Raw genomic sequence first — 140670 nt, 5'->3', positions numbered from 1 at the left:
GGGAAAAGGCCAGTTCAGAACTAACTGAGTTTATGCTTCACTTGACCAAAAAACTCTGAAGTGGCTGAGGAAAAACAAAAACAAAAATGTGGAATTGACTTAAATTAAGTTTCTGCCATCCAGCAACTAAGCTCAATTATAAAGACAAATATCATTTTACATATCTGATTTTTCTCAGCTAAAAATATTGTGCTGACAAACATTGCTGTAATTTCAGTAAATGTGCTCTATTTCCTATGTGAATGTATAAAATGATTTTGGAACATTTATTTGATACTAGGATCAGCTTCATAGATAGGATTGTAAACTATTTTATAAAGTACCTTTAAAGGATTAATAAGGAGAAATTAATTACCATATGTTGATATGCTCAGAAATGTTTACATAACCTATTAGTTGATTGGAATTTTTTAAATAATGAATGTTTCAAGTGAGAAATCACCAATAGCAGAAGTTCAACAATATCAATTACAAAAACCTTCAGGATTTTGCCTGTCAATTTCTAGAAATGCTCACTTAAGGGAGCAGATTCTATTCTGTGAATGCATTTAGAGTGTTTGGAGCTGATTTTATGACATCCTAACTTTTTTCATAATTGTAAGACCATTGAGAGAACCATTGAATTACATTTTTGAATTAAATATATATATATGTGTGTGTGTGTGTGTGTATGTGTGTGTGTGTGTATATATATATATATAGCTTTTCTTACTTTTTAAAGCAGTTGAACTTAATCTTTTATTGCTCTAAAAGCATGGCCCAAGTAATTTGTAAGAATTTCCCTTAAGGATGTATTTTTTTACATACCTGGTAATCAACCATTTCTCGAAGGGTTTTGGAGACATCAATGTTCTGAGTATGGCTAAGACTTGGGTGGTTTTACCCAATCACAGAACTCCCTATGTTCACTATAGTGCATATCATAGATCTAGGTGTATATCTAGACAAGTTCTACACTCTGAGACCTCAGTGCTTTAGAAGATTGTTTTGGATTTATGTAGCCTAAAGTAACTAATGATTGCGCTGCATAATTTTTATTAGGAATCTGTTACATGTCCAGTCATTATCTTTCTTACCTTTATCTCTTTTTATGAGTTGATTTTCAGATACATTCTTTCTTGGTAGGTATTATATTATGCTCATTGCTGAAATTCCTAAAGATTATGTCCTATTGCTTTTCAATTATTATTAACAAATTTGCATATAATGTTATAGGAAACCTAGGATGGGTGGTGTTTCTAACAGCCTGTAACCTAAGCCTGAAAAGACTTGTTATGGAAAGTTTTAAGAAAAGCTTATGTATTTTTCACATATAATAAACTGCAAACATTTAAAGTGTACAATTTGATATACTTTGCAATAGATACATACCTGTGAACCCATCACTATAATGAAGATAATGAACATATTCATTATGTCCCAAAGTTTCCTGTGCCATGGTAATACCTCTTTCCTGCCTTTCCCTGTCACTCTTTTCGTCCCCATGCAACCACTGATCTGTTTTCTGTGACTATAGGTTACTTTACATTTTCTAGAGTTTAATATAAATGGGATTGTACTGTATGTACTAAAGTTTTCATATTAATTCTTTCACTGAACATAAATATTTTGAGATTTGTTACATGTATTGATAGTTCATTTCTTTTAATTGGTTTTCCCCATTGTATGGCTATATGACAATGTGTTTATCCACTCATCTGTTGGTGGTTATTGGAATTATTTCCATTTTATGGCTTTTACTGATAAAGTCATTATATGGATATATGCTTTTATTTTCCTTTGTAAATACCTAAAAGTGGAATGACTGGATCTTACAGTAGGTGTAGGTTACACTTCTTAAGAAATGGCCAAACTGTTTTCTTTTTTTAAAAAATTAATTAATTAATTAATTAATTATTATTATTATACTTTAAGTTCTAGGGTACATGTGCATAATGTGCAGGTTTGTTACATATGTATGAATGGGAGAACATTTTTGCAATCTACTCATCTGACACAGGGCTAATATCCAGAACCTACAAAGAACTCAAACAAATTTACAAGAAAAAAACAAACAACCCCATCAAAAAGTGGGCAAAGGATATGAACAGACATTTCTCAAAAGAAGACATTCATACAGCCAACGGACACATGAAAAAATGCTCATCATCACTGGCCAAACTGTTTTCTAAAGTGGTTGTGGCATTTTATGTTCTATAAGCAGTGCCTGAGAGTTGTAATTACTCCCTATTATTGACAATCACTTGGTATGGTCAGTCTTTTTAGTTTTAGCTGTGTAGTGGTATCTCATTGCACTTCTGATTTATACTTCCTTAATGTTTAATGACATTGAAATACTTTTCCTGTGCTTCTTTGACATGCAGGTATCTTCTTTTATAAAGTATTTGTTTAACTATTTTTCCTATTTTAAAATTTTTACATATATAACTCAGAGATTCCAAGCCCATTCATACATTTGGTTATTCATTAGAAATACTCACAGGACTCAGAAACAACAGTATTCCTGACTATATTTTTTTAGTGATCCGCAATGGAAAAAGATTCATCAGGTAGTCTGGAGGAATCCCAGCACAGACTTCCAACATTTTCTCTGTCAAGAGGGATCACACAGAAATGCTTTCCTCCACCAGTGAAATGCAGCAATATATGTGCAGTGTTTTGGTCCAGGAAACCTTGTTTGAGACTCAAGAGTCCAGAGTCTCGGGATGTTCCCAGATATTTGGGGCTAGTTATATAACCACCCTTTGCTGGTGTGGCCAGCCACATATAGCAAATTTCCAGAAGGGAAGCACGTATTCACCATCAATCACATTTTCTTGTACAATCAGTGTAGGCAAGCTGGTACAATAACAGTACAGTAACTCATGTAGACAAAACAGCCTTATTAACATAGAGAATATTCTGAAAGCCAAGTCCTCAGATGCCAGCCAAAGACCAATTTTGCAAGCAGACCCATCTAAAGATAGTAACCCCCAAAATGCTATGTTATCTCTCTCTCTCTCTGTCTACACACGCGCGCACACACACACACACACACACACACAATTTTATTTTCACCAAAATCTTATTACTGTGGGATATCCAGAAGAAGTGAGAGTATGGTAAACCAGAGAAAGTCACTATGTTGGAAAAAGTAAATAGCATAAGATACAGGGAAGCACAACATCTGGGAATGTGGTATTTGCCTTGCTGCCATAGCTACTGGGATTTGAGTCAATTGTAATTTATAACAATATGGTAAGGAATCCAGTTTTACCCAAAGGTAGAACTTGCTTGATCTGATGGGAAAGTGAGGCTGAGAATAAGATGAGATTTATAAAAACATAAAACTTTCTTCCGGATTGTTCAATATGTCCAGGGGACATATTGAAGGCTAGGTAAGGAATGAATTCAATGGAGGGGGGTTACCACTCTGGTAGCACCTCAAGCCCAGAACAGAAATCTTTGGGATGAACATGCCATGCTCCCTCTGGGAGGCTGGATGGGTGCCTTTGGGGACATGAATCTTTCTACATCAAGCAGTGTTGCCATCTTGAACTTATTTTGATTAGTGCTTGTTGAACTGCTTGTCTTAAATTCTTGTCCCACCCTCTTTACCTATGAAAGCTTCTTGTCGTATAATAAACAATGACCTCCCCAACATTCTGGTGGTAAAAAGTACTTCCCATGTTGCTGTTTTTTCTTTTTCTTTCTTTTTTTTTTTTCAAGAATGTCCCTCAGGGCAAGCCAATGGGGTATGAAGGAGACTGCGGATGTGTGGAAATTAATAATTCAATCCATGTGGGCAATGTTCTATTGATCTATTTTAATCTGAGGACAGGTTTTAGAGTATATGGTAGAACTGACTACTGGAATCTTTCAGGCAACATTGTATAACTGTTGCTTTTTTTAATTTGGTTTTTGATAGCCATGTAAAGCCTTTCTACTAGGTTCAAGATTAGGCTTCCTGAAAAGAACCTGAAGAATAGGTATCAGACCCATTCTTGTTAATAGGTAAGAGGCACTGGCTTTGAATTTATATTATTATGTGAAAATGAAGGCAGTCAAGAAAGACAGTTTCTAGTCAGGGTCACCCCTCCTTAGTGAGAGGATGTGATGTGAATTTACATTAAAGGTAAAGTTACAGTAAAAGTAGTTAGTTAAGAATGGATAAAGCAACTAATTGAAATTTGTCTTTGATGGAAATAGTAGATGTTTAGTTTATGGGCTGTCACCTGTAGTTTGATTATGCTGGTAAATTTTTTTCGGTCAAGTTATAAAGTGTAAATATTCTAATTTTACCTTCATTAGAGATATGGATTTTGTTACCTGTATCTTTTGGAATTGTGTTAAAAATCAAACAAACAGTTCCCATAAAGCTTTTCACCCCTGATGCAAAACATTGGTTGAGGTAACCTTATTTATTGAATACTAACTTTATTAAATGAATATAATTTCTATCAGTGTCATAATTATTATTGTGCTAATTGTGAATTATTGATATGTTTAGTGCCTAAGGAGCAGAAAGCCATGTAAAGATATTTAAAAGCTTTTAGGTCTTCTATTAATACAACACTTATCATAGCCCTGAAATATTTTGATATTACATTCCAGATATGGAGAGAGTCTCCATACATCTATTCAGAATGTTGCCGTTTCAAATATTACTTTTCCTCTTTTTAATGGAGACAAAGATGACTCATTGAATTCATTTCATTTCATTAAACTACTTTATGCTTCTTGAGATCAGCTGTGGCAAAAGTAGAGGAAAACAAGTTTCGAAGACAAAGAGTTGATGTTAGCAGTGAGCAGAAACATCAAGACAATGTCTATATTGGCACAAAGTGAAGTAAGGATGTGGTAATCAAATGATTAATTTGTTCTGGGTACATAGTCATTTCTGATGATAATGTTTATGATGATGGTAGTGGTGGTGGTTGTGGTGAAGATACTAACCCAAACTACCACTTTTTGAGTACTTATCAGGTGTCAGGCAATGTATTGAGCACTATTCTTGCATTAGTTCATTTAGTTATCAAATAACTCTAAGAAGTAAGTCTTATTTTTACGCTAATTTTTACAGACAGGGAGATTGAAGAACAGATGGGTAAAATAAATTGTTCAAGGTCACACACTAGTAGTGGTAGAGGCAGGATTCATCCTTAGGCAGTTTAGTCCTGATACTGTACTCTAAACCACTATTTTTTTAATATGCAAAAGTGACAATGTTATGTAATCTAATGTTCTAAATGATCATCTAATGTTATAAACTCTCCAACCACCTTACATGATTGTCTTCAGAAACAAAAAGGATTGGTGAATGAGAAGCATTTTTAAAACTCAGAATATAATTAATAACACAAGGATGAATTATTTAACCAAAACCTTTTATCCAAAAAGTTTAAATTTTTTTTTTATTATTATTATCCTTTAAGTTCTAGGGTACATGTGCACAACGTGCAGGTTTGTTACATATGTATACATGTGCCATGTTGGTGTGCTGCACCCATTAACTTGTCATTTACATTAGGTATATCTCCTGATGCTATCCCTCCCCCCTCCCCCCTTTCCACAATAGGCCCTGGTGTGTGATGTTCCCCTTCCTGTATCCAAGTGATCTCATTGTTCAATTCCCACCTATGAGTGAGAACATGCGGTGTTTGGTTTTCTCTTCTTGCGATAGTTTGCTGAGAATGATGGTTTCCAGCTGCATCCATGTCCCTACAAAGGACACGAACTCATCCTTTTTTTATGGCTGCATAGTATTCCATGGTATATATGTGCCATATTTTCTTAATCCAGTCTGTCACTGATGGACATCTGGGTTGATTCCAAGTCTTTGCTATTGTGAACAGTGCTGCAATAAACATATGTGTGCACGTGTCTTTATAGCAGCATGATTTATAGTCCTTTGGGTATACACCCAGTAATGGGATGGCTGGGTCAAATGGTATTTCTAGTTCTAGATCCTTGAGGAATCGCCACACTGTTTTCCACAATGGTTGAACTAGTTTACAGTCCCACCAACAGTGTAAAAGCATTCCTATTTCTCCACATCCTCTCCAGCACCTGTTGTTTCCTGATTTTTTAATGATCGCCATTCTAACTGGTGTGAGATGGTGTCTCATTGTGGTTTTGATTTGCATTTCTCTGATGGCAAGTGATGATGAGCATTTATTCATGTGTCTGTTGGCTGTATGAATGTCTTCTTTTGAGAAGTGTCTGTTCGTATCCTTTGCCTACTTTTTGATGGGTTTTTTGTTTTTTTCTGGTAAATTTCTTTGAGCTCTTTGTTGGTTCTGGATATTAGCCCTTTGTCAGATGAGTAGATTGCGAAAATTTTCTCCCATTCTGTAGGTTGCCTGTTCACTGTGATGGTAGTTTCTTTTGCTGTGCAGAAGCTCTTTAGTTTAATTAGATCCCATTTGTCAATTTTGGCTTTTGTTGCCATTGCCTTTGGTGTTTAAGACATGAAGTCCTTGCCCATGCCTATGTCCTGAATGGTATTACCTAGGTTTTCTTCTAGGGTTTTATGGTTTTAGGTCTAACATTTAAGTCTCTAATCCATCTTGAATTAATTTTTGTATAAGGAGTAAGGAAAGGATCCAGTTTCAGCTTTCTACTTATGACTGGCCAATTTTCCCAGCACAATTTATTAAATAGGGAATCCTTTCCCCATTTCTTGTTTTTGTCAGGTTTGTCAAAGATCAGATGGCTATAGATGTGTGGTATTATTTCTGAGGGCTCAGTTATGTTCCATTGGTCTATATCTCTGTTTTGGTACCAGTACTATGCTGTTTTAGTTACCGTAGCCGTGTAGTACAGTTTGAAGTCAGGTAGCATGATGCCTCCAGCTTTGTTCTTGTGACTTAGGATTGTCTTGGCAATGCTGGGTCTTTTTTGATTCCATATGAACTTTAAAGCAGTTTTTTGCAATTCTGTGAAGAAAGTCATTGGTAGCTTAATGGGGATGGCATTGAATCTATAAATTACCTTGGGCAGTATGGCCATTTTCACGATATTGATTCTTCCTATCCATGAGCATGGTATGTTCTTCCATTTGTTTGTGTCTTCTTTTATTTCACTGAGCAGTGGTTTGTAGTTCTCCTTGAAGAGGTCCTTTACATCCCTTGTAAGTTGGATTCCTAGGTATTTTATTCTCTTTGAAGCAATTGTGAATGGGATTTCATTCCTGATTTGGCTCTCTGTTTGTCTGTTACTGGTGTATAGAATGCTTGTGATTTTTGCACATTATTTTGTATCCTGAGACTTTGCTGAAGTTTCTTATCAGCTTTAAGAGATTTTGGGCTGAGACAATGGGGTTTTCTCAATATACAATCATGTCATCTGCAAACAGGGACAATTTGACTTCTTCTTTTCCTAACTGAATACCCTTGATTTCTTTCTCTTGCCTGATTGCCCTAGCCGGAACTTCCAACACTACGTTGAATAGGAGTGGTGAGAGAGGGCATTCTTGTCTTGTGCCAGTTTTCAAAGGGAATGTTTCCAGTTTTTGCCCATTCAGTATGATATTGGCTGTGTGTTTGTCATAAATAGCTCTTATTATTTTGAGATACATTCCATCAATACCAAATTTATTGAAAATTTTTAGCATGCAGGGCTGTTGAATTTTGTCAAAGGCCTTTTCTGCATCTATTGAAATAATTATGTGGTTTTTGTCCTTGGTTTTGTTTATATGCTGGATTACGTTTACTGATTTGTGTATGTTGAACCAGCCTTGCATCCCAGGGATGAAGCTCACTTGATCATGGTGGGTAAGCTTTTTGATCTGCTGCTGGATTCGGTTTGCCAGTATTTTATTGAGGATTTTTGCATCGATGTTCATCAGGGATATTGGTCTAAAGTTCTCTTTTTTTGTTGTGTCTCTGCCAGTCTTTGGTATCAGGATGATGTTGGCCTCATAAAATGAGTTAGGGAGGATTCCCTCTTTTTCTGTTGATTGGAATAGTTTTAGAAGGAATGGTACCAGCTCCTCCTTGTACCTCTGGTAGAATTCGGCTGTGAATCTGTCTGGTCCTGGACTTTTTTTGGGTGCTGGCTATTAATTATTGCCTGAATTTCAGAGTCTGCTATTGGTCTATTCAGGGATTCATCTTCTTCCTGGTTTAGTCTTGGGAGAGTGTAAGTGTCCAGGAAATTATCCATTTCTTCTAGGTTTTCTAGTTTATTTGCATAGAGGTGTTTACAGTATTCTCTGATGGTAGTTTGTATTTCTGTGGGGTCGGTGGTGATATCCCCTTTATCATTTTTTATTGTATCTATTTGATTCTTCTCTCTTTTCTTCTTTGTCTTGCTAGTGGTCTATCAATTTTATTGATCTTTTCAAAAAACCAGCTCCTGGATTCATTGATTTTTTTGGAGGGTTTTTTGTGTCTCTATCTCCTTCAGTTCTGCTCTGATCTTAGTTATTTCTTGCCTTCTGCTAGCTTTTGAATATTCAGTGTTTGCTCTTGCTTCTCTAGTTCTTTTAATTGTGATGTGAGAGTGTCAATTTTAGATCTTTCCAGCTTTCTCTTGTGGGCATTTAGTGCTATAAATTTCCGTCTACACACTGCTTTAAATGTGTCCCAGAGATTCTGGTATGTTGTATCTTTGTTCTCATTGGTTTCAAAGAACTTCTTTATTTCTGCCTTCATTTCATTATGCACCCAGTAGTCATTCAGGAGCAGGTTGTTCAGTTTCCATGTAATTGAGCAGTTTTGATTGAGTTTCTTAGTCCTGAGTTCTCGTTTGATTGCACTGTGGTCTGAGAGACAGTTTGTTATAATTTCTGTTCTTGTACATTTGCTGAGGAGTGCTTTACTTCCAACTATGTGGTCAATTTTGGAATAAGTGTGACGTGGTGCTGAGAAGAATGTATGTTCTGTTGATTAGGGGTGGAGAGTTCTATAGATGTCTATTAGGTCTGCTTGCTGCAGAGATGAGTTCAATTCCTGGATATCCTTGTTAACTTTCTGTCTCTTTGATCTGTCTCATGTTGACAGTGGGGTGTTAAAGTCTCCCATTATTATTGTATGGGAGTCTAAGTCTCTTTGTAAGTCTCTAAGGACTTGCTTTACATGAAAGGACTCAGATGGAGGGGGCACCCAAGATGGCAGAATAGGAACAGCTCCAGCCTCCAGCTCCCAGCCTGTGCTTGACACATAAGACCGGTGATTTCTGCATTTTCAAGTTAAGTACCGGGTTCATCTCACTGGGGCAGGTTAGAAAGACTCTGCTGGTCAGCGGGTGCAGCCAGACCAGCAAGCTGAAGCAGGGGGAGGCATCGCCTCACCTGGGAAGCGCCAGGGGAAGGGAATTCCTTTTCCTAGCCAAGGGAAACTGAGACGCACAACAGCTGGAAAATCGGGTAACTCCCACCCTAATACTGTGCTTTACCAAGGGTCTTAGCAAGCGGCACACCAGGAGATTATATACTCACACGTGGTCTGGAGGGTACCACGCCCAGTGGGCCTCCGTCATTGCTAGCACAGCAGTCTGAGATCTAACTGCAAGGCGGCAGGGTGGCTGCGGGAGAGGCGCCCACAGTTGCTGAGGCTTAAGTAGGTAAACAAAAGCGGGAAAGTTGAACTGGGTGGAGCCCACCGCAGCTCAAGGAGGCCTGCCTGCCTCTGTAGACTCCACCTCTGGGGACAAGTTTTTAATATTTTAAAAACCATGGTGAGCTTGCTTGACTTTACACACGGGTGTTTAAATCCAGGGCTAAAGATATTGCTGTCTACTTTCTCTGGGAAGCCTAATGGGTGAGTCAAAAAGAGGAGAGTCTATAGGGAATGTTTAAGGGTGTTGGATAGGCTGTTTTGCTTCAAAAGCCTTCATAACACAAATCTTCTGGTTCTGGGAACTCCTCCATTTGAGGCAGAATGGTACAGAGAAGAACTAATGCACACAACATCAGGGCTGGTGTGTCTGGTACAGCAGGCCAGTGAGGTGCAGAGGGTGGAGGATGGACCTGGCTTCCGTTTCTGGTACTTTTAAGGCCCTTTTCACCTTTAACAACCCTTTGGGTGATGGTTATGCCTGTTAAAATGCACAGCCTCATAGGATCGGCCTAATCAGTAATACCTAGTGAGAATTAATTAATTAGATTATTCTCAGGTAAACATACTAGGGAAGGGCTTGCACTAGGGTTAATGGTAGTTGGAGGTAGGTAGAGGGAAAAGAGAATGGCCACAGGAGGAAGTCCTGTGGAGCTGGTAGCATCAAGAAGGTGCTCTAGATCCTTGAGAGGGTCCTACAGATTCTCAACAAGTGGCCCATGGTGGAGAATAACGAGAACAGAGTGAGATGAGGAAGGCACAGTAGGAGATTTTCATTTCATGTCATTGCTTGTGTCTGTTTTTATCATAGTTCCACTTTCCCTACTGCCCCTTTGTACCCTGCAGTCTTTCCCTTACCTCAGGAAAGATCTAAGGATTCCTTGACATGACCACTCCCCACTCCTGTTGATTAATTTCCTCATCCTCTGCACATACTAATGTTGAACTCTATTCCCTATCACCTGTTTTTTGATCCGACTTTCAAAATACACAAGCTATGGGAAGGAACTGAAAGGTAGAAAGAAAAGTATATCTGAGATTACTGATTTTTTTTAACCTAATTGTTTACTTCTTCCTGTAGTGTGAAAGACTGCCATCTATGACTTTCTGCAGATAAAATTCAGGAGTTGAAGCCCCAAGGTTTTGCATAGGAAATCATAGACTCAGTTTTAGAGCTAAGTTTGACTGTAGTTCAGATTTTTTCCTTAAAGGTACAATTTAATGCATCCCCAAATATTTGAGACTTTCACAAGATATGGCAGGTCTTCTGATTCCCAGTACCATGAAATTTCCATTCCACTACATCAAAATACTGAGTGCCCATCTGTGTGTGTACCAATCCCCTGACTATATCCACACACATGCACACTCTTGTTGCTTCTAAGACTAGTTCCTGTGCCTGAGTGGTCAGTGGTGGAAACAGTTTTGCTACTATTTTCCCTTACACTGTTACTAGGCCTATGATTTGCATTTAATATAGAGAGGTGGTTACCAAGTTGAGTACATCTAATTTGTCTACATATCTAAGCACTGGTCTAAAGTGATTTATTACTATTTTCATGATGTCAAGATTCCTAAGTGGCACCAGATGAAATGTCAAACTGGGACATGGTTACCCTGGTTACATTCCATTATATGTTTTGAAACTGCAAAGAGAGATGGATTTGTGTTTGTGTTTTAGTTTTATAAACCTTAGAAACAAAACCTCCTTAAGGACAGGGATTTTGTCTGTCTTGTTCACTGGTGTATGTCAACACCCAGAACAATGTTAGTAACTATTGAATGAAAAATATTAGCCTTATCGTATGTACTTATCTTTGCAGTAGAATCAAGTCCTGGAAATACTGTGCCCCTTTTCTGGTCTTGTCAACTGATTTCCCTCGTCCCAACCCTCAATTTATTTTCTACTATAACATTACCAAAATTGACCAGGTATAATTCAGTGACTATTATTTACATTGATTATTTAGCAAAATCTATATAAAACTGTTTTTTAATACCCAGTAAGTTCTGGGTAGAAAACAAAATTAATATTGGCACTGAATGCTTTAAGTAATATCTGGACTTGAATGGAGAATGTATAGTGTACATTATCTCTGCTCAGTGTATCAGCATATGCCAATTTTTGTGAATTTATTTGGCAGATCTGTATATTTTTTTTCCCAGAAAGCTCAACTTCCATTTTATAGTTTGGCTAATCAAACAGTAAAAATATTTTTCTTTTATTTTTGACTTTTTGAGCTTTGAAAATGAAGGTAGAAATAGGAAGTCAGACTTACCCATATCCCCTTATGAGGATAGTGAAAAAAGTTATCAATCAGCTGAATGTGAGTTTAATAACAGAAATTATGGAAAATATTGATGTCCTGAACAGTGGAAACTGACAAAATAATTGTGTTTACTTGGAGATAAAAGGGTACCTACTTCCAGCTGTTCTTTCCAGAAATAAAATAACCAGTGATTCTGTAATACTTTACCAGATTTGAGCAAATATTCCCTAATGTATGTTCTCTTGTTTTGAACTAATTTAGACCTGAAGTGAGCATACTTCTGGTCTCAGTCTGATTTTATTTTAAAGGTTAGAAATATCCTGAAATTTTCAAGCAATGATGTGTATCTTGCCATACATTGGACATCCGATTCAATAAGATTTCAACATATGACAAGTCTGAATACAAATGTCATAATTTTAATTTTGGTTCATCAATATTGCATATTTATTAAAGGAAAGGCAAATTGACTTTTTATTTTTGTCTTTTTTTCTTTTAAAAAATAGTTTTATGAGATTTAATTTACATGCCATATAATTCACTCTTTTAAAGTATATAATTTAATGGCTTTTAGTATATTCTCAGAGTTGCACATCCATCATCACAATTTTAGAAGATTTTCATTACTCCAAAAGGAACCTCATGCCCCTACACCTCTTAACTGTCATCCCCTTTAGGCCAAATCTCCCTGACCCTAGGCAACCAATAATCTATTTTCTGTCTCTATAGACTTGCATGTTTTGAACATTTCATATAAATGGGATCAGACAATACGGTCATTTGTAACTGGCCACTTTCCTTTAGCGTAATGTGTCCAAGGTTCATCCATGTGATAGCATGTATCAGTACTTCATTTCATTTTATTGCCCAATAATATTCCATGGTATGAATATACCACATTTTATTTACCTATCCATCAGTTGATGGACATTTGAGTTTTTTACACTTTTTGGTTATTATAAATAATGCAGTTATGAACATTTATGCACAATTTTTTGGTGTATGCTTCCATTTCTCTTGGGTTGAAATACCCAGGAATGGAATATATCTAGAAATGGAATGGCATGGTAACTGTATATATGTATATATGTTTTTTTTTGAGACGGAGTCTAGTTCCGTCGCCCAGGCTGGAGTGCAGTGGCGCGATCTCGGCTCACTGCAAGCTCCACCTCCCGGGTTCACGCCATTCTCCTGGCTCAGCCTCCCGAGTAGCTGAGACTACAGGCGCCCACCACCGCGCCCGGCTAATTTTTTGTATTTTTAGTAGAGACGGGGTTTCACTGTGATTTCGATCTCCTGACCTCGTGATCCGCCCGCCTCGGCCTCCCAAAGTGCTGGGATTACAGGCGTGAGCCACCGCGCCCGGCCGGTAACTGTATATTTAACCATTTAAGGAACTTACAGATAGTTTTCTAAAGTGGCTCTACCATTTTACATTCTCACCAGCAATCTATGAGAGTTTCAATTTATCCATATTCTCATCAACTCTTGTTAGTCTCTGTCTTTTTTTAAAGTTATAGCCATTCTAATGGGGATAAAGTGGTATCTCGTCATGGTTTTTATTTGCATTTCCCTGGTGGCTAATGATGTTGAACAGTTTTCAAGTGCATATTGGCTATTTTAATATCTTATTTGGAGAAATGTCTAAAATTTTATAATTTTAACTCTATATTCATGATGCATCCCCATCAACTTCCATTTTAGGAAATAAGTTTGAGCTGGTGACATGAGAATTAAGGAAAAATCCAGTTACGAAAAGCTACATGTTATGTAATTTCATTGATACAAAATGTATGGAATAGCAAATCCATGGAGACAGAGATCATTGGTTACTTAGGGCTTTGGAAGGGGGGAAATGGAGAATTACAACTAATGGTTGAAAGATTTCCTTTTGGAGTGATGAAAATGTTCTAAAATTATATTGTGGTAATGGTTATACAACTCTGTAGACATACTAAAAATGATTAAATTGTATACTTTAAATAGGTGGACTTTATTATATGTAAATTATGTCTCAATACAGCTGTTTCAGAAAGCCAGAGTAAAAAGAAACAAAAACAAAAACAAGAAGTAGGCAGCTAGTCCTTTTGGGTATCTATCTGTTGAACTCACAATATTATACTTTCCTTCTTGATAGTTTGCATAGCTCCTAAGTGATGCTTAGTTAGAACAGAGAACAAATAATATGACATGCACATTTATTAACCTCTTTATTCTGAAACCAGGTATCACTTAGTTCTAAAACAGAGTATATATCTTTTCCTTCTATTTTAGAGTAATAATTCAGATAAAGTTAACATTTCCAATAAAAATTGAGGTTTTTTATTTTTGATGTGTTCTATTTTAAGCTAATAACGAAAACTTCAAAGTATAGTAAATTAATGCCTTCCTCATTTGGCACTTTTTCAAAAAACTTTTACTGAGAGTTTGCCATATGACAAACATTGTGCTAGACAATTTTACATGTTGTTTTATTAATTCCACTTTATAGCTCAAAAGACTGGGGTTTCTGTTTTTATTTCATTTAATAGCATAATTAGAATACCATACTTTTGACTGTGCTATGATAGCGACAGCAATGCCCAATTCATATCATTTCCCTTGGAATATCTTCAGAATATAAAAGTTATAGGCATTCTGGTTCAGAAGAGAAGATAGAAGGGAAAAAGGTCACTGGTTTTAAGCAATGTTGAAATCTAGCCAAGCATGTTTCCATAAGTAATGCTTAGATTCTTTTATTAGAAAAATAATCTGGGCCAGGTGCAGTAGCTCATGCCTGTAATCCCAGCACTTTGGGAGGCTGAGGTGGGTGGATTACCTGAGGTCAGAAGGTCAAGACCAGCCTGATCAACATGGTGAAACCCCTTCTGTACGAAAAATATAAAAAAATTAGCTGGGTATGGTGGCAGGTGCCTGTAATCCCAGCTACTTCAGAGCTACCTGGGAGGCTGAGGCAAGAGAATTGCTTGAACCTGTGAGGCGGAGGTTGCGGTGAGGTGAGCCAAGATTGCGCCACTGCACTCCAGCCTGGGTAACAGAAGGAGACTCTGTCTTAAAACAACAACAACAACAAAGAAAAATAATCTGTCTTCTTGTCAAAGTATTTGATAAAACAAAATCCACATGGATTCCTAAAGTGACTTTTTTTCTTTTTTTGTGGAGAATGGGGAAAAAATTGGAAGCCAATTCTTAGTTTGAAAATTATCCAGAAAACGACCTGGAATTTTTTGTTAGTTAAAAGATTTTCTCATCAAGGTAGATTATTTTAATCCACATTTGAAATAAATGAGAACTTTTAACTGGAGTCTAATTCTTTAGACTTCTTTATCTAATGAAATTATATTCCAAAAATTAAGAAAAATTTTCTGACAAAAAGCCAAGATAATTCATTGCTTTTGGAACTTCATTAAAAGAAGGGAGTTCTTCAGGCAGAAGAGAAGTGATACCAGGTAAAATTTAGACCCTTCTTTTAAAGATAAAATGTCTTTTATCTTTACCAATCTTTCATCATTTCTGGCACTCTACATTCTTTTGACTAAAAGAATTTAAAAAAATCTTTAAAAGATACTTCATTGCTTAAGGCCAAAATAATGACAATTGATTGTGGGGTTTATAACACATGTAGAAGTAAAATGCATAGCAATAATAGCATAATGGATAGGAGAGGGAAATGGAGGTGTGCTATTGTAAACTTTTTATAGCTTGCGTAATGATATATCACTTGAAGTTAGCATGAGATAGGTTAAAGATGTATGTTGTAAACCCTGAGAAGTCACTAAAAAGGTAAAACAAAGAGGTATGGCAAATAAGACAATAGTGAACATAAAATGGGATACAAAAATGCTTAATCCAAAACTAGCCAGGAAAAGAGGAACAAGGTACAAAGAAAAGATGGAGCATTGAGCACTATTAGAAAGATGATAGATTTTCAACCATACCATATTAATAATTATATGTTGATAAATACATAAGTAGGCAATTATATTACACATAATATGCAAATTGTTAGACTAACTAAAAAGCAAGACCCATCTTTGTCCTGTTTATAAGGGATCCACTTTGAATATAAAGTCACAGGTGAGTTAAAGTAAAAGAATGGAAAACACAGTATTAAGCAAACACTAGTCAAAAGAAGCCAGAAGATGCTATGTTAGTGTTGAAGTGGACTTTAGAACAAAGAGTATTACCAGGAATAAAGACGTTACATATTAATGATAGGATCAATCTACTATGAGAATATAAACAGTTCTAAATGTTTATACAACTAACATCTCAGCTTCAAAATACTTGAGGAAAAACTGATACAACTGAATCCTTTTCTTTGTTGGAAACTTTTAAGCTCCGCAATAGCAATTCTATTAACTATTTGAATTTTTAAGCATCTAAATCCCATGGATGAGATTTTTAGATGTTTTATACAGGAGCATCCTACTGCCAATTACCAAAATCTGTATTAGTTCTACAGATCCTTCCTAGATAAACCAATCTCTATTTTTGCCTTCAGCTCAGATGGATAAGAAGGAATTAATGTATGACATCTAAACCATTAATATAAACACTGTTTTTGTGAAGACAAAATTCTAACTCCAACATGGGCACCTAAAGCGTATTAATTAAAATGTTTATTCAAAAATGCCAACTACATACCAAGTATTTTATATATGCTATATAATTCACACAATAACCTTTATTGCACATAAGGAAACTGGGCCATGATGAGATTGTGTACTTGCTCAAGGTCACACAGGAAAGGCCAGAGCTGAGATTTGAACTCAGATCTGTTTGTTGTTGAGTCTGTGATCTTTCTACCATATCACATTCTTTCTCTCGAAAACACACAATGACTTGAAATAAAATAAAAAATAATTGAACTGGAATTTGTGTGTGAATGTAAGTGACCATCATTCCCTGAATCATCAAAGAGACTGGAAAAGAAGGGAATGCCATTTGTTGGTTAACTGCTTTTGTTCTAGAGAACTACTAAACATAACTGCAGTTAGTTTAGGTAGAGACTCCATTCTATAGGAGCCATACATACTAGTATAGTCTAAAGGCCTATAAGAGACCATGCAAAATTTACAGTAATGTGTAGTCTGTAATTTCACAAATCTATATACAGCACTGCTACATTAATATTCGTTGAATGACTGAATGAATAGATAGTATTTCTGTAGTCAAATGATAATATCATGGGATTTTAGTATTATCAATTCACCAGTTTAAAAAGCATGTGGACCAAAGTAGTGGGATTTATAGAAACTGTTATTTTTCTGAAATTGATAAAATCTTCCTATTGCAATATTTCCATGATCTTATTAATTAACCAAGTCTTGCAAACTTGTTTTAGCAAAGGAAGTAGAACTGAATCAAAGATACAGAGAAAGCACACTGGTTGAAGAAATATAAGGTTGATTTAAAAAATAATCTTCTGATTGCAACCAAAATTTAAAAACTATTTTGGAGGTTCAAAACATCACAACCTATGACAATTATCTTCATATTCACAGCTTGGACATGTTCACTACCTATATGTCATGTAACAGACAGTCAGCAGAATCGTGTTGCTAAGGAAACACCTCTAGCATAAACATAAAAGGCGTAACAGGTTCAAAGGGCTCCAGGGAATTATTATAAAGCCATAAAACCTGCCAAATAATTGGAACAATAAAAGTGGAAAATTAATTTCAAGCAAGACTAAACATTTCAACTGACTGCTGACAGGCTTTTAAAGAGTGTACACATAGACAAGGAAAAAGAGGTGAGGACTTTTAAAGATCCAAGCGGCTAATTAATGGAGACTGAAGCCAAATGCAAGCATTGGGAGAATAGCAGAAAAATTTGGTTTCTGGTTTCACAAAAGAGGATTTACCTTAATCAAATTTATTAGTAAGAAGGATGAAGGTGCAGGGAACAGGCTCCTTGAAGCAGTTAAAAATGGACCAATATTCTAAGCATTGCAATTTGATGTCTTTCTTCGTCCAAGTAAAATATAACTAGGGTGTTAAAGGAAGTAGAGACAGAAATAGGAGACCTTTTTATGAATAGTTTTACAAGTGCACTTAGTTCTAGAGAGACCCCCTAGGATTAACCAATGTGATGGAATTATTTTTAAAAGGTCTGGGAATGTACCAAGTGACTTGCATGCCAGTTGACATCACTCATAAGAAAAGTGCTAAAAGGTGTTTTGAGGGTCAAATGAAGAAACATTTGGAAGCTTACTTGCTTGATGAAGGAATGCCAACTGATTTTTTCATATGGGAGAGAAATGCTTCATTAACTTGTCAAAGTGTCAGAAAGGTATTATTTCTGTGGAAGAAAAGAGGTGTTATAACATATCCTTAGCATTTCTATAGTGAGCAATTTACTGAAATGCTCTACTGGGGTTAAAACGATCTCCTCTCTTAAAAGTGGCATAATGGGAAAATTGGTAGATTGAATTGAAACTTGCTAAATTGTACGAAACAGAAGTTATTTGGCAATTGAATCATTGCTAGTTCAGAAAATCACCCTCTAGAGGACTTAATTTTGGCAGCCATGCGAATAGCTTCCTCTTTTTAGACAAAATCTATGTAAAATCTCCCTAGGCACTGTGTGCATACAAAATCATATAGTACATGAGGTGTGACAAACTTATTTTTTAATAAAACTTATTTTGAAATAAAACTTAAAAACTTACACACTAAGGAAAAGTTAGTTCCATCAAAGTCATCAACTTGGCAGGCTTCATACTCATTTCAGGGATGCCGCCTTTGGACAACTCATTCTTGGAATTTCTCATGTGGAATTGTCCCACAAGACCATGCAAACCTTGAAAATTGTATTTCACAGTAAAAATTTTTCATGCTTTGAGCAAAAATATTATATTTGGGAAAGGTCCAAAGAAATCAGAGGCTCATCTGGTAAAGAAAGTGAGTGATTAAACTGTTATTAATTTTTTTTTAAATGAGGTATAACTATTAAGTAAAGAAAGCGATATTCTTTTGTGGCTTGTAACCTGATTTTCAAAGTAACTCCTAAAACATTTTAAACATGTTTTGATCAGTCAGTTATGCTTGTAATGGGACTAAAGATTTTCAAGGTGACTGCCTTGAAGGACAGTTTTAGAATTGGTAGCTGGTATGCTGATTAGAAAACCAGTCTCATGGTGTTTTAACTTATAAAGAGAGAGAAGTAGAACAATATTGATGTCTAGTAAATATTCCTTGGTGATTTTAAGAAATGAGAGCAATATATTTTAACATTTTTATAGAAAAGGAAAAAGCCAAATTTTGGTTGTGATTTGCTATGGTGAGAAGAACATGGTACCTACTGGAAGTCCAGAAGTGAAGCTATGTGAACTTGGGTAAGTCACTTTGACATCTTTTAGTATCTGCTTTTATCTTAAAAATTGGATTATTTTTACTTTTGGACAATGACCAAAATATTATTGTCCCATTTGAAAAACATATGCACACACACCTGTTAAAGGGTGATTGTGAAGTTCAAATGAGATACTGTATGAAAAAGCATTTTGAGAATGCTAATGCACAGTATATATAATGTATTGTAATTTCAGAGAAAATATTTTATTAAGCAAAAATTAGAGGCATATAATGATATCAGACTTTGTTCTGCATCCTGACTTCCTTCCAACATTAAGCTGTTGCTTTCATTTTTACATAGACAGAAGCATGGACTTTGTCACAGCTTTTTCATACATAAAAGAAAGAGAGATGATACTTGCCTTTGAGTTATCAAGTGAAAATACAATGGAGTATTAGTAGAAATACTTGGAAATAAAGGCCTTGCATAAGTGTAAATTTACATTGCCAAGTGAAATGGCTTGGCAAGTGCCTGGCACACAGTTTACAATACATTCTATTTATTATCGATATTCTTAGGATTCATGGACAATGGTTTGTCATTGAATGTCGTACTTGTGAATTTACATATCCAGAACTCAGATTTGAGCAGATTTTCCAGTAAAAGTACTGATATTTTATTTTTTTAATACTTTAACTGTAGTCCAAGAGATCCTAGAGATGGGAAAAATAAAGTTCCCTTTAGCAGTAGAAAAATTCACTACGTGATGGAAAATTTGACTTGAATAACATGAATTACTTTGGACATAAAAGATTGAGAACAAAGGACTTTAGCTTCAGATTTCTAAATTACATATTAAAATTGGGCATATTACAATAATAGAAGCATCATGCAAATGCTTGGAACTTGAGATATTTTGCATTTGACATGAAAAAAATGATTGAGACCTCTGAATAATGAAATTTTGTCATTACTCGCTCTTCTCTATTAGTGGCTCAGGCTGATACGTGTTGTAAATAATCCTTTTATGCCCAGGAAAAGATGTTGAATAGTCTCGATGTAGTTAGGAAAACAGCAATAATACATCTTCTTAGACAAGAAGTCATCCGTTTCTCCAGTGTTCTCCACTGTGCATCCAATAATTCTCTGTGCTCGATTTTGCCATGTGAAAATTCAAGCTCTGAGATACAGTGAGAAAGAAAGTGAGAAGAATGTTTGGGACACAGGCTGATACCTCACTACAGCTAACTATTATAATTTTGTTTAACAAACTCCGAAATCTATCTTGGCTTCAGCACACCAAGAAGCTGGATATAATATATCACATGTTAGGAGTTCTTCCTCTACCTCATGAAATGTTTCAAACATGAGTCCATGTTTTCTGAATCTAGTGGTAAAGAATGGGAATTATTGTTTTATGGGCTGAGAGCTCACACCTCATTTCACAGACGTTTCATGAAGTGCCCAACTAGTTATCGTAAGACCCAAACTCTACTTCTTGGTTCAGGTAGAGATGTTCTGAATGGACATGAATAAGAGAAATAACTTTATCTAGATATAGAATTTGGAGAGGGAGGAGGTATTTACTAAATGCAACAAAATTAGGGAAATTTTTATTAGGTAGAATTCAATCCATCAAGATACCAATGTAAAAAAATAAACAGCGGTGTTTGAATTTGGGATTAATGAAGTGATTTATTTAATATGCCTAAATCTTAAAACAGAATAATACCTATGTTAGTTTCATTATAAATTAATTTAAACACACAATTTAAAAAAATTAGATACTTCTTCAGGGACTAATGATATTGCTAGGGACTGGAGATAAGACTAGAGGGGCCAAGAAGGAGGCTTTTCTGATCAGTTGGGACTCTCATTTTTTGTGTTATCATAGTTCTTCCTTTTTTTGCCTGGCAATCCCATGGAAATCTTGGAATTGTCTCTTTTCAGTTTCAGGTCTTTATTCTAATTTTTTAATGCAATTGATCAAATTATAGTCTTTATCGATTAATTTATACAATCACTTTGCTTCACCCTTATATACTCTGCAGAAATCCTGACTGCTCAACCTAATAAATCATTTTAGTGTGTTTACTTGACCTGGTAGATCTCTGAACAATTGTTTATCTGTGTATCTATGTCAACGTATTTTCTGCTTTCTACTTTCTCTGGTTCACTATGTGAAGGTAGGGTTTATAATTCATTTTCTTTAGTGGGAAAGTGATTTGTGTTTGAGATCCATGCAGGAAATGGATGCTCAATAAATAAAAGACTGCTTTGATTACACGTAACAGAAAACTAAGGATGTCTTAAACCATTAGGATGTTTAAGTTGATGAATAGGAAGCCCAGAAGTAGGCTGTATGGAAATGGTTAACTAGCTTGGTGATGTCAGCAAAGAATCCAGGCACTTTCAGCCTGTGTCAGGATGCTGGCCTTGTCCTTTGGCTCAAGTGCAGTCACAGAGGACTGCTAAGGCTCCTGGCACTAGTCCCAGTGTAATGGCATCTAGAGAAAAAAGAAAGAGCAGGGGTTAAATGGGATCACTCAACTTGTGTATCTCTTTTTTTAAGGCTGGAATATTTTCCAGAAGCAATCAGATTTTTTCTACGTAGTATTTTCCAGAATTATGTCTCATGGCCCCCTGAGCTACAAAAATGGCTGGAAAAAATAAATTTCTATTACTTCTAGACTCCCTGACCTGAGAGAAGGTTTAGGCTATTGAATGGGTAACTAAGGATTCATATCATTTACAGGCCAGGCGCAGTGACTGACACCTGTAATCCCGGCACTTTGTGAAGCCAAGGTGGGAGAATCACTTGAGGCCAGGATTTTGAGATCAGCCTGGCCAACATGGCAAAAACCCATCTCTCAAAGAAAAATAAAAGTTAAAAAATATTTATATCAATTACAATAATTTTGTTTTAATTTTCTGTTATACATAAATGTCCCCCTTTCAGCCACAGCAGAACACTTCTAATATCTTTTAATGTCACGAGAGTTACATATACCCATGCCTCTGTTCTCTATTCATTTCTAAACTGTGTCATACAGAACTATAACAATTCTTAATTGTACAGTTATGTGGATAAACACATAAATTTTCATGTACTAGAAATGGGTGTTTTGCTGTATCTCACATATACATAATGTGTACTTGATATATATTTTAAAAAATTAAGAGCAGAAACTGATCCAACACTGGAATTTCTCTGAATATCACTGGATAAATGTTCATTGCTACAATTAAAGCAAAAATTAAAGTCTACACTTGATTAATGTAGAAACAAAAATGTTTTAATAAAAATAGCTATTGCAGTCATATATAAAATAATATAAATATATATAAAGGTAATATTAATATAATAATGAATTAATAAATAATTCAGGAACTGTTCAAGGAAATGAAGACACAGGAATGAACAGAACAGGTGAGACTTCATAGACCTTCTATTCTGTAGGAAAAACAGACAATAAACAGATAAGTAAATACACAGTATGTCAGATGATGTTAGGTGCTTGTAAAGAAAAATAGCAGAGAATGCTGTTTTGGGTGGGTGGGTGGGTGTGTGAAGACTGTTACTATTTTATATAAGGTGACAACAAAAGGGCTCATAGGTGAGATTCCTCACAGATTAATATTCTGAAAGAGGTGAGGGAACAAGGGAACAAAGGGAAGTGACAAAGACAGAAGTCAAGAGAAAACTTGGCCTCTTTAACACACAGGAATACATAGTAACTTCAAAGACTTTGCTGAATGGAGTGTTACATAAATGAATGAACACATATAAATAACACTTAGGTATGCTTGCCTATTGGTCTGTTGTTAAGCACCAATTCTTCATTATAAGGGTACTGGTGAAATGAATTTTTTAAAAGTTTTTTTTAGATTCTAGGGATTTGTATATAGGTTTATTACATGTATAAATTGCATGATGCTGAGGTTTGGGCTTCTAAAAGATCCCGTTGCCTGAGTAATTAACATAGCACCTGATGGGTGGTTTTCCAACCCATTTCCCTGCTCCCTTTTCCCTCCTCTTTAGGAATCTTCAGTGTTTATTGTTCCTATCTTTGTATCCATGTGTACCCAGTGTTTAGCTCCCACTTACAAGTGAGAACATGTAATATTTGGTTTTCTGTTTTCAGCATTAATTCACTTAGGATAATGGTTTCCAGTTACATCCATGTTGCTGCAATGAACATGATTGTGGTTTTTTTTAATGGCTGCATAATATTCCATGGCATATATGTACCACAGTGTGAAGTGGATTTTTTAAGGAAAATTCTGTCCTCATTCAATCTAGGTCATTTTCTTTGTCTGTAGACCCAGTTCTTTGTTATCTACTGGTTTTCTTATCATACAGTTACTATTTTGAGTACATATTATGTGCTGGATAGAGTGTAAAATGGTTAAGACACAAATCTTACTTAATAATTTTCTCAGTCTTACATACTGAGATACATCAAGAGTAACTTTTCCAATTTCAAAGCCAAACAGAATTAGAACTTTGTTTCTTAAATGATGCCACATTTCAAACTAATTCATTAAAGCTCAGACTGAACTTATAATTTTCTTGTACTTGGTATCATATGCAAATTGAAAAGGGTATCTCCATGTCTATAGTTGTTAAACATTTAGAATTTAGGTAAACTTCATTAATTTCTCTAGGTATATGGTTTTAAAATTATATTCCTTGGAGCATTATTGCAAAAGGTATTAATACTTTTTATATGAAAAAGTAGTTCCATGGTCAGATAATTTTTTAAGAACACCAGATTATAGAAAGGTAAACAGGCTACTTGAATATGGGGCTTCCCAAAGCCTTTACATACTCCATGAAATGAACTTCTCCAAATTATTGGATTATGGAAGGACTGTTTATGAAAGACCTCTGAGTGTCTGAATGAACTAGTTTATGTGATACACAGTTCTTGAAATTATACTTTGGTTATGTCAGTTTCTATGAGATACTATTCAAGTCCATGCAGTGCAGGAGGTTTACTATGTGATACGGTTTGGCTGTGTCCCCACCCAAATCTCATTTTGAACTGTAGCTCCCATAATTCTCATGTGTCCTAAGAGGGACTCACTGGGTGATAGTTGAATCATGGGTGTGGGATTTTCCTGTGCCATTCTTGTGATAGTGGTTGGTTTTATAAAGGGCAGTTCCCTGCACATGCTGTCTTGCCTGTTGCCATGTAAGACATGCCTTTGCTTCTCCTTTGCCTTCTGGCATGACTGTGAGGCCTCCCCAGCCATGTGGAATGTGAATCCTTTAAACCTGTTTTTCTGTATAAATTACCCAGTCTCAAGTATTTCTTCATAGCAGTATGAAAATGGACTAATAGAGTAAATTGGTACCAGAATAATGGGGTGCTGCTCTAAAGATGTCCCCAAATATGGAAGCAACTTTGGAACTGGGTAACAGGCAGAGGTTGGAAGAGTTTAGAGGGCTCAGAGGAAGATATAAAAATGTGGGAAAGTTTGGAACTTCCTAGAGACTTATTGAATGGCTTTGACCAAAATGCTGATGTGATACAGAAAATAAAGTCCAGGCTGAGGTGGTCTCAGATGGAGGTGAGTAACTTGTTGGGAAATGGAGTAAAGGTCACTCTTGCTATGCAGAGAGATTGAAGGCATTTTGTCTCTGCCCTAGAGATCTGTGGAACTTTGAACTTGAGAGAGATTGTTTAGGGTATCTGGCAGAAGAAATTTCTAAACAGCACAGTGTTCAAGAGGAGGCAGAGCATAAAAGTTTGAAAAAAAATTTTTTTTTGAGACAGAGTTTTGCTCTTATTGCCTAGGCTGGAGTGCAATGGTGCAATCTTGGCTCACTGCAAAAATTTGCAGGCTGATGATGCATTAAAACAGGAAAACCCATTTTCTGGGGAGAAATTCAAGCCAACTGCTGAAATTTATATAAGTAACAAGGAGCCATATGTTAATCACTAAAACAGTGGGGATAATGTCTCCAGGGCATGTCAGAGACCTTCACAGCAGCCATCACAGACCTGGAGGCCTAGGAGAAAAAATGGTTTTGTGGTCTGGGCTCAGACCCGCCCCCCTTACTGTGTGCAGGTTAGGGACTTGGTGCCCTGCATCCCAGCTGCTTCAGCCATGGCTAAAAGGGGCTAAGGTACAGCTTGGACTGTAGCCTCAGAGGGTGAAAGGCCCAAGCCTTGGCAGCTAGGTTTTGGTGTTGAATCTGAGGATGCATAGAAGTTAAGAATTGAGGTTTGAGAACCTCCACCTAGATTTCAGAGGATGCAGGAAAATGCCTGATGTCCAGACAGAAGTTTATTGCAGGGGCAGGGCCCTCATAGAGAAACTCTGCTAGGGCAGTGTGGAAGGGAAATGTGGGGTTGAAACCCCCAAACAGAGTCCTCACTTGGTCACTGCCTAGAGGAGCTATGAGAAGGCCACTGTCCTCCAGACCCCAGAATGGTAGATCCACTGACAGCTTGCACTGTGGGCCAGGAAAAGCTCAGACACTCAATGCCAGGCTGTAAAAGCAGGTGGCAGGGGGTCTGTACTCTGCAAAGCCATAGAGGTAGAGGTGCCCAAGGCCATTGGAGCCCACTTCTTGCATCAGTGTGACCCAGATGTGAGACATGGAGCCAAAGGAGATTATATTGGAGCTCTAAGTTTTGACTGCCTCATTGGATTTCAGACTTGCGTGGGGCCTGTAGTCTCCTCATTTTGGCTGATTTCTCCCATTTGGAACAGGTGTATTTTTTCCAATGCCTGTATTCCCCTTGTATGAAGGAAGTAACTAACTTGCTTTTGATTTTACAGGTTATTAGGTGGAAAGGACTTGCCTTGTCTCAGATGAAACTTTGAACTGTGGACTTCTGAGTTAATGATGTAATGAATTAAGACTTCGGGGGACTGTTGAGAAGGCATGCTTGGTTTTGAAATGTGAGGACATGAGATTTGGGAGGGGTCAGGGGCAGAATGATATTGTTTGGCTGTGTCCCTACCCAAATCTCATCTTGAATTGTAGCTCCCATAATCCCCATGTGTTGTAGGTGAGTTCTGGTGGAAGGTAATTGAATCATGGAGTGAGTTTTGACCATGTTGCTCTTGTGATAGTGAATAAGTCTCATGAGATCTGACAGTTTTATAAAAGGCAGTTCCCTTGCTCATGCTCTTTTGCCTGCCACCATGTAAAATGTGCCTTTGCTCTTTCCTCACCTTGTCTGCTATGATTGTGAGGACTCCCCAGTCACGTGAAAGTGTGAGTCCATTAATCCTTTGTATAAATTACCCAGTCTCAAGTATTTCTTCCTAGTAGTATAAAAATGGACAAATACACTATGCTTCAGTTAGAATGCATTCTAGCTATTGTGTATATAAAAAAATCTTTCTTGCACTTCCTTAATTTGGAAGAGCTCCTATAACTTGAATTTAGATGGTAAAATAATTACATCAAAGACAAGCATCATCTAGAAGCTTTCCCCCCTTTAGCATTGATTTGTAGGTTACATTTAGAAATACCCATTTCTTTAATTCTTTCCTACCATTTTCAGTTACTTGGAATAAAGAGGAGATAAAGATATGTCCACTTTATCCTTCTTTATAGGTTGCTGTTTAACTGTTTCTTACCTATCTGTGTGCAGTTTAGGTCTTCTCCATCTGACCCAATAGTCTTTAGCCAGCTTCAAGTAGGGCTATTTTAATCCCACATGTAACATGTCACAGTTTACTCTGAGAGCAAATGCTATCATTTTATATTTGGCTTGTAAATGAGACTTCTGTTCATTAGTGATACGTAGTTGGGGCTTTGAGGAGAAGCTCATTTTTATGTAATTTATCAATGAAAGAGAGGAATATACAGGTGAAATTTCCAAAATTCAGCTGCATCCTGACCTTGGGTTTCTACTTTCTGGAGGTACCAATTAGCTTGGGAAGTCTTACTCTCTCAAAACTTACTCTCTTAAAACTTTCTGAACTTACTCTCTTAAAAATATCCTATTGCTATTAGCTACATGTAAGTGTGAATGTAATTCAATGTGTTACAATTGCAACAAGAACAAGAAAGTCAAGGTTAGTGAAATAGTTTAGTTTGCTGCTTGAACTGAGTGGACTCCATCTCTCATACTTGTATTCTTTGTGTTATTTTTATGACTTTTCTCTCATTCCTTTATTCCTGAGTGGCCATTGTCTGTCACCTGACTTTTTTTTTTCTCTTCTGAATGTAACTCTCCAATTTCATATGTGGACTCTGAAGCTATATGCTAAAAATCTGTTGAAAGAGTGTTTAAATAATAGTAAGCAGATGCTGAGTTGTTTCCTCTATAAGATAACTTTGGGACATTAGGAGATAGATTATGTGATGGCTGCTTTGACTGTTTAGTTATTTTTCCCTTTCTGTTACTTGATTACTTTTGCATTATGTGATATCTGGTATTTGATGGCAAATATTCAATGACCTCAGTTTTTTGAAACATCTCAATTGTGTGAACTTTTGACACTTAACACTTTTATGAAGCAGTCAATTTAGATTCTAAAACAGCAGAGTTAACTATGCAAACTTTCAGACAAGCGTAAGTTGGTCTAATGTCCCAGCAAAGCATTTATTGTGCTGCAACATGGCTGATCTTAACATCTACTCTGTGTTTCTTGGGCCTTGTGGTGTTAACTATTTCTTTCAGCAGATGTTTGTTGACAGTTAGTATACTAAACTTTGTTGCTGCCTGTTTTTTTTCAGAAGCAATTATAGATCTTGGATTGCACTCTTCAATTAACAGCACACTTGCCAGGTCTAATAGAAGGGCTGTCCTCACCTTTTAACTACCTGCCCTGAAGAGATGCATCTGAGTTGTCAGAAATGCTACCTCTGGGCTTTAGAGTAATGTGCTTCTTATCTCTGCACTTACAATTACCATATTGAAATAGAGTACAAACACCTTTTGTTTTCTCCCACTCAGATGTACACCATTAATTTATATAAGTACAACTGCTTATCTTGGTTACCTTTGTTATGCATAGTGTTTGATATCTATAATGTCAGTTTTGAATAAGTCTATTTGTTTTGAAAGGAAAAAAAAGGTGCTAATAATCGATTTAAAGAAAAATTTTAATTAGCATTATTTGTAGTAAAGCTAATTTGTTTTATCTTACACTATTGTCAGGCTAATACTGGATGGTACTTTATTTCTATCTCTTATCCTCTTATCCAGGAAACTACTAGCTTTTACTTTGATAAAAAGAAATGATAATGCCTGATTTGACTAATTCTTTTTTTATTGAATTCAGATAAAAATTATGATTAGCCTAAATAAATCACATCTGAAAAATTTAGAAAGTGTTATCTCCAAGGAAAATAAGGTAAAGTTATTTGACAATACTTTGCTGGTTTTGTTGAGACCTCATTCTGAGTAACAGATTGACATGTAAAAATTTTATGTTCCCAAGGGTTATACCTCCTCCCAATTTCTACACATGTTTCCTTCTCTCTCCAGTTTATTTGATCCCAGGCACAGGTGTCAAAGTGTGTGTGGTTACTAAATCATGTTTGATCTCAAGGCATATTTCCAAACATGGTCAAGCATTGATGGACATCTCAAAGATCAAGGGTCTAAACAAGGAGTGAGGATGACTTCAGAAGGCCTGGGAAACAATAAAGTCATGCAAAAATAATGAATTTGAAATGAAGAATAGAGAGAAAGACAAAAGCATTAGACTGAAGAAATATTGTTACCAAGAAGAGAGAATGAAAAAACTAGGGGAATTGGGATGCAAATGGGATACATGTATGGATATAGGTGAAAGATGGGAGAAAAAGTGGTTTTTCTTACCTGAGCTGCCTGTCAATGGCCTAAACTGGTCCTTGGTCTTCTTTAATAGTGAAGGTTCACCTCCTAAGGGATTTTCTTCAGTGTCTGTGATGTTTAGACTATACAATCTATTTTTTTCTGGTCTTTTTATTTCTCTTCTATGTTCATGTAAAATTCATGACTAGGATATGTTTTCTTCATAAAGCTCTAAATCATTGGAAATAACATTTCCTTTTATAAGTTAGATATTAATACAAAAATAAGTAATAAGACAAACTGTTTTAAGTCTTGGGACGATAGTTTTTATAAAATACGAAAGTGTAATACTATAGAGGTAATATAAATAGATGTTTAATATAACCCAGATATCATTTGTGATCTTTGATTTTACTGAAATGGTATCATTCGTAATATTGCCTTCTAAATTTACACCACAGATTACAAGTGCTAGAACTAAGAATATCTATAAGGGTTTATTAATATGTTGGTAATGCAATACAATATAGTGGTAAAAGCACATACTTTGGTATCAGACATGTTCAGTTCAAAATCTGACTCAGTGCAGTGGCATAGCATCTACCAGGAATTAGAGATCTGGATTCAAGCCTTGATACTGCCAGTAACATTGGTCAAGTCATTTGAATCTTTCTGAGCCTCAGTTTTCTAATAGGGAAATGAGGATAAAAATACTTGCTCTGCTTAATGTTTAGGCTGCTTAGGGAGCTTAATTGAGGTAACCTGTGCAGTGCGGATAGATGTGAGACATTGTTGTGAGCACAATTGTGAACTTGCTTTTTAACACCTGCATAATCCTGGCTCATGTACAGTTAGTGGCACTCAGATACTTTTTACTTATTCATCAATCTGGTCTTTTTTTATCCTGAATAGTTTATAGACAGGGCTCAAGGAGAGACTGCTGTGAGGAAACTCAAAGAGCCATACCCTTAATTTTGGGCCTCTTATATCCTCCCAAGAGGAGAATTTGAGGATTTCAAACATGATAATTGTATCAGGATGCAATTTCTACTCTGAGATATGCTTTAACATTTAACAAAGAAGAAATGGAAGATATTTAGTTTAAAAATTAAAATTCTTGACCAAATTGAAATTTTCAAAATGTAATATTTTTCACCTGAAAAGCGGTTTTCCATTTGATTTTGTTTTTGGAGAGAAACTGGTTTTCTTATACAAAGGTGATAGAACTCTCTTTGTGTGGTTTGTCTTTTAAAGAAGTTTATTGTTTAGTGAGGAAATTTCTCTGGAATGAGATGATGTTACTAGAACAGGCATTTTTAACATGGAGGAAATTACAGGACTATGTGAAATTACAGTTTTAAGATTTAGAGACATCTGAAATTATGTAATGTATTCATATTATACATTAAGGACTTGCTAATTAAGGTGGGCCTTTTAAAAATAATTAAGCACCATGAATTTTATTTAGCAGTGATTTAGTCATCTAAAAACAACATAAGCAATATATCTAAATTATGTGTAAGTTTTATTAGGGATCTTCATAATCACAGTATCGGAGACCAAGGAATTGATGTTCTTCTCAGGAATAGCACTAGTTGAAATATAATTAATGATATGGTGGCATATAAGCACAAGAAAGTTATATATAATTTCTTATTTGTTGTGGCCAAGACATTAATATTTTATGAGACTTTGTATCTGAACATATATAGAGAAATATTTTATTCAGTATTTGAAGCAAAAGACTTCTTCCCACATTTCTCTATGAATTAGTGTATATTTCACGTTCTATTAAAAACAAACAGGACTGTGAAAAAGTTTTCACTCTTTGAAAAAGTGTGACTATTTTATGTGTTTATTAAATTCTTACTCTACTATAGGCAAATTTGGTGATTGAAACATGACAGATAAGTTTTCTGTTATGGATGTGATTTCCTAATCAATAGTAAACTGAAAAAAATGTAGTAAATATAGGTGGGTCATAAGAAAAGAAGGTATTACGAGGGATTATCCTAGTGCCAGGCTGGCAGAGAGAGAGAGTCACAGGGCAGTGTAGAGTGTGGTAAAGTGGGATCAAAGGGTTTGAACTCTAGCTGTGGTCCTACCACTTAATCACTTGTATGTATGATCTCAGCGAGGTCCATCTACCTTGGAGCCTTAGATCCCCCATCTTTGAAAGGGGTGTAATTATACCTGCTCAATAGGAATTCTGTGATGATGACATCAGATTATGTTTTAAAATAATACAATGTAAGGGACAGGAAGGTAGCAAGCAAACGCTAGTTTCAGTCAATACATTGAAAATAAATTTTTCCACTGAAGTGGGCCATAAGAAGTTATATCATCTCCATCTTGATTTACTTAATCTTTATAGATCAATAATTAGTCCTAGAAAAAGCTGATTGCCTTAGGAATATCTTTATTGAAACAATCATTTCTCTGTCATATCATTCATTAACATGAGGTTGTGGCTCTGGCATTTTCAATAAGGATTTGCTATGTAAAAAAGGAGGTCCTCTTTTATTTCACTGAGCAGTGGTTTGTAGTTCTCCTTGAAGAGGTCCTTTACATCCCTTGTAAGTTGGATTCCTAGGTATTTGATTCTCTTTGAAGCAATTGTGAATGGAAGTTCATTCCTGATTTGGCTCTCTGTTTGTCTGTTACTGGTGTATAAGAATGCTTGTGATTTTTGCACATTAATTTTGTATCCTGAGACTTTGCTGAAGTGGCTTATCAGCTTAAGGAGAATTTGGGCTGAGACAATGGGGTTTTCTAAATATACAATCATGTCATCTGCAAACAGGGACAATTTGACTTCTTCTTTTCCTAACTGAATACCCTTGATTTCTTTCTCTTGCCTAATTGCCCTAGCCAGAACTTCCAACACTATGTTGAATAGGAGTGGTGAGAGAGGGCATCCCTGTCTTGTGCCAGTTTTCAAAGGGAATTTTTCCAGTTTTTGCCCATTCAGTATGATATTGGCTGTGGGTTTGTCATAAATAGCTCTTATTATTTTGAGGTACATTCCATCAATACCGAATTTATTGAGCGTTTTTAGCATGAAGGGCTGTTGAATTTTGTCAAAAGCCTTTTCTGCTTCTATTGAGATAATCATGTGGTTCTTGTCTTTGGTTCTGTTTATATGCTGGATTATGTTTATTGATTTGCGAATGTTGAACCAGCCTTGCATCCCAGGGATGAAGCCCACTTGATCATGGTGGATAAGCTTTTTGATGTGTTGCTGAATCCGGTTTGCCAGTATTTTATTGAGGATTTTTGCATCGATGTTCATCAGGGATATTGGTCTAAAATTCTCTTTTTTTGTTGTGTCTCTGCCAGGCTTTGGTATCAGGATGATGTTGGCCTCATAAAATGAGTTAGGGAGGATTCCCTCTTTTTCTATTGATTGGAATAGTTTCAGAAGGAATGGTAACAACTCCTCCTTGTACCTCTGGTAGAATTCAGCTGTGAATCCATCTGGTCCTGGACTTTTTTTGGTTGGTAGGCTATTAATTATTGCCTCAATTTCAGAGCCTGCTATTGGTCTATTCAGGGATTCAACTTCTTCCTGGTTTAGTCTTGGAAGAGTGTAAGTGTCCAGGAAATTATCCATTTCTTCTACGTTTTCTAGTTTATTCGCATAGAGGTGTTTATAGTATTCTCTGATGGTAGTTTGTATTTCTGTGGGGTCGGTGGTGATATCCCCTTTATCATTTTTAATTGCGTCGATTTGATTCCTCTCTCTTTTCTTCTTTATTAGTCTTGCTAGTGGTCTGTCAATTTTGTTGATCTTTTCAAAAAACCAACTCCTGGATTCATTGATTTTTTGGAGAGTTTTTTGTGTCTCTATCTCCTTCAGTTCTGCTCTGATCTTAGTTATTTCTTACAAACAAATGGAAGAACATACCATGCTCATGGATAGGAAGAATCAATATCGTGAAAATGGCCATACTGCCCAAGGTAATTTATAGATTCAATGCCATCCCCATCAAGCTACCAATGAGTTTCATCACAGAATTGGAAAAAACTGCTTTAAGTTCATATGGAACCAAAAAAGACCCCACATTGCCAAGACAATCCTAAGTCAAAAGAACAAAGCTGGAGGCATTACGCTACCTGACTTCAAGCTATACTACAAGGCTACAGTAACTAAAACAGCATGGTACTGGTACCAAAACAGAGATATAGACCAATGGAACAGAACAGAGTCCTCAGAAATAATACCACACATCTACAGCCATCTGATCTTTGACAAACCTGAGAGAAACAAGAAATGGGGAAAGGATTCCCTATTTAATAAATGGTGCTGGGAAAATTGGCTAGCCATAAGTAAAAAGCTGAAACTGGATCCTTTCCTTACTCCTTATACGAAAATTAATTCAAGATGGATTAGAGACTTAAATGTTAGACCTAATACCATAAAAATCCTAGAGGAAAACCTAGGTAGTACCATTCAGGACATAGGCATGGGCAAAGACTTCATGTCTAAAACACCAAAAGCAATGGCAGCAAAAGCCAAAATTGACAAATGGGATCTCATTAAACTAAAGAGCTTCTGCACAGCAAAAGAAACTACCATCAGAGTGAACAGGCAACCTACAGAATGGGAGAAAATTTTTGCAATCTACTCATCTGACAAAAGGCTAATATCCAGAACCTACAAAGAACTCAAACAAATTTACAAGAAAAAAACAAACAACCCCATCCAAAAGTGGGCAAAGGATATGAACAGACATTTCTCAAAAGAAGACATTCATACAGCCAACAGACACATGAAAAAATGCTCATCATCACTGGCCATCAGAGAAATGCAAATCAAAACCACAATGAGATACCATCTCACACCAGTTAGAATGGCGATCATTAAAAAGTCAGGAAACAACAGGTGCTGGAGAGGATGTGGAGAAATAGGAACACTTTTACACTGTTGGTGGGATTGTAAACTAGTTCAACCATTATGGAAAACAGTATGGCGATTCCTCAAGGATCTAGAACTAGATGTATCATATGACCCAGCCATCCCATTACTGGGTATATACCCGAAGGATTATAAATTATGCTGCTATACAGACACATGCACACGTATGTTTATTGCAGCACTATTCACAATAGCAAAGACTTGGAATCAACCCAAATGTCCATCAGTGACAGATTGGATTAAGAAAATGTGGCACATATACACCATGGAATACTATGCAGCCATAAAAAAGGATGAGTTTGTGTCCTTTGTAGGGACATGGATGCAGCTGGAAACCATCATTCTTAGCAAACTATCACAAGAACAGAAAACCAAATACCGCATGTTCTCACTCATAGGTGGGAACTGAACAATGAGATCACTTGGACTCAGGAAGGGGAACATCACACACCGGGGCCTATGATGGGGAAGGGGGAGGGGGGAGGGATTGCATTGGGAGTTATAACTGATGTAAATGACGAGTTGATGGGTGCAGCACACCAACATGGCACAAGTATACATATGTAACAAACCTGCACATTATGCACATGTACCCTACAACTTAAAGTATAATAATAATAAATAAATTAAAAAAAAAAGGAGGTCATTGGAGTTACTTCTTATTAGTGTGCTTATTCTACATTATAACCTATTTATAGTTTCCATAAAAGTTACCTGTTTTGGTATTTGAGGTGATCCACAAAAACTTTAAACAATAAATGAGTTTCTATATTAAATTTCTTAAACTAACCATTCTCTGAGAAAATAGCTTTAATTGAATTATTTGCTCAGAGACAAATCAGTAATTAATTTTCCAATTCAAAAGCTATGACTTGGATGTTTCCTTTAAAGTGTGCCAGTTAAAATAGAAGAGCCAATACATGTGTATTTACTGACAAGTTGGAAGGTGTTGCTAGGCTTTTTCATGCGTTCTCTGAAGATTAATGCTTTATTTGAAAAGAAATTTCAACTCCCCTTGATCAAGGTGCTTAAGTCTTAACATTATATTTCTATTTCATAATACACACCTAGCTCCCAGTGATAATTCTACCATAGTTTGTGGTGATTAGGAAGAATTTTGTCAGACAATGAATAAGCTTGTTATGAGTTGACTAAGATGGAAATAACATGTTTGAATTCTTGTATTCCATGAACTTTAGAGGGCCAGTGAAAAACCAGTTGCTATGTAGTATTTGTTAATGTAAAATGTTGGTAAGTTTTAGCAAATTTTATTAACAAAGGATGTAAATGAGGAAAATGAGGTATTTCTAAAACTATGAGTTTTCTAAAGAAAATCCTACAGAACAATTCTTCTCTCTGCTTACTTAATGTCATTTTATTCAAAGTGCCTAATCTGATCCCCCTTATGTAAAATTATACACCTCAATGCTTCTAACCTTCCTTGGAATGCTCTGTTTCCTTCTGGAGTGCTAATTACCTTCAAATGCACTACATATTTTAAAATATTTATTTGTTTTATTGTATTCACTCTTCTCCTATCAACTGTAAACTTCATAAACTCAGAAGTTTTGTTCGCTTTATTAATGCTTACAATATTGTCTGATAGCCTGCAAATGCTGAATAAATCCTTGTTGAATGAATGCATAAACACATCAATATCTGTAGAAATAGATAAATAGATTCAATGCACGGCATCAGCTTGTGCACCTGAAAGTGGTTCTAATTGATCATTTGGTTGTTTGTCTGAAGCCTGAACTCATCAGTGGAATGTATCAAATGAAGTTGAAATGACAGAAATAAATTTGTATATTGAAGAAAGATAAATCTAAAGAATTTAGGGAGACTGGGTACTCTCTAGGTTTATTCCTCAAAAGGATATTCAAAACAGTTCCTTCAGGTAGCATGATGCCTCCAGCTTTGTTCTTTTTGCTTAGGATTGACTTGGCTATTTATTATTTTGCTTAGGATTGACATGGCTGTTGATTGGCTCTTTATGGTTCCATATGAATTTTAAAGTAGTTTTTTCTAATTGTGTGAATAATGTCAATGGTAGTTTGAATGGGAATAGCATTGAATCCATAAATTACTTTGGTTAGTATGGCCATTTTTCACAATATTGATTCTTTTTATCAATGAGGATAGGATGTTTTTCCATTTGTTAGTGTCCTTTCTTATTTCCTTGAGCAGTGGTTTGCAATTCTCCTTGAAGAGATCCTTCACGTACGTTTTTAGCTGTATTTCTAGTTAATTTATTCTAGGTATTTTATTCTCTTTGTAGCAATTGTGAATGGGAGTTCACTCATGGTTTGGCTCTCTGCTTGTCTATTGCTGGTGTACAGGAATGCTTGTGATTTTTGCACATTGATTTTGTAGCCTGAGACTTTGCCTAAGTTACTTATCAGCTCAAGGAGCTTTTGGGCTGAGACGATGGAGTTTTCTAAATAAAGGATCATGTCGTCTGCAAACAGAGATAATTTGACTTCCCCTCTTCCTATTGGAATACCTTGCTTTCTTTCTCTTGCCTGATTGCCCTGGGCAGAACTTCCAATACTATGTTGAGTAGGAGTGGTGAGAGAGGGCAGCCTTGTTTGCATTGGTTTTTAAAGGGAATGCTTCCAGCTTTGCGCACTCAGTATGATATTGGCTGTGGGTTTGTCATAAATAGCTCTTATTATTTTGAGATATGTTCCAACAATACCTAGTTTATTGTGAGTTTTTAACATGAAGGGATGTTGAATTTTATTGAAGACCTTTTCTGCATCTACTGAGATAATCATGTGGTTTTTGTCATTGGTTCTGTTTATATGATGGATTACATTTATAGATTTGTGTATGTTGAACCAGCCCTGCATCCCAGGGATGAAACAGTTTGATTGTGGTGGATAAGCTTTTTGATGTGCTGCTGGATTCAGTTTGCCCATATTTTATTGAAGATTTTCGCGTGGATGTTCATCAGGGTTATTGGCCTGAAGTTTTCTTTTTTTTTTTTTGTCTGTGCCAGGTTTTGGTATTAGGATGATGCTCGCTTCATAAAATCAGTTAGGGAGGAGTTCCTCCTTTTTAATTTTTTGGAATAGTTTGAGAAGGAATGGTACCAGCTCCTCTTTGTACGTCTGGTAGAATTAGGCTGTGAATCTGTCTGGTCCTGGGCATTTTTTTTTTTTTTTTTTGGTAGGCTATTTATTCTACCTCAATTTCAGACCTTCTTATCGGTCTATTCAAGGATTAGACTTCTACCTGGTTTAGTCTTGGGAGGGTGTATGTGTTCAGGAATTTATCCATTTCTTCTAGATTTTCTAGTTCATTTGTCTAGAGGTGTTTATAGTATTGTCTGATGGTAGTTTCTACTTCTGTGGGGTCAGTGGTTATATTCTACAAGGCTACAGTGACCAAAACAGCATGGTACTGTACCAAATAGACATATAGAACAATGAAACAGAATAGAGACCTCAGAAATAAGACCACATATCTACAACCATGTGATGTTTGACAAACCTGACCAAAACAAGCAAGGGGGAAAGGAATCACTATTTAATAAATGGTGCTGGGAAAACTGGCTAACCATATGCAGAAAACTGAAACTGGACCCTTTCCTTACACTTTGTACAAAAATTAACTCAAGATGGATTAAAGACTTAAACATAAAACCCAAAACCATAAAAACCCTGGAAGAAAATCTAGACTCTATCATTCAGGACATAGGCATGGACAAAGATTTTATGATGAAATTGCCAAAAGCAATTGCAACAAAAGCTAAAATTGACAAATGAGATCTAATTAAATTAAAGAGCTTCTGCACAGCAAAAGAAACTGTCATCAGAGTGAACAGGCAACTTAAAGAATGAGAGAAAATTTTTGCAATCTACCCATCTGACAAAGGTCTAGTATCCAGAATTTACAGGGAACTTTAAAAAATTTAAGTTCCTTTTAAGAAAAAAGCAATCCCATGAAAAAGAGTGCAAAGGGTATGAACAGACTCTTCTCAAAAGAGGACATTTATGTGGCCAATAAACATATGAAGAAAAGCTCAACATCACTCATCATTAGAGAAATGCAAATCAAAACTACAATGAGATACCATCTCATGCCAGTCAGAATAGAGATTATTAAAAAGTCAAGAACTACAGATACTAGCGAGACTATGGAGAAGTAGGAACACTTTTACACTGTTGGTGGGAATGTAATTAGTTCAACCATTATGGAAGACAGTGTGGCAATTACTCAAGGATCTAGAACTAGAAATACCTTTCACCCAGCAATCCCATTATTGGGTATTATAAGGAATAGAAATCATTCTATTATAAAGATACATGTACACGTATGTTTATTGAAGTACTGTTCACAATAGCAAAGGCATGGAACTAACCCAAATCCCGATCAGTGATAGACTGAATAAAGAAAATGTGGTGCATATACACCGCGGAATACTATGCAGCCATAAAAAGGAATGAGATCATGTCCTTTGCAGGGACCTGGATGAAGCCTGAAGCATCATCCTCAGCAAACTAACACAGAAACAGAAAACCCAACACCATATGTTCTCACTCATGAGTGCGAGCTGAACAATGAGAATACATTGACACAGGGAGGGGAACATCACACACGGGGCCTGTTGGTTGGTGGGGAGGGAGAGTATCAGGACAAATAGCTAATGCATGCAGGGCTTAAAACCTAGGTGATGGATTGTTAGGAGCAGCAAACCACCATGGCACACATTTACCTATGTAACAAACCTGCATGTTGTGCACATGTATCCTGGAACTTAGAGTGAAATTTAAAAAATAAAAATAAAAAAGGAAACACTTTCTTCATTAGATATTAAGAAATTCATTGAGAAGGGGAATGCAGCATTCTTGAAAAAGACTGCAGTGTTTGTTGTATGTTTGCTGGGATGATACTACCATATACAGTGGCATCCTATATTGACTGAGGCCACACAGCAACACTTAATTGGTCAAGCTAGGTGATGTGGTTTTCATAATTATCAACTGGGTGAGAGTGATGATAATAAAATTTGACATTGAGAAAACTTTTGGAAGTGACTAACTGATCATGAGGATCCTAGAACTGAAACTGGTAATAACCCATTAAGGTCCCACTTAAAAACTTTCTAGGTTTGGCAGTGACTTGGGTGATGCACCACATTGGAAATTCATGGTCCCTCCCAACTTGCCTGCCTGACCTAATCAAATAATAGACTCAGAGCTCCTTAAATAAAGGGAAAGATTTACATCATTGAGAAGCGCCCCATAGTAATCTCTAGTATGTCTGTCTTCTTGTCTTCCTCTAGTATTTTAGAGAGAGTGTATTACTGGTTATTAACTTTATGCAATCCATAAATAGCAGGATATCAAAACTAGCTTGCGATGGCACTAAATATAAAAGGACTGAATATCTCTCAGAGATAATTATGGTGACTGAATGTGGATATTCACTTTGAGGAAGAGGATGCATATATTTTCATTTGGAATACAGATAATTTCATTATGTCAAGTTTGAGTATGCTGTCATTGCTATTGCTTTGTTTTGAAGTTATATGTATGAGAAGAAGGCAGTGTTGTGGGGAGAAGTCAAAAGGCAGATTCTTTATTTTATTTTAAAATAGTTATCTGACTTCTCTTTTATTTGTATTTTAATTTTGTGGGTACATAGTAGGAGTATATATTAGGTACATGAGATATTTTGATACAGGCATACAGTGTGTAATAACCACATAAAAGTAAATGGGGTATTCATCATCTCAAGTGTTTATCCCTTATTTGTGTTATGAACATATACAATTATACTCTTTTAGTATTTTACAATGTACAATAAATTATTGTTGACTTTAGTCACCCTGTTGTGCTGTCAAATACTATATTTTATTCATTCTAGCTACATATATTTCGGTACCCATTAACCATCCCACCTTCCCCACTCACCTAGAATTCTTCCCAGCCTCTGGTAACAATCATTCTACTCTCCATCTCCATAAGTTCACTTCTTTTAATTTTCAGTTCCCACACACAAGTGAAAATACGCAAAGTTTGCCTTTCTGTGCCTTGCTCTTTGCAAAGTCCAATGCCCTGTAGAATTTCCCCCCATTTTTTTTTTTTGAGAGTTTAATAGGCTAAGGTGTTAGACATGTCTTTAATCCATTTGGATTTGATCTTTGTGTATGACAAGAGAAAGGAGTCCAGTTTCATTATTCTGCATATGGATATTCAGTTTTCCCAGCACCATCGGTACCATTTTTTGAAGACACTGACCTTCCCCAATATTCTTGGCATCTTTGTTGAAAATGAGTTCACTGTAGATGTATGGATTTGCTTCTGGGCTCTCTATTTTGTTCCATTGGTTTATGTGTCTGTTTTCATGTGAGTACCATGCTGTTTTGGTTACTATACCTCTATGGTATAATTTGAAGTCAGATAATATGACACCCCCAGTTTTGTTTTTTTCTGCTTAGAGGAGCTTTGGTTATTGTGGGTCTTTTGTGGCTCCATATAAATTTAAGGATTTTTTTTTCTATTTCTGTGAAGAATGTCATTGATATTTTGGTAGAGATTGCATATAATCTGTGGATTGTTTTAGGTAGTGTGGACATTTTAACAATATTGATTCTTCCAATTCATGAACATGGAATGTATCTTTCCATGTTTTGGTGTGTCTTCAATTTATTTCATCAGTGTTTTATAGTTTTCATTATAGAAATCTTTTATTTCTTTAATTCAATTAATTCCTAAGTATTTTATTTTATTTGTAGCTATTGTAATTGGGATTACTTTTTTGATTTCTTTTTTAGATTGTTTGCTGTTATCACGTAGAAATGCTACTGATATTTAGATATTGATTTTGTATCCTTCAACTTCTACTCAGTTTGTTTATTAGTTCTAATAGTTTTTTGGTGGGGTCTTTAGGTTTTTCCAAATATAAGATCATATCATCTGCAAACAAGGATAATTTGATTTCTTCGTTTTCAACTTGATTGTCTTTTGTTTCTTTCTCTTGTCTAATTGCTCTAGCTAGTACTAGACATAGTACTTCTTCCGGTACTATGTTGAATAACAGTGGTGAAATGGGCATTCTTTTCTTGTTCCAGATATTAAAGGAAAGGCTTTCAGGTTTTTTTTTTTACATTTGATTTGATACTGGCTGTGGGCCTGTTAAATATAGCTTCTATTGTGTTGAGGCACGTTTGTTTTACAGCCACTTTTTTGATGGTTTTGATCATGAAGGCATGTTGAACTTTATCAAATGCTTTTTCAGCATTAATTGTAATGATCATATGGGTTTTGTCCTTCATTCTGTTGATACAATGTATCACATTGATTGACGTCATATGGTGTACCATACTTGCAGCCCTGAGATAAATCCTACTTGATCACAATGAACCATCTTATAAATGTGTTGTTATATTAGGTTTGCTAGTATTTTGTTAAGGATTTTTGCATCAATGTTTATCAAGAATACTTGCCAGTAGTTGCCTTTTAAAAATTTGTCTTTGTTGGTTTTGCTATCAGGATAATACTGGCCTCATAGAATGAGTTTGAAAATATTCCCTCCTCCTCTATTTTTTGAAATAACTTGAGTAGTACTGGTATTAATTCTTCTTTAAATGTTTGGTAAAATTCAGCAGTGAAACCTCTGGGGCCAGGGCTTTTCTCTGCTGGGATACTTTTTACTATGGCTTCAATCTTATTACTTGTTATTGGTCTCTTCAGGTTTGGGATTTCTTCATGGTTCAGTCTTGGCAGGTTGTATATGTCTAGGAGTTTGTCTATTTCTGCTAGACTTTCCAGTTCATTGGGAAATAGTTGTTCATAGTTGCCACTAATGATCCTTTGAATTTCTGTGGTATCATTTGTAATGTGTCCTTATTCATCTCTGATTTTATTTAGATATTCTCCCTTTTTTCTTCATTGGTGTAACCAAAGGTTTGTTGACTTTAACTTCGCAAAAAACATTTTTTTGTTTCTTTTATTTTTCTATTGTTTTCTTCATTTCAACATCACTTATTTATTCTTTGATATTTATTATTTATTTTCTTTTACTAATTTTGGGTTTAGTTTGTTCTTGCTTTTCTGGTTAACATGCATCATTAGGTTATTTGATATTTTTCTATTTTTTTGATGAAGGTGCTCATAGCTATAAACTCCCCCTTGGTACAACTTCTGCTGTATCCCACAGGTTTCAATATGTTATGTTCCTATTTTCATTTGTTCCAAGACGTTTTTCAACTTCCTTCTGAATTTCTTCATTGACCCACTAGTCATTCAGGAGCATGTTGTTTAATTTCCATGTGTTTGTACAGTTTCCAAAATTCCTCTTGTTACTCATTTCTAGTTTTATTCCATTGTGGAAAGGGAAGATACTTGACGTAATTTCAATTTTTTGGAATGATTTAATACTTGTTTTGTGACCTAACATATGGTCTATCCTTGAGAATGATCCGTGTGCTGAGGAGATGAATATGTATTCTGCAGCTGTTGGATGAAATGTTCTGTAAATATCTATTAGGTTCATTTGGTCTAGGTGCAGATTAAGTCGCATGTTTCTTTGTGATTTTCTGTCTGGGAGGTCTTTCCAATGCTGAAAGAGGACTGTTGAAGTCTCTAGCTATTATTGTATTTAAGTCTATCTCTTGCTTTATCTCTAATAACATTCACTTTATATATCTGGGTGCTCCGGTGTTGGGTGCATAAATATTTAAAATTGTTATATCCTCTTACTGAATTGATCACTTTATCATTATATAATGACCTTTGTTTTCTTTTTTTGGAGTTTTTGCCTTAAAATCAATTTTTGTCTGATATAAGCATAGCTACTCCTGTGCTTTTATGCTTTCCATTGGTGTGGAATCTCTTTTTCTATCCATTTATTTTCAGTCTGTTTGTATTTATAGGTGAAGTGTGTTTCTTGCAATCAACAGATCACTAGATCTTTGTTAAAAAATCAGTTTAGCCACTCGATGTCTTTATTGGATAGTTTAGTCAATTTACTTTCAATGTTATTATTGGTAAGTCAGGATTTTTGTTATTTGTTGTTTCCTGGTTGTTTTGTGGACTTTCTCTTTCTTCTTTCTTTCCTTCCTGTCTTCCTTTTAGTGAAGGTGGTTTCCTCTGATGCTATGTTTTAATTTCTTGCTTTTTATTTTTTTGTGTATCTGTTGTATGTTTTTTATTTGAGATTATTCTGAGGCTTGAAAATAATATCTTATAACCCATTATTTTAAACTGATGACAACTTAACATTGATTGCATAAAGATACAAGCAAACTTACAAAAAGCAAAGAGAAAACTAGTAACAATGCTACACTTAATTTTGTCCCTCTGCCTTTTAACTTTTTGATCTTTCTATTTATATCTGATTGTGCTGTCTCTGTCTCTGTCTTGAAAAGCTGTTGTAGTTATTATTTTTGATTGGCTCATCTTTTAGTCTTTCTGCTCAAGATACAAGTCATTTATACTCCACAATTACAGTGTTTTTTAAAACACAATATTCTGTATTTTAAATCAGCATATTATTGATGACACTGTATCTTGCTCCTGCAACAGCTACTCCTATTACCTTTGAGTTTGTGTTCTATAACAGTCATTTTTGAGTTTCAGCCCAACTCCTGTCTCTTGTTTATGAATTTTTTCAAATCTTTGAACATGCAGTTGATACCATACAATTTAGTCCTGAATTATACACTGCCTCAATATTGGGTAATATTATATACATGTGTCTTTTTCTTCCTTGAGATCATATTGCTTTAAGACGAGAATGTCATATGTTCCCTTTTGAGTCATGCTCAATAACTGCTGGACTGTTAATCTATTGGAACTTCCATATTCATGGTATCCTTCTATCTAGTCATTTATAATTCAAGCAAACAGAGATCCAACAACTCAATTACAGCATTAATCAACTAGACAAGTCCTGACACCCAAATCCTGAAAGTCCCGGAAAATTAAAATATATTAGCGTTTTTGAGGCTGGTAATGAGGCTGGCAAAAAGGAGAGTTCAAAGCTCCCAGTCTTCATTCTATGAAACCAACCAGCAGAGGGAGCAAAAGAGATATTAAAGTTTTTCTATTTCTGCTTGCGGACCTTCCTTGATGGTTGCTGTCTAAAGCGAGGCTATATTTTAAAAATATATTCTCTCTAATCCTGAGGTAGAAATTCTGCCATATAATTACCATGTGCCTGTAAAACCAGTTCTAAAAGATTGTACCTGCAGGATTTATTTCCCCAATTTTCAGTGGAAACATTAAATCTGTTCAAAATCTAGGACTAAAATTCTAGGCTTCTAGGTGGCTTAGGAAGTAAGGCAAAGGGATTTTTGAATGAATAAAAAGTTTAGCTTTCTAACTGTTGCTTAGGTAAATGATTAATAAATTTCTGCTATGTTTGGTGTTATCTGAAATCTTTCAAGAGATTTTTCACACTATAATGGAGTTTTTACTACGTTCAGAATCAATGTATATTTTCTATATGATCAGGAATATCACAGATATGGTCACTCTGAAAATAACGTTTTAAAAATATATATGCATGCAAGTATCTACATACGCATATTTAACACATATACTGTACATAATATGTGCTCATATTTTCATATGAAATGTCTTTTAAAGATTATAGGTCAAAGGAGCTTCTCATTATCTTGGGTATTTGGGCTTAGACAGTTTTGTCAAATATAAACATGAAGATTGCCAAAGACTCATGTATGATTTACAGCACCCTTTGCAAGGCTTTAAGAATGTCATTTCTTGCATTCTTCGGATGAATTCAATATAAGGTTTTCTTGGATGTATCATATCTTGTTTCCAAAACTGTCCCCTAAATTCAATAAAGTTATATTAAAGTATAGCCACAAGGGAAGTGAAGAAGCAAAAAATAATAAAAATATGTGATGATGCAAAGCTAATATGAGTTTAATATGAATCACTTTATTCCTCTGCTAGAGGATATCAAGAAAAAGAAATATTTGTAGCATATTTCATTTTTAAAGAGAAGACAATTTAGTTTCTTTTGTGTTGGGGTTGTATAAATTGTTACACTAATGAAATATAACACAAACTCTGGGAATTTCCAGATATCATAGCATGATGGGCATTCTCTTCACTTGTAATTTCTAATATTAGGTAGAATTATATTAGATTTAGTTATTTCAGTTGATCATTAAAAACCTGTCATTTGAAGGGTTCTTTGATTGAGACTAATAAAATTATTTTATGAGGAAGTAGATTGGACACATTGTGTGTGTCTGTATGACTGATCAACAATATATTTGCCTCTCTAGGAAGAAACAATCTGTCTATCTGTCATAAAAATCCTTTCTTCTCTCTATTATCTATTTCTACTCTGTAGAAAATTTTTAGCATAATGTGGTTATTCCTTGTGCCAGAGGCATAAATTCACAGAGTAACTGGAACTCTGTATGGGACACCTTTTCTGTCCTCTGGCTGGGTGGTTGGATTATGCTGTGGAAAGAACAGCATTACAGCTTGGAGAAGAAAATGCTCCACCAAGTGTTTTGTAAGAACATCCAGAAGAGAAACAAATAAACCAATGTTGGCATTCATTTCATTAAAGACACTAAAAAAGCAAAGTTTGAAAACTCAAAGTCTAAAGAGTACCTTTTACTTTAAAAGAATTAAACCTTTAGGAAGATTTAACTGTCTGGTGCTTCTTGGTAATACAGTTTAAAGAAGTCCATTGTTTTAGCTTTTTTGGTTGTGTGAGTATGGATAACGTTGGAGTTTGCTAAGTGATTCACGGATTGGGAGAAAGTGCTGAAGAGAAGGTGGTGTGGTATGGTTCAGTGAGCTGGCTTGAATCAGCAGCCCAGACATGTCAGTTGTATAGACCCAACTTTATCATTCGGTAATTGCTTATCCGTGGCCAGTTCAGCAAATTTTTTCTCATCTGCTCTTCTTATAGGATCCCATAATCAAATGAAGAAACTGAAAAAACCTGGCATGTTATAAAAATATGGACTATCTTTATGAAAATTATTTGTTGGTATTAAAAATAGTCAAGCAGATGATCATCATGGTAGTTTTGAATGATTTTTAAAATTACACTCTAGAATACACAGCTCCGAAATAATAAATCTTAACTAAGAATAAGCCAAAGTGCACTAATCTTTGGAAATTAGATGAAAATAATGCAGTATTCTTGAGGACATTCATGGTGATTAGGGAGATGACCTTGACAGGTTATCAGATTCACAACCTCTTACAATGGACCAAACCTAAGCCAATTTGATTAAAAGAGATTTTCCATTGTTTATAAAGACTACCATGGCCAGCCAGCACTTCATTCCAATACAAGCAGTTTCAATATTATGCAATCCTTTCTTATGTAATTCTTGATTCTCAGGCCACACCAGCATGGGGATAAAAATAGAACATTATGATTGCTGCAAACTGGTGTTTCTCTGGCCATGCTCCTATTCACCATGTGAGAACTCTGGATTACTCTTACATTTTTATTAAATAATTATAGCATTCTTAAGATGTATGTCATCTACAATCAGAAAATTTAGACTTTTAACTACCCAGTGACATCCTATGCTCGATTTTCTCTCTCTCTCTTATCTTATGCCAGTGTAATATGTCTCCTGCCTTCTGGTATAAAAAAACAGCAGCTTTGCTGCCAGTGCCATCCTATGGAGATGATTCTAGAAGGAACAGTGTCTGTTCCCAGGCTGCTAGTGCTGACTGCCAAATGTGTCAACGAAGTCTTAGCATTAGTCACCAGTATCTCCTGCTGTGGGGGATGAGATTAGCCCCAGCGCTGTAGTTGTGTTGTGTTCTGTATATCTGTCCTGGTCGCTCTTGATTATACTTGTTCTTCAGTCAATGCCCTTCTGGTATTTGGTCAAGACTATTCTGGTATTTGGCCATGAATCTGCAAGTTCTGAAGTAAGGGGAATATGAGTGACTGACATTGTACTACCCAATAATTTTGTCTTGCCTTTGATTTTGTAGTCCTTGAACCAAACCTGTGTGTCTCAATTCAATTTTGCTATAGTTTTACCCAGAAGGATTTTCGGTCTCTTCTCTAATAATCCCTAGGAGGAACACCTTATAGCCCTACCAATCACAGGTAGTTCTTTAGGCTTAAACTGACATACTATACCCCAAAATACCCCCTAATAAAATCTATATTATGGTAACTCTGAGACTTTTCCTTTAGTTGGGGTCTTAGAAGTCTCTCTCATTTTTATAGAAGTACTTCATACACTAACAGATCAGAGACGGCCTTCCCAAATATCACTTCTGCAAAAAAAAAAAAAAAAAAAAAAAAAAAATTCTGAATTTTTTTAAAGTAAGGGTGTTATTTTATAGACATTTTCTTGTCTTTTTGATCGTAGGCTTGAAGTTTTCTTCAACTTATTGAAAAATTGGGATACTTCATTCTAAAATATAACTTCTCTCTTTCACAGGGTTCCTTTGTTTATCAAACTTAAATGATGAGATGAAGCATCATTTATGGGGTCCTAACATAACCCCCATTCTCAATATGTCCAGTGTTATTGAAATCACACAAAGAGTGCATGCCTTTTAAATGATGCATAAGAATGAAGTGTTACAACAGGCTCCTGCTTTACCCTGGCTTGTAGTTTCCTGAGAGATGCCAGAATTGGCCAAGGGAATTCTTTTTGAAAAGATGGAAAAAGGTTCCATGGAAGACAAACATAGATCACTTTAAAAAAATCGTTTTCTTCCATTTCTATTCCCCTCATCAGTTCATAAATATTAAAGCCCACTTTCAAAAGGTACACAGAACATATTTGTGTTGGAATATAATTGGAGGGATTTTAAGAGCTGTTTAGACATTTGACAAATGTCATTTTGAAAAAATTTCATTATTGGCTGAATAAAATCTAAAGCAGATGTCACATTTGATTGTATCTCTTAAAGATGATATGTCAATTTATTAATGCATATCAAAGAGCAAGTGGACATGTTTTTTTCAATGTATTCATTTCTCTAATTTATCTCAGGCAGTAAACGGTATAGGTTTTTTTTTTTTTTTTTTTTTTTTTTTTTTTTTTTTTTTTTTAAAACAGTGATCCCCATAAGGTATTCTGGGAAAGAAAGATTCCATGGTCAGTGAGCTTGGCTTTCTACCTTGTTTTCAGAGGCGCTGCAGCAAAAAGTTTTTGCTTAACTTATTTAACTGACCCATTTCCAAACTAACTTGACCACAATAACTACCCTTTCCTTTTTGTTTCAAACAGGGACACAGGAACACATTTAACATCTTGTGGAACACACTTTGGTAACTGCTCTGGTTTAAACTCTCTAGTACTTTTGATTTAATGAGTCATTTATTCCAATTTTCCCCTCAATAAATATTCCAGGAATTGCACTGGTTCTGTTGAGTCAATCAGGGTTTTTGATATGGCATACATATGTAACTATTCTACTCACAATTTTATGTGCATTTTTTACACATATTTGTTTGCATTAGGTTCTTATCATATTGTAAAGCAAATGCAAGAGGATCTAAACATGCATATTTATTTTATTTTATTTTTAATTTTTAATTTTTTGTCTTTTGCCTGTAGCCCACCCTAAACATGTATTTTTAAAGTAAGGTATAGGCAGTTTTTTAGGACCAGGATGGTGCTGAGCCTGGCTGTCTCCTGTTTGGAAAAATACCAAAAGTGCAGGACCTTCAGTGAATGGGCAAGCAGCTCAGAAATGCAATGAATTCAATAGCTGCAAGAGACCATAGATATCATGTAGTGTTAACCTTTCATTTTGTGTTAGTAATCAGAGGCCCAGGTTACCAATATGACCGGCCTCAGATTAGGCGGCAGTTGTGGTATAGTTGCATTTAAACCTGGCCTTATAAGTCTTAGTCCTCTAAGATTTCTGCCATACTTAGGGCTTCTGCTATTTCTTATGCCTCTGGTGGAATAGTCAGACCTTGCCTCAACTTCATCTCTACTATTTTCACCAAGAGCACAAAGCCACAGCCTTGAAAACATTGACCTTGGTTTTGAAAAGCACAGCTATAGAGCTGACAATATATACCATGTGGAAAAAATGCCTTAAAATGATTAAACTGTATCAATATATTTCTAAGTAAAAAAGTGAGTGTGGTACCTCTCTGTGTGTGTGTGTGTGTGTGTGTGTGTGTGTGTGTGTGTAGGGTCATGGTGGTGGTGGTGATGGTGTGGGTGGGGAAGGGAGATGCACAGTCTAATTGACTTACCTAAGCTAGAAAGAAATTATTATCTTGGGGTTCCAGGAAAAAACAAAATAAAAGTAAAACTGTCATCCCATTAAAGTAATTGTTGAATATTTTTTCTTAATTCATTTTTTGAAGAGCTATTAAATAGGCTGTGAAATGGGTTGGTGGTGAAAAATGAGCCAGTAGCAATTATTTCCCCATGTCCTTGTTGACTTGAATAATACCAACTTTGCTTTGCTATGTACAACCTAAATGAAAATGCAGACCCAATGACTAATGTCTCGGGTGTGTCAAAATGGCATGCAGGCAGTGTTTACAACTCATCTCTCTATTTAGCATTTCTCTCTGTTTCCAGATTAATGTTAGCTTCCTCTTAACTCATCAAGCTAAGTCCTTTCACAGGGGAATACAGATTTTATTGCAATTACCTGGAAGAATCTCTACTCAAGTACTTGTTGGAAGTTGTTTGGGTGGAGTAGGGGTTTTAACAGGGAAATAAGCACTGCAGAATTACGTCCAGCTGTGTACAAATATTTATGGGAACAGCCACAGCAACTAAAATAATCGGTGCAAAGAAAAACAATTACCAAACAAACATGACATTGTTTAGATGCAGCAGAATATTCCATGGCATCCTTCTCAATTCTCCATTATGACTGTATTCATTAAATCTCAAATAATTAGAAAAATTTCTGAAATTACAAAGTAGTTATCAAGAACTGGGTATGCACTAATTATCATTATTTTCTAGAATAAGGACATTTCTTAAAGAAAATATAAAGAAAGGGTTGTATTCTAGCCCATCTACCAAAACATGACTTAGAATACTTGGCAATTAAACATGTAAGTAATAATAAAAGGCTATAAATTGTATAAATTTATATATAAAATTTTATAAATTTCTGTGTAAGAATTTGTAATTTATTAATCAGTGGAACATTGACATGAATTAGAAAGAAAGTGGTAAAATATGCAAGGGGAATCATATTGATTTTATTTAAAAATATAGGTTGGAGTTCATATAGATTTACATATCTCTTAGGATAAATCTACTTCCCAGAGACTTGGAGCCCAGAGTCTAAGAACAGTGGGTTTTAACATAAATACAATATTTAATGTAGCTCTCGCTCAGGCTTGGGGCAGTCCTGCCTGGGTGTGCTCCTCCCGCCAGCTCCAGGCTTCCCACCACCCTGCCCTGTGACAGCCAGCAGCCTCAGCCACTCCTGAGGGCATGCTGGGCACCTAGTGCATAGGCTTGCCCATGGAGGTCGCCACGGAAGTCTGTACCAGAGGCGTGTGGCTCGTCTGCCAACAGGTATTCTTTCGATCACAATGGATAGTGACTCTTCTCTTCTGCCTGAGAGTGGTTCAAAATTGAGTCTTCCAGCTTCAAATTGACCAGAAAGTTTTCAGAGTCTGTTGAGGAACACAAAAGTCCCCAGGAACAGCTCCAGTCTACAGCTGCCAGCGAGATCTACACAGAAGATGGGTGATTTGTGCATTTCCAACTGAGGTACCTGGTTCATCTCATTGGGACTGGTTGGACAGTGGGTGCAGTCCACAGAGGGTGAGCCAAAGCAGGGCAGGGCATTGCCTCACCCAGGAAGAGCAAGGGGTCAGGGGATTTCCCTTTCCTAGCCAAGGGAAGCCGTGAGTGACTGTACCTGGAGGAGCGGTACACTCCTGCCCAAATACTCTGCTTTTCCCACAGTCTTCGCAACTGCCAGACCAGGAGATCCCCTCCCATGCCTGGCTCAGTGGGTCTCATGCCCCTGGAACCTTGCTAGCTGCTAGCACAGCAGTCTGAAATCGATCTGGGATGTGGGAGTTTAGTGGGGGAGGGGCGTCTGCCATTGCTGAGGCTTGAGCAGGTGGTTCTATGCTCACAGTGTAAATAAAGTGGCAGGGAAGCTTGAACTGGGTGGAGCTCACCACAAGTTTAGCAAGGCCTATTGCCTCACTAGATTCCACATCTGGGGGCAGGGCATATCTGAACAAAAGGCAGCAGACAGTATCTCCAGACTTAAACGTCCCTGCCTGACAGCTCTGAAGAGAGATGTGGTTCTCCCAGCATGGCATTTGAGCTCCTATAATGGACAAACTGCCTCCTCAAGTGGGTCGCTGACACCTGTGTAGCCCAACTGGGAGACACCTCCCAGTATGGGCTGACAGACACCTCATACAGGCAGGTGCCCCTCTGGGACAAAGTTTCCAGAGGAAGGATCAGACAGCAATATTTGTCGTTCTGCAGCCTCCACTGGTAATACCTAGGCAAACAGGGTCTGGAGTGGACCTCCGGCAAACTCCAACAGACCTGCAGCTGAGGGACCTGTCTTTTAGAAGGAAAACTAACAAACAGAAAGGAATAGCATCAACATCAATAAAAAGTACATTCACACCACAAAACCCCATTTGTAGGTCACTAACATCAAAGATCAAAGGTAGATAAAACCACAAAGTGGGGAGAAACCAGAGCAGAAAGGCTGAAAATTCCAAAAGCCAGAATGCCTCTTCTCCTCCAAAGGATCACAACTCCTTGCCAGCAATGAAACAAAACTGGACAGAGAATGAGTTTGACGAGCTGACAGATGTAGGCTTCAGAAGGTCAGTAATAAAAAACTTCTGTGAGCTAAAGGAGCATGTTCTAACCCATTGCAAGGAAGCTAAAAGTCTTGAAAAATGGTTAGACAAATGGCTAACTAGAATAACTAGTGTAGAGAAGAGCTTAAATTACTTGATGGAGCTGAAAACCACAGTATGAGAACTTTGTGAAGCATACACAAGCTTCAATAGCCGATTTGATCAAGTGGAAGAAAGAGTATCAGTGATTGAAGATCAAATTAATGAAATAAAGTGAGAGAAGCCAATATCATACTGAACGGGCAAAAACTGGAAGCATTCCCTTTGAAAACCAGCAGAAGACAAGGATGCTCTCTCACATCACTCCTATTCAACACAGTATTGGAAGTTCTGGCCAGGGCAGTCAGGCATGAGAAAGAAATAAAGTATATACAATTAGAAAAGAGGAAGTAAAATTGTCTCTGAGGATGACATGATTGTAGATTGTACATTTAGAAAACCCCATCGTCTCAGCCCAAAATCTCCTCAAGCTGATAAGCAACTTCAACAAAGTCTCAGGATACAAAGTCAATGTGCAAAAATCAAAAGCATTCCTATACACCAATAACAGACAAACAGAGAGCCAAATCATGAGTGAACTCCCATTCACAATTGCTACAAAGAAAATAAAATACCTAGGAATCCAACTAACAAGGGATGTGAAGGACCTCTTTAAGGAGAACTGCAAACCACTGCTCAAGGAAATAAGAGAGGACACAAACAAATGGATAAACATTCCATGCTCATGGATAGGAAGAATCAATATCGTGAAAATGGCCTTACTGCACAAAGTAATTTACAGATTCAGTACTATCCCCGTCAAGCTACCAATGACTTTCTTCACAGAATTGGAAAAAACTATTTTAAACTTCATATGGAACCAAAAAAGAGCCCATGTAGTCAAGACAATCCTGGGCAAGAAGAACAAAGCTGGAGGCATCATGCTACCTGACTTCAGACTTTACTACAAGACTACAGTAACCGAAACAGCATGGTACTGTTACCAAAACAGATATATAGACCAATGAAACCGAATGGAAGCCTCAGAAATAACACCACACATCTACAACCATCTGATCTTTGTCAAACCTGACACACACAAGCAATGGGAAAAAGACTCCCTATTTAATAAATGGTGTTGGGAAAACTGGCTAACAATTGTGGAAACCTGAAACTGGACCTCTTCCTTACACCTTATACAAAAATCAATTCAAGATGGATCAAAGACTTAAACATAAGACCTAGGACCATAAAAATCCTAGAAGAAAACCCGGGCAATACCATTCAGGACATAGGCATGGGCAAAGACATCATGACTAAAACACCAAAAGCAATGGCAACAAAAGGCAAAATAAACAAATGGGATTTAATAAAACTAAAGAGCTTCTGCACAGGAAAAGAAACTATCATCAGAGTGAACAGGCAACCTACAGAATGGGAGATAAGTTTTGCAATCAACCCATCTGACAAAGGACTAATATCCAGAATCTACAAAGAACTTAAACAAATTTACAAGAAAAAAACAGCCCCATCAAAAATTGGGCAAAGGATATGAACAGACACTTCTCAAAAGAAGACATCTATGCAGCCACCAGAGACATGAAAAAATGCTCATCATCATTGGTTATCAGAGAAATACAAATCAAAATCACAATGAGATACCATCTCATGACAGTTAGAAGGCCATCATTAAAAAGTCAGGAAACAATAGATGCTGGAGAGGATGTGGAGAAATAGGAACGCTTTTACACTGTTGGTGGGAGTGTAAATTGATTCAACCATTGTGGAAGACAGTGTGGCGATTCCTCAAGGATCTAGAACTAGAATTATCATTTGACTCAGCAATCCCATTACTGGGTATATACCCAAAGGATTATAATCATGCTACTATAAACACACATGCACATGTATGTTTATGCGGCACCATTCACAATAGCAAAGACTTGGAACCAACCCAAATGTCCATCAATGATAGATTGGATTAAGAAAATGTGACACATTGGCCGGGCGTGGTGGCTCAAGCCTGTAATCCCAGCACTTTGGGAGGCCGAGACGGGTGGATCACGAGGTCAGGAGATTGAGACCATCCTGGCTAACACAGTGAAACCCCGTCTTTACTAAAAAATACAAAAAACTAGCCAGGCGAGGTGGCGGCACCTGTAGTCCCAGCTACTCGGGAGGCTGAGACAGGAGAATGCCGTAAACCCGGGGGGCGGAGCTTGCAGTGAGCTGAGATCTGGCCACTGCACTCCAGCCTGGGCCACAGAGCGAGACTCCGTCTCAAAACAACAACAAAAAAGAAAATGTGACACATTTACACCATGGAACACTATGCAGCCATAAAAAAGGATGAGTTCATGTCCTTTGCAGGAACATGGATGAAGCTGGAAACCATCATTCTCTTTTTTTTTTTTTTTGTATATTTGTATTTTTGTATTTTTATTTAATGTATTTATTTATTTATTTTTATTATACTTTAAGTTCTAGGGTACATGTACACAATGTGCAGGTTTGTTACATATGTATACTTGTGCCACGTTGGTGTGTTGCACCCATCAACTCGTCAGCACCCATCAACTCGTCATTTACATCAGGTATAACTCCCAATACCATCCCTTTCCCCTCCCCCTTCCCCATAATAGGCCCTGGAGTGTGATGTTCCCTTCCTGTGTCCAAGTGTTCTCATTGTTCAATTCCCACCTATGAGTGAGAACATGTGGTGTTTGGTTTTCTCTTCTTATGATAGTTTGCTGAGAATAATGGTTTCTAGCTGCATCCATGTCCCTACAAAGGACACAAACTCATCCCATTTTATGGCTGCATAGTATTCCATGGTGTATACGTGCCACATTTTCTTAATCCAGTCTGTCACTGATGGACATTTGAGTTGATTCCAAGTCTTTACTATTGTGAATAGTGCCTCAATAAACATACGTGTGCATGTGTCTGTATAGCAGCATGATTTATAATCCTTTGGGTATATACCCAGTAATGGCATGACTGGGTCATATGGTATTTCTACTTCTAGATCCTTGAGGAATCGCCATACTGTTTTCCATAATGGTTGAACTAGTTTACAATCGCACCAACAGTGTAAAAGTGTTCCTATTTCTCCACATCCTCTCTGGCACCTGTTGCTTCTTGACTTTTTAATGATTGCCATTCTAACTGGTGTGAGATGCTATCTCACTGTGGTTTTTATTTGCATTTCTCTGATGGCCAGTGATGATGAGCTTTTTTTCATGTGTCTGTTGGCTGTATGAATGTCTTCTTTTGAGAACTGTCTTTTCATATCCTTTGCCCACTTTTTGATGGTTTTTTTTTTTTTTTCTTGTAAATTTGATTGAGTTCTTTGTAGGTTCTGGATATTAGCCCTTTGTCAGGTGAGTAGATTGCAAAAATTTTCTCCCATTCTGTAGGTTGTCTGTTCACTCTGATGGTAGTTTCTTTTGCTGTGCAGAAGCTCTTTAGTTTAATTAGATCCCATTTGTCGATTTTGGCTTTTGTTGCTGTTGCTTTTGGTGTTTTAGACATGAAGTCCTTGCCCATGCCTATATCCTGAATGGTATTACCTAGGTTTTCTTCTAGGGTTTTTATGGTATTAGGTCTAACATTTAAGTCTCTAATCCATCTTGAATTAATTTTCGTATAAGGAATAAGGAAAGGATCCAGTTTCAGCTTTCTACTTATGGCTAGCCAATTTTCCCAGCACCATTTATTAAATAGGGAATCCTTTCCCCATTTCTTGTTTTTGTCAGGTTTGTCAAAGATCAGATGGCTGTAGATGTGTGGTATTACTTCTGAGGACTCTGTTCTGTTCCATTGGTCTATATCTCTGTTTTGGTACCAGTACTATGCTGTTTTGGTTACTGTAGCCTTGTAGTATAGTTTGAAGTCAGGTAGTGTGGTGCCTCCAGCTTTGTTCTTTTAACTTAGGATTGTCTTGGCAATGTGGGGTCTTTTTTGGTTCCATATGAACTTTAAAGCAGTTTTTTCCAATTCTGTGAAGAAAGTCATTGGTAGCTTGATGGGGATGGCATTGAATCTATAAATTACCTTGGGCAGTATGGCCATTTTCACGATATTGATTCTTCCTATCCATGAGCATGGTATGTTCTTCCATTTGTTTGTATGCTCCTTTATTTCACTGAGCAGTGGTTTGTAGTTCTCCTTGAAGAGGTCCTTTACATCCTTTGTAAGTTGAATTTCTAGGTATTTTATTCTCTTTGAAGCAATTGTGAATGGAAGTTCATTCCTGATTTGGCTCTCTGTTTGTCTGTTACTGGTGTATAAGAATGCTTGTGATTTTTGCACATTAATTTTGTATCCTGAGACTTTGCCGAAGTTGCTTATCAGCTTAAGGAGATTTTGGGATGAGATGATGTGGTTTTCTAAATATACATTCATGTCATCTGCAAAGAGGGACAATTTGACTTCTTCTTTTCCTAACTGAATACGCTTGATTTCTTTCTCTTGCCTGATTGCCCTAGCCAGAACTTCCAACACTATGTTGAATAGGAGTGGTGAGAGACGGCATCCCTATCTTTTGGCAGTTTTCAAAGGGAATGCTTCCAGTTTTTGCCCATTCAATATGATATTGGCTGTGTGTTTGTCATAAATAGCTCTTATTATTTTGAGATACGTTCCATCAATACCAAATTTATTGCGAGTTTTTAGCATGAAGGGCTGTTGAATTTTGTCAAAGGCCTTTTCTGCATCTATTGAGATAATCATGTGGTTTTTGTCTTTGGTTTTGTTTATATGCTGGATTATGTTTATTGATTTGCGTATGTTGAACCAGCCTTGGATCCCAGGGATGAAGCCCACCTCTATGCAAATCAACTAGAAAATCTAGAATAAATGGATAATTTCCTGGACACTTACACTCTCCCAAGACTAAACCAGGAAGAAGTTGATTCCCTGAATAGACCAATAGCAGGCTCTGAATTTGAGGCAATAATTAATAGCCTACCAACCAAAAGAAGCCCAGGACCAGATGGATTCACAGCTGAATTCTACCAGAGGTACAAGGAGGAGCTGGTACCATTCCTTCTGAAACTATTCCAATCAATAGAAAAAGAGGGAATCCCCCCTAACTCATTTTATGAGGCCAACATATCCTGATACCAAAGCCTGGTGAAGACACCACAAAAAAAGAGACTTTTAGATCAATATCTCTGATGAACATTGATGCAAAAATCCTCAATAAAATACTGGCAAACTGAATCCAGCAGCACATCAAAAAGCTTATCCACCATGATCAAGTGGGCTCCATCATTCTCAGCAAACTATCACAAGGACAGAAAACCAAACACCGCATGTTCTCACTCATAAGTGGGAATTGAACAATGAGATTACTTGGACACAGGTTGGGGAACATCGCACACCAAGGCCTTCTGGCGGTGGGGGCCTGGGGGAGGGATAGCATTAGGAGAAATACCTAATATAAATGATGAGTTGATGGGTGCGTCAAGCCAACATGGCACGTGTATACCTGTGTATCAAACCTGCACATGGTGCACGTGAACCCTAAAGCTTAAAGTATAATAATAATAGTGATAAATTAACACTTAAAAAAGAAATACAATATTTTATATAGCCTTCACTGGCTTTGTCACCTTATCTTCCAGAAATCTATAGAATATCCTCATCATGAAAGCCACTCTAGATTTTTCCGTGCATTTCACTACCCCCAGCACTCCTGCCACCACAAGCCAGTCAATTCTGTCTCTTCAATGTCTCTCAAATCTGTTTTTTTTGGGGGGAGTGGGGTGTGTCATCTTTTCAGACCAGGATTACTACAATGACCCTCTTACTAGTTCCTCTTCTTCCATTCTTGATCTTTTTAAATCTGTACTTAAAACAGCTACCAGAGTAATATGTCTATAATAATAAAATGTATTGAGTGACTACTATATACCAGGCACTTAATATTGATAAGGTCATTTACTTCTAATGGTAATATCATTACTCTACTTTGTTCGATAAGGAAATTATGGCTGATAGAAGCCAAGTGGCCCAGGTGTCACATGGCAGTAAGAGGCAGAGCCAGGAACTGAACCCTCAAGATCTGAAACCCAGTTTGCTTTTCTATTGCACTATGCTTCTTCTTCAAGTCAATCAGATCATGCTGCTCTTTGTATTAATGTTACTGTTCTGGTCATTCATGAAATTGTCAATTTGGCAAGGCAACTATTTTCTTTGCATGCTTTTGTTCTGAGTAAATTAAAAAACTACATGACATTATTTTTATGTCTATTTTATGATATTGTCTGTTAATGAAACCCGTTCATAACCTAAAGTGTTTCAGTGATGCAGAGAGACAATGAATGGATTGATTTGTAAGTTAGAGGTGTGTGAGTGTTAGAAAGATGTAGATCTTTAATTAACTGTGGTTGTTTAATTGGGGTGATTCACGCACCATATGAATGAAGTCACATTCATGAATTCCGTTCCCGTGTGTGCCACATTATTTAGTCATGCTTGCACTCTTAACCTCAGCCAACCTCTTTACTAATGCCTATTATTATCTGAAAGCAAAATGCAATGTGAATGGAAAAGTGCAAATCCCTTCCCACACTTGGAAAAAATTACCCAATATGTATGTCCTAATGCCACTGGCAGAGAAACAGGGCACATCATTAAATCTTTGATTGTTTTCAGTTCTCCTGAAAAATTCATTATGTGACAAAGTGTCATGAATCATAAATAAATTTGAATCTCCTTAGAAGATTACTTTGGCTGCATTTTAAACTAGTTAAACATTGAGATACAACAGATTTAGGTACAAATAAAAAAGAAAGTATAGCGATACCCTCAGTTTTAAGAAAATCATTCACTTGTCTAGATAGTAATAGTTAATAGTCAGTTGAGCATATTTTCCTGGGGTATTCACTTTCTTCCTGTTTCATAATACATTCTTTGCATCTGAGCGAATGATGGTGATCTATGAGACTACCTTCATTTTCATAAGCTTGAAATAGGCCTTCCAAAATTGTAGAAAAATATAGAAAATCCAACTTAATATTTCTCAGATTCATCCTTTCTAATCAAAGCAATGAACAGCTGACATAAATGAACCACAATCACCTTTTAGGTGCTAGAGCCAATTTAATTCCCATTTATAGTACTGTTGCTCTTATAGTGCAATTGTTTGCAACGATCATAAAATACTGATTCTTTTCTTTGTAATACCTACTATGGAGGGATGAGTGTATTTATTTAATACATATTTATTGAGTTTTCACAAAATAAATTCATATTTTTTAAGCACTAGTCCTTGGAAATACATTTGTGAGCAAAAACATGACATGGCCCTTTCCTCATGGAGGTTTAGAACATAGTGGGGATGAGAGACATTGATAAAATAATACCTTATTAAAAATATTTATTATTTCTATATAAAGAACTCGAAAATATCCTTGGCCTGAGTTTATATTCCTATGAGAGGACAGAGTCTTAAACAAAATAAAAAACTAAAAATATATAATATTTCAGATAATAAACTATATGCAGAAAGATAAAGCAGGAGTGGAGTGGGTACAATTTTATATCAGGTGGTCAGCAACGCACCACTGAAAAATGTGATGTTGTAGCAAAGAACAAAACGAGGTGAGGGCAAGAGTCTTGTGTATCTAGGGAAAGAGAACAAGGGCAAAGCTCTGAGACAGAAGAATAGTGTGTTCTCAGAACAAGATCAGAAAGGCTGAGGAAGAATAAGCAAGGGTGTAACCAGTATAAGCTGAAGTCAAGGTTGTAACAGGAGGCCAGGGCAGGTAGGACCTCAGTGGGACACACAGAGATGTAGGTGGGGAGTCATTGATGGTTTTTATTATCCTATTTAGATCTTAATAACATCATTCTGACTGCTGTATTGAGAATAGACTGCAGAGGGGAAAGAGGGCAGTGGTGAGGCACATCTATGATTTAGACTAGAGGCAATGGTAGATTTGACCAGGATGCCAGTGGTGAGATGGTGACAATTGGTTAGTTTCCACATATATTCTATTATTTCTAATAAGTGGCACAGTATAATTGATTATATATAGGGGCAAAAATGTTAGGTTTATTTACCATACCAAGTATTTTCTATTTTTCTTATATTTGAAATTTATAAAAAAGAATCTATACAATTACCAGTGGATAATTTATATGTTATTACTCTTCACTGAAACTCACTCAACAGATTCTCATTCTATTTAAATTCCAAACTTTACAATGACCTAAAAGGTCAACCTAATCTACTGCTTTGCTATCCAATATAGTAGCTACTAACCACATTTGGCTATTGAGCATTTGGAAGAAGGCTAGTTCAAATGAGATGTGTTTTATATGTATGTATATGTATGTATGTGTGTATATATATATATGATATAATAGAATTCAAAGCTTAGTAAAAAATTGCAAAATATGTCATTAATTTTCAAATAGTTTTTACTAGTTGAAAGGATAATACCTTTGATATATTGGTTCAAATAAAATATAGTTTTATTGTTAGCTTCATGTATTTTTTACTTTGAAAAAATGTGGCTACTGAGACATTTAAAATTAGACATTTCTGTGAATGGATCAAGATGGTAGAATAGAAGCCTGCACCATTAGTCTCCCCCACAGGAACACTACATTTTAACAACTATCTGCACACAGAAAAGCGCTATCACAAGAACCAAAAATCAGGTGAGCAATCACCTGAAATCAAGTGTGCGGTTTTAACTTCATGTCACTGAAAAAGACATTGAACAGGGTAGGTACGAGAGACAGGCTTGAATCACCGATACCACTTCCTTATCCCCCAGCAGTGGCTGCACTGCGCAGAGAGAGAGAACCTATCCTCTTGGGAGAGGGAGAGTACAATGACTGGGGGATTTTACGTTGAACTCAGTGCTGCCTCGTCACAGTGGAGAATAAAGCCATGCTGGGCTCAGCCAGCACCTGCTCATAGAGAGAGCATTTGGACCAGCCCTAGCCAGAAGGGAATTGCTCATCCCAACAGTCATAATTTGAGTTTCTCCACAAGCCTCGCCACTATGGGCCAAAGGGCTCTGTGGTCCTAGGTAAACTTGAAAGGCAGCCTAGGACACAAGGACTGCAATTCCTAGGCTACTCCTAGTGCTAGTCTGGGCTTCAAGCCAGTGGACTAGGCTGACATGTGACCTAGAGGGACACTAGCTAGGGCAACTAAGGGAGTGATTATGCCATCCCTCCCCCAACCCCAGGCAGTGCACCTTGCAGCAACTAAAGTAACTCCTTCCTTCTGCTTACGGAGAGCAGACTAAAGAGTAAAGAGGACTTTGTCTTGCATCTTGGACACCAGCTTAGCCACAGTAGGATTGGTCCCTGGGCAGAGTTTTGAGGCCCCCATTCCAGGCCCTCACTCATGGATGGCATTTCTAGACACATTCTGGATGAAAAGAAAACATGCTGCCTTGAAGGGAAAGACCCAGTCATGGCAGGATTCTTCACCTGCTGACTAAAGAGTCCTTGGCCCCTGAATAACAAGCAGCAATACCCAGGGATTATGCTGTGGGCCTTGGGCTCTAAGACATGCTGACTTCGGGAGTGACCAGCATATTCCCAGCTATTGTGGCTGCAGGGAGACACTCTTTCTGTTTGAGAAAAGCAGAGGGAAAAGTAAAGGAGACTTTGTCTTGCACCTTAAGTACCAGCTTGGCCACAGTGGGATAGAGCAACAATCAGGCTCTTGGGGCCCCCAAGTCTAAGCCTAGGCTCTTGGACCTCCCCTGGGGCAGAGGGGAGTCCACTACCCTAAAGGGTGAGTCCCAGGCCTCATAACATTCACCACAGCTGACTGAAGAGCCATTGGGCTTTAAAGTGAACATCAGTGATTGGCCTGGCAGAACCCTCCGAGGGCAAGTGATGATGGAGGCCACAGGGAGAATCTTCTCTGACTGTGGAAAGGGATGGGAAGAGCAGGCAGGACTTTGTATTGTGGTTGAGTACCAGCTTAACTGTAACAGAATAGAATGTCAGGCAAATTTATAAGGTTTTTGACTGCAATCTCTGGCTCCCAGATAGGATCTCTGAACCCACCTGTGACCTGGGGGAACTTACAGCCCTAAAGGGCAGTACACAAACCTGGCTGGCTTTACCACCTTCTGATGATAGAGCCATAGGTCCTTGAGTGAACATAGATAGTAACGAAGTAGTGGTTACAGTGAGCCTTGGGCAGGACACAGTTCTATGCTGCCTTCAGGTCTGATCCAGTACAGTTCCAGTGGTGGTGGCCACAGGGGTGCTTATATCACTACACTCCCAGTTCCAGGCAACTCAGCATAGAGGAAGAGACTCCCTTTGGGAGAAAGTAAGGAAAAGACAAGAGTCTCTGCTTGGTAATTTAGAGAATTCTGCAACTTATCCAAGACCACCAAAGCAGTATATCTATGAGTCTGCAAAACCACATTGTTATTGGACTTGAGGTCCAAGTCCCTTTGAGTAGCTGGAAAGCCTTCCCAAGAAGGATGGGCACAAACAAGCCCAGACGTTGAAGACTACAATAAATACCTAACTCTTCAATGCCCAGACACTGACAAATATCTAAAAGCATCAAGACTATCCAGGAAAACATGACCTCACTAAGCAAACTAAATAAGGCACCAGAGACCAATCCCAGAGAAAGAGAGATATGTGACCTTTCAGACAGAGAATTCAAAATAACTGTTTTGAGGAAACTCAGAGAAATTCAAAATAACACAGAGAAGGAATTCAGAATTCTGTCAGATAAATTTAACAATGATATAGAAATGATTAAAAAGAATCAAGCAGAAATTCTAGAGTTAAAAATGCTATTGACATACTGAAGAATGCATCAGAGCCTCTTAATAGCAGAACTAGTCAAGCAAATAAATAATTAGTGAGTATCTCTGGACACACTTGGGGCCTGAAGGGAAGTGCACCTACACGCAGCTCTGAAGGGAAGTGCACAAACCTGGCTCTGAAGGGAAGCACACAGACCTACCTGGCATCACCAGCTATTTGAGAAGACAGGCTATTTGAAAATACATGGTCAGTTGAGATAAAAGAAAAAGGAATAAAAAAGAGTGAAGCACAACTACAAGATCTAGAAAATATCCTGCAAAGGACAAATGTAAGAGTTATTGGCCTTAAAGAGGAGGTAGAGAAAGAGAAAGGGGTAGAAAGTTTATTTAAAGAGATAATATCAGATAACTTCCCAAATCTAGAGAAAGATCTCAACATTCAAATAAAAGGTTAGAGAACACCAAGCAGATTTGACCCAAAAAAGGCTACCTGAAAGCACTGAATAATCGAACTTTCAAAGGTTAAGGATGAAGAAGGGAACCTAAAAGCAGCAAGAGAAAAAAAATAACATGCAATAGAGCTTTACTATGTCTGGCAGACTTTTCAATGGAAACTTTTCAGGCAAGGAGAGGGCATGATAGATTTAAAGTGGTGAAGGAAAAATAATAAAGTCAGGGGATGGAGTTAAAGTGTAAGGTTTTTATTAGTTTTCTTTTTGTATGTTTGTGGTCGGTGTTAAGTTATAATTAGTTTAAATAATAGGTTACAAGATAGTATTTTCAAGTCTCATGGTGACCTAAATTAAGTAACATATAATGGATACATATACAAAAAAAGCAAGAAATTAAATCATACTACCAAAGAAAATTACTTTCACTAAAAAGAAGATAAGAAGGAAGGAAAGAAGAAAGAGAAGTCAAAAAATAAACAACCAGAAAACAAGACAATAAAGTGGCAGGAGTAATTTCCTACTTATCAACAATAACATTGAATGTAAATAGATCAAACTCTTCAATAAAAACATATAGAGTGGTTGAATGGATGAAAAAACAAAACCCAATGGTATATTGCCTATGAGAAACACACTTCACCAATAGATACATATGGACTGAAAATAAAAGGATGGAAAAAGATTCCATGCCAATGGAAACCAAAAATATATATGTATATAGCAGGAGTAGCTATACTTATATCAGAAAAAATTGATTTCAAGACAAAAACTCTAAGAAGAGACAGAGAAGATCATTATAGTATGATAAAGAGATCAATTCAGCAAGAGGATATAACAATTTAAAATATATATTCACTCAAAACTGGACCACTCAGATATATAAAGCAAATATTGCTAGAATTAAAGAGAGATATGGATCTCAGTACAAAAATAGCTGGAGACTCCAACAGCCTACTTTCAGCATTGGACAGATAATCCAGACAGAAAGTCAACAAAGAAACATTGGACTTAGTCTTCACTATAAACAAAATAGACCTAATAAATATTTTATGGAACATTTCACCCAACGGCTGCTGAATATACATTCTTCTTTTAGCACATGGATCATTCTCAAGGATAGATCATATGTTAGGTCACAAAACAAGTCTTTTTTTTTTTTTTTTTCAAGAGTGAAATTTCTTTTTTTTTTTTTTTATTATTATACTTTAAGTTCTAGGGTACATGTGCATAACATGCAGGTTTGTTACATATGTATACTTGTGCCATATTGCTGTGCTGCACCCATCAACTCGTCAGCACCCATCAACTCGTCATTTACATCAAGTATAACTCCCAATGCAATCCCTCCCCCTTCCCCCCTCCCCCCTCCCTATGATAGGCCCCAGTGTGTGATGTTCCCCTTCCCGAGTCCAAGTGATCTCATTGTTCAGTTCCCACCTATGAGTGAGAACATGCGGTGTTTGGTTTTCTGTTCTTGTGATAGTTTGCTAAGAATGATGGTTTCCAGCTGCATCCATGTCCCTACAAAGGACACAAACTCATCCTTTTTTATGGCTGCATAGTATTCCATGGTGTATATGTGCCACATTTTCTTAATCCAATCTGTCACTGATGGACATTTGGGTTGATTCCAAGTCTTTGCTATTGTGAATAGTGCTGACAAGTCTTAAAACATTAAAAAAATTGACGCTGGGCACGGTGGCTCACACCTGTAATCACAACACTTTGGGAGGCCGAGGAGGGTGGATCGCGAGGTCAGGAGATCGAGGCCATCCTGGCTAACATTGTGAAACCCCGTCTCTACTAAAAATACAAAAAAAATTAGCTGGGCATGGCGGCGTGCGCCTGTAGTCCTAGCTGCTGGGGAGGCTGAGGCAGGAGAATGGCATTAACCTGGGAGGCGGAGCTTGCAGTGAGCTGAGATCATGCCACTGCACTCCAGACTGGGTGACAGAGCAAGATTCCGTCTCAAAAATATTGAAATTACTTCAAGTATCTTCTCAACCACAGTGGAGTAAAACTAGAAATGATTAATGAGGAATTCTGGCAACAATCCAAACACATGGAAATTAAACAATATGGTCCTGAGTGACCAGTGGGTCAATGAGAAAAGAAGGAAATTGAAAAATTTCTTGAAACATATTGTAATGGAAACGCAACATACCAAAACCTATGAGACACAGCGAAAACAGCGCTGAAAGAGAAATTCATAGCTACAAGTGCCTATATCAAAAAGAAGAAAACTTCAAATAAATAACCTAATGATGCAACTTGAAGAGCCAGAAATGCAAGAGTAAACCAATCCCAAAATTAGTAGAAGAAAATTTTTTTTTTCTATAAAGAGCAGAGCAGAAGTTCATGAAATTGAAATGAAGAAAACAATACAAAAGATCAATGAAATAAAACGGTTGCTTTTTTAAAAAAGTAAATAAACTTTACAAACTCTTAGATTAATGAAGAAAAAAAGAGAGAAGATCCAAATAAATAAAATCAGAGATGAAAAAGAACACATTACAACTGATACTACAGAAATTCAAAGGATCATTATGGCTACTATGAACAACTATATTCCAATACTGGGAAATCTAACAGAAGTAGATACATGCCTAGACACATACAACCTACCAATATTAAACCATGAAGAAATCTGAAACCCGAACATACCAATCACAAGAAATGAGATCAAAGCCATAATAAAAGTATCCCAGTAAAGACAACTTGGGAGCTGAGGGCTTCACTGCTGAATTTTATCAAACATTTAAAGAAGAACCAATAGCAATCCTACTCAAACTATTCCAAAAAAATAGAGGAGGAGGTAATATTTCCAACTCATTCTATGAGGCCAGTATTGCCCTGGTACCAAAATCAGACAAAGACAAATTAAAAAAAAAAAAAAGACAACGAAAGGCCAGTATCCTTGATAAACATTGATGCAAAAATCCTCAACAAAGTACTAGTAAACCTAATTTAACAACACATTTAAAAGATCATTTATTATAACCAAATAAGATTTATCCCAGGGATGCAAGGATGGTTCAAAATACACAAGTCAATCAATATGATACATTATGTCAACAGAATAAAGGAAAAAAACACATGATAATTTTAATTAGTGCTAAAAAGTGTTTGATAAAGTTCAACATGCCTTCATGATCAAAACTGTCAAAAAAACTGGGTATAGATCAAGCATACTCAACACAATAAAAGCCATATTTAACAGACCCACAGCCAATATCATACTGAATGGGAAAAAAACTGAAGTCTTTCTTCTAATATCTGGAACATGAAAAGAATGCCTACTTTCACCACTGTTATCAACATAGTCCTGGAAGCCCTAGCTAGGGCAATTAGAAAAGAGAGGTATTCAGTTGGAAAGAAAGATGTCAAATTATCCTTGCTTGCAGGTGATATGATATTATATTTGGAAAAACCTAAAGATTCCACCAAAAAAACTATTAAAACTGATAAACAAATTCAGTAAGTTGAAGGATACAAAATCAATATTTCAAAATCAGTAGCATTTCTATATGATAACAGCAAATAATCTAAAAAAGAAATCAAGAAAGTAATCCCAATTACACCAGCTAAAATAAAATAAAATAATTAGAAATTAACTTAATTGAATAAGTGAAGGATTTCTATAATGAAAACTATGCAATGCTGATGAAATAAATTGAAGAGGACACAAAACAATGAAAATGCATTCCATGTTTATGAATCAGAAGTATAAATACTGTAAAATGTCTATACTACCTAAAGCAAGCCAGAGATTAAATATAATCTATATTAAAATATGACATTCTTCACAGAAATAGAAAAAACAATTCTTAAATTTATACGGAGCCACAAAAGACCCAGTATAGCCAAAGCTGTCTTGAGCAAAAAAAGCAAAAATTAAAACAAAAACAAACAAGCAAACAAAAAATTGGAGGTATCACATTATCTGACTTCGAAATATACTACAGAGCTATAGTAACCAAAATAGCATAGTACTCACATGAAAACAGAAACATAGGCCAATGGAACAAAGTAGATAACTCAGAAACAAATCCATACATCTACATTGAACTCATTTTCAACGAAGATGCCAAGAACATATATTGGGGAAAAGTCAGTGTCTTCAATAAATGGTGGTGGCAAAACTGGATATCCATACGCAGAAGAATGAAACTAGACCCCTGTCTTTTGTCATATATAAAGATCAAATCAGAATGTATTAAATATTTAAGTCTAGCACCTTAAACTATGAAACTACTACAACAAAACATTGGGGAACCTCTATAGGACATTGGTCTAGGCAAAGATTTCTTGGGTAATACCCCATAAGCACAGGCAACCAAAGCAAAAATGAACAAACTGGGATCACATCAAGTTAAAAAGCTTATGTACAGAAAAGGATACAATCAACAAAATGAAGAGACAACCCACAGAATGGGAGAAAATATTTACAGACTACCCATCTGACAGGGCTTAATAACCAGAATATAGCTCAAATAACTCTATGAGAAAAAAGTATAATAATCTGATTAAAAATGGGCAAAAGATTCCAATTGACATTTCTCAGAGAAGGCATACAAATAGTAAGAAGCTGTATGAAAAGGTGCTCAACATCATTGATCGTTAGGGAAGTGCAAATTAAAACTACAATGTGATATCTCGCCCCAGTTAAAATGGCTTTTATCCAAAAGACAAGTAATAAATGCTGATGAAGATGTGGCAAAAAGAGAAAAGAGCAAAGGAAACAATCAACAAAGTGAAAAGACAGCCCACAAAATGGGAGAAAGTATTTGTAAACTACCCATCTGAAAAGGGATTAATAACTAGAATATATAAAGAGTTCAAACAAATTTATAGGGAAAAATCTAATAATCTGATTTTAAAATGGGCAAAAGATCTGAATAGACATTTCTCAAAAGAGTACATACAAATAACAAACAGCAATATGAAAAAGTGCCAAACATCATTGATCATCAGAGAAATGCAAATCAAAACTACAATAAGGTATCATCTCACCCCAGTTAAAATGGCCTTTTATCAAAAGATAGATAATAACAAATGCTGGCGAGGATGTGGAAAAAAGGGAACACTTGTACATGTTTGGTGGGAATATCATTTAGTACAATCACTATGGAGAACAATTTGGAGGTTCCTCTAGAAACTAAAAACTGGAGCCACCATTTGATCCAGAATCTCACTGCTGGTTATATATCCAAATGAAAATAAGTCAGTGTATGAAAGAGATATCTGCACTCCTATGTTTATTGCAGCACTGTTCACAGTAGCCAAGATTTAGAAGCAAACTGTGTGTCCATCAACATATGAATGTATAAAGATAATGTGTTACTTATACACAATGGAATATTATTCTTCCAGAAAAAAATAAGGTCCTGTCATTTGCAACAACATGGATGAAACTTGATGTCATTATATTAAGTGAAATAAGCCAGGCACAAAAAGATAAACATTGCATGTTCTCACTTATTTGTGGAGTATAAAAACCAAAACAATTGAACTCATGGAGACAGAGAATAGAAGGATTGTTACCAGAGGCTAGGAAGGGTCGTGGGGGTATAGAGGGGAAGTGGGGAAGGTTAACAGGTACAAAAAAAAAAAAAAAAAGGAATGAATAAAACCCAGTGTATGATAGCACAACACGGTGACTATAGTAAATAATAATTTAATTGTAAATTTAAAAATAACTAAATGAGTGCAATTGGATAACTTGTATTACAAAAGATAAATGCTTGAGGGGATGAAGACTTTATTTTTCATGTTATGATTATTACATACTATATGCCTATATAAAAATATCTCATGTATTCCATAAATATATATACTTACCATGTACCCACACAAGTAAAACATTAAAACTAAAAAATCCAATTTTTTTTAAAAGTGTGATTAGAGGAGAAAATTAAGTGGATATACATTTCATCCTGTGCTGTGCACTGCCTATGTGGTGCAGCACATATGGTAGACAGTGTTGTCACTTTTCATGTTAGGGAACTGAGGTACAGCAAAGTAAAGAAACTCATGTGCAGTCATACGTGTAGCAAGGGCAAAAGAAGAGGTTACAGCAGTTACAGCACTTGATTGTCTGATTGTAAAACTATAACTGTAATATTTTATGCTGACTCACATCTACAAACTTAATATTTATGAAAAATATATTTAGTAAATTTTGGAATTTTGAGTTGTTGGCTTTTCAAGAATCAAGGTATTTGGTTGCAAGCAACAGAAACAGCTATCTAAATAAAGTGGAAAAGGAATGTTGTTAGAAGTAAAGTGGGTAGCTCATGAAATCAAGGGGACTTTGGAAGTGGGTAGGTGCAAAGAAAGCCCATTAGCATGCAAGATCATTCCATGGCTATGCTCAGGACACCACTGGTACTGTTGCACTGAAGTGCAGCTGTCATGACTGACTATCAATTCTGCCATTCCTGGATACTTGTTGCCATTTGGGTGTACTTTCAACTCTGCTAAACTTACAATGAATAACCTGTGCCTTTTCCTCAGGTTCTGGATCATGATCTCCACATCCCAAGTCTTAGGTGGCAACACCTGACTGGCTGAGCCTAGGCTTATGGACTTGTTGTCAGGGATCTGGAAAAAAACCTCTTTGGCTTCTGTTTTGGAAACTGGAGTCCTGAATCCCATTTGTTTTAGGATTGACACCAGACAGAAAGAGTGTTGCTTTCTGGACTTCAGAAATGACAAATGTTTACCACAGTCCAAAGATTTGGCTTCCCCAAGCAACATAAACATTTTTATCTTACAGCTTCTCTTGCCCATTCAAAAGCTTTCGTCTAGCCTAATATAATTTTGGTCATATGGTCACAAATATCTCATGATCAATTGTTCAGTCTTGACTATCCCATTTAAAAAGTATGAGAATTTTCTTAAAAGGAGAATAATATGTGTTGAGCAGTTCTCAAAATTGATGAGAACTCTAACTAACTAGACTAGGAAACTAGCCAGGAATTAATGGACATAAAACCAGCCAAGGATGCGACCATAAGCATAGCCTGTCTGGTATGTCAACACTGATGCCGTCACCAATGGCCACTTACTGCAGCCAACTATGGACCTTGCTCCTCTTGGACACTGATTGTTATGGCACAGCACTTTCGATTCATCAGCAGGCACTAAAAATTATGTCAGACTCTGTTGAGGCTGTGGGTCACTAGCAGCAGAGTTGAAGTCCTAAGTTAAAGCACAAGATTTGCCAGGTCTAGGAGTTGAGAAAGGAAATGTCTAACCACTTTGGCTTCTTTAGTCAGTTTTGGATTCTCTCAAATAAGAAAACAACTGGAAAACCCAAAATGACAAAGGTCAAGTGTAGCATATTTTTTTCTTGCATCAATATATAAAGAGTTGTTATTTAAGTCGTTGTCTTTTTCTTGTATTTTATACCTTCTTGTTAAAGATAAAAGATCTCTGGACCTGTGAATCTATGAATTGATTTTTTTTTGCATTTAAGTAATATTTGCACTATATTTGCTTATTGTTAATTTTCTTACTAGTAAATATTTTTCAAAATAGACATTCAAAAGTGATTTGCAAACTGTGCATCTGACAAAGGTCTAATATCCAGAATCTATAAGAAACTTTTAAGAAATTAACAAGCCAGAAACAATCCTATTAAAAAGTGGACAAAAGACATGAACAGACAATTTTCAGAAGAAGACGTACACATGACCAACAAGCACATAAAAAATGCTCAATATCACTGATCATTAGAAAAATGCAAGTCACAACCACAATGAGATATCATCTCACATCAGTCAGAATGGCTATTACTAAAAAGTCAAAAAATAGTAGATGCTGGCAAGATTGCAGAGAAAAGGAACGTTATGCATTACTGATGGGAATGTAAACTACTTTAGCCATTGTGGAATCAGTATAGCAATTTCTCAAAGAATGTAAGACGGAATCACCTTTGGATCCAGTAATCCCATTACTGGGTATATACCCAAAGGAATATAAATCATTCTACCATAAAGACATATGCACATGCACATGTATGTTCATTGCCACACTATTCACAATAGCAAAGATATGGAAGCAATCTAAATGCCCATCAATAATAGACTGGATAAAGAAAAATGTTGTACATAGACACCATAGTATACTATGAAGCCATAAAAAAGAATGAAATAATGTCCTTTGCAGCAATGTGGATGAAACTGGAGGCCATTATCCTAAACAAACTAATGCAGGAACAGAAAACCAAATACCACATGTTATCACTTGTAAGTGGGAGCTAAATATCGAGAACACATGGACGCAAAGAAGGGAGCAACAGACACTAGGGCCTACTTGAGGGTAGAGGGTGGGAGGAGGAAGATAATCAAAAAACTATCTATTGGGTACTATGCTTATTAGCTGGGTGATGAAATAATCTGTACCTCAACCCCTGTGACATCAAATTTACCTAAATAGCAAACCTGCACCTGTAATCCTCAACTTAAAAGTTAAAAAAAAAAACCACTGTTTATATGAAAACATTTCTTCAAATATTTTGAGATAGTATGTTTTTTGTAATGTTACTTTTCAACATTATGTTAAAAATTTGTAGTATAAATGCATTTTTTTCTAAAACAAGCAGCTACCAATAAGTAATATTAGTGCTTAATAATTGTACTAATGAGTTAAATAAACTTTTAAGCAACTGTCAGTGCCTAATTAAATTCTGGTGTAGCAATTATGTGTTCAAATATAACATAGGATTGTAATTTAGCATATAGCTTAGAAAATTGGACAAAATAATAATGATCCAATTTTTAAAGAAAGCATTTTTTTACCATGTCAGATACTATTTTTTTACTCCTTATGCCATCAAAAATGTAGTTAATAAATTTTAATTAACTAATCTTTAAATGGTTTCATTGGAACACTTAATGTATTTGTTCATTGTAAGAATTAAATGTACATTTAATGGGAAAATATAGCTAGAAGTTCCAAATTGCATTTGGCTGTTAGTGTTGTAAGTATAGTATGATATAACCACCAAATGGATTTTAAAATATGTTTTCATTTACTTTTCTATTATTAATCTCATATATTTAGGATAGAAATTTAGAAAATTCAGAAAAGCAATGAGAATAAAAAAATTACTTAATGATTCTAGCTTCCAGAAATAGCCCATTGACGTTTTGATGTATTACCTTTCAGCTTTTCTCCTGTGTCTGTGTCTATGTACTTACATGCATCTTTATGAGTGTGTGTTATTGTGTACATTACTTAATCAATTTTTTAAAAAACCGAGTTTGTAGAGTGATATGTTTGTGAAGCCACAGAGGGGTCTTGGACTGCAAACATATTCAAAAGACACATTGCAAATGCCGACTTTTGAATTTTAAAAGCTAATTTTTGAGTGACTTTGCCTGGTGTAAGAATATGCAAGTGAAATTTATAACAGGGCCTTCATGGCAAAACTCATTCCTGGGTCATTTCGAGGCTGTGTTCCTCAGTTACGTTTTTCTGTTTCCTGGAAATCCTCAGATCCTCCTTCCTGATACCAAAATACCTGATTCTTGCAACACCGTGCCTCACCATTGCCAATACAATCTGTTGTAGTGAACTTTTTTTTCTTGTGTTCTTCAGGATTCTAAATCTCAGTTTCTTTTCCCTGAATCATAGACATTTAATTTTGGTTTCAAGTTAATTTTCCATCTGTTTTGTCTCAGTGACTCCTGAGTATATTCAGTGGTAGAGTCCTGGATTGTTACATTTCACTCTTGATCACAATTTAGAATGGCAGATCGTTTACCTGTTCGGGATTCCAAGTTTTTCATGATTAACATGAGGATTTTGGTTGTATGCTTTCTGAGTTCTTTTCCAGATTTTACACAGAATATTGGTATGTCTATAAAATAGTATGGAAGAGTGGAAAGAGAATGGGCTCTGCATCAAAGAGACAAGTTGAGGGCAAATCTGGGAGCTCTGTGACTTTGGGCATGCTGCTTAATGTCTTCAAGTTTGTATTCTCTTACATGTCAAAAGGAAATATAGAAGAGATTATTGTATTTGGCTACATGTAACAGAAATATGACTACACTGGCATAAACAAACAAGAGGTTTATTTTTCTCTCTTATTGAGAAGTCTGGAGAAAGGTGGTTCAGAGCTGATTTGTCTGTTCCTTCATATTAAATTTATACTGGGTTTCTTCCACTTATTTCCTCCAACATCCTTGTTGTATGGTTTTCATTTTTACTATGCTACCACTAAGTGTAGTATTCACGTTCTAGACAAGAAGAATGGAACTTCAAAGGAGCATGGGAGCCTGTGAGGAAATCAGCAGAGTACCTGATAGGTAGTTTTTCAACCACTGACTCCCTCCTACCTTGCCCCTCTAGTAGTCCCCAGTGTCTGCTGTTCTCATCTTTATGTCCATGTGTACTCAGTATTTAGCTCCCACTTATAAGTGAGAACATGCAATATTTGGTTTTCTGTTCCTGCATTAATTCACTTCAGATAATAGCATCCAGTTGCATATATGTTGCTGCAAAGAACATGGTTTTGTTCTTTTTTATGGCTGCATGGTATTCCATGGTGTATATGTTTCCTTATCCAATTACACCTAGTCATGGAATTGCTGGGTCAAATGGTGGTTCTGCTTTAAGTTCTTTGAGAAATCTCCAATTAATGCCTCACTTAAAAAGCACACAGTGGCAAACTGGATAAAAAGGCAAGACCCATCCACCTGCTGTCTTCAAGAGACCAATCTCATATGTAATGACACTCATAAACTCAAAGTAAAGGGTTAGAGAAAGATCTGTCATGCATACAGTAAACAAAAAGAGAAGGGGTCACAATTCTTTTATTAGATAAAATAGATTTTAAACCAACAACAGTTAAACATGACAAAGAAGGGCCCTATACAATGATAAAGGTTTCATTTCAACAGGATGATTTAACAATCCTAAATATATACACACCCAACATTGGGGCACCCACATTCATAAAACAAGTACTTCTAGACCTATAAAAAGACTTAAACAGCCACACAATATAGTAGTAGAAATATTGTCAACAGGTTGCTGTGAAACTGGGCAGAGGCCAGGTCTATTACGTTGGTTGAGAAAGGGAAGATTTGATGCTTAGCAGGAAGTCAGCAGAATGAGACTAGGAGGAACCAAAAGAGGGCAAGTTAGGATTGGGAAGAGCAAACACAGTAGAGAACCTAGGCCTGTCTCCTTTCAGTGCACTGCTGTTCAATACTAACACTATAGCACTTCATTGTCATCACTCAGGGTTTATAGAATAGAAAGTAATGCCTGATTTAAATCCAACTCTGAATTTTGAAAGGACGCTGATATTTGACAGGAGCTGTGAATCATAGCTCCATGAAATACTTTCAGTGATATTTCAGATATTAGTAATCCCTCAGAATTCCTTAGAGCCTTAATCCATGCTCCTCTGCCTCTGCCACTGCCATTAAATACTATGAAGATGGGAATGTTTTATAGTTCCATGCATGTCTTTATTAATAATCAGAATGATACCCTTTTGACTACTTGAATGTTCCCATTTAAGAAGATTTTCTCCAGGCTGATTGAAATAGGAAGATGTAGCTTCTTTTACTTAGACTGTTAAATTTTTTACTTGTAATTCAGTGTGATACATTAGCATTAATTTACATGGTCAGGGGAGTAGGAGCAATATTGAGTATTCATGTAATTATTAGGTGAAATTACACTTTCTTCTATAAATCAACTACCTTGAAAGGTTTAGATTTGATCTCTAATTCACTAGTTTTTTTTCTTTTTGTTTTTTAGTCTTTGAAAATTCTCCTTTAAATTTATTTAGCAAACACTTATGTACCTATAAAGGCATTTTATAAATATTGACAGAGCTAATCCTTACTATAACCCAGTGAATTATTATTGTCCCCACTTAACAGTGGAGGAAACTGTGGTGGAGAGGATGAGCTCTTGAGCAACCTGCCTAAGACCACACAGCTAGTAAATGTCAGAACTGGCCTTTAGATCAAGCAGTCTGACTCCAGCAGTCAAACTCTAACCCACTGTTCCAGGCCTTGAGGAACATACAACTAGACTGCCTTACAAAATAAAAATGCCTCACAATTTTTATTCTTAGACGTCTTTTGTCTTAAGTTCCTGTGCATTCTGGAGTTTTAATATAGAATATTTTGGTAGTACTTTAGCTATAGCCAATCTAGTTTTTTAGGCAATAGATTCATGATTTGTGGCATTAAATTGATCAGGTGTTAGACTTTCATTCATTTAAATAGCAAGATTTTCACTTCACTTTCCAAAGGTAAGTATAGACGTATTCCCAGAAATATTTCATCTTCTCTTATAACTCAGAAAAATAGTCACCATTAAAAGCATTAAACATTTGGATACAAAACAAAATTCTAAAGAGCTTACAATGGCAAACAATAAGGTACTCTGCATGGTTAATATATCAATGATTTTGTGCCACAGTGCAAAAGTCTTACTGTGCAAGGAAATTTTTAAAAAACTGCTTAGTGTTAGATAATACTCCAGTTTTTATTTTTAGTGAGTTGACTGTTCCTATAACATTTCAAATATTACTCCTAGGGCCACTAGAAAAACCCAAGAGAGCTAAATGAGCCAGGAATGAGAATTAAAAAAGCAGAAGCTAAATAAAATTATATAAATACATATATAGTGGCATGCAGTCTAACAGAATCATGCTTTGATTTGGGGGATACTCTGTGAAAAAGGACGGTGCTTTTTCATTCTACATGAAGATGAGCCCCCATTTGCATTTAGAGGAGTGGCAGGGCAAGGTGGAACTGGTGCTTACTGCCTTAAAGGAGTGATAATTGTTTCCATTGTTTCCCAATTCTGCATTCAGAGACTCAAGTTGTAGCTTGAAACTGGCTGTGGTGGGAGTGTTTACACCATGGGAATCAGCAAACAGTGGAAATCAGGGCCTTTTCTTTTTACCCAGAGACAGTTGTTAAACATTTACCAACACACCACTGGATGCTTGGACACATAATGAATAAATGGTATTTAAAACATTCCCTCTAATCGTTTTAAAGGAAACAGACAATAGAGATAAATATAACTCTCTGACTTAGCTTCATTTATTTCACACTTTGTGTGTGTCGAGATTGAAAGCCTATTTTAAGATGAAGGTAATCAGTCCTAAGAACCTGAAATTCACTACTGAAGCCTGTAACCAGACCTCTCAAAACACAATCTCTGTCAGTCTTGGAAAGCTTTGTCAGGAACCGAGTGCTCATTGGCTTTTCATTTCCGTTTTTTTCACTAGACATTTACAATGAAAAATTACTTCCTACTGAGTATCCATTAGCCCCCAGCACCGATGCTAATGAGCAAACTGCAGTGAGCTGGAGAGCAAATGGATATGAGTCACCAAATACACTTAGCGGGCACTTCCTGTTCAGCCTCCTGCGTCACTGCAGAGATACTTGTTCCTTAGCAGCCTGGGTCAAAGTCACAGTCACAAAATTGTACATTGCTGGGAGAGATGCTGATCTGAAGACGTGCACTGGTTTGTGCTTATGAAATCTGCGCACATACATTCCCTTTCTGGGGGTTTGCATTCAGGTTGAAATACTTGCTCTTAAATGAATATTACACTAAGAGCACTCTTTTAATATATATTGCTTTATCAAGACCAGAAAGTCAAACAAAAAAGATTGAGAGAACGTCTGCTTTTCTGTCCAAATGTAAATAAACATGCCCTTGAGAGTCAGGTAATGACGAGAACCACTAAGCAGCCAAAAGTAGGGAAGCACTGAATGCTGCCGCATGGGAGCCTGGCTCTGTGTGGTTTTGTTAGTTTATTTTTGTTTCGTACCTTCCTAATCATGGATGCTACAAATGGGAAAAGGGAGAAGTTTGTGGCTTCAAGGCTTTCCTGGGTATGCTTCACAGCATCAAATAAATAGCCAAAAGCAGCAGATGGAAGACAGAATGATTTCTGATCAGCCCCTGGGAAGGAGGTGACGCACTTTGTGTACGTGGGCTGCTAATGGGAACAATGTTAATTTCAAGTTTATGTTGCTTAACAAATGATGCTGATGCCTTGATGAGTGGCTAAGAGTTCACTGAAGGACATTTTTATTTTTAAGAATGATTTGTGTCAACCACTAGAAGGTGAACATAATGAGGCAAAACTTTGGTTCACTGGGAACTCTCTCAATGCTTGAGTTTAATTAATTAATTTATATTCTGCTTAGTCTCCACAATTATTTAAGACACTCTATGAAAGAGTATGTGATACAAGCAAGTAAGCAAAAGAGGAAATAATAATGAAAAAACAACAAATACATGGTGAGGTTAGTCACAGTTTGCATGACGGAGGTTTTTCCTTTACAGATCCTAGTGGTAGGACATAGATTTGTCTTTGAGCTTTTAGGTAATAAAGGTAGAGTGGACAATATGATGAATTATTGGTTCAGTGTCTATAGGATGAAAACAAACCAGTTGCTCAGGAGAAGCACTGCTATTTTACACTGTGTAGTGAGAAAAATTTGACCGAAAAAGCCAGTAAACCTTTACAAGTTGGGAAGAGCACTGAGTGATAGGTATTTGGGTCTGATGGACATCACTTTTAATTAATTTCTTGAAGAACATTACATTTAAAAACATAACAACTAACATTTTCGTATTAAAAGTGCCAAAAATCAGAATTCAAATACCTATCAAAGAAAAAAGGGGAATGGGTCTAAATGGAACATGTTTTAAATGTTTAGCAGTTAATGGGAATAAACTTTCAATTTTTATGGTAGTAAAATGATATATCAATCTAAATTGAGTGATAGAAAAAATTGCTAAATAGTGCAAAGATGGGCAGACCTTAGAAGCAGATCTCTTAATATTGTGAAACTTCTCTGGCAATTGCAACTGTGAGCATTCAGAAGAATCAAAGCAAAGGGCCACTGAACCACAGCTCTTCTCACAGTTTCTGTGAAACTTTCAAGTAGCAGGGTAGAATTGCAGACTCTTCACATTTTTTGACAGACCATTTTATGTTACAGATAATAAAAAATAAAACTGCTTCTGAAAAGTGTTTTCAGCTTAGATGGCATACAAAAGAATTAGTTTATTAATTTTCTAAGCACTTTTATAAAATAATATTACAAACTAAAGCAACAGAAAAACATTCAAATATGAACATATAATTTACATTTTTACAAGATAGAGTAGGCTTATAAATGATATAAAGGATATGCCTTATTCATAATCAAATAAATGCAAATAAAACTGAGTTTTTCAAACTTATCTGATGAGTAAAATTCTTAAGCTTGTTTATGTGCAATACTGATGAAGCTTAAGGGAAAAGGCATGTTTATTCTCTCTAATTTGTAATAGGATTTAGAGTAAATATTTTGGAGAAAAAAATTTGAACATTCAGAAGTTTTTAAATGCCATATTCTTTAATCCAATAACTTGTATTTCTAAAATTTTACTTTATGAACATATTATCTACGTTCATCAAGATCTGGTACTAGAATGTTCGTTGCGTGGTTTCTTGTAATAGAAAAAAATAGAAAAAAAATTCTGAGGTTATATCTCAAAAGCAATGGTGAAACAATATTTGATGCATCCAATTATGTATTTATATACAGCCACTGAAAAGAATGGTATATATATAATATATTATATATATATATATTTGCTATTGTAGAAGGAACTCCAAGATCTATTAGTAAATTGGGAAGAGAAACAAATCATAGTATAGTGTATTTTCTGAAAATAAAAGAGCAATAGAGACAGATGTTGTTAGAAAAGAGACATATAAGATTAGTGTTTGGGATGGTGAAAGAGTGGATGGCACAGGCTGACTGAATGGACTGAGTTTGGAATCATAAGCAAACATTTCTGTGGTCAGCACATGTGTGATAACAGAATGGAAAAGAATACAGGAACCAGTCATATCTGTGAATCATCTGTATCACTTATACTCGAGGTAAATCTCAAAATAATATTTATATGGCCCATCTGTTCCACTCCACCTCAACCCTGTCCTTCCCAGTCACATGATTCAGAATCTCTGGGGCCCAGGGCTGAGAGATTGGCACTTACCACAAACTTCCCCAGTACTGTTGGCCTCACAATTTCTGAAAACCAATAGGGTAATTCTCAGTTTTGGAGTGTGGAGAAACTATGTAGCTGGAACCTCTTGATCTTTCTTCCTCCTAGCTGCACTTTCCTCTCTTGGTCGAAGTACACTCAATCTCTTTCATCCTTCCTGTGTAAAAGGAACACTCTTTGCCAAAGTACTCCCAATCACCACCTGTTCTTGATAAATACCTCCCTCTCTCCTTCCCCAGTCCACACCTTCCAAAGCCAACATAAAGAATTAATAGGTCATTTTTGTGGGCCTAAAGGTATGGTTGAATCCATCTTTCAAGTAGTCTGAAAGTCGTTATCCTCCATAGGATAAAGAACATGACTATCTCTAGCTCTCGATCTTTACATCCTTTATTCTCCACTTCAGAGCTGGATTGGCCACCTTCCTTTTGATCGCCCTAGGAAAGTCTCTGGAGAATAATCCTAATGGGGTTGGCTTGGTCAGCTGCCTAAACCTCACACTTTCAACATTTGGCCTGAAATTTGGAGTCATGAAATAAGTCAGACTTTTGGCCATCTATCTTTGTACTTCTGGAACATTCTTAGTGAAAGGAAAATTATTATAACCAATGCACTCAGATAATTTTAATTTAAAATATTTTGTGTCTAAAGTATCCAACATCTTTAGCCTCTGTAATTGGAACATTGCCTGACAATTTAATCATTCAGTAAATTCTAGTGGGATGAGTTTCATTCAACAGAGACTTACTGAGTGAGTACTATCTGTATTAGGTTCTGGAGATGAGGTAAGGATTAAGAAAACACACTCATTCTTGGAAACTATGTATTTTGTGAGAGATAAATGGATGAATATGTTGGATTTATATAAAGAAACCAGTAACTTCCATGGAAACTTGATTTGTGGATGATTTAGGTTGCACAATTGTGATCGATCACCCAAAATAATCCAGTCTGTCACTGATGGACATCTGGGTTGATTCCAAGTCTTTGCTATTGTGAACAGTGCCGCAATAAACATACGTGTGCATGTGTCTTTATAGCAGCATAATTTATAATCCTTTGGGTATATACCCAGTAATGGGATGGCTGGGTCATATGGTACATCTAGTTCTAGATCCTTGAGGAATTGCCATACTGTTTTCCATAATGGTTGAACTAGTTTACAATCCCACCAACAGTGTAAAAGTGTTCCTATTTCTCCACATCCTCTCCAGCACCTGTTGTTTCCTGACTTTTTAATGATTGCCATTCTAACTGGTGTGAGATGGTATCTCATTGTGGTTTTGATTTGCATTTCTCTGATGGCCAGTGATGATGAGCATTTTCTCATGTGTCTGTTGGCTGTATGAATGTCTTCTTTTGAGAAGTGTCTGTTCATATCCTTTGCCCACTTTTTGATGGGGTTGTTTGTTTTTTCTTGTAAATTTGTTTGAGTTCTTTGTAGGTTCTGGATATTAGCCCTTTGTCAGATGAGTAGATTGCAAAAATTTTCTCCCATTCTGTAGGTTGCCTGTTCACTCTGATGGTAGTTTCTTTTGCTGTGCAGAAGCTCTTCTTCTTCTTCTTTTGCTGTGCAGAAGCGAGGCTCCGTCTCAAAAAAAAAAAAAAAAAAAAAAAGAAAAAGCTTGTAGAACGAGGATATAAAGAAAGAAAACACAGTACAATGCATTTGTATGTTAAACTGAGTGTTATTACAAGAGTCAAAAAGTTAAAAAAATGAAGACATTTAAAAAATAAAGTTACAGTAAGCTAAGGTGAATTTCTTACTGAAGAAAGTGAAAGATTATTTTATAAATTTAGTGTATCCTAAGTGTACTGTGTTTATAAATTATATAGTAGTGTAGTTATGTCCTAGGCCTTCACATTCACTTACCACTCACTTACCAATTCACTCAGAGCAGTTTCCAGTTCTGCAAGCTCTATTCATAGTAAGTGCCCTTTACAGGTGTAGCATTTATTATCATTTATACCATATTTTTACTGTACCTTTTCTATGTTTAGATACACGAATATTTCCCATTGTGTTACAATTGCCTACAATATTTGATACATGCTGTACTAAATACAAATTTGTAACATGCTGTATAGGTTTGTACTCTAGGAGCAATAGGCTATATCATATAATCTATGTGTGTAGTAGGCTATACCATCTATGCTTGTATAAGTACACTCTATGGTGTTCCTACAATGACAAAAATCACCTAAGGATTCATTTCTCAGAACACATCCTCATCATTAAGTGACACCTGATTGTATATCACTATTGTTTGAGATGAAGAAATGAAAGCTTAATAAAAAGCCACATTTTGTTTAAGCAGGATGGTATTATATTCACTAGCCTCTATTTTAATATTATCATAATTTAATTATTTTCCATCTACAATGCCTTCTCCCCATACCACATTCTTCTCAGACTTCAAAGTTTAGTTCTAGTTTCACCTCTTCCAAAAATGTTTCCACTTTGCAGTTTCACACTGATTTGCTACTTCTCTACCTACTTTTGCATATACAGTATGAGTTACTTTAACATTTTATTGTACACTGTTCTTCAGCAATTGTTTCATACGTCTACCTTCTCCTCCAAATTAGACTTAAAGTCCTTTAGGGTAATAAGATGTCTTAGAAATATTATATTCCTAGTGCTTCCAGTGGACTCAGAACATATTAGCTGCTTAGGAAGAAACAAGTTATTGATTAAATCAATTTAATCAATTGTCTGAAAAATGAAATCTAAGTTAGATTTTTCTTAGGTACATGGAATGAATCCAAAGGTTCATCAAAGCTATAAAGAAGGTTATAAAAACAGAAGTAGGCTGGACGCGGTGGCTCACGCCTGTAATTCCAGCACTTTGGGAGGCCAAGGTGGGGAGATCACTTGAGGTCAGGAGTTCAAGACCAGCCTGGCCAACATGGTGAAACCCAGTCTCTACTAAAAATACCAAAATTAGCTGGGCGTGGTGGCAGGCACCTGTTGTCCCAGCTACTTGGGAGGTTGAGGCAGGAGAATCACTTAAATCCAGGAGGCAGAAGCTGCAGTGAGCCCAGTTCGTGCCACTGCACTCCAGCCTGGGCGATAGAGTGAGACTCCACCTCGGAAAAAAAAAAAAAAAAAAAGAGAAAACAAAAATATGATGGTAGAAAGAGAGTTGAGAGTGTTTGCAGTCAAACTTCATGAGCTTCACAGATTTCCTAATGCAAACTCGATTCCTACTTGACTTATCCAAATTTGCCAAGGTGAAGGTTTGTGAAAGGTGGGTAAATGATATAACTGAAGCTTAAACTAAACCATACAAACTCTAGCACCATTATCTTGGGTTATGTTTCTGGCAATGGCATACTCCTTGCTGTTGAGGTAATTAAGCACAATTACTAGAGGCCATGGCAGATCCCTAGTTTTTAGATTAAAGGCTTAATTGATCTTTCTTTCACCAGAGTCTCTCCTAAGGAGCCCTAGATTAGTTCATCTACTCTACTTTTGGAGTATGAGGGAGAAAGTTGTTGGCAACCAGAAACATCACCACTTTTTAGAACATTGTTCTAACCCCTGAAATCTGGCTGTGATTGAATTATCACATTCAGATGTGGTGTGGGGTTTTATGACTTTGTATTATATGTAGGTGTTCTCTGGGCATTGGCATAACCCAAAACATGATGGGAAGTCTGTTGAAATCTTTGTGGGTTTGAGTAGTAAACGCACGGAGTTTTACTTTTTCATGTCTCTTATGTACATGAATACATTTGCCAGGCTCTGGCCCATTAGTATTATGGACCCTAGGAAGATTTGTTTGCTAGTTATCATGCAAGAGGGATAATTTTTTTCCACTTCCCCAATATGCAAAATTCACTCAGAAAAAAAATTATAGGCTTTAATTACCTGCTGATTTCCTTTATGGGAAACAAGAAAACTGCCAAACATGTATTCTAAGGGATGGTATTTATAATTAACTGCACGTACAGTAGTTTCCCCTTATCTATGGGGGATACCATCCAAGACCCCCAGTGGATGCTGAAACCTTGGCTAGTACTGAACCCTAAACAGACAGTTTCTGATTTACAATGGTTCGATTTACAGTTTCACCGTGTTAGCCAGGATGGTCTCAATCTCCTGATGTCGTGATCCTCCCACCTCGGTCTCCCAAAGTGCTGGAATTACAGGCGCGAGCCACCGCGCCCAGACCCCTACACCTTTTTAACAAGAACTTCCACCCTGATGGTTCAGAACTTTTCCGGCTGCTTAGGTGAGTAATTAGGCATTAACTAGCCCTACCTGATTATTCGGCAATGCTTGGAAGGTGAGTTTTCCCAGCTTCTTATTTAGTTTACTGACTATTATTTAAACTGATTAGTATGGTTGACAGCCTCTTCCGAATGTAAGGCAGACCATTGTTTTTATGAAAACGTCAACTCAAATAATGGCATGCATATCACTTTCACATACAACTAAGTAATACCACTTGGAAATCTTAGCGTCTTTGGCCTGTCTACAGAGAATATGTGCTGGGAAGATGAGTTTGTAACAATGATGACAAAAGAACTTGATGGAAGAGCTGCTATTTGGACGTTCAATAGTCTTCCCCATCTTAACTGTCAGTGAAAATTGCTGTATAAGGACAGCTATGAGAAAGACATTTGTAAAAAGGTTTTGAAGGGGCAATCACAAATTGCTGATGAAAGTAGATGAAGCTATGAAAAAGATTTACGAAGACTAATTTAGAATTGAATAGTGTTATGAGACACTTTTGGAATTCCACAGTGTGGCTGGGGCCAGGAGGGAAAGGATGAGAAAAAGTAGAATACTGAATACTGTTTGCCAGCAGACACATTAGGCCTACAGCTCAGATCTCAGCTGTAAAATTTCACTGCACTCTGGGCATATTGGTTGTGGGAAATGCCTGTGATTTTCCTGAGTTCTCTCAGCAGGCTTTGAGTGAAAGTTGTCTCAAAGGCTGTAAGAAACCGATAGGAAAGGGAACAGTAAAAGATAATAATTAAAAAAAAAAATAGCAATTAAGTGTTAATTGAATTGAAACATTTTTTTTCTCCAGTATGCTGGGAATCATCTTATGATGATAGTTGCTCACTTCTTAAGGGGGGTGGCATGCTGCATGCAGCTCTTGGTTGGCTGAGAGTCTCCCACACATACAGGAGGAATAAAACCAAATAGCCTCTGTAGAGATGAGAGGGACTCCATCAACAGCATGTTCATTCTGGTAGGAGCCAGCAGTTTCTGCCCCTTAAACTAAGACACCCTTTAGAGAATACATCAGTCTATTGAACTTTTCAACCTTACACCTTACAAACTGACACCTAATTTTAGTTTATGTTCAGATTTTATGTAACTTTTACTCTCAATATAGTTTGTGATAATGAATCAAAGTGATATCTAGGTTAAACACTTGTTAGTTTTCCAATCATTTTATTAATGAAAACTTTAACAGTGACAAAGATTCTACAATTTTAATACAGCAGAATGTTTTTGAAGACTACCTGTATTGGTTTGCGAGTGTGCACTTTGACCTTTTTGTTTTGTAGGGATGGGTCTTGCTTTGTTGTCCAGGTGATCCTCCCACCTCAACTTCTTAAAGCACTGAAATTATAGGTTTGAGACACTACTCCTGTCCTTTCATCTTGAATAAGTAAACAATATTAAAATTTCTAGTAGACATATTCCTGGTTCCACATGAAAAGTACTATGGGAATGAGTATGTTGTAGTAGAGATGAGATGTGTAGATTTGGAATCTGTTAGAGTGCATTTAAGTCACCAGCTGAGCACTCTCAAGCAATTTACTTAATTCCTCTGTTTTATACTGCTCATTTGTAAATTGAGGTTGCCACCATCTCACAAGCTTTCCATGAGAATTAAATGATGTGCATAGAAAAAGAAAATATTGGCATACAGTAAAGATACAAAATGTAGTCTTCTATTTCCTTCTCTAGGGCAAAATCCATATAGTTTCAATTCATTAATAAGGAATGAGAAAAGAGTATAGCAATTAAGAGTAACTGTGCCACTGAGAAATAGCCCATCTGCCCCTATATATTGTATAGGATAAAACTCTTAGTGTTTTTCTCCAGAAATATTTTCAACTGAAAACTTCAATTTATGTATAAGTCATGTTGTAAAATCTCAGAAGTGTTACTGATTTTTAAAAATGTAATAATGATTTGTTTATCTCCACATATGGGATGGAACAGAAAATTGTCATAAGTACAAATGTGTCGGGAATCCATGAATAAATTTTTATCCTTTTATAAAACACAAGAAATATTTTAATGAGATTTAAGAATTAACAAGAGAAATTGCAACTGAGATATCAGTCCCAGAATGAGACATGATATTGTACATTCATGAATCTGGTATTTAAGCTATGACCTTTTTCTGGCTCCCTCATTATTTTATCAATAAGAATTAGAATCTGCACATTTCATTTTACACTTCCTGAGGCATGCTGTGCAGAATGTTAATGATCAGAAACAGAAATAGAGCAACCTTTAAAACCGATGTTTCTTTTGCAACATTTAATATCTAGGGAAATCAGAGTAAAACGATGGAAAAAAGACATAGTTGTTGCAACTTCTTGATCATTGTCAAAAACTAAGGTTCTGAAAACTAAAGGAAAGGAAATCAAGTAAATGTCTTCTGGTTATTTTTTCATTAGGACTTAGCAAACCAAGCTTGTGGACATGGCATACATTAGTATTGCTGCCTGTCTATTCACTGTTGCTCATGCCCGTTGTAAAAGACAAAAGCCTTACATGATCTCAAGAAAAACCAGAGTATGTGCTAATGCCCATGTATGCTTGGTTCTGACACTTCTGTCTATAATCCTGGGCCATTAAAGAGCTCACTTCAACTTCTCTGACTGCTTTCACAGATGCTATCCATTTTGATGGCACACAGTGGCTGTGAGTGCCACTTTTGTTCTCTTTACCACAAACAAGTGCACATTTCTGCTCTTCTACAATGCTGGACCTATTTATCTTATGGTACCTGAGAGAAGAGGTGATATCTGGGACAGACCATAATAAACCCCTTTGTATTGTTGGTCAGTTTTTCTTTTTCCACATTTCCAAGAAACATATTCATTTGAATGTATTATACTTAATAAAGAAGCTAGTGACAAAGTACATGCAAGCCTCATGATGACTATTTTTAAAGTTATGGCTAGATTTTCTAAATGTACAGTAATGCTTAAAGGAGACTCCAGTTATCTTAACATGAATGTAGACATAGGCTAAAACTTTATAATTTAAGAAATATTTAAAACTGATGCCCAGTCCCAAAAGGTTCTTTATACTAACGTCGTCTTTTTAACTATAATTTTTACTATTGACTTAGTTTGGCAGGTTCAATGATATCTTTCTAAAATATCACTTAGAATGGGTTATCCATTTGGGTGACTTTTAAAACATGGTGCTTTAAAATAATACATATGCACGGGAAACAAAGCGCAGAATAGGACAGTAAATAGGAATCTTTTTTTTCTACCCCAGACCACCTGTCCTATGGTCTTCCTTAGATTAATCCAATATTACCAGACTTTGTGCATCATCAGAAAGATATGTATCTGTAATAGGAAGAATACCCATTGCATCCCCATTCCAAAGATGTTCATATCTTAATCCTTTAAACCTATGAATATATTACCTTACATGGCAAAAAAACATTTTGCAGATGTGATTATACTCAGGATTTTGAGATGGCAAGAGCATCCTAAATTATCCAGGTGGGATCAATATAATCACAAGGGTCCTTATAAGAGGGAGGCAGGCGGTTCAGTCAGAGATAGAGCTGAAGATGAAGGAAGAGGTCACAAGCCGAGGAATTCAGGTGGCCTTTGGAAGCTGGCAAAAGCAGGAAAATGAATTTTTCCCTGGAACCTCCATGAGGAATGTAACAGCCAACACCTTAATTCTAGCCAAGTAAGATCCATTTTGGACTTCTGATATCCATAATTATAAGGTAAATTTGTGTTTTAAGCCCCTAAGTTTGGAATAATTTATTATAGCAGCATTTTATATACACATACATATATGTTGATATAAAGATATAAATAAATTTATTAGTTTCCTAATGCTTCTATAATAAATTATATAATATATATAATCCTTTCTACCTTTTCTACAAATAAAAACTATTCACTTTTCCTTTACAATATGGTCATAACAGCTGAAGCAGATATACTTTTTTAAAAGTTTTTATTTTTTGTGGGTACATAGTAAGTGTATATATTTATGGAATCCCATTTTCCATGATGTACTCTTTCATTTAAGAGGTTTGCATGATTTTGATATTAGTTTTTGATACCTTTTTATAAGTTCTCAGTTGCATTGATGAATATTTCGCTTATTTTCATTCTTTTACTTCAACAATGCTATATTTAATATCTGCATAAGATTTAAACAATTACATAGCATGTCAAATAGAGAGTGATAGTATAATATACCCACATGTACCTATTATTCCACTTACATAACAAACCTTGTTTCCTCCATTACTCCCTCCAACTTTAACCCTTGTGTCTGGGTTTCTTTGAAGATAATTCTGGGGAGTGTATTCTCTCACCAGTAAATATTTTAGTATTGACTGTATCTCTAAAGCATAAAGAGTCTTGTTCTATAACATTTTGTTTAATTTTGAGCACGTCTGGTAAGAATACTATTTTCAATTTCATAAATTATTTCAACATGAGAGATGTTAAACAATGCCATTACTGGCACCCCACCCTGCTACACTAAACTTGTTTTGATAGATTTATCAAACGATTAACACCTGGGGTCACAGAAAGTGAGTTAAAAATTTTCAAACTCAATTTCATTATATATCCATCTTGATATTTTCTTCCGTATATATTTTAGAAAAAAATTATTTGTTTATTAACTATTCATGAAAAGATAGTTTTGTGAGTGGCAGGGCCAGGGGTGGTCAGACAATATCTTCAAATTTCTTTTTTCTGTAAAAAGAACTGGTTTTTACATGTTGATTTTTCAACACCAGAAGCTCAAATTCATTTGAAAATTTCAAATTTAAAAAATCAGAATGCATCAGAAACTTAATACTTATTTCCCCCAGGTTAGTATTGCAATATTTTAAAAGTCTTAATTATTTACCTTAAGAGCTAGTATTCTTAGAGGGTTTCTTCAATTAATGATTAAGAATTCTTCTTTTCACCTACTGAAAGGAAAATTGAGAGTTTGAGCCTATAAATGACATAGACCTTCACTGTATACTTTTATTTCTCCTCATTATTTTTCTGTTTCCAAAATTCATGAGTTTTAGCGTTTGTCTTTTCTCTGCTTGATGGGTAACTAAATGTGAGTACTCTCAGGTCTAAAGTATGCAGTAAGGTGCAGTGGTGGACTCCCCAGGATCTTATAGCATTTTTAGAAACAAGAAAGAATTTAAAGGTAAATGATTTTATTAATAATGTTTTCAGCCAGAATATTTTAGCAAATTCTAGGCTGGGATTCAAACAAAGCTATTAAAACCAATCAATATTCTGTAGGGACTGAGCTATTGCTTTTCCCTTTGTATTGACCCCACCCACACATGAATTTCTGTGACACTTTATGTGAAACATATTCATGCAATACACCTAGAGAAATGCCCATAGAATATTTGTAGATGCACATTATTCTTTTACTCAAAATATGGATTGTACTATATTTAATATATAAATATATACAAAGAGATGTCATTCTGATATGCCATAACATTGCTTTTAGTTGTCAACATGAGCCCAGCTGAGTTTGAAGCTTTTTGTGTCCTATAAGTCACACACATGCTCATTGGGTATCTTCCCTTATTTCTACATATGTGTGAATTTTGGGAAAGCTGTGTGTTAAGAAATTGCTTTCTGGTCTGAATATGTAGGGTGTAGAGAAAGACCAAATCCAATTTTCTCAGAGCCCATTTCTTTTACCTGCTTGCTTTGATTGCCAGAAGGCTCAAAGCTTCACAAATTAATGTGGTTCACAGGTGGCGTCTCTTGTGATGCACATCAGTGGAAGAGCTGAATCAATTCCCAGAACCTTCCATCTTTCACCAGGCTACATGGTCACAATACTTTAAAATAATTTCATTTAATTACTTGATTAATTAAGTCTCCTAGGATGGATCTAAGATTAACTTTACCTGCAGTGATTTCTGCCATGTGTTGAGCATTAGAAAGAAATTCTACTCTAGATTGGGACTTCTGGGATCATTTAGCATCCAAACTCTCCTTTGAGTAAATGGTGAGAAGTGGTGAATATTTTTACAGTCCAAATAGAGATGTGTATTAATCCTAAAATGAAATAGTCAAATACAGGAAAAATAATCAAATGCTTTAGATGTTAAGTGGGAATAAAATTTAAATGTATCTTGAAAATCAAGGTTAAATGTAGCTATGGATGTTAGTTTTATTATATTTACTTGAAAATTAGTATTTTTCTGAATAACACATAGGTCCACCAGCATTTAATGAACTAGTATTTACTAACTGCTGGAGACAGGTGACTTAACTCCAAAATTTAGGTAAATTATTGCCAGCAGTCTTCCATTATCTCCATCTTAAAGACTTGAAGCTCAGATACATAAAATGACAAATCAGTGTCTCCTGGTTATACAGCAGTACAGCTGGGTGGATCCAGAGATTTCCTGACTCTGTCCAGTGCTCTATTCACCCTTCTACAGAAACTCCTAACAATACTGAAAAAGGAAAAGTGAGTACTATGTTAAAGTTACAGGTTAAGTGTCATAGAAATATGGGGAATTAGTCACGTCTGAGAGGGGAAAAGCCTCATAGATATTAGACTGCAAATATTTGACCCGGTCACTCATATATTTTGTTAAAGAGTTTGCATTTTGTTCATTAGGCCATTGGGAGACATTAACAGATTTTTAAAGAAGCGTAAGTCATGATTCGAGTGTGTGTTAAGAGAATAACTTTAGCAGCTGTGAAAATTAGACTACAGCAGTGTTTGTTTTCCCAGCTTTTTGGATTTTTTCATAATATAACATATACTTTTTGTTTATAAGTTACATTGCTAGTGCCATAGTACTAAAGTTATGTATAAGATTACACAAAAGGGGAAAATAAAGATAGGATTCAACTCTTAATTCTTTTAAATTTTATTAACAGTAAAATACTTTGCTTCCTAATATAAAGTTAAGATAGTAATAGTTTCACCACTATATAAAATTTATGTATGCTTACATTGAGAACAATGTGAATAAATATATTTCCTAAAAAGAAAACAACTCCGTAGTTTATTTACCCTTTGTGAAAAAGCTGTGATGTGCTTATCTTAGTTCAGTTTATTTTGATTCTTTAATCATATTACTTTCATAATTGTTATAAGATTTATTCAGTATCCATGATTTTATTCAATTTTAGAATATTTCTTCACTTTCAAATCTTACCCTTCAATTATGCAAAGTTTTGTATTAAAACTTAGGAAATTCCCATCTTTCCTGATGGCACACAGAAGTTACAAATTAATTGGAAGTTGTCAGATTTTTAATAAATCAGCTCTATACCGACTAATAGAATTTGCAAACACTTTTAATAGGTGAGCAAAATGTATTCCTGAGTTTTTAAATATATAGGTAAGAAGTGTTGTAGTTGCTGATATTAATATTGGGAGAAAATTACATAACCATATTGGATTTGATTAGTTCATCATGTTCTGCGCCAGAATGTAGCTGATTAAATGCATGTGTTGTGATTTTCTTGGCTTTTTAATGCTATCTTAAATTTAGTGTTTTATTTTACTATTTTGTTGCTGAAATCTTTTTTTAATCACTATTCTATGACAACCAGTTTGATTAAAACAAAATAATCAAAACCTGACTTCAACTGCTTTGTAAGACAATATGCTGAAACTGTCAATTATTTTACATTGTTGAATGTCCTCTTTGCCCTCAGGATTATTACCATATCAGAGGAAATGGCTGGCATTGACTTACATATTAATAATTACAGGTAATCTTCATTTACAACTTACTGTTTTCTAAGCACTGTTCTACCCTAACTAATCTTCACAGCAGCTCTGTGGAAAAAAGTACTATATTGTCTGCTCATTATATACAAATAAATTTTAATTTTACATTCATTGAATTTTTGGGGTGAAAATAAAAATAAATAGACTAATATTTCTTCCAATACTCAGGAGATTGACTTTATAGCTCCTAGGGCATCTGTGCCTCACTTTAGAGATCTCTAGATGAGAGATGTGATGGAGGGAAGGAAGGAGATAGATTAGAAGGTCATGGCAGTAGGCAAATGAAAAACAATGACATCTTGAACTAGGGCAATGGTAATGCAGTTATATAGAAGGTAGAATTTATAGAATTTATGACTCTTTAACATAAACTTCAGTTAACACAGAAGAAATATAGGCAGCAATAACAGAAAAGGCATATCTCCAATAGCCCTGGAATTAATTGGACATAAACTTTTGGTTGATTCCAAGCTATGTGTTACTGTTTCATCCTTTCCCAAGTCTAGTGATTCAGTATTTCCCTTACCAGTTTGTTATGCAGTTGGTCACTGAGTCAGTGCCTTCCTCAGCTGCCCTGGTAGTAGCAGAGGACTGCAGAGAATGGCTGTCACTTTGAGTTTTGGTAAAATGATTTATCTCTCAGGAGACAGAAGGATTAAGAGAAAAGCACTAGCTGTTCCAATTGTTCTGTCTCATATATGGTAGTAGTTACATGGTCAGTGGTACATAGACATATTTTGAACCTACAGATCAACCTGTGATCACTCAATGCCAGACTTCCCTGTTTCAGTCATATATTTTATGAATCTTTTGCCCCCAGCTTATTTTCCTTCTAATGTTTTCATTGTGTTTTTTAATACACAGAACTATAAAACCTTTGTAAAGAACTAGTAAAGTTTTGTTATTTTGCTTCTAAAGTCTTTTCTTTCTCCAAAATTATGTAACTATTTACCCATAGTTTATTCCTCTTTGAAAAATGGTTTCAATTTTTACAGTTAGCACTTTAACCTCCTAGAGATCTTTGGCAAGTATTGTGAAGGCTATTGTTTTTTTAATATTATTAACCAGTTATGTTAACTGGTTAGAATATTTACTAGTCTTATTGATTTATAAAAATAAGTACTTTATGTTTAATTTTATTTTCAGCATTCTTTTATTTCAGTGTGTATATCAAAATGTTATATTTTAAAATATGAAAGTGCTAATTAATATTTCCTTGCTCATTTCACCACAAAATTTCTTCTTTGTCTATTTATTTTTCTAAGTAACTTAGAATTAACTCAATACATCCAAAAATTGTTTTGACTTGTATAGAAATTATTTTAGATAACCGTATAAATTAATGTTAGAGAGTCAACATTTTTGGAACAGTGAGTGTTCCTACATTGAACGTAATTTGGTTCAATATTTATTCAAGTGTTTTTAAATCCCAAAATATTGAACTTTTATTTTTCTAAGTTTCTTAAAATTAATTTTTTTTTTTTTGGTTTCTGAACATTTTGTATGTGTTTTTAAAATTTTGTGTTTAAATTAATTTTAAAATTTGTTTTGTATGCAGTAGTTCCTGATATATGGGTAAAAGTTTTATTTTATTTTTACATTTTGGTATTCAGTCAGTAAACTTTTTTTTTCTTTGTAGAGAAAAGGTTTCCCTATGTTGCCCAGGCTGGCCTCAAACTCTTGGCCTCAAGCAATCCTCGCACCTCAGCCTCCCCAAGTGCTGGGATTTACAGGCATGAGCCACTATGCCTGGCCACATTTTCTTATTAGGTGTACTGATTTTTATGTTGATTGTCTGGAATTATTTAAATAAATCTGTAATCTTAAAATGATCTTTTTTATTTCTGATTTTTAATTTTTAAAACTCATTCTATTTTATTGCAGAAATAGTACCGGCTAAGTATTCTTGAATTATTTTAGCTCTAATGTATATATTGTATGCCAAATTCTCAGTAGAAAATGAGATTCAGCTTTAATTATTGCAAAGGCCTGTGTGTTTTATCACCTTCTTAAGAGTTACAATAGCACGTGAAAATCACACTGTCATTAGCTGCTTTTCTTTTTATTTTCTTTTTATTTTATTTTTTTAAAATCAAGGGCAGTGTGGACCTGCTTATTCTGAATGTGTAGCTGCAGACCTCATCTCCCATATCCTCTTTATTTCTCAGAAGATTTTGCTTCCTTATGACCACTTTGTATGCTGCGATCCATTAAGAGACCTATAGTGGAAATTGCTTTTCTTTAGATCACTTGTTTATTGACAGTTTTAACTCTTTACTATAGATAGATAGATAGATAGATAGATAGATACACACACACACACACACACTCACACTCACTGTTAACCTCCTAGTAAGTATGGTTTGGAGAGTGAGTGCATGTTATTTTAATCTGATGATACAAGAATCAGTAGATCTGGAAGATGTGTGAACCTAAAAATGCGGCATTAAACACATTTCTGTAATATTATTCCAATTTCTCATCCTTTCTTTGTGAAGTTAGAAATAAGAATTTTCAACTGGAGATAAACATGCTTTATAATGCTATGGAATCATAAACACACAATCAATGTGATTAAGTACAAACTTACTGGAGAAAACCAGGAATTGGCTAATGGGGCATCAGGAGGGAGCAGTTTATTCTGACCATGATGACTGCTGGTGTATAACCCACAGGATTGGCGAGCATACTCAAAGGCCTGTCTATGAGAACTTTTCTTGATCTCTTTGCATAGCTGGGCTTAAGAACTCAACAGGGAAGATTCATTTTGATTATTACCAAATCAGCATCAGAAGCCAGTGAAGAGGATTTCAGAAGGATGCCAGTCTATGAGCCATCTTGAAAAATGCAGGAAGACAGGGATTAGAAGGAATTAGGCTATAGTATGGGCCCACAGGGTTCTGATCAGAGTTTTGATGTGACCTGTGACAAGAAGCCTTTGCACATCTTGGGCCTTCTGTGACTCTGCTGTTCCTATAACCTGGGCTTCTTTGTTCTCTATTTTTTTCCATTTGCCCCAACTAGATTTAATATTGAGGATCGTTCTGAGACTTTCATGATGCTACCATTTTATTCGTCATCTTGAATAATTTGCACATGCCTCCAACATGGCAACTGTCATGTTGCCATGTAATTATTAATCTGGCTGTTCCTCATGGCATTACATTTGGTCAAGAATAACGTTGGAGTTCTGTTGCAGCTGCATTTAGGGCTCAAGAGATGAATTCAGGTAGAACTGCGACATAAACCATAATTTGGGGGAAATGGCAGGCATACATTAAAAAGAGAGAGATTGACAGGAGAATAGAATAGGCCCTTTGGAGGTTATGTGTTGGATATTAAGGACAAGACTGGAGATGATGTTATTTGTCCTGTTGCCTTTTATCCTCCAACATGATTTAAAGGGATAATTATATCTGAATCACCTAGTTAAGAATAGTTATCTTATTGAAAATAAGAAAAATAATTTACAGCATCTCAAATTTACTCAATGATCAGAATAACCTGAAATGATTGTTAAATGTTCAGCTTACCAGGCCTCTTTGAAATTCTAGTTCAGAAACAGTGTTGGTTGCCTAGGAATTTTGCTTCGAATAAGCTGACTACTGATGAATCTGGTGCATGCTAACATGTGAGAACCAGTGATTGAGGCTATAATATTAAGAAAGCTAAGCAGTTTATTTCCTTCTTCCAATATTTATTCCTTGCTTTCTTTTTACATTAGAAGAACCCACAGATGAAGGCACATTTATAAAGATTGTATGTGTGATTAGGTTTGGCCAATGAGATATGTGGAACTGATGGGTACAGGTTCCTGGTGGTGTTTTGTGAAGAAAGTCTGTGCTGCTTTTCCAACCCTGCCTTTATTTTACTGCATGGGATGTGGACATGGTGGGTGCACCATCATAGGCCATGCAAATAAGGACCAGACTGCAGATTTGAGGGAGCAGCAAGATTGAAGGAGCCCGAATCCCTGGACATTATCCCTTTCACAGGAGAGAAGTACCTTTTTACCTGGCCATTCAGATCGGTTATAAATAATCCAGCTCATATCTTGAATAATAGAATACAATAAAAGAGCAAAATAGTTAAAAACAGCTTAGTGAAACATAATATATGAAGACAAAAAGAGGAAACAGAATCTTAAGTCACAAAGTTGTTTATAGTGGTTATCTCTTAGACATGCATTTGGTTTCAAGTTTCTAGAAAGTAGAAGTAAAAAGGGAAACACGATTATATGATTAGATATATTTTCTCCAATATCATAAGGTAAAACTTTGCTTATCCTTCACCTCTAAAGTTTTTTTTCAAGTGTTGTTACATATGTGGGGCATTAAGATAGGCAGTGGGCAGAGAGCTCAATAATTACTTACAGCGATTGCATTAAGAGTTTCACAGTATAGTTGCTGGGCGTGTCTCTTAATAACAATAATCAGGCTGGGCACTTTGGGAGGCCAAGGTGGGTTCAAGACCAGCCTGGGCAACATGGTGAACTCCTGTCTCCACTAAAATTACAAAAATTAGCTGCGTGTGGTGGCAGATGCCTGTAATCCCAGCCATTCAGGAGACTGAGGCATAAGAATTGCTTGAACCCAGGAGGCAGAGGTTGAAGTGAGCTGAGATTGTGCCACTGCACTCCAGCCTGGGTGACAGAGGAGAACTCTGTCTCGCACATACAAAACCAAACAAAAATAATATTACTGTCCTGGAATCAATGTGATATTGTGTAATCATGAAGAATTCCAATGCTTAATGCTCAGGATTAATTTAAGTACAAAATTAAGCATAAAATTTAGCATTATCACAGCACTGAATTTTATAGTTTTTAAGTATCAGAATCCCCTTTATTTTCAACTGAAATGTGTGGCCAACGCTGATACGTAAAACAACTCTCTTGATTTAGGTGGGAGTGATAGGCTCTGACATCTTTCAACCTGGCCTGTCCTTGTTCTTAAAATCCAACTGTAGAACCCGAGAACTCAAGGTAGAAGTCCCTGATTTGAGGAATGAGTGTCTTGTATATTCTTCAAACCGTATGTCATAAATACCACTTTTCGTCAGTGTAACTTTGATAAGATTCAGACGGCTGGCCACTCAAAACTGTGTGTGTGTGTGTGTGTGTGTGTACATATATATATTTATATATATTTTTTGCAAAACCCCACATATTTATATAGATTATGAAGACTCACAATAGCACATTTCAAAAAAATTATGGAATTCTTAGATAATTTCTGGTGTATTTTGTTGATTTGTATAGAAATATGACTCTTGTTGCTTGGTGTTTTAATTTAAAGTGACAATTTATTGGCCAGAATAGATTGGTATAATCCTATCCTTCCGAATTAACTTAAGAACTTGAATTTACTCATTAAAAATTTTAAACATCTGCCAGCCTGGAAAAAAAGAGGCATATATGAAAAGAAGTGCTGAAACAGTGAAGAGGAAATGGAAATTTAATTCAGAGAATTTGGAATTGTTCTAAAGTAAAACTCATTTTTTAGATGGAAACACTTATTGGAGCTAACAAGATTTTTAGGGAGTTGATTGATCCCAGATTTTGGAGGTGTTCATTCCAAATCTTTGTCTGAGGTATTTTTTTAAAACCATAGAAATAGAGTTGGTAGCTTAGTAACTAATACTGCTTTGGAGATTAACATTTTCAAGCAGGGCACCTTTGTGTTCACAAGAAATATAGAATCTATCAAAAAATGCAGCTTGAAATACAAATTGGACATTTTAGCTAGTTATATGGGGTTAATAAGGACAATAGGGGATAAAGACATACATAGAATTTTGTCACTTGAGTGTTTCTGTTACAGTCAGAATAATGTAATGTCACAGGACATGAGAAAGGTTATGTTAGCAAAATTTATTTTGAAGGTTCCTAGATAATTGCTTTGTGCACAATCCTTAAACATAGTCTAATTCCTCAACTTTTGAGTCACAGAAACTCATACAAAACTGGTGGCTCACAGCTTAATCTAGTCTATTGATTTTTAATTTTTGTGTGTGTGCATGTGTGTCTAGGAATGTGCAGAGTCAACACTTTTTTTTTAAAAACTGACTTTAAATGCTTTTTTGCAGTAGCTTACACTGCCTCTTTGGTTCATCACTGGCCCCACTGTTTCTACTCTCTTCACACTTTTGCCCATGTTGTTACATGCATATTAATTGTCTCAACTCTGATGGTATTTATATCTACCGATTTGTAACCGTATAGACTAATTATTGCCTCTGGCATCTGAAGGGAAGCTGGGTTGCTATTCTCATTCTTTAACTGCCTTTTTCTTTTTAATGACAATTTTCTTCAGCAATTTTATGTAAATAAGAGAAGAGAACATGCTTGTAACACTCCTGCCATTCACAGCATGAAACAGAGTGGTCATGAAAACAAAAACCAGCTAACTTTAAAAGATTTATGGATACTAAGATTAAAAAGCAAACAAACTTCTCAAATATTTAGATACAGATGCCTGAATAGAATAAACTGATTTCCTGAACTGTATGCTTGTTTACACATCAAAAGTTTCAGGAGTATGGCTAGACATGTTCAGACCATTCAAGCGGATTCAGGAACTGGGTTCAAAAAACTTCGAGGAACATCTTACTATGAGAGTCTAGTCTCATTTCATGTTGACTTTATAAAATGATTTGATGTTGAGGATTTGAATAAAGCAATGTTTATACTTGTACTTGATTTTTCTAAAATGTTGTTTAAGAATAATTATCCAGATTGAGGACTTCTAGGAATTTTATTCACCTTGTTTACCATCCTATGTACGTGGTGGTTCTATTTTTCTCCAATTACACTTTTATTTAAAAGCGTTTCTAGAGAAGATCTTTAAAATGCAAACATTGTAAGAAAGTTTTAAAACCGCAGGACTTAAAAATCTTCCTAACAACTACTTTTAATGACTTACATTTGTCAATTTTGTTACTTTTAAACATTTTAAATTTTGTGGTGGTTTTTATGATAATGCTATTCTCATTCTTTTGACTCTTTCTAGACATGAGTAGTCTCATTACTTAGTGGGTTTGAGGCAATGGTGTGCTGGAGCAACTCCTAGCAATCCACTGTACTTTCCAATTTCTTTCCAATCCATGATCAGAGACCCTTCGGTTGGTAGCATGAAATCAGTCCTGGTGATATTTACACAATAGAAATCTGCAACTGCTATAAATGGTCTTGGGGAAGGGAGGTGAGTTAGTTGTCAAACATTTACCAAGAAACATTTGAGAATATACCTGAGCGCTACAAAGTCTGACCTTAAAAAATGGTAATTAAGTTTTTGATTTCATAGTAAACATTCTGTTGGTACACTTAGCTTGCCAGGCATAGAGAGTGAATTTCTCCTGAAAGTAAATATTAACTGGGCTGAATACTATAAGAATGGAAATGGGGAGAAGATGCCAAGTGCTGGAGTTAAGATTATAGGTTCTGAGTTGAGACTTCTAGGGGATGAGCCTCAACTGTCCCAGTTTCTCACTGTATATCTTTGGGAAAGTTGCTTAAACCCACTAAGCCTCAGTTTCCTCCTATGTAATAGGGATTAAAACAGAATGTTTCCCATGGGTTTGCTCTGAGCACAGTGGCTGGCACATAGTAAATCCTCAATAAATGCTAATATTATAATTGTATTACCTACTAAGTGTTTTTCCACATAATTTTATGAAATTATAAAATAGCACCATGATGCAGATAGAACAATTTTCATATTTTGGATGAGGAAACTAAGGCACAGAGGTCAAATAACATCTCCATGATTGCACAAATGTTGCATGGCAGAGATAGACTTTTTCTTTTTAAATCTAGGTCCACTAGGTTCCACAGCATTGGCAAATCTTTAGAAGGCTTAGAATTTTCTCTTTTTAGTTATGGAATAATTGTTATAAACAACCGTGCAGGCTTCGGTTTGGCTATAAGTACCAGAGGCAAAAGAACCATGTCTAACATAAATTGTTGCTGCAGAACAAAGCGCCCCCAAACTAAGTGACATGCAGCAATCAAGCATTTATTATGCTCACAGGTCAGCTGGAGTGATTCAAACCAAGACCGAAGGTCTGTGGGTCAGCTGGGGTGATTCTTCTTAAATTGCAGATTTGAAGGAGAGCTTCAAATCCATTTATTACCCATTCTTCAGGAATCAATGGGCTACTAGGCTAAATTTTTTCTCGTGGCAATGACAGTAGCATAAAAGGACAAACTCAGCTCTAAATTACAAACACACTTCAAGCTTTTGCTTGTGTATTATCTGCTGGTATTCAGTTTGTCAGGGCCAAAGGCAAGGGATAGGGAAGTGTACTGTGCTTTTTGTGGGAGGAACTGTAAAGACATAGCTGGCAGGATACGGGGAAAGGTGAGGAACTGAGGGCAATATTCAGTCTATTGCATTATGGAATAGTGGCTTTAAAAGATAGGAATTTAGGCCGGGCGCGGTGGCTCAACCCTATAATCCCAGCACTTTGGGAGGCCGAGACGGGCGGATCACGAGGTCAGGAGATCGAGACCATCCTGGCTAACACGGTGAAACCCCGTCTCTACTAAAAATTACAAAAAACTAGCCGGGCGAGGTGGCAGGCGCCTGTAGTCCCAGCTACTCGGGAGGCTGAGGCAGGAGAATGGCATGAACCCGGGAGGCGGAGGTTGCAGTGAGCTGAGATCCGGCCACAGCACTCCAGCCTGGGCGGCAGAGTGAGACTCCGTCTCAAAAAAAAAAAAAAAAAAAAAAAAAAAAAGATAGGAATTTACTTTTTCTTTCATATGAAGATCTGGGGGCACTTGATCCAGGATTGTATGACAGCTCTTCTCCATGAAGCCTTGAAGGGTTGAGACTCCTATTTTATATACCATTGCCCTGCCTAGTCTGGCCTCCATTGCCAAGATTAGGAGTTAATGAAATTTTTCTATAAATGGCCAAATAGCAAGTATTTTACATTGTGTAAGCCATATGGTTTCTGTTGGAACTATTGAACTCTGCCACTATAGTATGAAAACAGCCGTAAACAGTAAGATGAATGAACGTGGCTGTGCCCCAGTAAATTTTTTATAGACATTGATGATTTGAATTTCATATTATTTTCATGTGTCATAAAATATTCCTTTTTTGATTTTTTTAGCATCTAGAAAATGTAAAACTCATTTTCTTGTCAGCTGTATAAAAACAGCTGAATTGAATTGTTCCAAGGGCTATTGCTTGCTGACTCCTGCCCAAGATCATCTCAAGGATCAAATAATTGCTAAGTCATCACAGCTGCATTAGTCAGCAGGCAGGAGGAAGGGATGAAAAAACAGGGGGAAAAGGGTATATTTTATGCAGGTTGGATTTTTAAGAAAAACTGCCAAAAGCTGCCACATGGCATTCCCACTTGTATCTCATTGGCTAAACTTAGTGACATGGTCATGCCTAGCTGCAAGGGAAGCTGGGATAAGTAGTATACTTTACTGTGATCAGTTAAACTTCCTGGTTAAAAATTGCGACTTCTCTCTCTGTAAAGAAAAGGTAAAATAAATGCTATGGGACAACCAGCAGGCTCTGGCATCCAGTGTACAGAGTTTAGGGGTGAAGGGGCAGAAGTGAGTTCACTAACTACATCACTGGACATGAATAATGTGTCACTAAATTATCTTTTTATCATAGAAAATAGATACAATGTCTACTCTGAAAACAGTATCCTATAAGCCTCCTCCTTGAGAGAAAAACAAAAGTCAGAAACATATTTTTTATGTAAATGGGAAACTTTTAAAGTAAACATGAAACAAATTATTTAACACAATTTTTCTCTTCTAATTCTGTACATAAAGGTCCTACTCTGTGTCTATGTAAACTGAATTTTTTTATGCAATGAACATATCCCTTTAATTGTCAGACTTCTTAATTGTGTTTTGTAACTATCCACAATTATCTAAGCCATATTCTTAAACCTTGACTCGCATCTAAATTTGTCTGGATGTTGAAGTTGGTGAAACATGTGTCAGATAACCATAGTTAGTTGTAAAACATGGTTCATTTAAGAAATGGTAATTGTTCATGAAGTTTGCCTCTTATCAATCACTTCAAATATAAGCAAAAATGAAATTACTGTGAGTTAAAAAAAAATAAAAAAACCCAGTAACTTAACAATTTTTTCTTTCCTAGGACAAAGCCCTAATATTTTGCAATATCAGAAGCATTTGGTGCCCAATATTCAATTCGCTCAGCCCAATATAATAACAGTCCCAACTTAGGGGCCAGATCTGTGTACAGGGAACACCGGCCTCAAGTGCCTCCCATCCATCATCCTACTCTTCTGCCTCAGGGCTCTCTCCAGAGCTGTAGACTGTGGTTCCATGCTGGTGCAGCCCATAGTGCAAGGGCAAACCCTCAAATAATGGTAAACAGGAATCAGTGGATAAGTGTTCTACCCTCCCAGAGTCTGGATGAAATCTTCTGGGTTTTTTTTTTGTACTTATTTGAGAGTACGAGACATTTGAACTGCTGCTGATGATGACAGTGACCCCCAAGGATTCATTTGTTTTCTCCTTCCTAATCTCATTGTCCCTGCCTCCTCACTCTTGCTTCCTGGTGTTATTCCTGGAAAAACTACTGTACTTACGCAGAGCCTAAGAATTTGCATTTCTAAACAGTTTATTTTTTTTTTTTGGCAGAGACTGGAGTTTTATTACTCAAATCAGTCTCCCTGAGCATTGGGGATCAGAATTTTTAAGGACAACTTGGTGGATGGTGGGGAAGCTGAGAGTGCTAATTGGTCAGGTCAGATATGAAATCATAGAGAGTCTTCTTGCACTGAGTCATTTCCTGGGTGGGGACCATAAGAGCAGATGAGCCAGGTTATCAATCTGGGTGGTGCCAGTTGATCCATCAAATGCAGGGTCTGCAAAATGTCTCAAGCACTGGTCTTAGGTTTTACAACAGTGAATTTTATCCCCTGGAGCAATATGAGGAGGGTCAGAATCTTGCAGCCTCTAGCTGTATAACTCCTAAACCATAATTTCTAAACTTTTGTCTAATTTGTTAGTCCTACAAAGGCAGTTGAGTCCAGGGTTTGTTTTGGGAAAGGGCTGTTATCGTCTTTGTCCTAAACTATAAGTTTCTCCCAAAGTTAGTTCAGCCTACGCCTAAGCATGAACAAGGACAGCTTGGAGGTTAGAAGCAAGATGGAGTTGGTTAGGTCAGATCTCTTTCACTGTCTCAGTTGTAATTTTGCAGTGGCAGTTTCAATCCCTTCCTTTGGGTTTTATACTACCCTAAACATGCCGGATCTTATCTGCATTTCTAACCAATTTCTAGGTGATGTTTATTTTGTTGGTTCAGGGACCACACTCCAAGAACCACTGTAATAGTGTGCTTTAAGCTTCAAGCAACACCTTGATGGGAATGAGATAGAATACCTAGGGAAATGGTGGGACACAGGTTTATAAGCAACCCTCAGAAGAGAGTAACCTAAGGAGAAAGGTAAGGAGCCAATTTGTAACTAGATGCAGGGTCATACCTGAAGCCATAAGAAAACAAAAGCCATGATCAGGAAACCCACTGATAGACACTGCAAGATTGAAGTCCAAGAGGTGTCTTTGTATAACAGCTGGAACCCTAAAAATCAATGAGATGTGAGGGGCCCAGACCAATGCTACAATATCCAGATGTGGCTGGAATTAAATTATCACAGTGGCTTCTATTTGGTGCCTTCTTTTCTTCCTCCATTCCTCTCTGCCTGCCTTCCTTTCTTCAACAAATACTTGACATATGACTTGCTACTTGAGACTCTGGTGAATACTCAGACAATTAATTTAACCTGATCCTCATGTGTGTACTTCCTCACTTATCCCAATAGTTGGCATTCATTCACTTATTCATTAATTCATGGATATTGACTGAGTGCCTCCTAGGAAGCTGCCCTTGTTGAATGCTAGAAATGCATGGTCTCAGGGCTGAGATGAACTCAAGCCTCTTGGGGGATTATGTTATTATACAGGTTATAGTACATGAAGTTGTCACACTCTTCATCATGGTGTGTCATGATTTATCAGGCATCCCCCAAGATGTTTCACTAATACTGCTCTTAAGCCATCTCTTTCTTTCTCATAGCATTGACCTAGTTGCTATGAATATTTTTCTTTTTAAATTGACAAATGAAGAGTACTGAGTTGATAAGTGTTAGAGTTAAAAATGAAGTTAAAGTCTAGATTATCTTGTCTCGGTAGCATTAGTTTTGACCTCCAAGCTTGCTACTTAGTATGGCATTGTGATGGGACTGAGCCTCCTAGCCCCAATTTTCTCATGCATTGAAACAGGCTTAAATATCTCCCCATAGGGTTTTTTTTAAGAATAAAATGAGGGATGCATATAAAGTGTTTAGCAGAGCCCCAACACAAAGTGCAGAACACTCAGATAAATGTCAGTTAAACAACAGGAATTTGTATAGTCTCACATCAGAAATCCAGGACTGGAAGGCCCAGATTTCAGTTCTTACTTTGCTGACTCTGTGTGTTGTCTTTCATCCCCAGCATGTTTGTTCCTTGTTGCAAGATGACTACTGCTGCTTGAGAACAGGATTCATGGAAAGACAAAAAGGGAGGGGATATTGAGTGAGAGGAACATCCTGGTGGATCTTGCTTTTTAAATTAGGGAGTGAAAATTGTTACCCAGAGCATCTCTATGGAATCCCCTTTTGGCTCTTCTACTGGCAAATGAAGCTGGTAAATTGAACAGCTAGCATTATCAGATTGTCATGGGAAAGGTGACTAGTAGAACTGGGGAAAGGAAATGGCATTTGCTTAGCAACCTACAGTATTTACCACATATGCTGAAAGAAAAATAGATTTTTATTTTTTTACTTTTAGATTTCCTGAGGGGAAATATTTAATTAAAGTGTTTAAAGTGCCTCTTTCTTTTCCTCATTTGTTTTAATGCCACTACACATGCATCATTTAGCCAGTAGAAAATGCAATACCCGGTGGGCTTACTGTGCACACAACATTATAGGAAATTAAGTACAAATACAGAGGTTTCTAATAGGGACACTACACTATTAAGACCATGTATCCTTCTGAAAGTAATTTTTTCTTTCCCTCTTGTTTTATTCTTTTGATGCTATCTGTGATTTCCCTTACATTAGTGCAAACTCTATATAATTCAGTCAGCATTTATGTGCAAAGCATAGTGCTGGACCACTTGACAAAGACTCAGAAGAAAAAGAAGACACCATTATGGCCTTAACAAATTTAGTATATAGTGGAAATACAGAAAGGAGGGACAAAATAAGCAGTCAGCGTAGCATGCACAAGGAAGATGAAAGATTATGGGTAGTAAATCAAGTACAGACTCAAGCCGTGGTCCAGACATCTTCCTCGCCCCTAGGATGCCAGGGTTCAGACAAAGGAATGTGCTAGTGGCAATGGCCTGTATATGGTTTTCTTAATTTCATTTCCTGCCATCAACCCAACTCCTCAGCAAATTGAGATAGATATAGAGGCAGCAGAAGAATGTTCATGCCATTGAAAACTTTGTTTTTTGACTAAAAAATAGCTAAGTAAACTTTCAAGATCTGGTCCTGGTGTTTAACTTCTCAAGTTTTGTTGGTACATAATAGGTGTTTATTACATTAAATCATGAATAGAAAACTGGATCTGATCCCATGGTCACTGAATCAGATCATGTTCTTAAATATTACTCATATTACAAAGACTGTGTTTCCAGAGAGACCATATAACACTTTAACATGGGAGGAAAAAGAGAAAAAGGGCAAAAATAAATAAATAAAAATGGAAACTAATAACTTAGAGGATAGGAAAATGTAAAACAATCCTTGAAAAAGAAATATTCAAAATCATAAGATATCTTGAATTTTTAAAATCTTCAGCCTCTTAGTCCACATCCCAGTTTACCATGTATTCTGCATGTTAGTTGTGATTACTATGTGTAGTGACTCTTATCAAAACTGTGTTATTTAAACCTACTTCTGTTGCTCATTCTGAATTTGCAGCTGATAGAAACTATTGTATAGTGGTCAGACCATGGCTGCTGTCATGAATCCCACAATGAATAAAATACCACTAGTATGTCTATAAACATTTTTTTGGGGAGCGAGATGGTAAAAAAAAACTATAGACCAAAATATTTAATTGAATTACCTGCTAATTTTTTAATTTTTATTTTTAAGATGACCTCTATTGAAAGTCAGGTCATCAATTTACTACAAAGTTTTCATGGAAAATAAGTCTTTTTTTTTTAAAGTTACAAAACATTTGTTTCCATTTCTTCATAAAATTACATATAATCTTCATATAATCATTCTTCTACATTATATGTAAGGAGTAGATCTAAGTCTCCTTTAGTTTTAGAAGCTTGTGGGCATTAACATTTATGGATAGCTTGATTTTTTTTTTTTTTTTTTTTTTTTTTTGGAGTCTTACTCCGTCACCAGGCTGGAGTTCAGTGGCACAATCTCGGCTCACTGCAAGCTCCACCTCCCAGGTTCAAGCGATTCTCCTGCCTCAGCCTCCCGAGGAGCTGGGACTACAGACATGCACCACCATGCCCAGTTGATATTTGTATTTTTAGTAGAGACAGGGTTTCACCATGTTGACCAGGATGGTCTCGATCTCCTGACCTTGTGATCCACCCACCTCAGCCTCCCTAAGTGCTGGAGTGCTGGTATTACAGACATGAGCCACCATGCCTGGCCAGCTTGATATTTTTGTGTTATTTTTAATAACTGATAAGTCTTGAACCCTTTGGCATTTTAGAATGAAAGGTATAGTTTCAAGGTCTATAGGAAAATACTAGGTTTTCATCATTGCTTTATTTTGATAAGACTCCCTGTTTGATCCTATGGTATTAACAGTACAATATCCAGTTTCCATGGTAATTGAACATCAGTTTATTTCCACAAAATCTAGGTTATTTAGTCTTAAGTGAGACCATCTGTGGGACATAAGCTGTCTAGTTCACATGGGGCTACATCAAGCCCAGTCCAGTTCCTTGTTAGTCTTTTCTCAATAAAGAAAGAAATTTCTTAAGGTACAAACTCAGCCAGGGCTTCCTTGGTACAATGTAAAGTCCCTGGCATGGAGTGGGTACTCAGGAAATAGCTGCTCTATTGAGGAAACATGGCCAAAGAGGGATTAGAATCTAAGTTCTTAGGATAAGTTCAGAATTAGTATTCCTTTTGATGAAAAATTCACCTCAAAAATGTATTTAATTGAGTACATTTTCTAGGCATTAACATGCTTTTATAAACAAATCCATCACTAGGAACCTTCCAAATGAATCAAGCAATTCTAATAAATAATCCTTGAAATTCATATGGGCTTAATAAATAATGGAAAAATTTAAATTTTGCCAAATTTCAAATATTGGCAAAAAAGTTGCACAACATTTGATCAACCATCTAGATATTTCCACATGTAACAAACTAAAAACATGATATAAATGTGTAATGACTATATTTAGAAATTGTGATAATTATTTGTACATAGTCTATCCATAGCTTTTGTGTATATGTCACAGACACTTTTCTGTGAAGTATGGTTCATATATTTTGAATTTGTTTTTTTCCCATGTACAGTAGACATAAAAATATTTGTTGTATGTCTCATTGCCTTGTACTTTTTAAAACTGTTTTCAGATGTCAATCTGTGTAATGTGATAACTCACCATAAGGATTTCATGAAATGTTTTTAGTACTTTTAGAAGACCAAAGCAGATTTATAAAAATAAATATTAAAAACAATGCTTTCCATGCAGAATTTAATGGTTAAAAAATAGAGAAAAACAGAGACTTAATCAATGTATTACCTCCCCTGAAGATGTTGAAATTCAGTGAAAGAATATAATCCAGGTTTAAGATGTCAATCTGGTCCAACCATTGTGTACTCTCTATATAAATCCCATACCAGTATCTCTTGAAAGTAATTTTCCAGACTTTATATGGATATTTCCAGAGACAAAGAACGAAGTACTTTATCCCATTTCAGACAACTATAATTTCATAGAGCTCATTCTTATGAGTCAAAAACTGACTCTATAACTCTTCTTAGCATTTGTTCACTCTTCTGTTCTCCAAACCATTTAGAAATGAGGGTTCTTTCTTACAAGATAGTTCTTTAAATGTTTTGAGAAAACTATTATATTTTTAATGGCTTCTCTTTAGAATTCAATATTCTATTTTTTTTCCTTTTGTCCTCTTCCTTTTCTCCTTTCCTCTTTCTCCTTTCTTCCATTTCTACCAGTTTTTTGTGGTAGGTGGGGGATTGATGTGATCCCCTTTCTACAAGGAATCATGGTAATTGCTTTAGCAGCAAGTTAAGTAGAGTGCCGTGAGGGCTCACAAAATAAGTTATGTGAGGCTTCACAGCAGGATGGCACCAAGTTGTAGAGAATGAGTGGTAGGAAAAAACCTGGCCAACTGGGAGGTGGCTTTGGGGAATGTCTTTCTAAGCAGAGAAAATAACATTCATGGTCCTGCAGGAACCCTTTTTCTCCTCAAGGAACTTCATTTATATTGTTTTTTTCCATCCTGGTTGCTCCCTTCATATCTGTCCCAGTCTGACTACACTTTAGGACTGTTGGTAGGTTAAAAAAATTAACCTAAAAAATTAACTATTTCTGTGACAAATAGTACACTTTATTTATACAAATATTTAGGTGCAAGAAAGACAGTGTACTAAGTTGGGTTTTAAGAGAGTGTTCATTGTTAGGAAGTGAGTTAGGACATTGGAAATTAGGGAGGGAGAAAATGTAGTGGTGGTCAGGCAGAAAATAAAGACACTAAGTGGAAAAGGAGGGATTAATGATCATTTAAAAATGAAAAGTATGAAAGAAAATGAACAGTATGCTTCCTGCATGGGTGAACTTAAAGTGTGTTATAATCACGGCTTTGAGTATTAATACAGTTGTAAATGTGGAAATCCCTTGTCAATGTTTTGATTATTTTCAGTATTCTAAACTACTATGTGTATCTATGTGAAGGAAAAAAAAAAGATGTTTTCCTCATGAATTCTTCACATTAAAAAACATTCAATGTTCTAACCCATCACAAGGAAGTTAAAAACCTTGAAAAAAGGTTAGATGAATGGCTAACTGAATAAACATTACAGAGAAGACCTTAAATGACCCGATGGAGCTGAAAACCATGGCATGAGAACTTCGTGACACATGCACAAGCTTCAATAGCCAATTCGATCAAGTGGAAGAAAGGATATCAGTGATTGAAGATCAAATTAATAAAATAAAGTGAGAAGACAAGATTAGAGAAAAAAGAGTAAAAAGAAATGAACAAAGCCTCCAAGAAATATGGGACTATGTGAAAAGACCAAATCTATGTTTGATTGGTGTACCTGACAGTGACGAACAGAATGGAACCAAGTTGGAAAACACTCTTCAGGATATTATCCAGGAGAACTTCCACAGCCTAGCAAGGCAGGCCAACATTCAAATTCAGGAAATAGAACACCACAAACATATTCCTCGAGAAAAGCAACCCCAAGACACATAATTGTCAGATTCACCAAGGTTGAAATGAAGGAAAAATGTTAAGGACAGCCAGAGAGAAAGGTCAGGTTACCCACAAAGGGAAGCCCATCAGACTAACAGTGGCTGTCTTGGTAGAAATTCCACAAGCCAAGAAGAGAGTGGGGGCCAATTTTCAACATTCTTAGAGAAAATAATTTTCAACCCAGAATTTCATATCCAGCCAAATTATGCTTCATAAGTGAAGGAGAAATACAATCCTTTACAGACAAGCAAATGTTGAGAGATTTTGTCACCACCAGGCCTGTCTTAGAAGAGCTCCTGAAGGAAACACTAAACATGGAAAGGAACAACCAGTATGAGCCACTGCAAAAACAGGCCAAATTGTAAACACCCTCAATGCTATGAAGAAACTGCATCAATTAATGGGCAAAATAACCAGCTAACATCACAATGACAGGATCAAATTCACACATAACAATATTAACCTTAAATGTAAATGGGCTAAATGCCCCAATTAAAAGACACAGACTGGCAAATTGGGTAAAGAGTCAAGACCCATCAGTGTGCTGTAGTCAGGAGACCAATCTCACATGACACACATAGGCTCAAAATAAAGGGATAGAGAAAGATATACCAAGCAAATGGAAAGCAAAAAAGCCGGGGTTGCCATCCTACTCTCTGATAAAACAGACTTTAAACCAACGAAGATCAAAAGAGACAATGAAGGCCATTACATAATGGTAAAGGGATCAATTCAACAAGAAGAGCTAACCTAAATATATATGTATCCAATACAGGAGCACCCAGATTCATAAAGCAAGTCCTTAGAAACCTACAAAGAGACTTAGACTCCCACACAATAATAGAAAACTTTAACACCCCACTGTCAATATTAGATTGAGACAGAAGGTTAACAAGGATATCCAGGACTTGAACTCAGCTCTGCACTCAGCAGACCTAATACACATCTACAGAACTCTCCACTCCAAATCAACAGAATATACATTCTTCTCAGCAGCACATCTAACTTATTCTAAAATTGACCACTCTTCAGCAAATGTAAAGAACAGAAATAACAACAAACTGTCTCTCAGACCACAGTGCAATCAAATTAGAACTCAGGATTAAGAAACTCACTCAAAACTGCACAAGTATATGGAACCTGAACAACCTGCTCCTGAATGGCTACTGGGTACATAACGAAATGAAGGCAGAAATAAAGATGTTCTTTGAAACCAATGAGAACAAAGATACAACATACCAGAATCTCTGGGACACATTTAAAACAGTGTGTAGAGGGAAATTTATAGCACTAAATGCCCACAAGAGAAAGCAGGAAAGATCTAAAATCGACATGCTAACCTCACAATTAAAGAACTAGAGAAGCAAGAGTAAACAAATTCAAAAGTTAGCAGAAGGCAAGAAATAACCAAGATCAGAGCAGAACTGAAGGAGATAGAGACACAAAAATCCCTCCAAAAAATCAATGAATACAGGAGCTGGTTTTTCGAAAAGATCAACAAAATTGATAGATGACTAGTAAGACTAATAAAGAAAAGAGAAGAGAATCAAATAGATGTAATAAAAAATGACAAAGGGAATATCACCACCTATCCCACAGAAATACAAACTACCATCAGAGAATGCTGTAAACACCTCTACGCAAATAAACTGGAAAATCTAGAAGAAATGGATACATTCCTGGACACATACACTCTCCAAGACTAAACCAGGAAGAAGTGGAATCTCTGAATAGACCAATAACAGGATCTAGAATTGAAGCAATAATTAATAGCCTACCAACTAAAAAAAGTCCAGGACCAGATGTATTCACAGCTGAATTCTACCAGAGGTAAAAAGAAGAGCTGGTACTATTCCTACTGAAACTGTTCCAATCAATAAAAAAAGAGGAAATCCTCCCTAAGTCATTTTAGGAGGCCACCATCATCCTGATACCAAAGCCTGGCAGAGACACAACAAAAAGAATTTTAGACCAATATCCCTAATGAACATCAATGTGAAAATCCTCAATAAAATATCGGCGAACTGAATCCAGCAGCACATCAAAAAGCTTATCCACCATGATCAAGTTGGCTTCATCCCTGGGATGCAATGCTGGTTCAACATATGCAAATCAATAAATGTAATCCATCACATAAACAGAACCAATGACAAAAACCACATGATTATCTCAATAGATGCAGAAAAGGCCTTAAACAAAATTCAACAGCCTTCGTGCTAAAAACTCGCAACAAACTAGGTATTGATGAAATGTATGTCAAAATAACAAGAGGTATTTATGACAAACCCACAGCCAATATCATACTGAATGGGCAAAAACTGGAAGCATTCCCTTTGAAAACTGGCACAAGACAAGGATGCCCTCTCTCACCACTCCTATTCAACATAGTGTTGGAAGTCCTGGCCAGGGCAATCAGACAAAAGAAAGAAATAAAGGGTATTCAATTAGAAAAAGAGGGAGTCAAATTGTCCCTGTTTGCAGATGACACGATTGTAAATTTAGAAAACCCCATTGTCTCAGCCCCAAATCTCCTTAAGCTGATAAGCAACTTCAGCAAAGTCTCAGGATACAAAATCAGTATGCAAAAATCACAAGCATTCTTATACACCAATAACAGACAGAGAGCCAAATCATGAGTGAACTCCCATTCACAATTGCTACAAAGAGAATAAAATACCCAGGAATCCAACTTACAAGTGATGTGAAGGACTTCCTCAAGGAGAACTACAAACCACTGCTCAACAAAATAAGAGGACACAAACAGAAGAGCATTCCATGCTCATGGATAGGAAGAATCAATATCATGAAAATTGACATACTGCCCAAGGTAATTTATAGATTCAGTGCCATCCCCATTAAGCTACCAATGACTTTCTTCACAGAATTGGGTAAAACTATTTTAAAGTTCATATGGAACCCAAAAAGAGCCTGCATAGTGAAGATAATCCTAAGCAAAAAGAACAAAGCTGGAGGCATCATGCTACCTAATTTCAAGCTATACTACAAGGCTACAGTAACCAAAACAGCATGGTACTGTTACCAAAACAGATATATAGACCAATGGAACAGAACAGAGGGCTCAGAAATAATACCACACATCTGCAACCATCTGATCTTTGACAAACCTGAAAAAAAAAAACAAGAAATGGGGAAAGGATTCCCTATTTAATAAATGGTGCTGAGAAAACTGGCTAGCCATATGTAAGAAGCTGAAACTGGATCCCTTCCTTACAACCTTATACAAAAATTAATTCAAGATGGATTAAAGACTTAAATGTAAGACCTAAAACTATAAAAACTCTGGAAGAAAACCTAGGCAATACCATTCAGGACATGGGCATGGGCAAAGACTTCATGACTAAAACACCATAAGCAATGGCAACAAAAGCCAAAATAGACAAGTGGGATGTAATTAAACAAAAGAGCTCCTGCACAGCAAAAGAAACTACCATCAGAGTGAACAGGCAACCTACAGAATGGGAGAAAATTTTTGCAATCTACCCATCTGACAAAGAGCTAACATCCAGAATCTACAAAGAACTTAAACCAATTTGCAACAGAAAAGCAAAAAACCCCATCAGAAAGTAAGCAAAGAATATGAACAGACACTTCTCAAAAGAAGACATTTATGCAGCCAACAGACACATGAAAAAATGCTCATCACTGGTCATCGGAGAAATGCAAATCAAAACCACAGTGAGATACCGTCTCACATCAGTTAGAATGCGATCATTAAAAAAGTCAGGAAACATTTGTTGGAGAGGATGTGGAGAAATAGGAATGCTTTTACACTGTTGGTGGAAGTGTAAATTAGTTCCAACATTGTGTAAGAAAATGTGGCGATTCCTCAAGGATCTAGAACTAGAAATATAATTTGACCCAGTGGCCCCATTACTGGGTATATACCCGAAGGATTATAAATCATGCTACTATACACACACATGCACACATATGTTTATTGCAGCACTATTCACAATAGAAAAGATTTGGAACCAACCCAAATGTCCATCAATGATAGACTGGATTAAGAAAATGTGGCGCATATAAACCATGGAATACTAGCAGCCATAAAAAAGGATGAGTTCATGTCCTTTGTAGGGACATGGATGAAGCTGGAAACCATCATTTTCAGCAAACTATCACAAGAACAGAAAACCAAACACTGCATGTTCTCACTCATAAGTGGGAATTCAACAATGAGAACACTTGGACACAGGGCTAGGGAACATCACACACTGGATACTGTCAAGAGTAGGGGACTAGGGGAGGGTTAGCATTAGGAGAAATACCTAATGTAAATGACGAGTTGATGGGTGCAGCAAACCACCATGGCACATGTATACCTATGTAATAAACCTGTGGGTTGTGCACATATACCCTAGAACTTAAAGTATAATAAAAATTCACATTGGTACATTCCATGTCTTTATGGCCCATGTTTTATCTTTTTCTCCATACTTTGTGATTTCCTTATTTAATCTGTACATTTAGAATACATGTAATTCAATAGAATCAGTACTTTTTAAAAAGTTACCATCGATCCATTATTTGACAATTTTAAAAAAATTTTACACAATCCTGAATTGTTGTACTATTTGAAAGCAAAATTCACAGTGGAAATGTATTTTCTGTTACGCAAATAAAAATTTCTTCTCTTTCTTGGGATATTTTTCTTAAAAATAGAAAACTGTTTTCCACAGTGATGGAAGTACATGAATAAGAACATGTTGTGTCTTCTCAGTTATTGAGCACAACTCTAATCTCACCCAGTTTTAAATGAATGATGTAGCTCCTGGGGAATACGCTGGTTGTGATCCCATTTAACTCCAATGCCTGTGATGTCTACAGTCTTTTTCCTGATACCCAATCCTGCTTTTTCTTCAAGGTACAGCCTTCTGGATCTTTTATAAAAACTCTTCTGTTTCAGTTTCTTTTCTTATTTCTTGACAATGATAATATCTGTCAAGTTTTTTGTTTTCCATTTCATTAGGTTCCTTTTCATATTTGGGGTCTCTGTTTGCATACCAGTATGTTTGTGTGCATTCGGAAAAGACATCCTTCCTCAAGCACACAAATTGCTAATAGATGCCACCAGTGGCTGGGAAAATTAGCAGAAGTCTCTTCATCTCGGGAGAAGGCACTATAAATAGAGCTTGCCTGGATTTCAGCCGCCACTTGCCCTTTGGCTGGGTATCCATGTGAACAACTGCACTATTATGTACAGTTTTTTCCCACTCATCAAATTTGTCACACATAGGACTAGTAATGAGCACTTAATAAATAGCTGCGTTCATTTCAATCTTTGTTAAATTAGCAGGCACTTTTTTAATCATAAAAAAATGCCATAAATCTTTTTTTCCCCAAAGTACAAGGTCGTCCTGATGCTATAGTGTTTATATTTCTGGCCAAATAAGAGCAGGAAAGCACAGCAGAAGGGAGGCAGAAATTAGACAATTTAGTAAGTAGGGTTGTCATTGAAACTGGTCACAATGGGACCAATTTTCAATGGATTTTTGGCCCAAGCAGGTTGTGAAATAAGAGTCTAATTTTTTCAAAAGCTGTTCTCATGCTCACACAAGCTTGTTTTTCTACATCTCATTTAATTTCATGTTTTTCTTGGATGCTATATCAAAGTTGTTACATTTTCACATGATGGTGTAGTGCCAAGATGCGATTCTACGCATGGATCATGTGGTGTGTGCTTTCCCTGGAGCAACTGCATGATCCTGTCACAGACACTGGAGAAAGGCTGCATCCTCTGGCTGGATTTACTAAGCTCCTGGAATTTAGAAGCTTAGCCAGTAGCCAGGGGCAAGGCATCCATGTTTATTAGGTTACTCTTTAATATTCAGGATTTTACAAACAGTGCCTCTTTCGAAGTTGCATCAGTTCTCTCATTATGCCTTATGCATGTTAACATTTGCGAAAAGCATTGCAGAAAATCAGGTGCTGTTGCTATGCTTCTTACCATCTGTTGTGCAGTTATTTTTAGTTCTCTCCATCTATCACCATGACTATGAGGGAAAAGGGACTACAAGTGTTGCCCGACTGTTTATACTACCAGTGACTTCTGAATCAGTTTTTCCTTTTTTTTAATTTGAGGCATCACACTGGGTTATGCCTGGCAAGTTTATTTTAGTGGAGAGATTATTTAATAGATTGGCATTAGATGAAATAGTTTATCATGATTCTGGTGAATAGACATGAACTAATAAGTTTGAGTATAGCTCACAGAAATAAGACTCATTCAATTTACTTGGATTCCCTTACTTACCACTGCTTTTGCCTGCCATTTCTGGGAATGTGGAAATTTCCTGACAACTACTGTCCTTTTTGTAAAAATGCTAATGAGTAAAATAAGCAGTGTTAGAAAATATATGGCATGTAGTAACTGTTTTGGATAATTTAAAAGTATATGGTATTTTCTGAGGTGAGGAGAGAACAAATCATATTTACAGTTCAGAAGAGCAAACTTTTTCTATCCTTTAATGAAACTCAAAACACTTTTTTATTCTTTTTGTGGTATACCGATGGTCATTTATATTGAATAAAGATAGTTGAGCATTAACAGGGAAAGTGTCAATGTGTGTGATCAGATGCATGAAGGTCAAGTCTCCACAAAGATGTGTATTACACTGGGTCATGTTCATCTATTCCTTCTATTCATGCCCATGAATCTTTATAACCATTAGCATCACTGCCCTCACATAATCTTTACTGATCACAATTCATAGCACTTTGCTTTGTATTAATCATTGCCATAACTTGGTGTACGCATTATAAATGCCCATGGGGACTTACATTTGAGATAAAATTTTGAACTTCAGGCTCTCATTATACTTGGACTGTTAAGTGCTATTTTTTTGCGACACATACTACTGACAGTCTTTATACTCAAGCAATAAATGTTTGATTTTAGATTCATTCAATACATTTACTATTTCTTGGTGAGACTGCATTTAGTCTATATTAAGCCAGTTTGTAGAAATAGCCCCATATTTTGTCTCCTGAAACCATGTGTTTCATTTAAATGGTGATGGACATTGGTATGTTTTCAGTTTTTGGTCATTATAAAACTGCCTTGAACATTTGAGTACAAGTCCCTGTGTGTATGTCTTGATTTCTCTTGACTAATTCCTAAAAAAGATTAATAGTCTCACCTGGAGATACATCACAAATTAATATTTAATATTGTTTTTAGAATATTTTGCATTATTTTCCTAAGTGGTAGTGTCATCCAATATATGAGAGTTCTTAATGCTCAGTTGTCAACACTTTTAAGTTTTCAAAATTATTTTAATATATTTTTTACTATTTTATTTTATTTTTTGAGACAGGATCTGGCTCTGTTACCCAAGCTGGAGTGCAGTGGCACCATCTCAGCTCGCTGCAATCTCCGTCTCCTGGGCTCAAGCCATCCTCCCACCTCAGCCTCCCAAGTAGCTGGGACTACAGGAGGGTGCCACCGCACCCAGCTAATTAAAAAAAAAAATGTAGAACCGGGGTTTCACCATGTTGCCCAGTCTAGTCTCAAAATCCTGAGCTCAAGTGATCTGCCCACCTTGGCCTCCCAAAGTGCTGGGATTACAGGTGTAAGCCACTGTGCCCTCCCAATCTTTTTAATTTTAGCCTTTTTGGTAGAGTATAGATGTATGTCATTATAGTTTTAATTTGCATTTCCTTGATGACTAATGATGATAATTTTTCACATGAATATTTAACATTTATTATATTTTATTATATATTCTGTTAAAATTTGCTGCCCATTTTTTTGTTTTGTTTTTCTTACTGAGTTTAAAGAGTATTTCTTATGCTTTAGATAACACTGTTGTAATAGATATATATATTGCTAGTATTTTCTCCAAATATAGAGCTTGTTCTTTTATTTTAGAAACAAAGTTTTAAATTCTGAATAAGTGCAATTTATGAATTTTGTTCTTCTATTATTAAAACTTTCAGAGTCCTAGCTAAGAATCCCTGCTTCCCCTAATGTCACAAAGATTTTCTCTTCTGTTTTCCTTTCAGTTTTATATTTTTTGCTTTAGATTGAGATATATAATTGATCCCATGTTAGTTTTTGTGCATATTGGAGGCGAGGATTCATTCACTTTTCCCCCATGTGAACAGATACCAGATTTTCCAGTACTATTAATTGAAAAGATTATCCTCCCTCTTTAAATTGATCCTTTTGAAAATCAATTGATCATGAGTGTGTGTATGTATATAGACTTTCTATTCTCTCATTTACCTATATATCTCTGTGTTAGAGCCACACTGTCTTGATTACCATAGGTTTATCAGGTACCGTAAGACTTACAGTTTTGTTCTTCTTTTCAAAATTACTTTGGTTTTAGGTTTTTAGTATTTCCATGTAAATATTAAATTCAGCTTGTGAATATTTGCATCTTGCTGGGATGTTGATTGAGATTGTTTTGAACTTATTGATAATTTGGGGGAATTTTATATTTTAATAATATTGAGTCTTCCAATTCATTATGATATATTCCTTTTTTCTAGGTCTTTAGTCACTTTTAAGAATGTTTTGTAGGTTTTTTTTGTGGAAGTTTGCACCAATTTCTGTTGTTTTTCTAAGTATTTAAGGTGTTTTTCATGCAATGATAAAATATTTTCCAATTGTTGATTTCTAGTGTATGAATAATAATGTTTGTTTTGTATATTGAACTTGTATTCTGTTTTCTTGATAAATTCACTTCTTAGTACTAGTAGCTTTTGATTGTATATGCCTTAGTTTTTTTCAGGTGTAAGATTTTTTCCTATGCAAATCAATAGTTTTACTTCTTTCTTTATAATATGTACGTCATTATTTGTTATTCTCGCCTACAGTATGGCGTAAAATCTCCAGTACTATGTTGAATAGAAAAGAGAAGAGCAGACATGTTTGCCTTGTTCCTATTTTTAGGGCAACAATGTTCAATCTATCATCATTAAGTAAGATTTTTAGGTAGTTGTTCCATAGATGCTCTATATAATATCACGGAAAATCTTTTCTGTTTCTAGTTTGTCAAGTTTTTTTTTTTTTGTATGAATGGATATTGATTGAATTTTGTGATGTGATTTTTCTGTATTAAGATGATGATGTCATTTTCTTCATTCTTTCAAACTCAATTAATACATTGAATATTTTTCAAATGTTAAATTTCATTTTTAAGGTAAGCCCTACCTCATAATAATACATTCCTTTTTATGTATTGCTGGATTTAATTAGGTAATGTTTTGTTAAGGATGTTTACATCTATGTTCATGAGTATCTCTCTTTTCCCCTGCATCTCTCATATTATGTTAATGAAGCCTATGGTTTTCTTGTGTATTTGCCCAATCTTGACATCAAGGCAATATTGTCATAAAATTATTTGGAAATGTTCTCTTCTCTATATTACAAAAGATTTTTTAGTGGCTTGCTATTATTTCTTTACTGTTTGATAGAATTTACTAGTGAAGCAAACTGGCTCTGTAGTTTTCTTTGCTAGAAGGCTTTTAATTACAAGTTGAATTTATTTAAAGATCTATGAATATTTTGTATTTCTTCCTGTATTAGTTTCAGTTCTTTGTATCTTCCAAAGAATTTGTCCATTTTCTCTAAACTGTTGAATTTGTTGACTTAATTATTGATAATATTGTCTTAATACCATTTAATATTAGAGTAGAATCAGATTCCTCTTTATCTTTCTAATATTAGCCATTTCTGTGTTCTTTGTTCTCCTTTTTATTGCTAGGTCTAGATAGAAGTATGTCAATTATATTGATCTTTTCCAAAAATCAGTTTTGATTTTTGATTATTTTTCTGTTTTTTAATATCATTGATTTTGTTTTTATTTCTTTATTTCTACCTACTTTGCATTTAATGTGATTTTAATTTTCAACCTTCATTAAAAAGCGTCAGTCATTGATGTTAGACCTTTGTAATTTTCCATTGTAAGCATTTATTGATGTAATTCTTTCATAAGTACATCTTCAGCTCAAGTCAGCAAAATCTAGTAAATTTAGTCTTCATTATCATTCAGTTCAAGATATTTTCTAATTTTTTTTTTTTTTGAGACGGAGTCTCGCTCTGTCGCCCAGGCTGGAGTGCAGTGGCCCGATCTCAGCTCACTGCAAGCTTCACCTCCCGGGTTTACGCCATTCTCCTGCCTCAGCCTCCTGAGTAGCTGGCACTACAGGCGCCGCCACCTCACCCGGCTAGTTTTTTGTATTTTTTAGTAGAGATGGGGTTTCACTGTGTTAGCCAGGATGGTCTCGATCTTCTGACCTCGTGATTCGCCCGTCTCGGCCTCCCAAAGTGCTGGGATTACAGGCTTGAGCCACCGCGCCTGGCCGGTATTTTCTAATTTATTGTGTGATTTATTTTTTGATCCATTGATTATTTACAACTGTATTTAATTTCCAAATGTTTAGAGATTTTTTAGATCTTTTTCTGTAATTGATTTCTAATCTAATTACCTGGTGATCAGAGAATGTCCTTTTATAATTTTAATCCTTTCAATGCTATTGAGATTTGTTTCATGTCATCTATTTCACCTTGGAGACTGTTCTATGTCCCCCTCCACACCCCCCGACTTTTTTTTTTTTTCTCTGTTTGAGATGGAGTCTAGCTCTGTTGCCCAGGCTGCTAGAGTGCAGTGGCACAATTTCAGCTCACTGTAAACTCCGCCTCCCAGGTTCAAGCAATTCCTGCCTCAACCTTTGAAGTAGCTGGGATTACAGGCATACGCCACTGTGCCTGGCTAATTTTTGTATTTTTAGTAGAGACGGGGTTTCACCTTATTGGCCAGGCTGGTCTCAAACTCCTGACCTCAGGTGATCTGCCTGCCTTAGCCTCCCAAAGTGCTAGGATTACAGGCATAACATGATCTGTATTCTTTACAGGAGATTAAGCAAAGGAATTTTTGGAAAGAAATACTAATCTAAGATTCCTCATGATTTACTGAATATAGAAGTAGTATTTCCAAGTTGATTTATTTAATCTTCTCAGAAATATTTATGCACAGATGAAGTTATACTGGTGTTGAACTATAGGCATAGTGGGTACTTCCTTTGTAGCATCCAGAAATATCAAGGAGATATTGTTGATAATTTATTTTTACCTGCAAACAAAACAAACTTAAATTTGTATAAAATAATTTTAGAAAAAAATTTATAAGCTCTAGCAATTCATTTCAGGTTGTTTAAAAGATTGTAATAGCAACATGAGGGATGTTTCTAGAAAAGAAAAATAGTTCTAAGTATAATACAAGTAATTATACAAACTAAATTTCTTTTGTTAATATTATATCAGGGAGCAACCAGTTCACGTTTTGAAAGTATAAATAGTAGGTTAGTGCAAAAGTAATTGCTGTCTTTGTCACTGAAAGTAATGGCAAAAACCGCAATTACTTTTGCGCCAATCTAGTAATTGTAACAGTATTATTAATGGCAACAAAAAATAATTCTAAGATCATTGAAATAATTGACATAAGGTCTACTTTTCCAATGAAAATAGGTGTCTTATTAAAAACATTGTTATTTACCTTTTAAAATATTTTCACAAACAAAGCCAAGTAATAGTTCTTCTTTGCTTAAGGTGTAGAAACTCAACACAGTATGTGATTTTACTCTAAAAATGAGAGCCATATAATCTACAATGTTTTAAATTCCCTTAGAAAACTGAGGTTATAATGCAGCCAAGTAAGCTATATTCTCAAAACTCAAATGCCTCAGGAGAAATAAAACATAGTTTGTTTTGCAGTTGGCAGAGCACAAGAGGAAGAAGTGGTCATCATAAAAGTAGATAAAAAGAATACAGCTGATATTTTAAACAAACTCTCAAAGGCCAAATGTGGGCCAGCTTGACAGTTTAACATAACTGGGAGCTCCAGGTCAAAGGGAGTCCACATTTACTTACAAGTACTTTTCCATGAGTCCCAGCAGGTTCTCACAAGAAAGGTCAAAGACAATTTATTACCCTTAAGAAAAGGACCCTCAAGTGAGTGATATAGAAAAAACTAACCTGCCTCTAGAACCCTGGGTAAATAGCCACTGGTTCTAGAAAGGAATAGAAGCAAAAATGGTCTGCACCTGTGGGGAGGGATAGAAAATGCTCTTAGACTCAAGATTCTGAACCAAGTAGAAACTAAGCGGAAGTTTCCTCCCACGGAGAGAAGGGCAGAAAACGTTCACAGAAGAACCACCACAGATACAAGGTAAAGTTGGGAAGTGCAGGGATACTGAGAAAGCTCCATTATCGAGGCCCAGGCTCATATGTCCTTTCTGTGACCAAGGCCGGACAAACATAACTGAGAATCCCCTAACCTCCAAAAACAATTCTAGCAGTGAGTAACAATAAATAGTAGTGATTTTTTTAGGGAAAACAAGAGCAAAGAGATGATATCACTGTGGGGTCCAGGAGTGCAAAGATGACGGAAAGTTTAGAGTAACACACAAATGGTGAAAAAAAGAAAAAACAATCAAACACTGAAGTCTTTACCCTAGGGCACAAGAAATAGCAGTCCAATTCTGGAAAGATGGGATGCTTGTGTTGCACTGGAGGTAATGACAGAAATACAAAACTATAAACTAACTCAACCCCTGGATAGAGTGATTGAACCTCCCAAAGAAGATGCATACACATACATAAATATGATTTAACTCAGTCCCTACTGTCCTATACACAATGAACTGTATTCATTAAAAAATTGACAGACACAAAAAGGATGAAAAATTAACACATTTTCAAGAGATAAATAATAAACAGAACTCTACACAGAGATGACATTAAAATAGCTATAAGTAATGTACTAAATAATCTAAGAGAAAAGATGAACAGAATTCATGAATAGAAAGGATATTTGAGCAGAGAAATGGTGATATAGTTTGGCTACGTGTCCACCAAAATTTCATCTTGAATTGTACTTCCATAATCTCCCACCCAGTGGTAGATAATTAGAAGCATAGGGGCAGTTTCCCCCATACTGTTCTCACGGTAGTGAATAAGTCTCCTGAGATCTGATTCCCTTATTAGGGGTTTCCACTTTTGCATCTTCCTCATTTTCTCTTGTTACCAGCCTGTAAGAAGTACCTTTTGCCTCCCACCATGACTCTGAGGCCTCCCTAGCCATGTGGAACTGTAAGTTCAATGAAACATATTTTTCTTCCCAGTATCGGGTATGTCTTTATCAGCAATGTGAAAACAGATTAATACAGTAAATTGGTACCAGTATAGTGGGGCATTGCTGAAAAGATACCTGAAGATATGGAGGCGACTTTGGAGCTGGTAACAGGCAGAGGTTGGAACAGTTTGGAGGGCTCAGAAGAAGACAAGAAAATATAGGAAATTTTGGAAGTTCCTAGAGACTTGTTGAATGGTTTTGACCAAAAGCCTGATAGTGGTATGGACAATAAGGTCCAGGCTGAGGTGGTGTCAGAGGGAGATGAAGAATTTGTTGGGAACTGGAGCAAAGGTGACTCTTGTTATGTTTAGCAAAGACGCTGGTGGCATTTTGCCCTGCTCTAGAGATTTGTGGAACTTTGAACTTGAGGCAGATTATTTAGGGTATCTGGTGGAAGAAATTTCTAAGCAGCAAGGCATTCAAGAGGTGACTTGGGTGCTGTTAAAGGCATTCAGTTTTATAAGGGAAGCAGAGCATAAAGGTTTGGAAAATTTGCAGCCTGACAATGTGATAAAAAAAAAAAAAATCTATTTTCTGAGGAGAAATTCAAGCCAGCTGCAGAAATTTGCTTAAGTAACTAGGAGCTGAATGTTAATCCCTGACAATAGGGAAAATTTATGCAGGGAATGACAGAGGTCTTCACAGCAGCCCCTCCCATCATAGGCACAGAGGCCTAGGAGAAAATGATTTTGTGGGCTGGGCCCAGGGTCCATGTGCTGTGTGCAGCCTAGGGACTTGTTGCCTGTGTCCAAGCCACTCCAGCCATGGCTGAAAGGGGCCAATGTACAGCTCAGGCAGTGGCTTCAGAGGGTGCAAGCCCCAAGCCTTAGCAGCTTCCATGTGGTGTTAAGCCTGCAAATGCACAGAAGTCAAGAATTGGGGTTTGGGAACCTCCACCTAGATTTCAGATGTATGAAAACGCCTGGATGCCCAGGTAGAAGTTTGCTTCAGGGACAGGGTGCTCATGGAGAACCTCTGCTAGGGCAGTGTAGAAGGGAAATATGGAGTTGGAGTCCCCACACAGAGTCCCCACTGGGGCACTGCCTAGTGGAGCTATGAGAAGAGGGCCACTGTCCTCCAGACCCCAGGATGGTAGATCCACCAACAGCTTGCACCTTGTGCCTGGAAAAGCCACAGATGCTCAACACCAGCCTGTGAAAGCAGCCCAGAGGGAGGCTGTGCCCTGCCTAGCCACAGAGGTGGAGCTGCCCAAGATCATGAGAACCCACCTCTTGCATCAGTGTGACATGGATGTGAGACCTGGACTCAAAGGAGTTCTTTATGGAGGTTTAAAAGTTGACTGCACTGCTGGATTTTGGACTTGTGTGGGCTCTGTAACCACTTTGTTATGGCCAATTTCTCCCATGTGGAATGACTGTATTTACCCAATACTTGTACCCCCATTGTATCTAGGAAGTAAATTAGCTTGTTTTTGATTTTACAGGCTCACAGGCAAAAGGGAATTGACTTGTCTCAGATGAGACTTTGGACTGTGGACTTTTGGGTTAATGCTGAAATGAGTTAAGACTTTGGGGGACTGTTGGGAAGGCCCATAATTGGTTTTGAAATGTGAGGACATGAGATTTGGAGGGGCCAGGAGTGGAATTATATGGTTTGGCTCTGTGTCCCCACCCAAATTTCATCTTGAATTATACTCCCATAATTCCCACATGTTGTGGGAGGGACTCAGTGGGAGATAATTAGAATCATAGGGGCAGTTTCCCCCATACTGTTCTCATGGTAGTGAATAAGTATCATGAGATCTGATGGTTTTATCAGGGGTTTCGCTTTTGTTTCTTCCTCATTTTCTCTTATTGTTGCCATGTAGGAAGTGCTGTCCCCTCACATCATGACTCTCAGGACTCCCCAGCCATGTACCTCTAAGTTCAATGAAACCTCTTTTTCTTCCCACGGTCGAGTATGTCTTTTTCAGCAATGTGAAGATAGACTAATACGAATGGAAACTATAAAAGTGTCAAATAGAAATGATTATAAATTTTTAAAAAATATAACATCAGAGAGGAAGCATTCTGCTGACTGATTTATTAGCAAACTTTACACAGCAGAGGAAAACAATCAATGAGCTTGAAAATAATTTAGCAGACATTACTAAAGTTGAAATACGAAAATAAAACATATTTAAAAGAAGACAGCATCCATGAGGCATGGGCCAATATCAAACTATCATATTGGATTTCAAAACAAGAGAAAGATGACATAGTAAAGAAATACTGAATAGATAATAGCTAAGAATTTCTCTCATAATAATGAAAGAATTAAACAACAGACTAAAGAATCTCAGAGAACCTCAAGCAGAAGAAATACAAAGCAAATCCTATGATATCCTATTCAAACACTGAACGTTAAATAATGAGAAAATATGAAAGCAGTAGAAAGGGAAGAAGATCTGAAGGGTAGGCCTGGTATTAATAGTCTTATCTTGTAAAAGGATCAAATGATAATTTAAATTAAAGAAACAAAAACTAAATGTATTACTTAAATGTTGCAAGGGTAAGCCAGAGAGAAGCTAAAATATCATAAAGTCAGATAAAAATACATTAAACCTCTAGGCCTAAGAAGACTGAATACTCATCAGTCATAGCAGGAAGTCCTTAGATAATATCAAAATCTGATAAATTGAGAAGTAGCACTCAAAATAACTCCTATGTATATTGAATAACCACTGGAGGAAATAGTTAAATAATTAAAGTTAGTTGTGTTAAAGTATAATTTTCAAAAAGCTAAAATTATGACTCTCAAACAAACAAAGATGTATCAAATATCTAATCCAATTCATTAATTAAAGAGGGAACCAGTAAGGTACAGTACAAAGGGTATTTGAATTGCTAAACAGTGTTAGGAAATTTATGAAAGAAATGTTAGGATCTGATTGCTGGATCAGATATAGAACTGCATGATGTCCCACAGGACAATAAACTGTATATATTATGTTTTCCACTGGATCAAATTGGTTGCATTCTCTATCAGAAAAAAATCTACTAGTTAATATGTAACCTCACTAAGTTGAGCTTTTATCCTTGGCCTAAAGTGTTGCTTTTGGTGAATTGGTCTACAAATAGAACAGAACGTTTAAAAAATGTTATTTAGCCGTGTGATTACAACTTAGGTAAAAAGAAAATAGAAAATAAATTAAAATATTTGTCTATTAAGATAAGATCAGACAACATTTATTTGAAGTTTGATATGTGCTGAGCACCTTGAAAATATTTAACATAAATTACATTGTTTAATTTTGCCACATCCTCTGAGTCAGATAGATGGTCTTCAAAAATTTGCTACATCCTATGAGATATATAATATTAATTTGTGCATCACACGTATGAGGAAAGAAGTTCTAGGTAAGTTAAGAAGCTAGACCAAAGTTACATATATACTGAATGGCAACTGCCTGTCTGGTACTTGCATCTTTGCAAGTACCAGAGATGGCAATTGCATCTCTAGTACTAATCATACCAGAGAATGAGGAGAAGCTGGCTGTTTCAATATTAGAATAGAACACACTAGGATATGGAGATTATTCTGGGATTTGAATAATTCATTAGGAAAATAAACAAAACTCATTTCTGATTTGATGCTATTTGTGTTTAGGAGTTTCAAGAACAAGTACTGAAGCAGACAACATTTAAATGTTTCCCTACTCAGAACAGCAGAGACCTTTTGTTTGCATGGCCTTAGCTTTTCTCTTGCACAATTTTAGCCTTGTCAGCTCATTTAAGCTGATTAGCTTTTTGAATGTTAATAATACATAATTATTGCCATCTTCAATGAATGCCTTTGTTTATTTAACTGCAGTTTTCTCCACATGACTACTCAGTGTACCAAACTGTTTTACTATTCAGATTTCCTTTTTCAATTAAAATTTACATGATTATCTTTTGAATATGAAATACCTACTTGTTGCCAAATAGTTTTGTTTTGTTTTTACTACAATAGCTGGTGTCTTAATATAGGTGTGCTTGAGAATTTCTCATTTATTTATGTCATGACAGAGTTTTTTTTTAGTTTTGCTACTTAAAACACTATGCTAATGATTGAACCTATGCTATTTCAATGATTTTGTGCTTCTTCAAAATTCATCGTTAGACGATAGATAGATAGATAGATAGACAGATATAGATATAGATATAGATATATATGCTAATTAATGGTTATTGCCTGAAGAACCTAATTCCTACCACTGCTGCATGTGGAAAAGGAAACATTGAGAAAATAGTGCTACCAGAGGGATATGATAGGGAAATGTGTGTGTGTGTGTGTGTATAGATTCCCATAACCTACTAGCTTTAGCTGAAACCCACCTCACACCTTCCCACCCCAGAGGACTTGCTTTCCAGTTGGTTTGTTGAGAAGCTTATTTTTTCTCACATCACACATACCATGCTTATGAGTGATGTCCTCCTTGCTTCCCTTCAGGGCTCCAGACCCTAACTTTGTCACTGTCAACCTACTCCTTTGGGGCTAGAACATTCTCTTTCTCTTCTTGTTGATGTCACCTTCTCTCCTGTTGTCATTCTTCTATACCTAGTGGAGACTTTAGATTCTGGACCTTCATCTCCTCTAAGACGCTTTTCATCCGTCACGGCCATGTTAGGGGGAAAAATATCTAACATTGCAATTTGTTGATTTCTTAAACTTTTCATTTTTGACAATCATTTTCCCCATACTCTTTACCATCTATCTATCCTGATGGTCATATGCTAGATTTTGCTTTCAATTTCTTATGTCTTTTTCATTTTTCAGTTTCTCTATTAGTGCCTTATTTTATATTAAATATATATTATTTACTTTAATTTCTTTGTTACTTTCACTAAATTTTTTGAGTTATTTTCTTAGTAGTTCATCTGGAGATTAAAATGTTCATCTTAATTTATAGCAATTTAGTTCAAATTCATACCAATTAATTTTAATAATATAAAAAACTTTGCTCACATACATGTAGCATGCATCCCATCTTTGTATTGTTATTGCCATAAATTACATCTTTATAGATTGGATGCCTATCAACTTAAATTTATAATTGTCATTTATTTATTTATTTATTTATTATTATTATACTTTAAGTTCTAGGGTACATGTGCATAATGTGCAGGTTTGTTACATATGTATACTTGTGCCATGTTGGTGTGCTACACCCATCAACTCGTCAGCACCCATCAACTTGTCATTTACATCAGGTATAACTCCCAATGAAATCCCTCCCCCCTCCCCCTTCCCCATGATAGGCCCCGGTGTGTGATGTTCCCCTTCCCGAGTCCAAGTGATCTTATTGTTCAGTTCCCACATATGAGTGAGAACATGCGGTGTTTGGTTTGCTGTTCTTGTGATAGTTTGATGAGAATGATGGTTTCCAGCTGCATCCATGTCCATACAAAGGACATGAACTCATCCTTTTTTATGGCTGCATAGTATTCCATGGTGTATATGTGCCACATTTTCTTAATCCAGTCTGTCACTGATGGACATTTGAGTTGATTCCAAGTCTTTGCTATTGTGAATAGTGCCACAATAAACATACGTGTGCATGTGTCTTTATAGCAGCATGATTTATAATCCTTTGGATATATACCCAGTAATGGGATGGCTGGGTCATATGGTACATTTAGTTCTAGATCTTTGAGGAATTGCCATACTGTTTTCCATAATGGTTGAACTAGTTTACAATCCCACCAACAGTGTAAAAGTGTTCCTATTTCTCCACATCCTCTCCAGCACCTGTTGTTTCCTGACTTTTTAATGATTGCCATTCTAACTGGTGTGAGATGGTATCTCATTGTGGTTTTGATTTGCATTTCTCTGATGGCCAGTGATGATGAGCATTTTTTCATGTGTCTGTTGGCTGTATGAATGTCTTCTTTTGAGAAGTGTCTGTTCATATCCTTTGCCCACTTTTTGATGGGGTTGTTTGTTTTTTTCTTGTAAATTTGTTTGAGTTCTTTGTAGGTTCTGGATATTAGCCCTTTGTCAGATGAGTAGATTGCAACAATTTTCTCCCATTCTGTAGGTTGTCTGTTCACTCTGATGGTAGTTTCTTTTGCTGTGCAGAAGCTCTTTATTTAATGAGATCCCATTTGTCAATTTTGGCTTTTGTTGCCGTTGCTTTTGGTGTTTTAGACATAAAGTCTTTGTCCATGCCTATGACCTGAATGGTACTACCTAGGTTTTCTTCTAGGGTTTTTATGGTATTAGGTCTAACATTTAAGTCTCTAATCCATCTTGAATTAATTTTCGTATAAGGAGTAAGGAAAGGATCCAGTTTCAGCTTTCTACTTATGGCTAGCCAATTTTCCCAGCACCATTTATTAAATAGGAAATCCTTTCCCCATTTCTTCTTTCTCTCAGGTTTGTCAAAGATCAGATGGCTGTAGATGTGTGGTATTATTTCTGAGGACTCTGTTCTGTTCCATTGGTCTATATCTCTGTTTTGGTACCAGTACCATGCTGTTTTGGTTACTGTAGCCTTGTAGTATAGTTTGAAGTCAGGTAGCATGATGACTCCAGCTTGTTCTTTTGACTTAGGATTGTCTTGGAAATGCAGGCTCTTTTTTGGTTCCATATGAACTTTAAAGCAGTTTTTTCCAATTCTGTGAAGAAACTCATTGGTAGCTTGATAGGGATGGCATTGAATCTATAAATTACCTTGGGCAGTATGGCCATTTTCACGATATTGATTCTTCCTATCCATGAGCATGGTATGTTCTTCCATTTGTTTGTGTCCTCTTTTATTTCACTGAGCAGTGGTTTGTAGTTCTCCTTGAAGAAATCCTTTATGTCCCTTGTAAGTTGGATTCCTAGGTATTTTATTCTCTTTGAAGCGATTGTGAATGGGAGTTCATTCCTGATTTGGCTCTCTGTTTGTCTGTTACTGGTGTATAAGAATGCTTGTGATTTTTGCACATTAATTTTGTATTCTGAGACTTTGCTGAAGTTGCTTATCGACTTAAGGAGATTTTGGGCTGAGACAATGGGGTTTTCTAAATATACAATCATGTCATCTGCAAAGAGGGACAATTTGACTTCTTCTTTTCCTAACTGAATACCCTTGATTTCTTTCTCTTGCCTGATTGCCCTAGCCAGAACTTCCAACACTATGTTGAATAGGAGTGGTGAGAGAGGGCATCCCTGTCTTGTGCCAGTTTTCAAAGGGAATTTTTCCAGTTTTTGCCCATTCAGTATAATATTGGCTGTGGGTTTGTCATAAATAGCTCTTATTATTTTGAGGTACGTTCCATCAATACCGAATTTATTGAGAGTTTTTAGCATGAAGGGCTGTTGAATTTTGTCAAAAGCCTTTTCTGCATCTATTGAGATAATCATGTGGTTCTTGTCTTTGGTTCTGTTTATATGCTGGATTACCTTTATTGATTTGCATATGTTGAACCAGCCTTGCATCCCAGGGATGAAGCCCACTTGATCATGGTGGATAAGCTTTTTGATATGCTGCTGGATCCGGTTTGTCAGTATTTTATTGTGGATTTTTGCATCAATGTTCATCAGGGATATTGGTCTAAAATTCTCTTTTTTTGTTGTGTCTCTGCCAGGCTTTGGTATCAGGATGATGTTGGCCTCATAAAATGAGTTAGGGAGGATTCCCTCTTTTTCTATTGATTGGAATAGTTTCAGAAGGAATGGTACCAGCTCCTCCTTGTACCTCTGGTAGAATTCAGCTGTGAATCCATCTGGTCCTGGACTTTTTTTGGTTGGTAGCCTATTAATTATTGCCTCAATTTCAGAGCCTGCTATCGGTCTATTCAGGGAATCAACTTCTTCCTGGTTTAGTCTTGGAAGAGTGTAAGTGTCCAGGAAATTATCCATTTCTTCTAGATTTTCTAGTTTATTTATTTATTTATTTTTTTTTTTTGAGATGGAGTCTCATGCTGTTGCCCAGGCTGGAGTGCAGTGGCGCGATCTCGGCTCACTGCAAGCTCCGCCTCCTGGGTTCACGCCATTCTCCTGCCTCAGCCTCCTGAGTAGCTAGGACTACAGGCGCCCGCCACCGCGCCCGGCTAATTTTTTTTGTATTTTTTAGTAGAGACGGGGTTTCACTGTGGTCTCGATCTCCTGACCTTGTGATCCGCCCGCCTCGGCCTCCCAAAGTGCTGGGATTACAGGCTTGAGCCACCGCGCCCGGCCTAGATTTTCTAGTTTGTTTGCGTAGAGGTGTTTATAGTATTCTCTGATGGTAGTTTGTATTTCTGTGGGGTCGGTGGTGATATCCCCTTTATCATGTTTTATTGCATCTATTTGATTCTTCTCTCTTTTCTTCTTTATTAGTCTTGCTAGCGGTCTGTCAATTTTGTTGATCTTTTCAAAAAACCAACTCCTGGATTCATTGATTTTTTGGAGGGTTTTTTGTGTCTCTATCTCCTTCAGTTCTGCTCTGATCTTAGTTATTTCTTGCCTTCTGCTAGCTTTTGAATGTGTTTGCTCTTGCTTCTCTAGTTCTTTTAATTGTGATGTTAGAGTGTCAATGTTAGATCTTTCCTGCTTTCTCTTGTGGGCATTTAGTGCTATAAATTTCCCTCTACACACTGCTTTAAATGTGTCCCAGAGATTCTGGTATGTTGTATCTTTGTTCTCATCGGTTTCAAAGAACATCTTTATTTCTGCCTTCATTTCGTTATGCACCCAGTAGTCATTCAGGAGCAGGTTGTTCAGTTTCCATGTAGTTGAGCGGTTTTGATTGAGTTTCTTAGTCGAGAGTTCTGGTTTGATTGCATGTGGTCTGAGAGACAGTTTGTTATAATTTCTGTTCTTGTACATTTGCTGAGGAGTGCTTTACTTCCAATTATGTGGTCAATTTTGGAATAAGTGCGATGTGGTGCTGAGAAGATTGTATATTCTGTTGATTTGGGGTGGAGAGTTCTATAGATGTCTATTAGGTCTGCTTGCTGCAGAGATGAGTTCAATTCCTGGATATCCTTGTTAACTTTCTGTCTCGTTGATCTGTCTAATGTTGACAGTGGAGTGTTGAAGTCTCCCATTATTATTGTATGGGAGTCTAAGTCTCTTTGTAAGTCTCTAAGGACTTGCTTTATGAATGTGGGTGCTCCTGTATTGGGTGCATATATATTTAGGATAGTTAGCTCTTCCTGTTGAATTGATCTCTTTATCATTATGTAATGGCCTTCTTTGTCTCTTTTGATCTTTGATGGTTTAAAGTCTGTTTTATCAGAGACCAGTATTGCAACCCCTGCTTTGTTTTGTTCTCCATTTGCTTGGTAGATCTTCCTCCATCCCTTGATTTTGAGCCTATGTATGTCTCTACATGTGAGATGGGTCTCCTGAATACAGCAGACTGATGTGTCTTGACTCTTTATCCAGTTTGCCAGTCTATGTCTTTTAATTGGAGCATTTAGTCTATTTACATTTAAGGTTAATATTGTTATGTGTGAACTTGATCCTGCCATTATGATATTAACTGGTTATTTTGCTCATTACTTGATGTAGTTTCTTCTTAGCCTCGATGGTCTTTACATTTTGGCATGTTTTTGCAATGGCTGGTACCAGTTGTTCCTTTCCATGTTTAGTGCTTCCTTCAGGGTCTCTTGTAAGGCAGGCCTGGTGGTGACAAAATCTCTAAGCATTTGCTTATCTGTAAAGGATTTTATTTCTCCTTCACTTATGAAACTTAGTATGGCTGGGTATGAAATTCTGGATTTAAAATTCTTTTCTTTAAGAATGTTGAATATTGGCCCCCACTCTCTTCTGGCTTGTAGAGTTTCTGCCGAGAGATCTGCTGTGAGTCTGATGGGCTTCCCTTTGTGGGTAACCCGACCTTTCTCTCTGGCTGCCCTTAAGATTTTTTCCTTCATTTCAACTTTGGTGAATCTGGCAATTATGTGTCTTGGAGTTGCTCTTCTCGAGGAGTATCTTTGTGGCATTCTCTGTATTTCCTGGATTTGAATGTTGGCCTGCCCTACTAGGTTGGGGAAGTTCTCCTGGATGATATCCTGAAGAGTGTTTTCCAGCTTGGTTCCATTTTCCCCCTCACTTTCAGGCACCCCAATCAGACGTAGATTTGGTCTTTTTACATAATCCCATACTTCTTGCAGGCTTTGTTCATTTCTTTTTCTTCTTTTTTCTTTTGGTTTCTCTTCTCGCTTCATTTCATTCATTTGATCCTCAGTCGCTGATACTCTTTCTTCCAGTTGATCGAGTCGGTTACTGAGGCTTGTGCATTTGTCACGTATTTCTTATGTCATGGTTTTCATCTCTGTCATTTCGTTTATGACCTTCTCTGCATTAATTACTCTAGCTATCAATTCTTCCACTCTTTTTTCAAGATTTTTAGTTTCTTTGCGCTGGGTACATAATTCCTCCTTTAGCTCTGAGAAGTTTGATGGACTGAAGCCTTCTTCTCTCATCTCGTCAAAGTCATTCTCCGTCCAGCTTTGATCCATTGCTGGCGATGAGCTGCGCTCCTTTGCAGGGGGAGATGCACTCTTATTTTTTGAATTTCCAGCTTTTCTGCCCTGCTTTTTCCCCATCTTTTGGTTTTATCTGCCTCTGGTCTTTGATGATGGTGATGTACTGATGGGCTTTTGGTGTAGGTGTCCTTCCTGTTTGATAGTTTTCCTTCTAACAGTCAGGACCCTCAGCTGTAGGTCTGTTGGAGATTGCTTGAGGTCCACTCCAGACCCTGTTTGCCTGGGTATCAGCAACAGAGGCTGCAGAAGATAGAATATTGCTGAATAGCGAGTGTACCTGTCTGATTCTTACTTTGGAAGCTTTCTCTTAGGGGTGTACTCCACCCTGTGAGATGTGGGGTGTCAGACTGCCCCTAGTGGGGGATGTCTCCCAGTTAGGCTACTCAGGGGTTAGGGACCCACATGATCAGGCAGTCTGTCTCTTCTCAGATCTCAACCTCCGTGTTGGGAGATCCACTGCTCTCTTCAAAGCTGTCAGACAGAGTTGTTTGTGTCTGCAGAGGTTTCTGCTGCTTTTTGTTGTTGTTGTTGTTGTTTAGCTGTGCCCTGTCCCCAGAGGTGGAGTCTCAGTTGAAAATGCAGAAATCACCAGTCTTCTGTGTTGCTGGCGCTGGGAGTTGGAGACTGGAGCTGTTCCTATAATTGTCATTTTTATGTAATTCTTCTCTATATCAGAGAGAAAAAAGGGAGTTACAGATAGAATACAGTTGGCCCTCATATCCATAGATTCTGTACTTGTGGATTTAACCAACTGCAGATCAAAAATATTCAGAAAAAAAATCCAAAGAGTAAAGTTGCAAAGAGCAAATTTTGAATTTGCTATGTACCAAGTACTGTGTTAAATCCTCACAAATAAAGGAATGTGTAGGCTTCTATTTGGTATGATAAATAATCTAGAGATGATTTAAAGTGTATGCGAGGACATGTATAGGTTATATGGAAATACTGTACCATTTTATGTAAGGGACTTGAGCATCTGTAGATTTTGGGATCCACAAAGATTCCTGGAACCAATCCCCCATGGATACTGAGGATTGACTATTTACATTTATACTGTTTGTTATATTTTCCTATGTAGTTACATGTCTCAGTGTTTTTTTCATTGCTTCAGGGTGAAATAAAAGAACACTAGACAATAACTAAGCTCTACATGAGTTATTGTCTAGTGTTCTTACTTCAGGTTAAGGACTCCCTTTAGCATTTCTTATAGGACAGATATGCTAGTGATGAACTCTGATATCATTTATCTGGGAATATCTTAATTTTTATTTCATTTTTGAGGGATACTTCTGCTGGATATAGAATTCTTGTTAGACACCCTTTTTTGTTTTTCTTTTAGTACTTTAAATAAATATGTAACCTAATGCCTTCTGGCCTACATGATTTCTGAAAAAATGAACTGTTAGTCTTACTGAGGATCCCTTGTATGTGATGAGTCACTGCTTTCTTGCTTTCAAGATTCCCTCTTTGTCTTGGGTTTCTAACAGTTTGATTAAAATGTGCTTGGTGTGGATCTCTTTGAGTTTATCCTGTTTGGAATTTGCTAAGCTTCTTGAATGTATAGCAAAATGTTTTAAATCATGTTTGGGACGTTTTCAGCCATTATTTTTTCAAATATTCTTTCAGCCTGTTTCACCCTGTCCTCTTCTATTATTCCCATGATGTGTTCCTATGTGTTACCTATTATTATTTTTTCTTCCTCAGACTAGATAATCTCAATGGACTTAAAGTTTGTTGATTCTTTATTCTATCTATTCAAATCTCCTTTTAAGCTCCCCTAGTGAACTTAGTAATTGTTTTACAGGAAATAATTATTTTGAGTATAACAAAGAAATGAACTTTCTCTAGAATATTGTGATAAATTCTTTCTTGTCATTTTGAATAATGTTAAATGTGGTTTTGTCATTTCATTAATGTAGACTTTATAAATAGATTCATAAATGTATTATTCTTGAATATTTTCAGTCACTATTTGATATAGTTTAGCTATGTCCCCACCCAAATCTCATCGTGAATCATAGTGCCCATAATCCCCATGTGTCATGGGTGGTACTCAGGTGGAGGTAAAATCACAGGGGTGGGTTTTTCCTGTGCTGTTCTGGTGATAATGAATAAATTTCATGAGATCTGATGGTTTTATGTGTGGTTTTTCCCCCTTTTGCTTGGCCTTTCTGTTTGCTACCACCCTGTGAAGAAGGATGTGTTTGCTTCTGACTTCCACCATGATTGTGAGTTTCCTGAGGTTTCCCCAGGCCTGTGGAGCTGTGAGTCTGTTAAACCTCTTTATTTTATAAATTATCCAGTCTTGGGTATGCCTTTATTAGCAGAATGTGAAGGGACTAATCCAGTAAATTGGTACCACAGAGAGTGGGCACTGCTGTAAAGATACCCAAAAATGTGGAAGCAACTTTAGACCTGTGTAATAGGCAGAAGTTGAAACAGTTTGGAGGGCACAGAAGAAGATAGGAAAATGTGTGAAAGTTTGGAACTTCCTAGAGAATTATTGAATGTCTTTAACCCAAATGCTGATAGTGATATGGATAATAAAATCCAGGGTGAGGTGGACTCAAATGGAGATGAGGAACTTGTTGGAAACTGGATTAAAGGTCGTTCTTGCTTTGCAAAAAGACTGGTGGCATTTTGTGCTCATCCTAGAGATCTGTGGAACTTTGAACTTGAGATAAATGATTTAGGATATCTGGCAGTGGAAATTTCTAAGTGGCAAAGTGTTCAAGAGAAAGCAGAGCATAAAAGTTTGGAAAATTTGCAGCCTAACAATGCAATAAAAAAAACCAATTTTCTGTGGAGAAAATCAAGCTACTGCAGAAATTTGCATAAGTAACAAGAGGCTGAATGTGAATAACCAAGACCATGGGGAAAATGTCTCCAGGATATGTCAGAATCTTTGTGGCAGCCCCTCTCTGTCACAGGCCTGGAGGCTTAGGTTTTGTAGGCCTGGCCCCCAGCCCTGCTGACGTGTGTAGCCTTGGGATTTGGTGCCCTGCATCCCAGCTGCTTCAGTCATGACTAAAAGGGGCAAAGGTACAGCTCAGACTGTGACTTTGGAGGGTTCAAACCCCAAGCCTTGGCAACTTTCTTGTGGTGTTGAGCCTGTGGGTGCACAAAAGTCAAGAATTGAGGTTTGGGATCATCCATATAGCTTTCAGAAGATGTATGGAAATGCCTGGATGTCCAGGGAGAGATGTGCTGCATGGATGAAGCCCTCATGTAGAACCTCTGCTAGGGTGGTGTGGAAGGAAAATATAGGGTGGGAGCCCCCACACAGAGTCCCTAATGGGGCTCTGCCTAGTAGAGCTGTGAGAAGAGGGCCACTGTACTCCAGACCACGGAATGGTAGATCCCCTGACAGCTTGCACCATACACCTGGAAAAGCTGCAGACACTCAAACCAGCCCATGAAAGAAACTGGGAGGGGCCCGTACCATGCAAAGCCATGGGGTGGAGCTGCTCGAGGCTATGGGAGTCCGCCCACCTTTTTCATCAATGAGACTTGGATGTGTCACACATGAAGTCAAAGGAGATCATTTTAGAGTTTCTAGATTTGAATATCTTGCTGGATTTCAGACATGCATGGGGCCTGTAGCCCCTTTGTTATGGCCAATTTCTTCCATTTGGAACAGGTGTAATTACCCAATGCCTGTACCCCCATTTTAACTTGGAAGTGACTAATTTCCTTTTGATTTCAGAGGCTCACAGGTGGAAGGGATTTTCCTTGTATCAGATGAGATTTTGGACTGTGGACTTTTGAGTTAATGTTGAAATGAGTTAAGGCTTTGAGGAACTGTTGAGAGGGCATGACAGGTTTTTTGAAATGTGAAGACATGAGATTTGGGAGGGCCCAGGGGTGGGATGATGTGGTTTGGTTGTGTCTCCACCCAAATCTCATCTTGAATTGTAGCTCCCCTAATCCCAGTGTGTCATGGAAGGGACCAGGTGGGAGGTAATTGAATCATAGGGTTGGGTTTTTCCTTTGCTGTTCTTGTGATAGTGAATAAGTCTCATGAGATCTGATGGTTTTTATAAATGGCAGTTCCCCTGCAAATGCTCTCTTGCCTGCCACCATGTAAGACGTGCTTTTGCTCCTCCTTTGCCTTCTGCCATGATTGTGAGGCCTCCTCAGCCATGTAGAACTGTAGTTCATTAAACCTCTTTTTCTTTATAAATTACCCAGTCTTGAGTATTTTTTCATAGTAGTATGAAAATGAACTAATACACTAGTATTTAAGAAATTATAACCAGGGTATTTTAAATGTGAACTTTTTAGTTATGTTATTTTCTTTTAAATCTCTTTTACAGTCATTTTTTTGGTTTCATGAATTTCCAAATTTGGGGGATTCGCTGAACATTTTTTAGGTTAATCAATTTGCCAAATTCACAAATTCCTGTTTTATAAAGTCCCCCTTTTTTTTTTTTACCATTTAAAAAATTTTATAGGTATTTATAGTAGATAGAATGATTTTAACAACTTTTTATAACATATCTACAAAGTTTTAGTCAGTAAGTTTTTATTATGTATTGAAACATATTTTATGTATTGTCTTACTTTACCCTGTGCATGATCTAAGCTCCCTCTGCTTCTGAAGCTACAGAAATATGCAGTGTAGATGGGGATCCTCTGATACAATAAGTATGATAAGGGAGATAAAACAAAAGGATACAGATAATAGAATTATGTTATAGGGCTGTTGGAGAACTATACTCTGAAGAGATACACATTAGTGGAAACAGAAGATGAGGAAGAAGCAACTTTGCAAAGAGTTTGGAGAACTACCTTATAGAAAGAAAGAACAGCATATTGTGTTTTTGAAGACCCTAAAGCAGAAAAGATCTTGGGCTATTTTGTTAGCTGAGAGGACTAGTGATTGTTATGTAACACTTTGCATATGCAATTACTAGATGCATACAATTGCACGCCACTGTTAATATGTGCAATTATAGTCAATCCTAATTATTTATGGATTCGTATCTGCAAATTTGCCTGCTTGCTAAAATGTGTTATGTCACTTAGTACTCCTGGCATTTTGTGGTCATTCTCAGATATGTACAGAGTACTAAAAATAGAGTCATCTGGCATGTATGTTACTAGCTAAGGTCTAACAGAGTGACCCTCTGCCTTGTTTCAGATCTCATTAGGTTTATAAAAAGTGTCTTTTTTGTGATCTCTTTAGTACCAAATTTTTGTTTTTGCATGTTTGTGCTTTTTTTTTTTTTTTTTTTTTTTTTTGAGACGGAGTCTTGCTCTGTGCCCCAGGCTGGAGTGCAGTGGCACGATCTCGGCTCACTGCAAGCTCCGCCCCCCGGGTTCACGCCATTCTCCTGCCTCAGCCTCCCGAGTAGCTGGGTCTACAGGCGCCCGCCACCACGCCCGGCTAATTTTTTGTATTTTTTTTTAGTAGAGACGGGGTTTCACGGTGTTAGCCAGGATGGTCTCGATCTCCTGACCTCGTGATCCGCCCGCCTCGGCCTCCCAAAGTGCTGGGATTACAGGCTTGAGCCACCGCCCCCGGCCGTTTGTGCTTTTTGTTGGGAGATTTCGCTCCCAATAATGGTCTCCACGTGTAGTGCTGAAGTGCTGTCTAATGTTTCTAAGGGCAAGAAGGATGTGATGCACCTTATGGAGAAAATATATATGTTAAATACTTTCATTTAGATGGAAGTTATAGTGCTATTGGCTGTGAGTTCAATGTTACTGAATCAACAATATATATTAAAGTGTCTTTAAACAAAAACACAAAATATAATTTGATGATGATAATGGGATCAAAGACTCACAGGAATCTAACCCTTTTTTCCCTTAGCAACAATAAATTGTGTTTGCTAATCCAGTGTTCTCAACAATTTTATAGAAGAGAACTACCACAAATAATGAGACTTGATTATATAATGCGGTACTGATGCTTACATGACTGTTACTCAGGTTTATAGATGGCATTTGTTTATATGTTCCCAGCCTTTACCTTTGTGTTGGCCCTTGAAGTAGTGTTTGATAAATGTTTATTGTGGTACATAAAATAATGAACTATCACTGCACATTATATTCAGCCATTTGTACTTCATTTGTTTTGCATGCTGCCAATTTAAGCCAGGATATATTCTAGAGCAACACTTTAGCAAATCCACAACACAAAAACTAATAGCCTTATTATTCTGATTGAAAAATAATATTACTTATGAATTTTTAAAATGAAGACCGTAAGTTTGATATGTCTGCTGTGTAATCTAACATTATTTTTAATGAAGCCATTTTCTCCAAGGAAATTAGTAGATTTGAAAATTTAAACACACTGGATGCATGTTGAGATGTGTTAAGTGTAACTGAAATTTCTGAAACTGATAAGGACTGAAATATAATTATGATGTCTTTTAGCACAATACTTTCCCTCAAATTATTATCAGTTACTCAGAAGATTACATATACCTTGAAATATTTCACTGAACTATGAGAGAAAGGATTTTCTTTTCCTTTTTTTTTAGACGGAGTTTCACTCTTGTTGCCCAGGCTGGAGTGCAGTGGTGCAATCTTGGCTCACACAACTTCCGCCTCCCAGGTTCAAGCGATTCTCCTGCCTCAGCCTCCTGAGTAGCTGGGATTACAGGCATGTGCCACCACACCCAACTAATTTTTGTATTTTTTTACTAGAGACGGGGGGGGGGGGGTTTCACCATGTTGGCCAAGCTGGTCTCGAACTTTTGACCTCAGATGATCCACCCACCTCGGCCTCCCAAAGTGCTGAGATTACAGATGTGAGCCACCGTGCCCAGATTTACATGTTTTCTACAGCTGATATGAAACACATTAGTGATTTGTCTTTGTTGCTACAGGGCCCTTGCTTTCACATTTGTGGAAGTGTGCCATTGATTATGCATCATGGACTAAATTTATCATTACATAAATAGATCTCTCTCATATTCTTATTCTCATTTGTATCTTAGGGACTTGTATATATAACTTTCTTTTTCACACCTGGAGTCACATAGACAAATGAACTTAGAATAGTGAGGAGGACAATAATTTCCCTTAACTACTCCATAACAGGGAATCCTAAGGCAATTTCTCTATGCGTAGATTGTCTCTAATTTTTTTTCAAGAAAGTGACTTTATTAGTTGAATCCAAGTTTGTAAGGAAATTGCAGGCTCCCTTTTTTTTTAAAACAACAACAACAACAACAACATTATTTTGTCTCAAGTGATTAGTCAATTTGGTCATACTTTGAAGTACATGAAAATTTCTGACTTCTTTTAGAAAACATATTTTCTTAACAAGTTGTCTGAGATGGGCCAATATGTATGAATCAGTGAGGTCTCTAGATCGTGTCTTATAATTTATGGTAATTTAAGATATTGATTATTAATGAAATAATTACGATTACTAGCAAAGAGTTTGAGGAACAGCCTTTCTAATCGTGTCATTTACTATATATCAGTTGCTATATTAAGTGATGTATAAGCATAATACAAATTCTTGCAGTAACTTATGAGACAGGTGCTATTACTTTTTAGATTAAAAAAACCCTGAGGCTTATTTAATATAAGTAACTTTCCCAAAGCCACAAAGTAAACAAGTAAACCTTAACTCCTCTCAGATCTCATCTTCTTGGGAAGCCTGCTGCCACCCACCTCACGTGGGGCAGGGCCTCCTCAGATACCATATGCTTTCATGGTATTATGCATCTCTACTTGTTTGAGCATCCATTTGACTAATAGATGATTCATGAGTGTATGGACCATGTACATATCTTCAAACTCAGCATGATGCCTGGCATGTAAAAAACTCTTTATAATTATTTGTGAAATAAATGGCTGAAATGGAAAAGCAACTGTTTGATTCAGAAAATTTGTTTTAGAACTGTTGCTCTTTACCAAAACACTTATATTTAAGGACCACAATAAATTAATTGGTAAAATCTTGATTATACGCATGTGAATTATGGGTTTTACTGAGTTTGAATAATTGCTTCTGGACTGTCTCATATATATTGAGGAAAAAAAATACCAAAAAATTTTTCCTTCTCAAGGTATAGTCGGATGGGAAATTTGCTACATAATCCCCCAAAGTTCTAAGCAGCAAAACTAGTCATCTTTAAGATAATCGGCTATTCTAATTATCCACATTATGTTTCCAAGATAGTTAATTGTGTTTATGTCATTAAAATATGTTGTAGAAATGTCTGGCTAAAGGTATATAGTAAGGAGTCTAAGTTGATAATAAAAACTCTTAAGTAAGGTGTAGAAATTGTCTCACAATTTACCTTCTAATTAAATTCTTTTGTAAATTGGTACTTTGGAATATGACAAATTATAGTCAACTAGAGTTCAAATTAAATATGTTAGTAATCATTGACCCTATTTTACTTTGCTAGAATGTGAGGTTATTAGATGCTTTAAGGACATTTTTCAATAACTTGATTCCACTACAAATTTTTATGTAGTACAAATCAAAATATAGTTATAATCAACATTAAGACATTTTGAAATAGGTTACAAGATAACTATATTTTATGTTTTTATATCCTACTGCTTCAAATTAAAACATTTTACATTCAAAGGAAATTATCCACAGCGAGGAGTAAAACTGCTTTTGTTTGCTGATAAAACTTCCTCTGAAAAAAATACTAAAATAAGAAACATTTTTGGAAACTTTCAAGGCATATTTTCATTGTTTATATTCAATAAATGGGAAA

At 36.4% G+C, this 140670-nt stretch overlaps 1 long non-coding RNA gene across 1 annotated transcript; it reads left to right on the top strand.

The window, feature by feature from the left end:
* The first annotated feature begins 19056 nt into the window (after positions 1 to 19056).
* Positions 19057 to 90849, top strand: LOC144340730 (uncharacterized). Its single transcript, XR_013417020.1, has 3 exons — positions 19057 to 19151; positions 82948 to 83113; positions 90786 to 90849. It is a non-coding gene; the product is annotated as an uncharacterized LOC144340730 (long non-coding RNA).
* The last annotated feature ends 49821 nt before the right edge of the window (positions 90850 to 140670 follow it).

The sequence above is a fragment of the Macaca mulatta genome, chromosome 4 (assembly GCF_049350105.2).
Source record: "Macaca mulatta isolate MMU2019108-1 chromosome 4, T2T-MMU8v2.0, whole genome shotgun sequence".
In the NCBI taxonomy this organism is placed as follows: domain Eukaryota; kingdom Metazoa; phylum Chordata; class Mammalia; order Primates; family Cercopithecidae; genus Macaca; species Macaca mulatta.
The sequence above is the reverse complement of the archived record's forward strand: the minus strand, read 5'-3'. Positions and strand labels throughout refer to the sequence as shown.